Source organism: Chrysemys picta, chromosome 4, assembly GCF_011386835.1.
Source record: "Chrysemys picta bellii isolate R12L10 chromosome 4, ASM1138683v2, whole genome shotgun sequence".
Lineage (NCBI taxonomy): Eukaryota > Metazoa > Chordata > Testudines > Emydidae > Chrysemys > Chrysemys picta.
In genome coordinates, this window is record NC_088794.1 from 8,052,582 (window position 1) to 8,188,464 (window position 135,883).

Sequence of the window (135,883 nt, forward strand, 5' to 3'; positions counted from 1 at the left end):
GGCACTAGAGACAGTGTTGACACATGATGACATGCGCAATATTGATGTGAGTGATTTAAGTGATGAACTGAAAGCCCTTTCAAGATACATTTCAGCAGGATCAACTCCAAAGGCTGTTGTGGAATATATGTGCACAAATAAGATGACCACCCTCTTTCCAAAAGCTTTTGTTGCTCTGCGCATACTTCTAACACTTCCTGTAACAGTTGCCAATGGAGAACGCAGCTTCTTCGAGCTGAAGTTAATAAAAACACATCTATGCTCCACAATGACACAGGAGAGGCTGGTCGGCCTTGCAACCATCTCAATAGAGCATGAGCTGGCCCAGACTGTGAACCTTCTGCAGGAAGCAGTTCATATCTTTGCAACCAAGAAGGCTCGGAAAGCACCACTTTGATTATTCAAACAGATAAAAATGCCATTGTTTACTATGCAGACAAGAAAAGTTACATTTGCTGTTCAGGCGTTTGAAAGTGAAGTGTTACTTAAAATTTTGGAACAAGGCATTTTAAGTTGTTAGTTCTCCTTTATTGGGGTAGGTAGCAGAGCAGTACCATGAAGGCAGAACTGAGACCTTTCAAAGTTTTGGCCTGAGCGAAGGGGCATGGGGGCGTCATTTGAGCTCCCCGCCTCAGGTGCCAAAATGTTGTGGGCCGGCCAGGGTCCCTTTTCCACCGGGTGTTCCAGTCGCAAACCGGACACCTGCTCACCCTACCCCCGAACATATGTTGTGTGTGTTCATCCCACGGGTGAATTTCTCCACCCTGTGCTCTAGGGGGCTTCGGGCGTGGGGGCCTGATGGGCCCCTCTGGCCTTGGGGAACTTGGGCCTGGCCGGGGGCAGGATACGCCCAGGGCAGCCCCCCACCGCGGCGCCCCCAGCCCCGACCCAGCCGCCCGAGGGCCCGTGTCACAAGGGTCACCGGGGGCTGGGCCGTCACGTGAACGGGGGGGGGCACTGCGGGGTCAGCTGGGGTCAGCATTTGCCATGTGACAGCCCAGGGCAGGGTCAGGTCATGTGACCAGGCTGCAGCGGTGACCCTCCCCTTGATGTGAGGGCCCCTAACCCTGCCTCTGGGGTCAGAGGTCACCTGGCAGACCCCATGTTAACCCAGGAAGCCATCCATTTAAGAGCTCCTTCTCTTCCCCTATTGGCTGGCCCGCTCCCCTCGTTTGGCTCCTGACTGGTTGCTATTGGGGAAAACCTTTCTCTCCTCCCCGTCTGATTGGCTGAGAGGTTCGTCAATCACAGTGCGGTGCTGCATCCCCATTTCTGATTGGCTACCTGAGCCGTCACGCATCTTCAAACTCCTCCCTTCCCATCTGTTTGGCCACGCTCCCCACTGCTCACCCACCGAGGCGCTCGATTGGTCAACCGGGCTGCCGCTCCATTCCCCGGGCCCGCCCCTCATTTGCTCCCTGCCAGTGCCCGTGGATTGTCCTGCCTTCTTGGCGCGTGGGCCGCCAGTCTGCTCCGGAAGTGGGCACGGCGCGCGGCCCAATCGAATCGCGCGGCCTGGGACCGAGGTGCTGGGCGCGTGGGGGGCTCTGGCGTCGGTGAGTGGTAGCTGCGGGTTGGCTGGCCGAGGGGGGGCTGGAGGAGGGGGCAGCGGGGGGGAGGTGAGTGGTATCTGGGGGAGGGGGTTGGCTGAGGGGGGGGCTGGAGGAAGGGGCAGCGGGGGGGAGGTGAGTGGTATCTGGGGGAGGGGGTTGGTTGGCTGAGGGGGGTTGGAGGAGGGGGCAGCGGGGGGGAGGTGAGTGGTAGCTGGGGGAGGGGGTTGGTTGAGGGGGGGCTGGAGGAGGGGGCAGCGGGGGGGAGGTGAGTGGTATCTGGGGGAGGGGGTTGGTTGGCTGAGGGGGGTTGGAGGAGGGGGCAGCGGGGGGGAGGTGAGTGGTATCTGGGGGAGGGGGTTGGTTGGCTGAGGGGGGTTGGAGGAGGGGGCAGCGGGGGGGAGGTGAGTGGTAGCTGGGGGAGGGGGTTGGTTGAAGGGGGGCTGGAGGAGGGGGCAGCGGGGGGGAGGTGAGTGGTAGCTGGGGGAGGGGGTTGGTTGAGGGGGGGCTGGAGGAGGGGGCAGCGGGGGGGAGGTGAGTGGTAGCTGGGGGAGAGGGTTGGTTGGCTGAGGGGGGGCTGGAGGAAGGGGCAGCGGGGGGGAGGTGAGTGGTAGCTGGGGGAGGGGGTTGGTTGGTTGAGGGGGGGCTGGAGGAGGGGGCAGCGGGGGGGAGGTGAGTGGTATCTGGGGGAGGGGGTTGGTTGGCTGAGGGGGGGCTGGAGGAGGGGGCAGCTGGGGGGAGGTGAGTGGTAGCTGGGGGAGGGGGTTGGTTGGCTGAGGGGGGCTGGAGGTGGGGGCAGCTGGGGGAGGTGAGTGGTAGCTGGGGGAGGGGGTTGGTTGGCTGAGGGGGGGCTGGAGGAAGGGGCAGCGGGGGGGAGGTGAGTGGTAGCTGGGGGAGGGGGTTGGCTGAGGGGGGCTGGAGGTGGGGGCAGCTGGGGGAGGTGAGTGGTAGCTGGGGGAGGGGGTTGGCTGACGGGGGCTGGAGGAGGGGGCAGCGGGGGGGAGGTGAGTGGTATCTGTCGGAGAGGGTTGGTTGGCTGAGGGGGCTGGAGGAGGGGGCAGCTGGGGGGAGGTGAGTGGTAGCTGGGGGAGGGGGTTGGCTGAGGGGGGCTGGAGGAGGGGGCAGCGGGGGGGAGGTGAGTGGTATCTGTCGGAGAGGGTTGGTTGGCTGAGGGGGGGCTGGAGGAGGGGGCAGCTGCGGGGAGGTGAGTGGTATCTGGGGGAGAGGGTTGGTTGGCTGAGGGGGGCTGGAGGAGGGGGCAGCTGGGGGGAGGTGAGTGGTATCTGGAGGAGAGGGTTGGTTGGCTGAGGGGGGGCTGGAGGAGGGGGCAGCTGGGGGGAGGTGAGTGGTAGCTGGGGGAGGGGGTTGGTTGGTTGAGGGGGGGCTGGGGAGAGGGTTGGTTGGCTGAGGTGGGGCTGGAGGAGGGGACAGCGCAGGGGAGGTGAGTGGTATCTGGAGGAGAGGGTTGGTTGGCTGAGCGGGCAGCTGGGGGGAGGGGCTGGAGAAGGGGGCAATTGGGGGGAGGTGAGTGGTTAGGGAAGGAGAGGGGGACCTGGGGGTGGGGCTCTAATGCTTGGGGAGGGGGAAGTGGTCTCTGCCCCCTCCCCACTTGCTGTCTGTCTCTGCCCTCCCCCAGCTGGCCCGCAGGTCTGTGAGCTTAGCTCCAGGAGAAGCTGACTAGCATGACCCAGGACATGGGGCTTGAGGACAAACTGCCTGACTTGGGTGGCAGGAGGGAGTTGGACCAGAAAGATAACGACAGCGGCAGCAGCTGGGCCAGCAGCATCTCGGAGCTGGCGCTGTCCTCCAGCGGCGAGGAGTTGCTGCAGCGCCGCAGCCAGCCCGCCAGCCGCAGGATCGAGGTGGAGAGCGAAGACGAAGTTTCTGAGCCAGAGATGGCCCTCAGCCTGTCCGCGGTGCCCCTCAAGCCTAAACGGGGCCGGCCCCCCAAGAACAAGTCTGTGGAGCAGCCAAGCCAGGGGAAGGTGCAGCCCCCAGCCGGCACCCCCAAGTCCCATGCCAGGAAGCCAGAGACCAAGGCGTCTGAGCCCTCCTCACCCAGGAGCAAGAAGATCTGTGAGAATGACTCTCCCGTGGAGAAGCGCAAGCGGGGCCGGCCTCCCAAGGCGCACCGTGTCCCAATCGCCCCCAGTGCTGAGTCTCCCCGCAAGCTGGGCCGACCTCCCAAGGTACGGTTTTCCCCGGTCGCCCGCAGTGCTGAGTCACCCTGCAAGCAGGGCCGGCCTCCCAAGGCACAGGGTTCCCTGGTAGTGGTCACCCCCAGCGGTGAGTTGCCTCGCAAGCGGGGCCGGCCTCCCAAGGCACAGGGTTCCCTGGTAGTGGTCACCCCCAGCATTGAGTCACCCCGCAAGCGAGGCCGACCTCCCAAGGCACAGGGTTCCCCAGTCGCCCCCAACGCTGAGTCACCCCGCAAGCGGGGCCGGCCTCCCAAGGCACAGGGTTCTCCAGTCGCCCCCAACGCCGAGTCACCCCGCAAGCGGGGCCGGCCTCCCAAGGCACAGTGTTCCCCAGTCATCCCCAGCGCCGAGTTGCCCCGCAAGCGGGGCCGGCCTCCCAAGATCAAGTCTCTGGAGCAGCTGAGCCAGGGGGAGGCGCAGTTGCCATCCGGCACTCCTAAGTCCAACATCAGGAAGCTGGAGACAAAGGCCCCTGAATTGTTCTCACCCGGGAGCGAGACAGACGGCCGTGAGAGCAACTCCCGCCTCGAGAAGCGCAAGCAGGGCCGACCTCCCAAGGTGCGCGGTGCCCTGGTCATCCCCCATACTGATTTGCCCCGTGAGTGGCACCGGCCCTCTAAAAACAAGTCTCCAGAAATCAGCAAGGGGGATGTGCAGCCACCACCCGGTGTCCCCACGTCCCATGTCATGAAGCTGGAGACCAAGATGCCTGAACTCTCCTCACCAAGGAGCAGGACCTCAGAACTGCCAGGGGAGGGGGAAGCACAGCCTTCACCCAGCACCCCAAAGCCACATGCCCAGAAGCCAGGATCCAGTGCCCCTGAGCCAGCCTCGTCCAGGAGCAAGACAGTAAGCAGTGAGCAGCCTCTGGAGAAGCGCCGGCGGGGCCGGCCCCCCAAGGTGCCCTGGGCCCCGGCTGTCCCCACTGCTGAGTCACCCTCCAAGCGCAAGCGGGGCCGGCCCTCCAAGAGCCCAGCTTTGCCCCACATGGAGGTGGCAGTTATGTGCTCCGGGTCAGCCTCAGACCGTGACACCTCTGCTGAGAACGAGCCACCTCTGCCTGGCCGCAAGAGGAGGAGGCGGTGGAGGAAGGAGGAGCCTGTCCTGGCTGGCAGCGAGAGCTCGTTGGATAGTGAGGATGGGGTGGCCCCGCTCTGGCAGAAAGAAAAGCCAGACTTGGGCAGTGAGACCTCGGCCCTGCTCCCACCCCAGAACGCCGCCCCTGAAGCAGAGCCAGATGGCAACTCGTTGGGGGAAAGTGGTGCCTCTGAACACCCCCCAGCCCGCTCCACCCGTAGCACAGCAGCAGTTAGCAGTAGCAAAACGGGGCCCATCAGTGGCTCACTCAGAATGTAGAAAAGGAGAAGAAAGGAACAGGTCTAAAAAGAAGAGAGAGCAGCCTTTAAATCTTCAAATTCCCACACCACTGTCTGATGAGGACGGTTTAACTCAAAGGCTTCGGTGTTCATGGTCTGCTCCTTTCTCTCCTCACTCAACTCAGGGTGCTGAACTTGGTGCTGTTGCCTGTGCTTTGGAACGCTCCACTGGTTTCCTTGTACCCTTGCTTTTGCTTTCCAATTCTGCATGGCTATGTAATGCCCCCACCGAATTCCAGCCTTTCTAATAAACCTGCCCCTGATCTTGCCTCTCTCCTTTCCTACATTGCTTCCCTCACTTCATCCTCTCCCGTTGTTCTAAAGGTTTCCTAGATTCCAAGGCCAGAAGAGACCATTATGATCAGCTCCTAGTCTGACCTCCCACCCTGGCCATAGACTTCCCCTCCCATCTCTTATAAATTGCTTGTCCTTCTGTATTCTACGCTCTCCTCCTAGAATTTTTTCTTACATTTTTTTTGGTGCTTGCGTGCTTCGTCATTTTATTTTTGTGTCCCCCACCTCGCCCTTCTCATTTCATTACTTTTTTTGTTTAAAAGGTACTCTGTTCTTACCGGAGTCACTGGTAAATTCCTAAACCTTGAAGTGCAGCTTCCTTGTTGGGAATCAGACCCCAGTCTGCTGCAGGACGGGCAGTGATATTCACCGTTATGCTAATGAAGAAAGCTGTGTGGCTCCACTTCATTATGAAAATCTTATCGCTAATTCTTGCTAAACCAAGTGCTGAAGGGGTGACAAGGAAGTGATGGGCTCTTTCCATAAGATTGTGAGCATTTCTGTTTTAGCAATCAGCCTTGCAGAGACCGTACCTGATTTGTAGGCTCTGCAGAGGTAGATTGCCGTGTTGTCAGAAGCAATAAAACAAGTGCAGGCAAAGAAGGAATTATTATAGGACTTACTCTTAAAATCTTACAAACCAAAACAGAGAGCCATGGAGAGTTGCTTTCTTATATAAAAAGGGAATGGGGCACTAATATGACTGGTGCCAGAGCAAATTTTGAAAATTTGATTTATTTGGTCCATGGTGTTCCCTCAGGAGGATAGTAAGGGACTGATAAAACCAGGCAAAGATTGGAGAGAGTAGGTTTGTAGCCAGAGATGATAAATGATGTGAAATAGAATAATACTGTGACGATTGCTTGATCTGTGTGCAAAATGATCTCAAAGTAATAAGAACAGTGCTCCCCTTAAAACTCATAAAAATTCAGGGCCATGGTCTACTTTGTCGATTCATTTTGTGGGACTGTTACCTGCAAGTTAAAAAGGAAATAAATATTTTTTGCTTCAGCAACGGCTCGTGTTTTGTAGTCCAGGTATTCTCCTATTGGGCCTTACTGGCAAAATTGAAATCAGAGCGAGGAACTAATTTTACAGGAAAAAAATCGTACGGCATTCTTTTGGTGTTGGGGACAAAACAAAAGTTCCACATTCCATACTGAGCTCAGGATAGGTGAAAAGGATGAACAGAATAGTCAAACTGATGTTGAGAAAGTTTCTCTCTAAAGGGAAGACACCAGGACAGTCTCATTCCATTACTTCACTCGCATGGCAACTGGGCTGCTTTGCTAGTGCAAGAAATTGCATTTTGTTTGAGATAATGACGCATAGAAAAATGAGACTTTCAAAACATCTATGAAAAACTAATGATGCACGGGATTGAGGGAATAAAAATGGATGTTTCATGCAAAAATTTCAAAGACTACCTTAAACAAGCACATGTGTACATAGCTAACGAATTGGGAATATCAAAGTGAAAAACAAAAGTGTATTTTGACAAAGATAAAGGAAACTGACTGGAAAGTGGGAGACCAGGTCATGCTTCTGTTATGCTTATTGGAGCATAATTTGTATACTAGATAGCTTTCTCCCCATTGAACTGTGGGTAAATTAAATTCATCTATGTGTAATTGGGTTACTGGAAATAAGAGAAATGTGTATAAAGTTTAGCATGCTACCCAACTTCAGCTGTTTTAGAGGTGCGTCGCCCAGACCAAAGACACCGAGATATATCAGTGCACAGTGAAGAAACCCCCAGGCATCGGAAGGGAAAAGATAAACCTACAGGTGACAGATGAGCCAGTTACACTTCCACCTACTATGTAAGAACAACTGAGTATGCAATTGGCTATAGAGATGTTACATGCCCTAAGGTTGGACCCGTGCTTGCTTACTGGTCTAACTGCTATGTCAGTCCCTGGTGCTTTGCTTAATAATGTGCAGTTTATGCATATATCTGTTGTTTTAAATCTTTCTCAATGGAATATTGCTGAATTTGTCCACTGTGTAAAAACAAATGTATTGTTGCTGTACGCATCTTTGTTATTAAACTCAATAGCATTTTATCAGGGACAAGTGCAAAATCTGGGAGCTGCTCAAGAAACTATTACATAGTCTGGTATCTTTCAAAATAGGCAACTCTGAAGTTTCGATGGAATTGTTGGTTCCATTTTAGGATTAGTTGGATCAGGGATGTCTTTTTCGAACAGGCGAGATTTAGAAAATATAAAAAGACACATTAACTATTTCAAGTACCAGGCAGTGGAAACAGTTTCTAAACCTATAATACGGCATTAATGGCCTAACTACTGAGGAAAGGTAGAGTGTGTGTGTGTGTATAATAAGCATGACATTGCTAAACTGTTCAGCTGGACACCAAAATTAATGAATTATAAATAATAGGAAAGAAAGGGAACATGGCATAGGTAAGGAGATTATTTGCACAATTTACGGAAGTTATGTGTTAACTGCCATAACCAGTTTGTCAAGTGATGTTGAAATGGATAAATTTCCTGATTTTTATCAATGACCAACAATTAGCTAAATGGTCTTTCCCTCAGTGTATCTCAAAGGCTCTTGTAAACCAGCAATGTCTCAAATCCTGCAAACAGATTCCCATGAGCACAATTTTTTAATTTGGAGTCAGTGATACCTCATCATAACAGAGGTACTTGTTGATCTAAACAGTCTTGGCTTCCAATGTCCGAATCTTAGTGCTGCCATGTTTAATAAATTGGCATTTGTCCAGTCACTTGATTCCCTAGAAGAAGACATCTACATCTACGACGAGTGTCTGGATGTACCACAGCTACTGGTATTTCATTCAGCAGTACAAACCTGGAGCCCACCACATGTAGCCTGCTGCCTTTGACATCATAACTCCTGTCCGTGGCCATGCCAGCCTGACACGGCTCAACGAGACAGGTGAACAAGATGCTACAGCTTCTTGTCCTGCAAAGCTCATCCAGGGGTGACGACCAGCAGTCAGGGTGACCTAGGCTCTGGAGAGATGGTATTGCATAGTAACCAGTTTAAAAAAAAAAATGTATAGAGACTTTGCTTGTGATATCGCCACTCCAGCTTTGTTTGACCCACAGTGTTGCAAGTCAAACCATAATATGTAGGTCGGAACAGGCATCAGTGAATCCATTATCCACAGTGAACCCCATCACCAGGATGAAGTTAAAAAATACCAGTTGTTTAACCTATACATTGATCCACTAACCTCAAATGTAAAAACATCATTGGACTGAAGAGAGATGCATCTTACTCAGATTAGCGATGTCATGCACAAAGCAGAAAAGACTCTACATCATCACAGGCATGATGGTAACTTAGAAATACTTATGTCTAATGCTTGGATAGAGATTACTCTTAAGGCTTTAATTGTATTGATTTTGTGTGTCAGTTTTGTTTTGTCATGTGTTTTGCTAAAACAGCCTAAACTTAATTTAAATGCTTTCACATCAGCTACATGTTTTTTTCCCCAGGGTTGTCACCCTGTTGCTATAATCTGGGGTGGGGGGCGGCTATTAGCCAATATCATATGTTTCTGACGGTTTTGTATTTTCTGCACTTACGCTAAGTTCTGTAACTATGAAGCAGACTCCTAGCATGCTTTGTGTTCATGCTAAGCTTACAGTTGTTGACTTGTGATCCCTGAGCTGATTTTGAAAGGTCCATATTTAAAAAGAAACTATTATCTCTTTGCTAGGAATGGCTTGCTTACGGCCTCAAATAACCTGGTGGGTTGTTTGGAAAATGAGTTAAAAGCTGGTCAGACCAACTCCATACACCAAGATGACAGGATAGTGGAATCATGTCTACTTATGGTGTTTCTCCACTTACTGTTTCTTCCATCTTCACCTGTGATGCTTCCGGTGGTCTCCATGAGGTTGTGAGCATGTGCAAGGCAGGGAACCATTTTGCTGTTTCCTTTTCAGTTGAGTATTAATTAGTCTTCAGATCTGTGTGAGACCCACCAATGTCAGTTGGTGTGATAAATTTTACGTAGCTGTGTGAGTACCGTGATCAGTGACTTGTGCACTCTAAATTAATCAAAGACTATGGAGTGAGCTTTATATAACTTCTGGTATTTGTAAGTGTAGGAACTGTCAAACGAGATGCATGTTCTGTTAAGGTTTGCCAAATAACAGTGTACAAAATACAGGGTATAAAATGACAGGAGTGATTGGTGCAGGTGACTTGGGTGATGATGTCGGTAAACCTTGAAAAACAGGTGGGGAAAGTAGATAAGGATAGGGAAATTAGGTCTTTGATGTGACCGTGAGATGTGGGGGGTTTTCTGCCTGTTGAAAACGCAGGATATAAATATGTCAGCTAAGCTCATGATTTTGGAACGGATTGAAAACTGCTGTGAGCCTGTATCCCCAGCTGGTACAGTGCTAACCTTTGCTTTTCTGTATTGTGCTGATCTATCTTTGCTTAATAAACTGACCAAGCATGGTTAGCTGATGCGCCATTGATCAGTAATTTAAATTGACTCCTCAGTGTTTTGTATAAGGGAACGCAGCATTTCCTCCCTCCACAGCAGGACTGGGGGCAGCAGCCATTCTCTGGGAGGGGGCAGGGAGTATGTGGTTGGGGAGCTGGGAGATCAGGGGCTGGGGTGGGGGAGGTGTTCCCACGGAGCTGTCTTTCCCACTGAAGCATGTTCAGAACGTGTACAGAAGGCTGATGTAAACTCTCTTCAGAATAATGCTATGAATAAAATGTTTTAAAAAAATATAGAGGGAAAAACTACCAGCATATCCTCTGCAGTGAGTTGTGTGCCTCTGTTCTCCTATTCCTTCAAGGCAATGCCCATCTCCTCTGATCTCCTTCTTCTGCACCATGGGGTGCTCGCCTGCTGGGGTCATCTGGGCATCTCTCACCTCAGCAGTTCCCTCCCATTGCCACATCCTCAGGCTGGCAGCTCGGGCCCCCCTGTTCTCTGCCTGTGTCTCACAACAGGGCTGAAATGATTTGATCTAACAGAAGTCATTGGGCTTAACACAGCAAGAAGTGGGTGGACTTGTAAGAAATACAGGGTATAAAATAAACCTTGGTTTAGCAACTGCTTATCTGATTACCTGTCTCACCTTTCTTAGGGTTCTTCTCATGTTGATTGCTTAACTAAAGAAAAGGTCATGAGAGTTTAATTGGCTTAAATATCCTTAGCAACAACTATGAGTTTAGGACATAAGATGACAAGAATAGTGTTGGACTATGATGTGGCTCCATAAACTAGCACGGTCAATATAACCATGTAGGTTTTCAGAATGAAATCACACAACCACCATCGGAAACGCATTTACTCAGTCACTCAAAACTGGGTCTCGCTTATGTCTGTTTGTGTCAGCAACTTTGGTGCTGCTATCACACCAGAGGAAAAACAATCCAAGGCTAGAGTAGAAGACAATCTGCCAATTACTTACATGCCAGTTGACCCATGGAGGCATAGTAATCAACCCTTGTTACCTGTTTCCCAAGGAGTGAGATTAGCCCCAGGCTTTATTGCTCCGAAGTAGACAAGATGAATTCCTACATTCAAATGAGTCATGTAGACTGAGTGCAGATCAAGACACTTGCCCGTTTGGTCTCATTTGATATCTGTATGTGCCTAGGACTTGACTGGCAGCTGTGCCACGTTGACAATATCCCATAATGTCCTGAACAAATCATATGGAACTAAGAGAAACTTTATGCCTTTGGGGTACATGGCATTAAAAAGGTAGCGGTCTCTGTGTTATTGCAGCACTGTATGTACGTTCTCTAGTAGGGAGTGGGGTGCTAACTAACTTCCTGCAGTCTTTGAAGCCCCCTCCCCGGGGAGATACGCATAGACTAGTTCCAACTGGATTTTCCAGAGCCCCACAGACAACAGCTAAGGTGGAGTTGGGCCTTTCTTCCTGAGCCAGCAAACGGTCTGGACCCTTGCTCCACGGAGGGCCCCAATCCTCAGGGGAAGATTGGAAGGACTTGGCCTACAAGGCTTCTTAACTCTGTGCGCTTGTTGTGACTGAAGCTCTGCTGAACTTATGATCACAAGGAAGCCCCCAGGAGCGAGGGTTGAAAGAGGGGTCTTGCCACAGCCTATGTGAGAGTTGGGTTGAACCCTGGTAAGCTTATTAGTATGTGTGCCAGTTCTTTCATTGGTTTTAATAGTTCTCTGTCATGCTTTGTACCTTAAGAATAAAGTCGGCTTGGTATGGTAACTTGTATTGCTTGCAATCGCTTTGTTAGTCTCTGAAGAGGGAGCAAGCAGGTCTGTTTGGGCAGCCTGTCGGTGCTGGGAGCGAAGGCAGGGAACTGTCCATCCTGGCAATACCCTGGTCAGAAGGGAGAGAGATCCAGGTCTCCTTTCAGTAAAGGCAACAGCTGTGGTGCTGGAAGCCTGAAGGTTGGGTGCCCTCGCTGAACCACTGAGGGCACCTACAGCTACACTCGCCCTGAACTAGGACACCAGTATGGAACATTAACTATGGTAGATGTGCATACAGTGTTCTACCATCTTAGTTAACAGCAGTAATTTGTTCAATGTCAAAGCTACTGTACAACAATCTTGAGTGGAATTTGCTACAAAACATGTTCTGTGACACTCTTTAAAGCTCATACACAAGCATGCACACTTCCTTACTAATTAGGAACCCAGTTTCAGGAAGTGGTCAGTTGGTTGACTTGGGTCATCACGCAAGAGAGAATGTGTGTGTTACTTGTCAGTTTTCAGCACTGTTACTATTCACAGTAAGAGCTGACGTTGCAAACACAAGTGGAGCAAAGGACGTACACGACCACAGTCTTTTCCCAGTGAATTAGCAGGCAACCTGAATTGCTGGAAAATGGAGACAGTTAAAAGTGCCTATCTGAGACAGGTACTTCATGTCACCAGGAGGGCTCAGGATCTCAGTCTTCTCCCTTCCAGGTGGTTGTGTGCTGAAGGAGACAGCATGGATTCCTTTTCTTGGAAGAGCTGGTATGGAACATCAGCTTTTGAGGTTTTGCAGCTGGGACTGGAACTTTCTCGTCTCTTTGTGCTGCACATCTTATCACACCAGCTTGTGTAAAACAAGTTAGACCGTGACTGTTGGTTGGTACAATCATCTTGGGACATACCTTGAGCATTGGCTTGTTTGCATCGGTTAGCAATTTACCTCCACAAGTTGCTTTCCATGGGCCTTTTGCAGCCCTTGGACAATTTTTGCAGTTCTGGTTGCTCAAGTTGCAGTTCCTCCATTAATCCTGCTAACGGCTGAAATGTTCAATTTAAAGTTTATAATGTATACAGAGACTCTCCATCTGCTTTGATGCTCCTTATACTTGTTTTAATAGTCCCTTCAAGATCTGTTGTTCTCTAGTAGGCTGGAACACCTCTATAAATCTTTTCTTTCTGGTATCCTTGTTTTAACAACAAGGGTGAGCCATTGGTCTATATGGCTGAGCTGGTCTGTGCATTATCAGTTGAATTAGGTAGAAGTCTGGGGAAGGTACTCTGTCACAGCTAAATACTAGGTGGAACAGATTGTTTAGTATTTTGGCTTTATGTTAAAAGATGAAGAGGTCTAGTGAAATAAAAATTACATATCAATGTTGAAAAGATCTCTCCCCACCTTTAAAAAATCGTGTTAGCTTATTTTTGAAGTTTTGCCTAAATGAATTGCCCAGACTAGAAAAACCCCCAACCACCCAAAAACCTTCTCTAAAGACAGTTGACAAAGATGGGACATAGGTCTCTTATTAAGTACTTGAGAAACGGTCTCAAGTTGCAGTGGGGGAGGTTTAGGTTGGCTATTAGGAAACACTATTTCACTAGGAGGGTGGTGAAGCATTGGAATGGGTTACCTAGGGAGGTGGTGGAATCTCCTTCCTTAGAGGTTTTTAAGGTCAGGCTTGACGAAGCCCTGGCTGGAATGATTTAGTTGGGATTTGGTCCTGCTTTGAGCAGGGGGTTGGACTAGATGACCTCCTGAGGTCCCTTCCAACCCTGAGATTCTATGATTCTACTAGGCTCATCACTTGTCAATTGTAAAGAAAGACTTAAATTCCAAGCATGCTATCAATCTACTCAGTTCAGGGATTTTACAATAAAAAAGTAAAATATTAAAAGGCAAAAGCCATGGCTTAGTGCCTGCATTCGGGTCAGAGATAAGGCTGCAGCCTCTGACATTGTTGTCTCATGCCCTCTCCTCCCTTTCTGAATTTGTTTTTGTCTGAAACTGTAACCTTCTCCACATTCGCCTTTTAAACGTCTGTTAAGTTTAATCAAATATAGTTGTACTGTTCAGTGGACTATCAGACTAGTAAATAAATGCCATTAACAAAAGCACAGGAGGGAGCACACAATGGGCAATATTTTGTAGCAGTATCTGCAAAGCAACAATTACATTCTTTGTTTTTATCATCACAATCAAGGGCCCCGAAAGAATGATTTTTTTCCGTTCTTACCAATATAAATATATAACACTTTACATTTTGCTTTTACGCAAGCTGTAACTCTAGATATGTGACAGCATTAAATAATACAAGTCAGTAGATGAGAGAGCTGAGAAATTATTGAAAACGGGTGTTATGATGACAAAAGCCCTAATGCAGAGAGACGGGGGAGGGGAGGAGTTAAAAGGCACCACTGAAGTGGAAGTGAGTATGAGAACAAATCATGCCAAATCAACCTAAATTTCCTTCTTTGACACCGCTACTGGCCTAGCGGTTAGGGTAGAAGCAATAGATATGATATATCGATTTTAATAAGGCTTTTGACACATAACATTCTCATAGGCAAACTAGAATAATGTGGTCTAGATGAATTTGCTATAAGATAGGGTGCAAAACTGGTTGGAAGAGTAGTTATCAATGATTCACTGTCAAAGTGGGAGGGTGTAACTAGTGGAGTGCCCCAGAGGTCAGTCCTGGGTCTAGTACTATTCAGTATTTTTATTAATAACTTAGATAATGGAGTGGAGAGTATGCTTATAAAATTTGTTGCTGACACCAAGCTGGGAGGGGTTGCAAGCACTTTGGAGGACAGGATTAGAATTCAGAATGACCGTGACAAATTAAGGAATTGGTCTGAATTCGACAAGATGAAATTCAATAAAGACAAGTGCAAAATATTACACTTAGGGAGGAAAAATCAAAGGCACAAATACAAAACAGGGAATAACTAGCTAGATGATAGTACTGCAAAAAAAGGATCTGGGGGTGTAGTGGATCACAAATTCAATATGAGTCAACAATGTGATGCAGTTGTGAAAAAGGCTAATATCATTATGTGGTGTATTTACAGGGGCGTTGTATGTAAGACACAGGAACGGGAGGTAATTGTCCTGCTCTACTCAGCACTGGTGAGGTTTCAGCTGGAGCACTGTGTCCAGCTCTGGACACTCCATTTTAGGAAAGAGGTGGAGAAATTGGAGAGACTCCAGAGCACAGCAACAAAAATGATAAAAGGTTTAGCAAACCTGATCTATGAGGAAGGGCTAAAAATTGGGCGTTTTTAGTCTTGAGACAAAAAGACTCAGGGGGGACCTGATAACAGTCTTCAAAGATGTTAAGGGCTGTTACAAAGGGGACAGTGATCAATTATTCGCCATGTGCACCAATGGTAGGGGTTGAGTGGCTGAGGGCTACTTTGTGATGGCCTAGATGCCCTACTGCCCATAGACCTACCACACGCTTGGGAGGATGTGGGGCCACGTGTCTCTTGTTCTTGACAAACTCTAACTTACCAACATGTATGAGAAAAATAATGCAGAACTAAGTGTGCAAATGTCTTTGCCCTTTCAACAATGATCCCTGACCTACTATGCCCCAAACAGAAATTCCTCTTTGAGGGAGGCCAATGACTTTCTGAGGCATGATCTACACTACGATTTTAGGTTGAATTTAGCAGCGTTACCTCGATTTAAGCCTGGACCCGTCCACACGACGAAGCCCTTTTTTTCGACTTAAAGGGCTCTTTAAATCAATTTATTTACTCCACCTCCGACAAGGGGATTAGCGCTGAAATTGGCCTTGCCGGGTCAAATTTGGGGTAGTGTGGACGCAATGTGACGGTATTGGCCTCTGGGAGCTACCCCAGAGTGCTCCATTGTGATCGCTCTGGACAGCGCTCTCAACTCGGATGCACTATGTGGACAGGAAAAGGCCCGCAAACTTTTGAATCTCATTTCCTGTTTGGCCAGCTTGGCAAGGTGCAGGTGAGTGCAGATCCCATCAGCAGAGGTGACCATGATGGAGTCCCAGGATCGCAAAAGAGCTCCAGCATGGATCGAACGGGAGGTATGGGATCTGCTCACCCTATGGGGAGACGAATCCGTGCTAGCTGAACTCCGTTCCAGTAAACGAAATGCCAAAACATTAGAAAAAGTCTCAAAGGGCATGAAGGACAGAGGCCATAACAGGGACGCACAGCAGTGCCGCGTGAAAATTAAGGAGCTAAGGCAAGCCTACCACAAAACCAGAGAGGCAAATGGAAGGTCTGGGGCAGAGCCACAGACCTGCTGCTTCTATGCAGGGCCGCCCAGAGGATTCAGGGGGCATGGGGCAAAGCAATTTTGGGGGCCCCTTCCATAAAAAAAAAAAGTTGCAATACTATAGAATACTATATTCTCATGGGGGGCCCCTGCGGGGCCTGGGGCAAATTGCCCCACTCCCCCCCCCCCCCGGGCAGCCCTGCTTCTACGCTGAGCTGCATGCCATGCTAGGGGGTGCAGCCACCACTACCCCAACCCAGTGCTTTGACTCCATCAATGGGGGAGAATCACGCAACACAGAAGCGGAGAAACCAGTTTCCCCAACAGCCGAGATATATTTTTCACCCTAGACCTGGAGCCAGTAACCCCCAAACCCACCCAAGGCGTGCTCCCGGACCCTGAGGGCCAACAAGGGGCCTCTGGTGAGTGTACCTTTGTAAATATTACACATGGTTTAAAAGCAAGCGTGTTTAATGATTAATTTGTCCTGGCATTCACGTCCAGTACAGCTACTGGAAAAGTCTGTTAACGTGTATGGGGATGGAATGGAAATCCTCCAGGGACATCTCCATAAAGCTCTCCTAGATGTACTCCCAAAGCCTTTGCAAAAGGTTTCTGGGGACGGCTGCCTTATTCCATCTGCCATGGTAGGACACTTTACCACGCCAGGCCAGTAGCACATAGTCTGGAATCATTGCATAACAAAGCATGGCAGCGTATGGTCCTGGTGTTTGCTGGCATTCAAACAACATCCGTTCCTTAGCTCTCTGTGTTATCTTCAGGAGACTGATCTCCTTCATGGTCACCTGGTTGAAATAGGGTGCTTTTATTAAGGGGACATTCAGAGGTGCCCATTCCTGTTTGGCTGTGGCTGAACAGAAATGTTCCCCGCTGTTAGCCATGCGTTTGGGGGGAGGGGTGAAGTGATCATCCCAGAGAATTGCGTGTGTGTGTGGGGAGGGGGGGTATTTGTTTTTGTGCTGCACGCTAACCCGCAAACCGCAGCCCCTCCTTTTAAATTGCCAACCCATTTTAATGGCCAACCCAATGGCTGCATGGTATGGGAAATGAGGGTGCTGCTGTTTGAAACCATTCCCACATGTTATGATGGTTAAAGAAGTCAAAAGACGGTGGCTTACCATGGCTGCCTGCAAGCTGAATTCTGTTGCCTGGCACTGCATGAGTGATCTCTCACACCAAACCGGCAGGCCCTCAATATAAGAGGCAAAATGCGACCTTGTAACGAAAGCACATGTGCTGTGTAATGTGAACAGCAAGGTTTAACGGGAAAGAGTGATCCTATTGTTCTCTAAAATGTGTTTTTTTTTAACTACCACTCTCCCTTTTCCCCCACCAGCTGCAAATGTTTCTCCTTCGCGGAGGCTAGCAAAGATTAGAAGGCGAAAAAAACGCACTCAGGATGACATGTTCTCAGAGCTCCTGCTGTCCTCCTACACTGACAGAGCACAGCAGAATGCGTGGAGGCAGACAATGTCAGAGTGCAGGAAAGCACAATATGAACGCGAGGAGAGGTGGCAAGCTGAATGGCAGGCTGAAGAGGATAGGTGGCATCAGCTTGCTGACAGAAGGCAAGAGTCGATGCTCCGGCTGCTGGAGCATCAAACTGATATGCTCCGGCGTATGGTTGAGCTGCAGGAAAAGCAACAGGAGCACAGACTGCCGCTACAGCCCCTGTGTAACCAACAGGCCTCCTCCCCAAGTTCCATATCCTCCTCACCCAGATGCCCAAGAACGTGGTGGGGGGGGCCTCCAGCCACTCCACCCCAGAGGATTGCCCAAGCAACAGAAGGCTGGCCTTCAATAAGTTTTAAAGTGCAGTGTGTCCTTGTCCTTCCCTCCTCCCTCACCCCTTCCGGGCTACCTTGGCAGTTATCCCCCTATTTGTGTGATGAATTAATAAAGAATGCATGAATGTGAAGTAACAATGACTTTATTGCCTTTGCAAACGGTGATCGAAGGGGGGAGGGGAGGGTGGCTAGCTTACAGGGAAGTAGAGTGAACCAAAGGGGCGGGGAGTCATCAAGGAGAAACAAACAGAAGTTTCACACAGTAGCCTGGCCAGTCTCTGATGCACACCGCACCCTACTGTGCTCTTCTAACTGCCCTGGTGTCTGGCTGCGTGTAATCAGCGGCCAGGCGATTTGCTTCAACCTCCCACCCCGCCATAAATGTCTCCCCCTTACTCTCTCAGATATTGTGGAGCGCACAGCAAGCATTAATAACAATGGGTATATTGTAAAAAGCAACAGAGGGTCCTGTGGCACCTTTAAGACTAACAGAAGTATTGGGAGCATAAGCTTTCGTGGGTAAGAACCTCACTTCATCAGACGCAAGTAATGGAAATCTCCAGAGGCAGGTATAAATCAGTATGGAGATAACGAGGTTAGTTCAGTCAGGGAGGGTGAGGTGCTCTGCTAGCAGTGGAGGTGTGAACACCAAGGGAGGAGAAACTGCTTCTGTAGTTGGATAGCCATTCACAGTCTTTGTTTAATCCTGATCTGATGGTGTCAAATTTGCAAATGAACTGGAGCTCAGCAGTTTCTCTTTGGAGTCTGATCCTGAAGTTTTTTTGCTGTAAGATGGCTACCTTTACATCTGCTATTGTGTGGCCAGGGAGGTTGAAGTGTTCTCCTACAGGTTTTTGTATATTGCCATTCCTGATATCTGACTTGTGTCCATTTATCCTCTTGCATAGTGACTGTCCAGTTTGGCCAATGTACATAGCAGAGGGGCATTGCTGGCACATGATGGCATATATAACATTGGTGGATGTGCAGGTGAATGAGCCGGTGATGTTGTAGCTGATCTGGTTTGGTCCTGTGATGGTGTTGCTGGTGTAGATATGTGGGCAGAGTTGGCATCGAGGTTTGTTGCATGAGTTGGTTCCTGAGTTAGAGTTGTTATGGTGCGGTGCATGGTTGCTGGTGAGAATATGCTTAAGGTTGGCGGGTTGTCTGTGGGCGAGGACTGGCCTGCCTCCCAAGGTCTGTGAAAGTGAGGGATCATTCTCCAGGATGGGTTGTAGATCACTGATGATGCGTTGGAGAGGTTTAAGCTGAGGACTGTAGGTGATGGCCAGTGGAGTTCAGTTGGTTTCTTTTTTGGGCCTGTCTTGTAGCAGGAGGCTTCTGGGTACACGTCTGGATCTGTTGATTTGTTTCTCTATTTCCTTCTGTGGGTATCGTAGTTTTGAGAATGATTGGTGAAGATCTTGTAGGTGTTGGTCTCTGTCTGAGGGGTTGGAGCAGATGCGGTTGTACCTCAGCACTTGGCTGTAGACAATGGATCGTGTGGTGTGTCCGGGGTGGAAGCTGGAGGCATGAAGGTAGGCGTACCGGTCGGTGGGTTTTCGGTATAGGGTGGTGGTAATGTGGCCATCGCTTATGTGTACTGTGGTGTATAGGAAGTGGACCTCCTGTGTAGATTGGTCCAGGCTGAGGTTGATGGTGGGGTGGAAGCTGTTGAAATCATGGTGGAATTCTTCCAGGATCTCCTTCCCATGGGTCCAGATGATGAAGATGTCATCAATGTACCGTAGGTAGAGAAGGGGCGTGAGTGGACGAGAGCTGAGGAAGCATTGTTCCAGGTCAGCCATAAAAATGTTGGCATATTGTGGGGCCATGCGGGTGCCCATAGCGGTGCCACTGGTCTGGAGGTAAATGAGAATATTGGTTTCGCTGAGGTCTATCCGAGTCAGTAAACTGCACCAGCGCGCTTTTAAATGTCCAAATGCACATTCTACCACCATTCTGCACTTGCTCAGCCTATAGTTGAACAGCTCCTGACTACTGTCCAGGCTGCCTGCATATGGCTTCATGAGCCATGGCATTACGGGGTAGGCTGAGTCCCCAAGGATAACTAGAGGCATTTCAACATCCCCAACATTTTTTTCTGGTCTGGGAAGAAAGTCCCTTACTGCAGCTTTTGAAACAGACCAGAGTTCTTGAAGACATGCGCATCATGTACCTTTCCCGGCCATCCCACATTGATGTTGGTGAAATGTCCCTTGTGATCCAGTGCTTGCAGCAGCATTGAAATGTACCCCTTTCGGTTTATGTACTGGCTGCCTTCGTGCTCCGGTGCCAAGATAGAGATATGGATTCTGTCTATCGTCCCACCACAGTTAGGGAATCCCATTGCAGCAAAGCCATCCACTATGACCTGCACGTTTCCCAGAGTCACTACCCTTGATATCAGCAGCTCTTTGATTGCGTTGGCTACTTGGATCACAGCAGCCCCCACAGTAGATTTGCTCACTCTAAATTGATGCCCGACTGACTGGTAGCTGTCTGGCGTTGCAAGCTTCCACAGGGCTATCGCCACTCACTTCTCAACTGTGAGGGCTGCTCTCATCTTGGTATTCTGGCACTTCAGGGCAGGTGAAAGCAAGTCACAACGTTCCATGAAAGTGCCCTTATGCATGCGAAAGTTTCGCAGCCACTGGGAATCATCCCACACCTGCAACACTATGCGGTCCCACCAGTCTGTGCTTGTTTCCCGGGCCCAGAATCGGCGTTCCACGGCATGTACGTGCCCCATTAACACCATGATGTGCACATTGCCAGGGCCCGTACTTTGTGAGAAGTCTATGTCCATGTCTATTTCCTCATCACTCCTGTCACCGCGCTGCTGTCGCCTCTTTGCCTGGTTTTGCTTTGGCAAGTTCTGGTTCTGCATATACTCCAGGATAATGCGCGTGTTGCTTATAGTGCTCATAATTGCCGCGGTGATCTGAGCGGGCTCCATGATCCCAGTGCTATGGCATCTGGGCTGAAAAAAGGCACAAAACGATTTTCTGCCGTTGCTTTCACGGAGGGAGAGAGGGAGGGAGGGAGTGGGGGCCTGATGACATGTAACCAGAATCACCCGTGACACTGTTTTTGCCCCATCAGGCATTGGGATCTCAACCCAGAATTCCAATGGGTGGCGGAGACTGCGGGAACCGTGGGATACCTACCCACAGCTACCCACAGTGCAACGCTCCGGAAGTCAACGCTAGCCTTGGTACTGTGGACGCAGTCCACCGACTTAATGCACTTAAAGCATTTTGTGTGGGGACACACACAATCATCTGTATAAAAACAATTTCTAAAAAACTGACTTCTATAAATTAGACCTAATTTCGTAGTGTAGACATACCCTGAGAGAGAAGCAATTTTGGGAATGCCCAGGTTCTGTTGTAGGTGCCCCTGGCCATGACCATGGTGATGACCCCACTATAACAGGCTTTTAAAAAGAATTGGATAAGCTCATGGAGGACAGGTCCACCAATGGCTATTAGCCAAGATGGTCAGAGATGGAACCTCCTGCTCAAGGTTATCCTAAACCTCTGACTAGCAGAAGCCAGGAGTGGAAGACGGGGTGGATCTCTCCATATTTGCCCTGTACTGTGCACACTCTTAAGCTCCGGCATGGGCTACCGTCAGAGACAGGATTCTGAGCAAGATGGACCATGGTCTGTGACAGCTCTTATGTTTTTTATGATGTGAACTGTAAAACCAAAGATACTTGTGTTAAATTTGTGCATGGAGAGTGTTTTAAATATTACCCCGTTGGGATGCAGGCTGCAGTGCCTCTGTTTAACACAGAATCGCTCCGCTCAAAGACCAGAGCGCGTGGACAAAGGGCCAGAGGCAGACGACCCAGCTAGAGTGCTGGAGCAAAGAATCAGAACGGCACGTGGAATGTTGAACGGCTTTGTTCGGCTGTATTTTGCTAAAGTCATACCAGATATCCGTATAGCTTCCTACAAGCTCTTAAACATCATTCGTGGCAACTCAATTCCACAGGCGCACACGTCGTCGTAATTGTATCCCTCCAAACTTTAACCATCAGTGACTACACGTTTAAAACTTACTCTACGCAGGCCTTTGAATTGTGTTAGCGCACCCCCTGCATAGAGCAGCATTTGGCATCCCATAATGGCCACATTTACTGCCATCTAACAGTACCACAAACGTTCTCACACACATAGATGTGGTACTATGTATATGGGCAAAATGGAGCACAAGCAGATCTTATTGTTCTTGTATGGCACAGCCAGGTAGCTTGACACCGCCCCCTGCCCTTATAGGGCACTGCTGGGAATATGACACTTGGAGGTGCCATATAAGGGCATGGGGAAGTGACACACCCCCAGCTGTGCCATATGAGGGCATGGGGTTGTAGCACGCCAGCCCCGGGGCATGCCACAGGAATGAGTGAAGACCGGTTTTCCGGCTGGCTCGGGCAGTCCCAGGGTGGATCGTCCCCAGCACTGGGCCCCAAGTGCTTCCTGATTCAGCCCCTCCTGGAGAGGAAACGGTGGCTCGTGACACATTTGTTCAGCCTTGGGGCTGCTGGACAGACACATGCTGAGAGGCAGAGGGACACACACACACACACACACAGAGTCACCTGTCCTGCTGCTGCTGCCTGGGGGGCAGGGGCAGGGCTGCCAGGCATGGAGAGAGCAAAACTCCCAAGCTAACTGAAGGAGGCAGCCATAGCTGATCAGACGGCTCCCCTGCCCCAGAAACTAGCTCCTAGCCCACCCACCGGCCCTCCCCCGTCATACGCCCCAGAGGCAGGAGGATATCAAGGCTCAAGCCACTAGCCCAGCCTGACTATCCACCCAGGGACCTGGCAGGGACTCGGCCAGAGGGGCAAGGTTGGTGGGGGCGTTTGACGAGGCAGCCGGCCAGCTTTGAGTCAGAGTCAATGAGCTCATGCTGAGAGGCTGGGCCCAGCCCTAAAGAGGCACTGCCAGACCTGGACCGGGAACTCACTGGTGTGCGGACAAACAGGCAGAGGGAGACGGGTGCAGCTGGGATCCCAGGCCAGGACCCTGCCACCAGGTGAGACAATTCTCCCATGGGGGGGGAGGGGCTCCTCCTCCCCCCCCCTTCCTTCTCTGCACAGCCCCCTCCCCAAGAGTCTGTCTCCCCAGCAGAGATGGAGATGACTCCCCATCAGGGCCCATCCAGCCTGTTCCCCCCATCCCTAGTCTACTCCCTGCCCTTCCCTAGGGCAGACCAGACTCACAGCTGCCCTGGTGCTATGGGATAGTTACTCCCCTTAGCACCCTGCTCTTGGCTAGAGGCACCCCCCCTCCCTCCCGGGTTGTGGCTGATGATTTTCCAGCCAGGGCTGTTAGGTGTGGCCTGAGAGTCGCTGTCAGGACCCAGCAGGCTTTGGAGAGACGGGCAACGTGATTGCGAAGCCCAGGGGCTGGTGTTTGCTCTGCGCTGGGAGCCGCCTTTAAAACGCCTTTGAAAAGAGCTGACAGAAAGAGCGAAGGAACGATTCTGAACCAGAGACTGGGGGGGACTGGCTGGCTCAGCTGGGGGGTGGGATGAGGGGGGGTCTTTCCCCTCTCGGGGGCACTGGGGGATGGGGCATTTGCTGGCTGAGGCCGCGGCTGTCCCTGGAAGCTCAGGAATGTGCTATGCGCTGGCATTGGGTGCCACCCTCCCGTCCCTGGGCAGCCTGGGAATCCCCCGTAGGCAGTGACTCAGGGCGAAGGAATCCCAGGCACAGACACAGCCCAGAAGGGGAAGCCCGCGAAGAATGAGGGGACCCGGCTCAGAGGGGACCCAGCCTTAAGGGAGCTGGTGCCGCGGGTGGGGGGGCTTCTCCCTAATAACAACACCCTATCCCTGACCCCGGCACCTCGATTTCCCTCCCCGAGGGGGAGCATGGCTATGCCTGGAACGGGGCAGGGCAGGGCTGTGGCATGTGACTATCGGTGTTTCTGTCCCGTAGGTGTCCCCACGGCCCCTTGCCGGGGGAGCCCTCGGTGCCCCATGGGGGAGGAGATGGCACTCGGCGTGGGGAACGGCTGCGCTGGGAAACCCGCAGGGGATGAGGCAGAGACTGTGGTGATGATCCAGAAGGGGCCCTCGCGGCCTGAGCCGTCTTCCTGGACCCCACGTCCCCGTGCCCTCCGCAACCTGGCCATAGGCAGCATTGTCTGCGGCTGCTCCTGCCTGGGGGTGCTGGCCCTAATCTATGCTGTCAAGGTGAGGGGGGCTGGGATACAGCCGGGCGGATGGGGACATGTCTCAGTGGTGGAGGGTTCTGGGGGCTGGGGCCATGTCTTGGTGCTGGATGTTCCCAAGAGCTGGGATATAGCGGGGGGCAGGGGGCCATGTCTCGGGGCTAGGGACTACCGGGGACTGGGATGTAGCGGGGGGGCAGGGGGTCGTGTCTCTGTGCTGGGGGTTCTGGGGACTGGGATATAGCGGGGGGCAGGGGGTCGTGTCTCAGTGCTGGGGGCTACTGGAGACTGGGATATAGCGGGGGGCAGGGGGTCATGTCTCGGGGCTGGGGGCTACCGGGGACTGGGATATAGCGGAGGGAAGGGGGTCGTGTCTCAGTGCTGGGGGCTACCGGAGACTGGGATGTAGCGGAGGGAAGGGGGTCGTGTCTCAGTGCTGGGGGCTACCGGAGACTGGGATGTAGCGGGGGGCAGGGGGTCATGTCTCGGGGCTGGGGGCTACCGGGGACTGGGATATAGCGGAGGGAAGGGGGTCGTGTCTCAGTGCTGGGGGTTACCGGAGACTGGGATGTAGTGGGGGGCAGGGGGCCGTGTTTCGGTGCAGGGGGCTACCAGGGGCTGGGATATAGCAGTGAGGGAGGATGACAGGGCCGTGCTTCTGGTGATTCTCCCTTTTCTCTCCAGGCCAACGAGAAGCGGAAGACAAACTCTCCTGATGCGGCTCTCTGGGCCCGGAAGTCCTTCCGGTTCTCCCTTCTCAGCATCGGGGTCTGGGTGTCTCTGCTCATCCTGGTGCCGCTGCTCATGGGACTCATCTCTTATCTGATTGCCAGGGCTGAGTGATCTCCTGCCACATCCTCATTGGCTCTGAGGGATCAGGGGGATTCCCAGGTCTGATTTCTCTCTCTTGGGACTGCAGGATGGGAGTTGTCCTGGCTGCATCTCACCACAACTGGCCTGGAATCTCCCCAGCCCTGCCAGTTCTGGAGAAGCTCTGGCTTCTCCGTGGCTTGGGACTGAGACTTCAGAGAGACCAGGGTCGGGAGTGGGACAGGATCGTCTGTGACTGTCTAGTCCCAGCAGAGATAGCGATAAAGGAACCTAAAAACATCAAGGAAAAATCCAAGGCTGGTAGGGCTAAGGACCAGACTGATTCCGTTCCTAGACGGAGATGGTAAAGCTGTTAATAAGGATGTACAAAAGGTGCTTTGTATTTGGAAAGAAACAGGATGATGAACTCCTATCATATGAGGATGATGAAGTACTTTCCAGCCCATTAATGACCGAGGAGGATGTTAAACAACATCTACTAAACACCTTCCAATCACAGGCCCAGGGAACATGTCCCCAAACGTCCTAACGAAGTTGGCCGAGGAGCTCACAGGCCTGAAAATGTTAATTTTTAATAGATGTTGGAATGAAATTCCAGAAGACTGGTAGAATGCTAATACTGTGCCAGGCAAGCAGGGTGACCAGGGGAATTATAGGCTGGTTAGCATGACTTCGATCCTGGGCGACATAAGGGAAACGCTGATAAGGGATTCTGTCAACAAAGACTGAAAAGATGTAGTTAAAATCAGACCGCACTGTTTTATGGAAAATACATTTTTGTCAGACAAAGCTGATTTAATTCTTTAACAAGGTTACAAATTTGGTTGACAAAGGCAGTTGGGTAGCGGTAATATATTTAGGGGTTTTGTAAGGCAGTTGACTTAGACTCACTTAACATTCTGATTAAAAATATAGCACAATTCAACAGCAACAGAGCACAAGGGAAATGGATTAAGAACTGTCTGATGGGCAGCTGTCAATGGGGAATTATCCCTGAATGGGGGTGTTTCTAGCGGGGTTCTGCAGAGATTGGTACTTGGCCAGACACTATTTGACATTTTCATCAATGATCTGGAAGTAAATAAGTGTTGATAAATTTGCAGAGTGTCCAGCCTCTGTTCCGCTGGACACACAGAATTCACAGACCTGCTGTTCGTAAAGAAATGCTACACCTCAGCTTACCACAAGATCACTGCTCTGCTTAACACCCAGCACTTCTCTTTGATTATGGCGAAAAGAAGTACAGTGAAAGCAAACAACAGCGATTCATATAGTAGCAAGTAGGTAAAAGTATTAGAAACAAGGGGTTACATTTAAAACAAAATCATAATAAGCCTTCTAGAGTCTAGATTTAAATAACAAGACACTTTCCTGATCTAATGAAGTTTAGGTCACCCAAAGTCTTTCTCCCAGTGAGTAACAAGCAGGCCGGCTGTGATCTTAGTCATAAACAGGACAACTCTCCCTATTGTGTGGTGCTGCTTCCTGTAGATTGTGTGATCTCTTGTTCACTTTGCAGTCTTGATTAGCTGGAGGCTCCAGATGCAGATAGATTTACATTGTAAGACACACAATACACAATGGTCAGCCAGGGAGAGATAAGCGCCTCCGCCTTCAGTTGACCCGTCTTAACTTACACACCTTAAGACCACAATGTTCAGTACAGAAACGTAACTTCTTAAATATTATTATCATTTTGCAAAGATTAAGCTGATTAGCGGCCTACTGGCTCAGTGGAGACATCACATGCCCCTCCATTGGTGAATTATTATGCATATACCAGCCCCAGGGGATGCCTGTAAACCTCTGTGCATCACTTATGTCATCCGCCAGTTGGCACTAAGGGATCTCTGGGTCAGAGTAAGCTTGGCCCATTCAAACAAAAAGGGTCCTAATGTAACGCTGACAGACCCCGGTCGTCAGTGTGCGGAATTGAACCTGGGAGCGCTGGAGCTTAGTGCATCAGCCTCTGATTTAGATGGGGATTGGTCCTGATTTGAGCAGGGGGTTGGACTAGGCGACCTCCTGAGGTCCCTTCCCACCCTGATATTCTATGATTCTCTACCGCATGAGCTAAAAGCCAACTGGCTGTTAGCTAAGGCTGGAGAGGAGACTAATTTTCTCTCTCTCTCTAAGTGGTCTCGGCGCTACTAGATGGGACAGAACACCACACCCAGGTGTGTGGGTTACACTAACACAACCAAATGCAGAGCTATACCGCTGGGACTGAGAAACGCAGGCCAGAGCACGCGAATGGGGACTGTAGCCAGGGCAGCAGTGACGCTGAAAAGGATCTAGGGGTCAGAGCGGACAAACGAACGCCCAGCGCGGTGCGGGGGCAAGCAGGGGCTGATGTGAGCCGTGGATGGGGAGAAGGGGAGGAGCAGGAAGGTGAATCGGGCACACTGGGGAGAGCGATACGGGCCCCTCCCCCCCGTTCACGTCCAGCCCAGATGCTTTATCCAAGTGTCAGGGGCTGGGCTCAGTGCAGGGGGGCTGGGGTGACATTCGCTGCCCTGGGCTCTACGGGGCCTCGGGGGCAGGATGGGCCCAGGGCAGCCCCCCACCGCAGCGCCCCCGACCCAGCCGCCCGAGGGCCGTGTCACAAGGGTCACCAGGGGCTGGGCCGTCACGTGACCTGGGGGCACTGCGGGGTCAGCTGGGGTCAGCGTTTGCCATGTGACAGCCCAGGGCACTGGTCAGGTCACCTGACCAGACTGCGGGGGGGGGGGGGGGGAACCCTTTGCATGAGGGCCCCCTAACCCTGCCTCTGGGGTCAGAGGTCACCTGGCTGACCCTTTGCTGACCCAGGAAGCTGCCCCCCTAAGACCTCCCCCGTCTTCCCCGCTGGCTGGCCCTCTCTTGGCTATTGATTGGTTAGCTATACGGAACTACCCGCCCCCATCCTCAGCTGACTGGCTGCGTGGTTTGTCAATCGTGCTGCTCCACATTCCCGTTGATGATTGGTCAATTGAGCGCTCACTCAGAATCAAACCCCTCCTTCGACTCTTCATTGGTCCGGTTGACCGCCATTCACCACCCCGCAGCTCGATTGGCCTATCAGGCTGCAGCTTAATTCTTAGCTCCGCCTCTTATTGGCTCCCCGGCTCATGACCCCCGGCTCGCGACTCGCTCTTCCTGCCTCCTGATTGGCCGTCTTCCCTCTCCTCCCATGTGGAGTGGGAAGGGGGGCGGGGATAGTGCGGGCCAATCGGGGCAGGCGTCGGGGGCGGGGCTGGGAATCCGGTTCGAAACCGAGGTGCCGGGTGAGTGTTGGTGGGGAGCCGGGAGCGCGAGTCCCGGGGGGCGGGCACGTGAGGGGCTGGAGGCACACATGGGGGGAGGGGGGAAGCTGGAGGAGGGGACACACGTGGGGGGAGGGGGACGCCCTGTGGGGGGGGGGCAAGCTGGAGGAAGGGGGCACAGGTGGGGGAGAGGGGGACACCCTGTGGGGGGGGGTGAAGCTGGAAGAGGGGGCACACATGAGGGGGGAGGGGGATGCCCCGTGGGGGGGGAAGCTGGAGGAGGGGGCACACATGAGGGGGGAGGGGATGCCCTGTGGGGGGGGGGAAGCTGGAGGAGGGGGCACACATGGGGGGGAGGGGGGATGCCCTGTGGGGGGGGGGGGGAAGCTGGAGGAGGGGGGCACACATGGGGGGGAGGGGGATGCCCTGTGTGGGGGGGGAAGCTGGGGGAGGGGGCACACATGGGGGGGAGGGGGATGCCCTGTGGGGGGGGGAAGCTGGAGGAGGGGGCACACATGGGGGGGAGGGGGATGCCCTGTGTGGGGGGGAAGCTGGGGGGAGGGGGGCACACATGGGGGGGGAGGGGGACACCCTGTTCAGGATCAGGGCACCCTGTGGCAGGGCGCTGGCTCTGACCCCGGTCAGAGGGCTATGGCAGGTGGGATCCCCCAGCTTGGCTGGCTGCACCCCGCACATTCCCCCCCTTGTTCACTCAGCATCACCGCCCCAACTGGTCTTGTCAGCTGGGCCCCTTGGTGAGGGGAGATCCCCGCTGCCACCCAGCCTGCCCTCGCTGCCCAAGCCACCTTGGCCTGGCTTAGCTCCCTCTCCCTTCTCCTTCTGTCCATCCCACCCGGAGCTCCCCTGCCCTCCAGCTCCTGTCTAGACCCTTCCAAGATGGTGCCCCCCCAAAGTGACTCTTGCTGAGGTCTGATCACCCCAAGCCTGGGGGCTGGGAATGGGGTACAGTGAAAGGGGGGGCTCTCTGGCTTGGGGAAAGGGTGTTGAGAGGGGGGCAGATGGCTGGGGAGGGGAGGCACATGAGTGGGGAAGAGGGGTTCTGTGGGAGGAGGCTAAGATGGAGGGGCACATGGGTGGGGAGGGGGGACTCTGTGGGAGGGGTCACAGGGGTGGGGCTGGCTGAGGAGGGATGCGAGGAGGTGGGTGGTCTCTCTCGTTCAGAGGGGAGAGGGAAAGGGGGTGGGCGAGCTGGAATAGGGAGTGCTGGGGAAGAGAAGTGGGGAACTGGGGGAGGTGAAGTGGGTTGGCTGGGGGGAGGGAATGGGGTCAGCTGGTTGCGCTGGGGGTCTCCCATGCTGGAGGGGAAGGTGGTGTGTGTGTGTGTGTGGGGGGGGGGGTTTCTATGGGACAGATCACTGCTCCCTCCCCACTTGCTGTCTGACTCGTCTTTCCCCCAGCAGGTGCAGGGGTCCTGGAGCCCAGCTCCGGGCGAGCCGGCCAGCATGACCCGAGGTGTGGGGCTAGACGACGAGCTGCCTGACTGGGCCGGCGCCAAGGAGTTCTACCAGAAGTATGACCCCAAGGACGTCATCGGCAGGTGGGGCAGGGGAAGGGTCTCGCTCCCTGCTCGTAGGGAGGGATTTTGGGGGGAGGAGGGGGGCTCTGTGTGCACGGGGATGGGCAGCGAGATCTGTCCGTAATCAGTGGGGGGGGGGGGGGGGGGGGCTGTGGGTGTCAGTCTGGCTGTCTCACTGGGGTGCCTGTCTGTGGCAGGTGGGGTGAGCAGGTGATGTTGATAAACTGGAGAGGTTAGAAAAGAGCCACGCGAATGATCAAAGGATTGGAAAACCTGCCTAATAGTGATAGACTCAGGGAGCTCAGTCTGTTTAGCTTAAGAAAGAGAAGCTTGGGGGAGAAGCTCACAGTCTATAAGTATCTATGCGGGGAACAAAATTGGATGATGGGCTCTTCAGTCTAGCAGAGAAAGATCTAACACGATCCAACAGCTGGAAGTTGAAATTCTACATCTTACCTGTAATCTGAATTTGTAAACGTTTAACAGTGAAAGTCATTAGCCATTGGAACGAGATGATCACAGTGGTTCCGTCTGGACTTGGAACATATGAACGGACAGGGTGTGGAGGGCTGTGGGTGTCTGTCTGTCTCACGGTGGTGTCGGTTGGTCTGTCCATGGCAGGGGCGTGAGCAGCGTGGTGCGGCGATGTGTGCACAAGCAGACGGGGCAGGAGTTTGCGGTGAAGATCATCGAGGTGACCTCGGAGCGCATGACCCCGCAGCAGCTGGAGGAGGTGCGGACCTCCACGGGCAAGGAGATTGCCATCCTGCGTCAGGTGGCAGGGCACCCCTACATCAGTGAGTGACACCCTCCATCCCCCCGGGACACCCCATGTCTGTAAGTGGGTATGTTTACACTGCAAAAAACGGGTGGTCTTGAGATCATGGATTCCAAAGCTAGAATGGACCATTGGGATGATCTAGTCTGATCTCTTGTATAACACAGGCCAGAGAGCTTCCCTGAGTTATTCCTTATAGAGCAGAGTGGATGTTTTAAAAACAAACAAACATCCAGTCTTGATTTAAATTTGCCACTGACGGCGAATCCCCTGTGAATTTTGGTGATTCGTTCTAATGGTGAATTACGCTCACTGTTAAACGTGTCCGCTTTATTTCCAAGCTGAATTTGCCTAGCTTCAGTTTCCAGCCGTTGGATCGTGTTAGACCTTTCACTGCTGGATCGCACTGGGAGCTCATGATTAGCTGATTATCCATCATGGCCCCCAAATCTTTTTCAGAGTCACTTGCTTCTCAGGACGGAGTCACCCATCCTGTGGCATGGCCGACATTCTTTGTTCCCAGATGTACATTTGACTGTAGTGAAACACACATCGCTGCTTGCACCCAGGGAGCTGTGAAGTAGAGGTGAAGTTTTAACAGCTCAGGTTGAAGCCTAGAGGACTGGAGTTGATTTCCCCCCTGCTAACCCAAGTCACTCTGTCTTCACTGCTAGTTTAACCCCAGTGAAGAACACGCCTTTTTGCTGTGCCTCTCTACCCAGTGACACCCTCCAGCTTTCCTGGGCACCCCTATGACAGGAGGTCCCACCCCTGGTACTACCCCCTGTCACATACCAGGATGCAGTCCAGACTAATGAACAGCTGTGTCACTCCTTCCTGCAACCAGGCTGAAGTGCCTGCCTCCTGGACTGCTTACAAACAGCATGCAAGTCACACCCTGTGTGTCTGTGTGTAGCAGCAGCCTGCCAGCCACACCTGGTTACACTCTGGCTCTCACCAGCCTAGGTTATACTGCAGGGTGACCCCCAACACACCCCCAGTTTTAAGATTTCTCCCCCAGAAATGTATGTCCTGTTGTGCCCAACCCTCTCCGGGACACTACAAGTTACATTAAGTCCATTATTTTTTTAATAGGAATAATGCACACAACTTGCCACCCCAGTGGAGTTTCCCAGATACATCACTTTAAACATACTGGATTAGATAAAATCTCTCTCTTTGTACTCATTAAACTTGTGGTTGTTTTTGTTATTGATTTTAAGTGAGTACAAGTAATGAGGCATAAAAGTCAGAAATGCTTACAAGAAAAATAAAGATAAAATGCAACTGGAGGCTAACTTAACCTTGCTTTGAATTTAACAGTTTGTTTTCTGACCACGTGCGCTCAGCAGTTTGACCAAACTTCTTAGCTTAGGACCCCTTCTGCAGTCCAATGGCTGCTTCCTTTGTCCCTTTAGGTGCAGAGAATCGATGGGCAGAGAGAGAGAGAGAGGGATGTCTTGGGGTGTTTGTCCCTCATTTTTGTAGTTTCAGTCGCTCTTTTGAAAAACATTTCAAGCTTGGTTCCAAGAGACAAAAAGTCTGTGTGGAAGGATGTTCCCTGCTGCTTTTTTCTCACCTGTTTGAGCTTCCTTTGTTTCCCTTCCTGCTTGATGACTCTGTTTACTGCTTAAATGCAAATTAAGTCGAGCACCCTTTCCTTTGTTTGTGATAGACCTGTTTGCCAACCTCGGTTTGGAACATGCGTTAATAACACCATACGGAGGAATGTTATAACGTAGAATATCAGAGAATCATAGAATATCAGGGTTGGAAGGGACCTCAGGAGGTCATCTAGTCCAACCCCCTGCTCAAAGCAGGACCAATCCCCAGACAGATTTTTGTCCCAGATCCCTAAATGGCCCTCTTAAGGATTGAGTTTACAACTCTGGGTTTAGCAGGCCAATGCTCAAACCACTGAGCTATCTCTCCCCCCTAACTTCACATACAATATTTCCACACACATTTTATCAGGACGACAATGATTAGCAACTTACGAGTTTTCAAATGATCCCTTACAGGGTGTACTTTTTACAAAAATTAAGACAATAGTGTGTAGGGTGTGACTACAGAAGTACATTCTGTCACACCTCTCCCTTTACAGAGCTACGGTGAGATTAGCCACTGGCTGACTTGGAGGCAGCAGGTGAGGGCCCTCTTTCTTGGATAGGGGATCTTCCACCATGTTTTCCTTTCCCTTTATAGGTACAATTTCCATATCAAATTCTTGGAGTATAAGACTCCAACAAAGAAGCTTGGAAATTTGAACGTTTAGTTTTTTTTAACCAGATTAATGGTGAATGATCCATCAATACCCTGAATTTTCTGTTAATGAGATAGGGAGTCAAGCAATTAAGGGCCTACACTGTAGCATAACGTTCTTTTTCTATGACAGAATAATTTTGTTGGTGGGTGTCAGTTGTTTGCTGAAGAAGGTGATGGGATGTGTGTTGATGTGTTTTTTTTCCCCCATGTGGATCAGCACAGAGCCTAGACCAATGGCTGATGCACCTGTACAGAGTTCAAACATTTTTGTCAAAATCTGGACTAGCTAGAACAGGCTTTTTCGGACAAGATTTTCTTCACCTTATCAAAGCCCTCTTGATGTGCCTTCGTCCACACGACTGCGTTAGGTTTATTTGTTTTTACATAGGTCTGGGATTGCAGATACAATGGCGCTGAACCCACGCACAAACCTCAAGTAATAGTTTACCAGACCTATGAAAGATTGGGCCTGTCTTTTGGTTTGAGGTACAGGCCAGTTTCCAGTGGCTTCAACTTTTAAGGGCTCATGGGGTATGTGACCTTCCCCCCTTCCCAGTGTTCCAAAGAAGGAACTTTGGCTGCTCCAATTTTACACTTAGAGGCTTTTATGGTTAGACCTGACTCTTTGAGCTTTTCCAGCACAACTTCTGAGAGTTTTTTGTGATCAGCCCAAGCGTTGCTCAACACTGTGATGGCCTTAAATGGTTTGCAGAATTCTGCAAGGGCCTATGTTAACACTTGGTTGACCAACCTCTGAAAGTTGGTTCCAGCATCCATCAACCCAAATGGTACCATTATGAACTCAGGTTTCAGAGGGGTAGCCGTGTTAGTCTGTATCAGTAAAAACCACGAGGAGTCCTCGTGGCACCTTAGAGACTAACACGTTTATTTGGGCATAAGCTTTCGTGGGCTAGAACCCACTTCATCAGATGCATGGAGTGGGAAATACAGTAAGCAGGTAGAAAGGAACCAATTCCTGCAACAAACCCCGTTGCCAACTCTGTCTGCATATCTATTCAAGGGACACCATCATAGGACCCAGCCACACCATCAGGGGCTCGTTCACCTGCACGTGTACCAATGTGATATATGCCATCATGTGCCAGCAACGCCCCCCTGCCATGTACATTGGCCAAACCGGACAGTCTCTATGCAAAAGAATTAATCGACACAAATCAGACGTCAAGAATTGTAACATTCAAAAACCAGTCGGAGAACACTTCAACCTCCCTGGACACTCAATAACAGACTTAAAAGTGGCAATTTTTCAACAACAAAAACAGACTCCAACAAAAACTGCAGAACTGGAATTAATTTGCAAACTGGACACCATCAAATTAGGCCTGAATAAAGACTGGGAGTGGCTGGGTCACTACAAAAAATAATCTTCCCTCTGTTGATACTCACACCTGGTCAACTGTTGGAAATGGGCCACATCCACCCTAACTGAATTGGCCGTGTTAGCACTGACTCCCCCACTCGGTAAGGCAACTCCCATCTTTTCATGTGCTGTGTATTTATACCCGCCTCCTGTATTTTCCACTCCACGCATCTGCTGAAGTGGGTTATAGCCCACGAAAGCTTATGCCCAAATAAATGTTAGTCTCTAAGGTGCCATTATGAACTCAGAGTCCCATATTAGTGATGAAAGCAGATTTGTTTTTTCTGAGCACCCTTATCTAAAGGAATCTGCCAATAAATCAAAAGAGTGGAGATATTTAGCTTTGCTTAAAATGTGCATTATATCATCAATTCTAGGCATGGGATACGCAACTGGTATTGTAACACCATTGAGTTTTCTATAATCAACACAAAACCGTACAATGTTTTATTTCTTAGAGATCAAGACCACAGGTGACGCCCAAGAGCTGTCAGACTCTAAGTACTCCCAGGTCTAACATGTTTTGTATTACTGTTTGAATTTGTTCCTGCATCTTGCCGGTAGCCCTGGAGGGTCTGCTGGGAGGTGACTGTGGCCATTCTGTAATGATCTTATGAGTTAGCGAGTGTGTCTTCCCTGGCTCGTGAGAAAACACTTCTTTGTGTTCTTGCAACACAGACGACACCTCTGCCCTTTCAGCGGGTGGTAACGCACTGCAGATATTGATGCTTTCCGGGGCTGAGTCAGTTTGGAATTCAGCCATTCAATGAATCATAGAATATCAGGGTTGGAAGGGACCTCAGGAGGTCATTTAGTCCAACCCCCTGCTCAAAGCAGGACCAATCCCCATGAGGTGATGTGCTTCAGTTTCTCCCTCTACACAGTGGCTCATGTTCACCATGGCTTCCCTGCTGTGATAGGTTCTAAGTCTGGTCACATGGACTAGTTGTGGGACAACATTACCATGAGGCTCTCTAACATGATGTGTATCTTCATTTACCACCCATCATGTCTTCTAACTCCTTTTTTAACCTTTGTACATATTCAGTTACTGGCTCTTCCTCTGTCTCAGTGTCAGTCAGAGTTACAGTCTCAGGATACCTAGTGGCAAATTCACCACCACCAAAATAGGTTTCTTCCCCCTGTTGGTAGGACGTGGGCATAGGACCCACAATGTCCATTGCTACCCTCAGAAATGCCTCTTGTATCACAGGCAAGGGGTGTAGCGGAACTGTCTGGGGTCCTGCAGGTCTCCTGCAATAATTCCTCGCATCATTCTGTTTCCCTGGCCAGCAGACATTTTCCTTTAACCTGTCTCCGGTTCCGTGTGCTCCCAAGTGATCAGCAAAAGGTCAATCATGTACTAACAACATGAATTCCCCACAGTGCTGGGCGGGCGCAACCAACTGGGTAGAGGGGTGCCCATGGCTTTTGGTTTTTTGTCAGTGGAGCTTCTTTATGCAATCTCCCATCTTCTTCAAAAAACCCTCTCCCCATCTTCCCTTCTTGGGAGCCCCCACGAGGACACACTCTCTTATGCTTTCTAGAGTGGGGTCCATCCTTTGTTCAGCTGCAAAACACTGGCATCTGATATCTGAGACAGCATCTTCAGTCACAGGGCTCATCTCATAGAATCATAGCATATCAGGGTTGGAAGGGACCTCAAGAGGTCATCTAGTCCAACCCCCTGCTCAAAGCAGGACCAACACCAACTAAATCATCCCAGCCAGGGCTTTGTCAAGCCTGACCTTAAAAACCTCTAAGGAAGGAGATTCCACCACCTCCCTAGGTAACCCATTCCAGTGCTTCCCCATCCTCCTAGTGAAATAGTGTTTCCTAATATCCAACCTAAACTTCCCCCACTGTAACTTGAACCAGAAGTAGAACCCACAGGTCTGGAGTTGTAACTTTTTAATGACTGTTTCAGCTACATTCCCCTCCTCATCAGATACCCGTCCCGGGGATCCCACAGCCTGCACCATGGGGATCTAAGTTGAGTCTCTGAAAGTTTCAAACATTATTGGTGAGCCATACGAAGGGGATTGGGAAACGAGGACTCCTGGGTTCTGTCCCCGCCTGTGAGGGGAGTGGGGTCCAGTGGTCAGAGCAGGGACCGCTGGAAGCCAGGACTCCTGGTTTCCACCCCTAGCTCTGAGAAGGGAGTGGGGTCTAATGGGTCAGAGCAGAGGAGGCTGTGAGTCAGGACTCCTGGGTCCTATCACTACCTCTGGGAAGTGGGAGGGGGAGGCTAGAAAAAGGCTAATCAAAGCATGCAGCTGCAGCACAGAATGGGGAGGCTAGAGAAGGGCACTGTGGCCAAATGTCTGAGTCCTGGCCCTGCTGCCTCAGAGATCTGGATTCAGACCGAGCGGCAGAGGAGCTAGAGAGACGCCCCTCAGCAGTCTCTGGGACTTTACCACTCTCCTCTGGGATCCCAGCACAATATTCCCTTTTGCTACAAGTTACCACATTAATAGCCCTAGCCGTAGGCAAAATATCATTCCCAACAGGCATTTCCAGGGGGATACAATCCAGCACCCCAACGTCAAGACCCCTTCCAAACCTTCCCAGTCCACATGCACCTTGGCTAAAGGTACAGGAATATCCTCCCACAGCAGGACTTTTGGTCAGGTAACATGTCAATCTTTTGGTCCATGCTTCCCTTGGCCAGAGAGATCTGGGCTCCGGTGTGTCTCCACACCGTGAATCCCTTGGTATTTACTCTGGCAGCCTTAATAAATTCCATAGCTCCCCCCTCCAGGCCAGTCCTCACAAAACTCATTGGGGTAGCTCTGGAGACAGTTGCATTAATGTGGGTTGGCTGGGGCTTGGTTTCTTTTAGCCCAGGCCATTGATTTCTCAGGTGGTCAGTGGAGTTACATTGGAAACACCGACTGGGATCCTCCTCTTTCCCAGGAGGTTTGTGATGAGGATTTTCAGGAGGGGAATGATTCTGCAGCGGTGAGTCCTTAGGCCTCCTTCTTCCTGGGGTAAAACGGGATCCCCTTTTATGCTGGGGTTGGGTCCCTCCTTCTGCGGCTTGCACTCGTTGGACATCTGGGCTTGCACAAAGGAGTCACCCACAGTGGCCATCTCGTCCACAGATTGTAAAGATTTCTCCCACAGACTGTTCCTACCGTTGTCAGTGCACATACGCAAGAAATGTTCCGGAGCAAAGAGATCAAACCGTCGGCCATAATCCTCAGCCCTCTTCCCCTTTATCCATTTCCTTGTGGTCACACGTCTTACAGGTGTGTTCGCTATGACTCAGGCCAGCGCCTTTCCCAAGATTTCTAAATTTCAACCTATACGCTTCAGGGGTAACTGGGAACCTTTGTAAAACAGCTTTTTGAAATGCAGGGTACGGGCTAGCAAAGCTTCCTGAAGCAGCATTTCATTAAACACCTTCAAAGCTTTGCAAAACTGTGGTAGTCAGGGTGGGGACGTTCTTGTCCTCAGGACTATTGTGAATCTCACAGAGCCATTCAAAAGTGGTCAGATATTCTTTAGTGCCGGCTGATTCCGTGTCCACAGGATACAACTTTTCTGAGCGAAGGGTTCCTTGAGTGGAGGGAGAGACTGGGGACTCTGGGATCTGTCCAGGTTATACATCCGCTGCTCCCCTTCTTGGAGCTCGTTCTCTCTCCGCTCCGCCGCTCCTTTATGAGCTGCTGCGTCTCGCTCTTCTTCGCTTCTCACCTTCTGGGGCTTGCCACTCGGCATCGTCCTTCGCCTCGATCCTCAGCTCTGCTTGCCGTTTGCTCATGTTCTCTGTCGCTTTCTTCGGCTCCCAGGCTGGCCAGCGCTGGCTTTGCAGTTGTTTCGCTGTTGCTCATTTTGATGCTTTACTGTTTCCGTTTCCCTGACCCGAGATAAGCAGACAGAAAACAAACCGAGGGTAACCTCTCCCTGTCCGTTTCCAGCCGGCAGTGCTTTGAAGTCTAGACGGCTGGTGGCAGTTTCCCCCTGGGAACCCAAGTCACAGTGTCTTCACTGCTAGTTTAACCCCAGTTAAGAACACACCTTGTTTGCAGTGCCTGTATACCCAGTGATGCCCCCCCCCAATCTCCTGGGCACCCCTCTGGCAGGAAGTCCCACCCCTGACACAAGGAGTGTGCCGCTGTACCCCCCATCCTCTCACTCCTCTTTCTCCCCACAGTCACACTCATCGATTCCTACGAGTCGTCCACATTCATGTTCCTGGTGTTTGATCTGTGAGTATGAGATCCCTGCACCCAGCCCCCACTTCTCCCACCAGGACCCTGCCACGAGTGACCCCCCCCCCACCTCCCCTGCAGGGGTCTGCCACACCGCAGGGGCCTCCTGGCACGCTCACATCTGCCCCACTCCCTGCAGGGGCCCCCCATATGCTGGGGCTCTCACGCCAGGAATGGAGCCAGCCAACCTCCTGCAGACCCCAGGGTTGTGTGGTATGGGACACCTGTGCCCATGGATCAGGAGAAGTGGTGCCCCCAGATCCTGAACGGCCTGACTGGGCTCCCTCCCACTCCATCCGCTCCCTGGGATGATTTCCACCCACCCCACCAGGGCTGATTGCCCCCAATCTGCCCTGTCACCTCATCAGGGCCAATTCGCTGCCGCCGCCACCCCCCCCTGCCCACCTCCCAGCTGGCTGACAATCCCCTTCTCTCCCCAGGATGCGGCGTGGGGAGCTCTTTGACTACCTGACGGAGAAAGTGACCCTGAGTGAGAAGGAGACCAGGTACTGTACAGCGCCCCCTGCTGGCGGAAGCTGGGGCTGGAGTAGCCGGGAGCTCCCCCACAGTCAGTGCTCCTGCCCTGCTCCCCACAGCGCCCCCTGTTGGGCGAGGCGGTGGCTGCAGGCGTGATCTGTTTCTCTCTTCTCCCCCTGCCCTCCCCGCCCTCCAGGTGCATCATGCGAGCGCTGCTGGAGGCGGTGAGCTACTTGCATGCCAGCCACATCATCCACCGTGACCTGAAGCCCGAGAACATCCTCATGGACGATCAGCTCAATATAAAGCTCTCCGACTTCGGCTTCTCCTGCCGGCTGGAGCCAGGGCAGAAACTGCGGGGTCAGAGCGGGCTGGGCGGGAGGGGCCTCGGGGGAGGCCAAGCTGATCTATGGTCAGTGGGAGGGTTGAGCTAGCTGGGTCAATCCAGGGGGCGTGGGGAGGGGAGAGGCCAAGGGGCTGACTGATGGGGGGTGGGAGTTGGAGGGGAGCACATACTCCACTCTGGGGGGCTGGCTGGACGTGGGGGCCGATCCAGAGTTGGGGGAAGGGAGGACATGGCTGGGCAGGAGGGGAGGCTGCTGGGGATTGCTTCAATGGGTGGGGGGGGCAGGGGCAGGTGTGGCTGATCCATGGGGCTGATCCGGGAGGGAATTGGAGGGCACTGTTTGTCCTTGCTCACTCATGCCCGGGTGTCTCTCTTCCCCCTTCTCCCCCCCAGAGCTGTGCGGGACCCCCGGGTACCTAGCCCCAGAGATCCTCAAGTGCTCCATGGATGAGACGCACCCGGGCTACGGCCAGGAAGTGGACCTGTGAGTCCCTGTTGCAGCAGCCACCGCTGGGCTGTGGGGAGAAGGGCTCATTCGGGGGTGGCAGGGAGGGCTCATTCCTGGGGTGGAGGGGGTGGTGGGGAGTGGGTGGGCTTGTTCCATCTACCTCAGTTCCCATCATGGCTCTTAGACACCCCCATGTACTCCCTGCTGGCCACCCACCCTGTGTGCAGGAGGGGTGGTGGTGGGGGGATCCTGACCATTTCCCTAGCTAGCGGCTTCCTCGCCCCCCTGCCCACACCCAGCACCAGCACCCTGATGGGTCCAGTTGGAATGACCTGACCCCTCCCCCCTCATTTTGTCTGTGTTCCAGCCCTGTCCACATGGTCCCACTAACAAGTGATGGGTCTGGCCTGAGAGGGTGCGGGGGATGTGGCCCTGTCTGCCAGCTGGTGGGGGGAAGGTCCTAGCTCCCCACCCAGTGGCCATTGGCCCCTCTTGCTGATGATCCCCGCCCCGAACCCGTTCCTGGCTCCACCCTCTGCCCCCTCCCTGCAGAGTCGTGATGGCTGAGTAGTGTCTGTGGTTCCAGGCCAAGGATCCGTCTGTCCATCCATCCCCACCCATTGGTCTGTGTCTGTCCATCTTTCCCTGTCTATCTGTCCCCCTCCCAGTGGCGCTGCCTGCCCTAGGTCTGGCTCATGGAACCGCAGCGTGACCTCCCCCCCACCTCTCCTCCCCGCAGGTGGGCATGTGGTGTGATCTTCTTCTCCCTGCTGGCCGGCTCGCCCCCGTTCTGGCACCGCAAGCAGATGCTGATGCTGCGCATGATCATGGAGGGGCACTACCAGTTCAGCTCTCCGGAGTGGGATGACCACTCCGACACAGTCAAGGACCTGGTGAGAGCAGGAGTCCCCCCCACCCCTCCATCCCAGATTGGATCAGCCTCCTCCTGCAGTCGCAACCCCCCAACTCCATCCCCAGATCAATCAGCCTCTCCCCACCCCCTCTGAATGGAACAGTTTCTCGCACACAGCCGCGGCACCCCATGGTCTAGTGGCTCAGGCCCCATTGACTCCTCCTGTCCCTGCAGATCTCGCGGCTGCTGCGTGTGGAGCCGTCGGAGCGGCTAACGGCGGAGCAGGCCCTGCAGCATCCCTTCTTCGAGCGCTGCGTGGGGCGCCCGGTCCGGCTGTTCAGCCCCTACCGACGGTTCAGGGTGAGTCACCTCCTTCTCCCCTTCCCCCACGAGCTGGGGCTCTTCCAGGGCTTTCCCCATCACTGTAATCGGCCCTTCCAGCAAGAACCCCCTCCCTCCTGTGTCCCCAATAACTCCCCCTGGCCTGCACCGAGCTAATGGGCTTTCCCAGGTTCCCCTCCTGCCTGCATTGAGCTCTCCCAGGTTCTCCCTCTCCCCCCACTGCACTGAGCCAATGGGGTCTCCTGGGTTCTCCCTCTCCCCCCACTGCACTGAGCTAATGGGCTCTCCTGGGTTCTCCCTCTCCCCCCACTGCACTGAGCTAATGGGCTCTCCTGGGGTCTCCCTCTCCCCCCACTGCACTGAGCTAATGGGCTCTCCCGGGTTCTCCTTCTCCCCCTCCCACCTGCATTGGGTTCTCCCTCTCCCCCCACTGCACTGAGCTAATGGGCTTTGCTGGGCTCTTCAGGGTACATGCCCCCCTCCTCCATATGCTGCTTTAAGGGGCTCTTGTGACTCCCCCAATCCCTCTTCCTTTTTCCCTTCTCCCCTTTGCTGGAATAGTCCTCTTCTCTCCCCCCCCCCTTGCACTGGGGTAATGGCCTCTCCTGCATGCTCCTTTCCCCCAGTGGTGGGGATAATGGTCTCTCCTCTGCCACCTGGCCTCTCCTCCGCACAGCAGGATAATGGTCTCTGCCATCCCCCCTGCAATGGGAAAACGGTCTCCCCTGTGGCCTCCCCCTCTGCCCTGTGCTAATGGTCTCTCCTGCTGCCCCATTTCCCCCCACATCTTGGACAGGGATACTGGGCTCGCCCGTGTTCCCCACCCACTGGGATAATGGTCTCTCCCAGGCACCCCCACCTCCCTGCTGATGGTCTGTCCTGCGTGGTAGGTGCTGGTGTGGACGGTGCTGGCCTCCATCCGCATGTTCAACAGCTACCGGGTGCGCACGCGGCCGGTGACGCGGGAGCTGCTGCTGCGCGACCCCTATGCGCTGAAGAGTGTGCGCAAGCTCATCGACGCCTGCGCCTTCCGCATCTACGGCCACTGGGTGAAGAAGGGCGAGCAGCAGAACCGCGCTGCCCTCTTCGAGAACCTGCCCAAGGCCCTGCTGCTGGCCCTAATGGGCGCTGAGGGCGAGGGGGCGGAGCTGGGCCAGGGCGAGGAGGCGGAGCACTACTACAGCACCACTGCTCCTCTCCACTAGGAGGCAGGGATCAGGCTGGGCTGCGGGAGATCCCGGGGTGGCCCCCCATAGCCTGGGAACCGCAAGTAGGGGATGGTTGCACTGAACGTCAAGCCAGGGGAACACCCTCCCCCCCCAGGGAGTGCAGGGGGGGCCCTAGTGCAGGTTTGTCCAGGATTTCTGGGATAGGAAGGGGCAGTCCTGCCTGGGTGAGGTTTAGGGACCCCGTGTGTGTCTGGGGGAGGGGAGTGGCTGGCATGCTGTGTGCATATGTCTAGGATGCGGGGGCAGCTCGCACCCCCTGCCCTTGGCTTCTTTTTACTGGCTCAGTATTGCATCCTGGGAGAGATGGGGCCAAATCCTCCCCTCCGCCCAGATGGCAGAGTTGGGGAGATGGGGCCAAATGCTCCCCGCTGGGCTCAGCCAGGCCCCGTTGATGTAGCTTGGTTAATTTTTATGTTTTTCCTGTAGTCTGAATTCCTGTGAATTAGAATAAAAATCTATTGTGACCCCTACGGCGCCTGGGGCTCCTTCCTTCGTCTGCGCTCCCAGCACGGGCCCCAGCTCTGGGAGCGCAGGGCCTGGGAGCTGTCTTCCCTGGGGCAAGGGCAGGAGGGGGGACCTTGAGACTGGGGTTCCCCCGCAGCAGGGAGCAGTTTCCCAGGGCAGTAAGACATGGCACCACCATAGAAGCGGAGTCCTTTATTGCCCTCTCCTCTTCCCTCACTTCCGGTGGCCCCGGCCGCCCCCTTTGGGGGAGTTGGGCACCTTCTCCAGCAAGGCCAGCTTAGCGTTGAACTGCTCCTCGCTCGCCCGTAGCCGCTCCTCCACCGCCAGCCGCAGCTGGGCCAGCTCCTGGCAGAGCTGAGCCGAGATGTATTCCCGCAGCGGGGCCCTGGGGCCTGCAGAGGAGAGTGGGGTGAAGAGTGCAGCCAACCAGCTCCCCCACCCTGGGGCCGGAGCAGGGCTGGTGCCCCCTAGAAGGAAAAGGCCTGGGTCCCATTCCCCATCCCCACCCTGGGGCCTGCCTGGAGGCCCCGCTTGCCCCCCAAGGGGAAAGGCCCTGGATCTTGTTCCAGGCCTCACTCCTCGAGGCAGCAGTGGTCTCTTACTCTCCCTGGGGGCTGTGGTTCCACTGTCGGCTTCCTCCTCTTGCGCTGGGGGCACAGGCACCGTCACGCTCTCACCCTGTTCTCCTGCTGGGGGGTGAAGACATTGGCTAATCAGGGTGGGGCTTGGCTTCATCGGCTGGATGCTCCACCTTCCTGTGCCCCCTAAAGCCCCCTCCTCCCTTCTGTGGTGCCTGGGAGCTTGTCCGCCCAGCACCCTCAGGTGCCCCACTCTGTTGGGATCAAAAAGCCAGTGTCTGGCTGGGAATTGCCGTCCTGTTATAGCATTTTCACCTTGGCTCCAAGGCCCCAGGGGTTGCTCTTGGTCAGCAGCAGAAAGGAGAAGCCCCGATCATCTCTCGCCCTCCCTCCCCCCCCGCCACCTCTCAAGCCCACCCACGTGGCCGAGAGTTTTGGGGGTTCAGCGAGCATCAGCCACTCACCCAGCTCGGCCGCGGGCTCCGGCTCTGGCATTCCCACGTAGGACAGCGATATGTCCAGCCGGACCTGCGAGGTGAGAAAACAGGCCAGTCCTGGAAGCCGCAGGGCTGAGGTAGGTGTAGGGCTGGGCACGCCTGCCCTCTGCTAGCTGCCCCGTGTGGGTGGAGGACTCGGGAAGGGGGCCTGTGTGCAGCTAAGCCATGCGGGTGGTGGGGCAGGCCAGGTCCCCAGGGGGTGCTGGGTGTGGCCGACACTGGAGGTGCCATTCCCCATGGGATTCCCCAGGGGGCGCCATACCTGGGGTGTGAAGGCGTATTTGTACAGCTTGAAGTGGCGGAAGTAGGTGTTCACCACGTAGTCACTCATGAGTGCCAGCTGCTCCTGGCTGAAGAGGTCAATGCTGAATGGAGGCCGCTGGGCGGGGGGAGAGGAGAGGGTGAGGCAGGAGATGGGCAGGGGTTCCCCACCCCAGACTTATCCCTCTAACTGGGCCCTGCCATGGGGGAGCTGGCAGCAGCCAGGGGCCCTCCCTGGCCTGTGGGCAGGGCTCACCCGCACGGCGTGGCAGAAGAGCAGCTCGGTGAAGTAGCGGTAACATTCCTCCACATTGGGCAGTGGTGTCTCTGTGGGAGCAGACATGAGTGTGAGGGACCTGCACCCCCCCATGGCCACACCCACCCCGCAAGCTCCTCCCCAACAACCACACCGTCTTCCAGGCTCCTCCCCTTCCTTCCCCATGCCCACCCCCACCGCCTCTCTCCACAGCCATGTCCAACCTCCAGGCTCCTCCTGAGAGCCCCACCCACCTTGTAGGCTCCTCCCCCTCCCTGTGCCCATCCCTACTCATAGAGGGTCCTCCCCTGAGACTCCTCCCCTTTCTTCAGCCCCCCCGCGGTTCCCTGACTCCCTCCTCCCGCTGAGGCCAGTGCCTCCCTTCGGCCCCCTCTCTTACCCACACAGGCCTCGTGGGTGTCTTTGACGATGGCGAAGAAGGCGGAGCTTTGCTCCCGGGTGAAGCTGTGTTCCCGGCTGAACTGCACCGTGTAGAAGTAGAGATCCAGCAAGATGGCGGCCCGTGGGTCCGAATCCCAGCCCTGCAGCTGGAACAGCTCCGCCAGCACCCTGCGGAGAGGGGGCCACTGACTGCAGGGGTGGGGTGTCTCCCCGGGGCCCCCTCCAGGACATGACAGTACAGGGGGGCTGGTAGGGGGTGCTCTCCCTACCATGGAAGGATAATAGGGGGACCCCAAGCCTAGGTGCAGGGGGAGGGGGTGTCTCCCCAGGGCTGGGGGGCACTAACCAGAGCCTTCCCTGAGTCCTAAAACCAGTTACCTCTTCAGCTCATCAGTGGTCTGCGCCTTGTCGATAAGGTCCATGGAGTGAACGTCCAGGTACTTCCTGCACCAGGGAGAGGGACCCCAATGCCGTGAACGAGCATCATTTGAAGCCCCAGCACGGACTCAACAGCCCGTTGGGGAACATCAACAAGAGACCATCTATTAATATGGCAGGATCAGGAGATACTTTGGGTCTCCCGGCTGAGCCGGTTCTGCCATTCCCAAGTACTGCACCAACAACCCCCTCCCTGCTCTACTCCAGGGCGTTCCCGTTACCTGCGTTTTAAGGACATAGTTGGTCCTAGGCCCTGGGTGCACCAGAGACTCCAGAAGTGATGTAGAGAGAGGTTCACCTGACCAGCTGTAGCCTGGTATGTACCCTGGCCCAAAAGGCCGTCCCTAATTTAGATTGCCTGTGCCAGGCCTGGAACCCTAGCCAAGGGGGTAGTGCAGGGGTGGGCAAACTTTTTGGCCTGAGGGCCACATTGGGGTTCCGAAACTGTATGGCGGGACAGGTAGGGAAGGCTGTGCCCCCCAAACAGCCTGGCCCCTGCCCCCTATCCGCCCCTCCCACTTCTCACCCCCCTCAGAACTCCCCCACCCATCCAACCCCTCCCTGCTCCTTGTCCCGAGTGCCCCCTCCCAGGACCCCCCGCCCCTAACGGTCCCCCTAGGACTCCCGCACCTATCAAACCGCCTCCTGCTCCTCCCTGTCCCCTGACTGGCACCCCAGGACCCCCTGCCCCTTATCCAACCCCCCTACTCCCCACCCCCTTACCATGCTGCTCAGAGCACCAGGACCGGCAGCCACACCACCCGGCCGGAGCCAGCCACGCTGCCGTGCAGTCTAGAACACTGGGGCAGGCTGGAGGCTCTCGCAGCCGCGCTGCCCGGCAGGAGCTCACAGCCCTGCTGCCCAGAGCGCTGGCGACACGGCGAGCTGAGGCAGCAGGGGAGGGGCCGGGGGCTAACTTCCCCGGCCAGGAACTCAAGGGCCTCGCAGGACGGTCCCGTGGGCTGTAGTTTGCCCACCTCTGGGGTAGTGCCTTGCACACCATTACAAACTCAACACGTGGTCTACGGAGCGCCATCCTTGTGTCCCAACATACAACCCTTTGGCTAGAAGTAGGCAGGAGGTTAAATGGCCTTCCCAGAACTCAGCTTTGGGCTAAATCCCATCAGCTGAGAAACACTTCAGCTCCCGGGAAGCTTGGCTCTCTAGAGCAGTGCTCGGAGCCAAGCGACCTGTGGGGCGAGACGGAAGAGCAGAAGTCTGGCACGGCGACTTGGCCCACCTGGCAGCTAAAGAGTGGGAACGTTTCAGAGAAGAGGGACCTCGGACAAATTTGAAAAGATCTGGTCTGACTTTTTAGACCCCTTTGATTTATTCCTAGCAGATGGAAACCAACAAGGCGCTCTCCTTTCCTCACCCTTCCCGTTGCTTTCTTTTTTTGTTCTTTTGTCTTGTTTGTTCTCCGCCTACTTTTGGGAGCAGTCAATAGGATACACATGACATAACTATCAGAAGCTGCAGCTTGGGTCGGGCACCTGGGTAGCAGCCACACAGCGTCACCACATGGGGTGGCTTGCTTGGCACTGAGATGCAGCTGCCTCGGGGGTGGGGAGGTGGGTAAGAGCCATGCAGAGACGCTGCCCGGGGATGGCTTGCCTGGCGCTGAGATGCAGCTGCCTCTGGCTGGGTAACAGCCACACAGCGACGTGCCCAGCGTGCCCCCTTTGGAGGGGGTTGGATGCTACTCACCACATGCAGATCCTGGCGTCATGGCACTGGGGCTGAAAGAGACAGCGGTGTGGGGTGTCAGTGAATATGATGGGGATGGGGTGGGGCCAAGACACTGGGATGGGGGGAATGACAGGTCCCACATGTCCCACCCTGAGCGGGGTAGCCTGGCCAGTGGCCATAAGAATTAGCTGGTTGATGTTCCTAAGGGGTTAGTAAAAGTGCTCAATAGTTTTATTAATATCAGATGATGAGAATCCAAGAGACAATTTGCCCCTGTGTAATGAGGAATATCATGAGCCAACCACCAAAGGTGCTCAACATCAGTGAGGAGACAATCAGCTGGCAGGAGGTGATGGATATTCATGAGGTGCTCAGCAATGTGATTAATATTCATGAGGATATGATTAATCAGCTGTGGCTGGTGACTTTTCATGAGACACGCTTACATGTACAGTCTATATATGTACAAGAACCTACATTACAAAACAGAATTTCCCTCCTGACATTTTGAAATTTGTTTTAGTGCCGAATCAGAACAAAAAGCTGAAATTTCTGGAGGACATTTTGAAAAATTGCACTTTGGAACCATCAAAATGTTTCGTTTTGATAATGTAGAACTGCCTACTTTTGGCAATGTCAAAATGTTTTATTTTGATAATAATAATAATAATACCACCAATTTCTTAGCGCTTTTCCTCAATTTCCAAGCGCCCCAGAATCTTTAATTGGATGCAGAGTAGTTGGAGGTGTGTCAGTCCCAGGATATTAGAGAGACCAGGTGGGTGAGGTAATATCTTTTATTGGACCAACTTCTGTTGGTGAGTGAGAGAAGCTTTCAAGCTACACAGAGCTCTTCTTCAGGTCTGGGAAAGGTACTCCGAGTGTCACAGCTCTATTTATGCTAAGGAATCTGTTCCACCTTGCATTTCGTGGGTTCTGCAAGGCAGAGGTCTTGAGATTGCCCCCTGAACAAAAATCTGGCAGGTGAAGAAGGGGGGTGGGGCTCTGGGTGCTGCACTTTAATGGTAAAAGTGCTGTATGTTGGCCACCCCGTTATTATAGTGTCCATAGAATTGAAATGCCTGCAATGATGAGTGTTTTTAAAGCTGTGGAAATTCAGTAGGTGACAAATCTTACTGAGGGGGAAGTAATTAGGTAATGCTGGGTTTGGATATTCAGAGCCTGATCAAGGTAAATGAGGCGATGAATATTCAGGGAGATGATGCATATTAAGGAGGTGATGAAGGGGTGAATAGTCATGTTGAATTATTATTAATGAGTGATGACAATTAAAATGATTGGTGATTCATCGATTTGAGGATGATCTCTACCATGGATTTACATATGGGTCCTGAGATGACTCAGGAGTCCGATCCTGGAACCGCAAATCCGCCCGTGGTAGGTACAGACATTTCGTGGCAGGCCAGCTGCCTGTGGGAGAAAGTTCTTTCTTTTTCCTTCCTTCTCTCTCTCTTTTCAACTTTGAGGGCAAGGCGCTTCTCCTCGTAGTGGGCCACTGCCTGATGGAGGATATGGCACCATTGGGGTCGGTTGGTGGCTTGCTCTTCCCAGTTTGTGATGTCCCCATCAGTTTTCTTAAGATACGTTTTCAATGAGTCTTTGTAGCATTTCCTCTGACCACCACGGGATCTCTGACCATGGGCGAGCTGAGAGTAGAGCACTTGTTTTGGGAGGCGAGAGTCTGGCATCCACAAACAATGTCCAGCCCAGCGAAGAAGGTGCGGGAGGATCATTGCTTCAATGCTGGTGACATTGGCTTCAGCAAGGATGCTGGCGTTAGTGCGGTGATCTTGCCACTTGACGCAAAGGATCTTCCGGAGGCATAGTTGGTGGTACCTCTCCAGACGCTTGAGGTGCTGTCGATAGGTCACCCAGGTTTGGCATTCAAAGAGGAGTGTTGGAACAACAAATGTCTTATAGACCTGGATCTTGGTGTCCACGATCCGTGAAAATGCGTCGGAGCAATTTCCCAAAGGAAGCACTTGTGCACTGGCTCCTGTGCCGGATCTCACTGTCGATTGAAATCCTTGACAGCGGTTAGCTGCTGGTGTGTGCCACATCGTGCTGGCCTCTATTGCTCCCTTGTTGGTCTGTCGGGCTCCATCTGGTGTCTTGTTTTACACGGGGATTGTCAGCTCTTCGGGGCAGGGACTGTCTCTTTGTTCTGTGTCTGTACAGCGCCTAGGACAATGGGGTCCTCCTGGGCTGTGACTGGGCTTCTAGGCGCTACCGTAACACACCGAATAAATAGCGTACAGCACCTAGCACAAGGGGGTCCTGGTCCATGATGGAGGCTGCTCCTAGGTGCTATGGTGATAATAATCCGATCGTGTACAGGGACTAAGTGGCAAATGAATGAGGAGCTGCAGCGAGTTAACGAATGTCCCCAATGGACGGGGTGATGAATATCTACAAGGCGATGCTCGTCAGCAAAAATTGCCACCAATTCAGTGGTGAATATTTACATGCTCATAAATATTCATGAGCGGCTGCATCGGGGGTTGCTTACACTCACCTAGTGAGGGCTATTTCCCTGGAGAGGGATGACCCTCAAATACTAATCAGATGCTACAATCACGAGCTGATGAATATTCATGAGGTGTCGATTCTGCAGCAGCATCCGAGTCTCCCATCAGAACTGGGCGGCTATGGAGGGTTGAACTGACTTTAGGTGAATGCTAATTAGTCGAGCAATTAATACCAATTAGCATGTGCATATTAATTAATTTACGCATGCTAATTAGCCATTCAGTTAATTAGGCGGAACATAGTATTGCCTATTGATTAGGCCGTGCGTGTTAGTTAATTGGCTGGCTCGTACTAATTAGCTGAGCTGTGTTAATTGGGTGAATGTTAACGAGCTCATTAACGTGAGTAATTAGCTATGAGAACTGATGGCGATGAATATTAATTAGCCAACGCATGTGAATCACCTGGCGGGTGGTTAACGAGCCCGCGCATATTCATGAGTTAATTAATATTAATGAGCCGACCGCGGGATCATGACGAGACTCATACATATTCATGAGATGATAGACGGGCTGCGGTTCCACCTCGTAGACGGGTCTTGGCGGCGCGGTTGCCATGGCAGCAGCGTAGCCCCCGCCCCGCCCCGCGGGCCCCTCGCTCACCTGCTTCAGGCCGCCCCCCGGCACCATCGTTGCGGCGGCGCCGGCTCCTCCTAACGCTCGGGCCACGTCGCCACGGCAACCCCCGCTCCGCCAATCAGAGAGGGTATCGAGGCCGGAACCAATCAGGGAAAGATTCACTATACGGGTGAGAGCTCATCAGCCAATCGCCGAGGTTGTCTTTGTCCAGCCAATCACACGGTGTATATCCCCTGGGCTTCAGCCAATCAAAAACAGTCTTTTCGGCTCAGCGGCCTTAGGCCAATCAGCGCTTGTCTCTCTTTGAGGGCTGGCTTCCATGATCCAATCACAGAACGCCTCTTTCACCTCTCAGCCAATCCCCAGCCGGTCTCTAACATCAGCCAATCTTCGGCCGGGCCACTGGTCGACTAACCCCGCCCCTCCCTCTCTCTCATCCAATGGGAGAAGAAGGGAAAAAAAACCCTCGTCCCGCGCATGTGCATCGCGAGGTAGCGGGCGGGTGTTGGGAGTGTCAGGTCAGCGCGTGCGCAGTGGAGTGGCTGGGGGGTGGGCCTGGCGAGGGCAAGCCGCTGGGAGTGGGAGCGCGAGGCAGGTGAGAGCGGCGAGGGGGGGGCGGGTGGGAGTTGCGATGAGAAGTGGGGTGGCGGTGAGGGAGGGGCAGGCAGTGAAAGTGGCAAGGGAGGGAGAGGTTGGGAGGAGAGGTGGGGGAGGGGAGGGAAAGGGGGGTGACAGGTGGTTGTGGGGGCAGGCAGAGAAAGTGGCAAGGGGGGAGAGGTTGGGGGAGGGTGGCAAGGGGGGGCAGGTGGAAGTTGGGATGAGAAGTGGGGTGGTGGTGAGGGAGGGGGAGTTGGGGTGAGGTTGGGGGCAGGCAGTGAAAGTGGCAAGGGGGGAGAGGTTGGGGGAGGGTGGCAAGGGGGGGACAGGTGGGAGTTGGGATGAGAAGTGGGGTGGTGGTGAGGGAGGGGGAGTTGGGGTGAGGTTGGGGGCAGGCAGTGAAAGTGGCAAGGGGGGAGAGGTTGGGGGAGGGTGGCAAGGGGGGGGCAGGTGGAAGTTGGGAAGAGAAGTGGGGTGGCGGTGAGGGAGGGGGAGTTGGGGTGAGGTTGGGGGCAGGCAGTGAAAGTGGCAAGGGGGGGAGAGATGAGGATGGGGTTTGGGATGAGAGGTGGAGGAGGGGAAGGGGGTGACAGGTGGGGGTAGGCACTGAAAGTGGCAAGGGGGGAGAGGTGGAGATGGGGGGAGGGTGGCAAGGGGTTGGGTGGGTTGGGATGGCGTGGGGTGGGCTGAGAGTAGCCTATTGATAGCATTAAGGGTGTACATCAGGTTGGGGTTTAAGGGGTGCCATGGAGTTGGGGAGGTGAGGGGTTTGGGGATAGCAAAGGGAGATGGTGGGGGGGTCGGGTAAGAGTCCGGGGATGTGGGGGGCAGAGATGATAAGGGTAAGGAGGTACCTGACCCCTCTCTGTTTCCCTTCCAGGTGAGGCGCAACTCCTGGGCTGACCCCCGCCGCCCTCTCCCCATCCCCCCGCTGCTACCAGAGACCCTGGCCAGCGGCGCCATGTCTGGGCCGGGGAGCAAGCGGGCGGCTGGGGATGGGGGATCAGGGCCCCCTGAGAAGAAAGCCAACCGTGAGGAGAAGACGACCACTACCTTGATCGAACCCATCCGCCTGGGGGGCATCTCCTCCACGGTCAGTGCCTGGGGTGGGGACTGTTGGGGGCAAGGGGAGCACTTGGGGAGTTCAAGAGAAACTGGGAGCATGGAAGGGATTTGGGAACCCTGATTGGGCAGGTGAGGATGGGGGGGATGCTGGGTGTAATTTGGGGAGGGCAGGGTGTGGGGTTGGGAAGTGGGTGGGGGTCCCTGGGGAGGAGGCAGCTGCGGGGGTGTGGCAGGGAGCCGCTGCTGACCCCACCCTGTTGCCCCCCCCGCTCCCCAGGAGGAGATGGACCTGAAGGTGCTGCAGTTCAAGAACAAGAAGCTGGCGGAGCGGCTGGAGCAGCGCCAGGCCTTTGAGGATGAGTTGCGCGAGCGCATTGAGAAGCTGGAGAAGCGCCAGGCCACAGATGATGCCACCCTGCTCATTGTCAACCGTTACTGGAGCCAGGTGAGGCCCCTGCCTGTCCCCCGGCCATGGCCCTCTCCCCACAATCTCTCCTGCAACCTCCCCCAACTCTGCATTCCACTCCCACCCCTCCTCCCATCCCAGCCACATCCCTCTGGACAATGCCTCATCTCCACCGCGATACCCCTGCCACGCATCCCCCACCAGGCCTTGTTGCTTATCATCATCTGCAATTGGAGAGCCACCTCTCTGGACCCTCCCAGCGACCACAACACGCTGCCTGTGGTGAGACCTTGGCCTGCTGTTCTCTAGTGGGGTTGAATGATTGGGGACTGGGAGCCAGGATGTCTGGATTCTTAGCTCTGTTACCACAGTCTTCCTCTGTCCCTCCCAGAAACCTTCCTCTTGGGTGTATGTCGCCCCCAGTCAGTGGATGCCCAAGGCCGGGGGGGGGGAGAGCACAGGTGTTATTTCCTCTCCCAGGCCTGTGCTGGGCTGACCCCTCTCTTCCCCCCCCAATCTCCATCTCCCCACAGCTGGATGAAAATGTGCAGGTCCTGCTGAGAGGCTATGATGGGGACTGTGAGCCCCCACCCCCTGCAGCCCCTTCTCCCCCCTCCGCAGAGGAACCCAGGCCAGAGCCAATGGGACCGGACCCCGAGAACACAGTCAGCCCTAGTACTGAGGGCCCAGATAGGACAGGTGAGCATGGAGAGGTGCCAGGCTGCAGGGGGCGCTGCACTGGGGCAGGGGGGTTCTGTGGCTTGGCAAGGAGGCGCCACTCTGGCGGGGGTTCAGTAGGGCGAGGGCGCTCAGCGGGGGGTGCTCTTCCCTCGCAGTGATCTCAACCTACCGCTAAACCCTTCTCCGTCCTCCCCACCCCCACAGAAACGGCCCCACCTGTTGCGACCCCGTCTGCCTCCTGGAAGGCCGGGGGGCTCCTGCTGAACGAGCCGGCCTTGTCATTCCTGGCCACGCTGGCCAGCAGCAGCAGCGAGGAGATTGAGCTGCAGCTGCAGGAACGCATGGAATTCTCCAAGGCCGCCGTGTCCCGTGTGGTCGAAGTCTCCAACAAGATCCACCGGCGCACGGAGGAGCTGTGCCAGAAGATCCACGCCCGTGGTGAGCCGAATGCCGTGGGAGCAGAGTGAGATCTAGGGGGTTAGAGTTGGGGCGCTGGGAGTCAGGACTCCTGGATTCTCAGAGGTGTGACTCCTTTTCAGCTGACTTGGACCAGTTGGATGAGGCGTTGAAGTCCTTGAACAAAGAGCTGATGAGAGAGAATCAGCGGCTGCAGGACTTGGCGATGCAGCTGCAGGAAAAACACCACAAGATCTCGCTGGAGGTACGAGCTGGTTCTCAGGGCAGAGGGGCTGGCTGGCTGGCTCAGGGGTAGGGAATGAGTCACAGGGCCTTTCCCATCTGGGGGCACCGTCTCTGACCCCAGGGTCAGGGGCTATCTGGCCTGGAGTGGATCCAGCCCCGCTCATCCGTCTCCCTTCCTGGCGCAGTACACAGAGCTACAGGACAAGGTGACGTCGTCGGAGACCAAGGTGCTGGAGATGGAGACGACGGTGGAGGATCTGCAGTGGGACATCGAGAAGCTGCGCAAGCGCGAGCAGAAGCTCAACAAACACCTAGCTGAGGCGCTGGAGCAGGTGACCTGTCCCCGTACCCAAGGCTTCCCTCTCCTCATCCTCCCCGGCCCCTTCCTGTGTCTCACTGCTCCCATCTGGCCCTGTTGCAGCTGGAGCCATAGTTTCTCCCTGCCATCTGGGTCCCACTCCCGCTCTCCCCCTCATCCCCTGTATCTGGGGCTCGCTGCCATATGTGCCCATTCCTCAGACCACTTGGGAGGCCTGATCGGCGAGGGGGTTGCTGACTTTCTTTCTGGCCTTTTGCAGCTGAACTCCGGTTACTACGTGTCAGGCAGTTCCGGGGGCTTCCAAGGCGGGCAGATCACGCTCAGTATGCAAAAGGTGAGGGGGCAGGGGGAGCTGGGGACTCGGGAGGGGTGGGGATCTCTGGCATTGGTCAGGTGGAGGTAAGGGTCCCAGTGGGTGGGCTCCCAATGCAGAGTGGGGCGGGGGTCTCTGGCAATGGGATGGGGAAGTCCTGGTGCAGGGAGGGGTGGGGGAGTCTGACCCTGAGGTTGGGGAGCATCTTTGTGCTGGGAGAGGCGGGGGTCTCTGGGGTGGGGTCCTGGTGCAGGAAGGGGCGGGGTTGTGAGGGTGGGGTCTCGTGGCACATGCTGAGGCAGCCCCTGGGTGGGGGTCGGCCTCTGTCATCGGAGCCCTGTGTCGGCAGTTCGAGATGCTGAACGCGGAGCTGGAGGAGAACCAGGAGCTGGCCAACAGCCGCATGGCTGAGCTGGAGAAGCTGCAGCAGGAGCTGCAACAGTCTGTCAGGACCAACGAGAAGCTCAAGGTAACAAGGTGGAGGGTGGCGCCCCCTGGAGCCAGGCTGGGCAGTGGGGTCTGGCCGGGAGGGGTGAAGGGCAGCTGGCTGGGAGGGGTGGAGGGTGGCAGGCTGGGCGATGGAGCCTGGCCGGGAGGGGTGGAGGGCGGCAGGCTGGGCAGTGGGGTCTGGCCGGGAGGGGTGGAGGGCGGCAGGCTGGGCAGTGGGGTCTGGCCGGGAGGGGTGGAGGGCGGCAGGCTGGGCAGTGGGGCCTGGCCGGGAGGGGTGGAGGGCGGCAGGCTGGGCAGTGGGGCCTGGCTGGGAGGGGTGGAGGGCGGCGCCCCGGTGCCAGGCTGGGCGATGGTGCCTGGGCAGCAGGGGTGGAGGGCGGCGTGCCAGGCGTGGGGGGAGATGTGGGGAGGCTGGCTGGGGTGGAGGGCGGTGCCTGTGGCAGTGACGCCCCGTGCCCCTAGGTGGCGCTGCGGTCGCTGCCCGAGGAGGCGGTGAAGGAGACCCTGGACTACAAGGTGCTGCAGTCGCAGTTCTCTCTGCTCTACAACGAGAGCCTGCAGGTGAAGACCCAGCTGGATGAGGCGCGCGCCCTGCTGCTCACCACCAAGAACAGCCACCTGCGCCACATTGAGCACATGGAGGTGAGGCTGGGGGGAGGAGTCACAGTTGGGGCGGGGCCTCTTGGGCGGGGCGGGGCCTGTGAGAGGAATGCGTCACACCTTTTGTGCATTGGGTGGTTACCGTTCTGAAGGGCCTGTGCCAGGTGGAGGGGTGCTGTTTGTGGTTCAGAGCCTCATTATATTGGGATGTACCACTCTGGCGGGGGGTGGAGGAGTGCTTACCATGCTGCCTAGAGGGAAGCCGACTGGGGTTGGGGGCGAGTGATTCCTCCCCGTCTCTCACCCTCCGCCCGCCCTGCTGCAGAGCGACGAGCTGAACCTGCAGAAGAAGCTGCGCACGGAGGTGATCCAGCTGGAGGACACGCTGGCCCAGGTGCGCAAGGAATACGAGATGCTGCGCATTGAGTTCGAGCAGAACCTGGCCGCCAATGAGCAAGCGGGTGAGAAAGAGACGCTTCCCTGTCCCCCCCATGCCCGGCCCCGTGGTACGGCCCAGCATGGTGTATCGCCTGGCCCCGTGTGCAGCTCCATGGTATGGCCCTGCGCGGAGTGTGCTCCTCCCCCACGGCAGTGCGCTCTTGGCAATACCCCCCGCACTCAGTGCAGCGAGCTTCCTCCCAGCGGTGCCCTGGTGTGGGCTGCTGCCCTGGCATTGCTTGCCAGAATCTCTGCGCTGCAGTGAGCTTTCTCCCCACCAGTGCCCTGCCGCCAGCCACCTACCCACCACGGCAGATGCCCCCCGTCATCACCCCGTGTAACCCTGACCCCTCAGGTCCCATTAACCGGGAGATGCGCCACCTGATTAGCAGCCTCCAGAACCACAACCATCAGCTGAAAGGAGACGTGCAGCGATACAAGCGCAAGCTGCGTGAGGTGCAGGCTGAGATCAACAAGGTGAGAGATCCGCTGGGGACGGTTGCACTCAACGATCCACTCTGGGTGAGGGGAGGGCTTGACTGGAGGAAGGGCAGGGAGGGATCCATTTGCTGCTTGGCGTAGAGGCAGCATTTAGGGATCTGTTTTGCAGGGGGGGGCGGTGTTTAGGTATCTGCTCGAGAGGTAGAAGGGATCCACTCAGGGAGGGGCAGGTGGCATTTAGGGATCTGCTCTGAGGGGCAGAGAGATATGCACTTGAAGTGAGGGGCTGCATTTAGAGATCCACTTGGGGCGGGGAAGGATCTACTCTAGGAGAGGGGCTTGCTTAAGGCTCCATTTGTGTGGCCACAAGGGATCTGTGGGGTGCGGGGTTTAGGGATCTACTGGGGGATCAGGGAGGGATCTGTGGGGGGAGGTGCGGGGTTTGGGGATCTGGTTTGGGGGGCCAGGGAGGGAATCTGTGGGGGGAGGTGTGGGGTTTAGGGATCGGCGTCTGTGTGTGTGGGAATCTGTGGGGAGAGATGCAGGGTTTAGGGATTGTCTTGGGGGGGCAGGGGAGCGATCTGTGGGGGAGGTGCGGGGTTTGGGGATCGGCTGAGGGGGTCGGGGAGGAATCTCTAGGGGAGGTGTGGATTTGGGGATCGGCTTGGGGGGGACTGGGGAGGGATCTGTGTGGAAGGTGTGGGATTTAGTGATCGGCTGGGAGGGGCCGGGGGGGAGGGATTGGTGGGGGAGGTGCGGGGTTTGGGGATTGGCTGGGAGGGAGCGGTGGGGGAGGTGCGGGAGCTAGTGATCGGCTGGGAGGGGCCGGGGGGGGGGGATTGGTGGTGGAGGTGCAGGGTTTGGGGATAGGCTTGGGTGAGGTTAGGTATTGGCTGAAGGGGTCGGGGAGGGATCTCTAGGAGAGGTGTGGATATGGGGATCGGCTTGTGGGGGACTGGGGAGGGATCTGTGTGGAAGGTACGGGGTCTAGTGATTGGCTGGGAGGGGCCGGGGGGGGGGGATTGGTGGTGGAGATGTAGGGTTTGGGGATCGGCTTGGGGGTGCGGGGAGGGATCTGTGGGGGAGGTGTGGGGTTTAGGGATTTGCAGCCCAGGGGTCTCACTCCCCGTCTCCCTCACCCAGATCCGGATGCAGTCAAGCGGCTTCCCCTGCGGCTCAGCTGTTCTGCCCCCCGCACCTGGGCCGGAGGAGCCGGTGGGCGTGGCCCCGGCCGTGGTGGTGAAGGAGGAGGAGGGGGGCGCGCCTGCCCTAGAGGTGAAGAAGGAGCCGAAGGAGGCAGTGGCGGCTGTGGTGAAGAAGGAGGAGGTAGCGCCCTTGCCCGAAGGGGGGGTGAAGAAGGAGGAGGAGGAGCCGCTCCCACCGGCTCCCCAGCCGCCCCCCCCGCCTCGCATCAAGGAGCCGCCGGAGCGCCCCAAGGGAAGCCGCGGGGGGGACCGGGAGCGCTCGCGGGACCGCGACAGGGACGGCTCAGCACGCGAGCGTGACCGGCAGAAGAGCAGCGATGACCCCAAGAAGAAGGACTCAGACCTGCTCAAGCAGCTGCGCGTTGAGCTCAAGTGAGAGAACTCTGGGGCGGGGCGGGAGCTGGGGGTGGTCCCAGGCTGGCGGTGGTGTGCAGGGCCCTGATTCCTCTCCCCACCAGGAAGGCCCAGGAGAGCCAGAAGGAGATGAAGCTGCTGCTGGACATGTACAAATCAGCCCCCAAGGAGCAGCGGGACAAGGTGCAGCTCATGGCCGCCGAGAAGAAGACCAAGGCCGAGGTGAGTGAGACCCTCGCGGGGTGGGGGGTCTGGAAGGTGGGTCTATGGGTGGATGCAGATTGAGGGGTAGGGACGCCTCACTCTCTGTATGGGCGGATATGGGACAGTGACCCCTGTCTTTCTGCACCCAGCAGGCAGAGGAGCTGGGGGTGGTGTTTATGGGGCTGACACCATATCTCTATCCCTTGCAGGTGGAGGAGCCGGGTGGTGGTTATGGGGCTGTGACCCCCGTCTCTCTGCCCCCTGCAGGTGGAGGAGCTGGGGGGGGTGGTTATGGGGCTGTGACCCCCGTCTCTCTGCCCCCTGCAGGTGGAGGAGCTGGGGGGGGTGGTTATGGGGCTGTGACCCCCGTCTCTCTGCCCCCTGCAGGTGGAGGAGCTGGGGAGTGGTTATGGGGTTGTGACCCTCGTCTCTCTGCCCCCTGCAGGTGGAGGAGCTGGGGGGGTGGTTATGGGGCTGTGACCCCCGTCTCTCTGCCCCCTGCAGGTGGAGGAGCTGCGAGGGCGGGTGCGGGAGCTGGAGGAGAAGGAGAAGAAGGAGAGCAAGAAGATGGCGGACGAGGACGCCCTGCGCAAGATCAAGCTGGCGGAGGAGCAGATTGAGCACCTGCAGAAGAAACTGGCTGCTACCAAGCAGGTACCGGGATGAGGGCGTGGGGGTGGGGGTGGTTAGTGGCGGGAGGTTCCCCTGAATGGGTGGGAAGGGGAGATCTGGCAGGATTGGGGAAGGCTCCGGGGGTGGCACTGGGCAATGTGGCAGAAAGGGTCCAGCCCCCCTGACCTCATGCCCCGCCGCAGGAGGAGGAGGCCCTGCTGTCGGAGATGGACGTGACGGGCCAGGCCTTCGAGGACATGCAGGAGCAGAACATGCGCCTCATGCAGCAGCTGCGTGAGAAGGACGATGCCAACTTCAAGCTCATGTCCGAGCGGATCAAGTCCAACCAGATCCACAAGCTGCTGCGTGAGGAGAAGGACGAGCTGGCGGATCAGGTGCTGGCCCTCAAGTCACAGGTAGGGGGCGCTGCAGGGAATGGGATGGGGGCTCAGGAGTAGGGTTGCCAACTGTTTAATCACACAAACCCCAACACCCCTGCCCTGCCCCTTCTCCGAGGCCCCACCCTGCTCACTCCGTCCCCTCTCCCCCACCCTCTCTCATTTTCACCGGGCTGGGACAGGGGGTTAGAGTGCATGGGGGGCGGGGGGGGGGGCTGGGGTGTGCTGGCTCTGGGCTGGGGCCAAGGATTTGCAGTGTGGGAGGGGGCTCCGGGCTGAGTCTGAGGCAGGGGGTTGAGGTGCAAGAGGGGCTGCGGGGAGCAAGCTCTGAGAGGGATTTTGGCTGCTGGAAGGGGCTCAGAGCTGGGCCAGAGGCTTGGGGTGCGGGAGGGGGCTCAGGGCTGGGGCAGGGGATTGGGGTGTGGGAGGGGGTGAGGGGTGCAGGCTCTGGGAGGGAGTTTGGATGCAGGAGGGGGCAGGGGCTTGGGGTGCAGGAGGGGGCTCTGGGCTTGGGCAGGGGGTTGGGGTGCAGGAGGGGGTGTGGGGTGCTGGCTCTGGGAGGGGCTCAGGGCTGGGGCAGGGGCTTGGGGTGCAGGAGGGGGTGTGGGCTCCGGCAGGGCAGCACTTACCTTGGGCAGCTCCCAGTGGGCAGTGCAGCGGGGCTAAGGCAGGCTCCCTGCCTGCCCTGTCCCTATGCCACTCCCGGAAGCAGCCGGCATGTCTCTGTGGCCCCTGCGGGGGGGCACCAGGGGGCTCTATCCTCTGCCCCTGCCTGCAGGCACAGCCCATGCAGCTCCCATTGGTCGCAGTTCCCGGCCAATGGGAGCTGTGGAGTTGGCGCTCGGGGCAGGGGCAGCGCACGGAGACCCCCTGCTCTCCCCGCTCTAGGGGCCGCGGGGACATGCCGGCTGCTTCTGGGAGCAGGGCGGGGCCAAGGCAGACAGGGAGCCTTCCTTAGCCCTGCTGGACCTTTAACGGCCTAAAATCTCCCTGTTTGGCTTCAGTAGCCTCCAGAGATAGAGCCCTGATTCCGGGGGACTCCCGGCAAAACCGGGAGTGTTGGCAACCCTAGCTCAGTAGGGGGCACTCTCCCCTCACAGGCAGTGTGTGCCTCAGTGCGGCACTAGGGGGCTCTGGGTTGCACAGAGCAGGATGGGGGTTCAGCAGGTTGGGCCTGTGCAGTTGGGTGGGGTTCATTAGGGGGTGCTCTCCCCTGGCAGGCAGGGGGCGGGGGCAGCTGGCTGGCTGCGAGTCGGCAGGCGGTGCTCTCCTGACCAGGCCGCGTTGCAGGTGGACGCCCAGCTGCTGGTGGTGCAGAAGCTGGAGGAGAAGGAGCGGGTGTTGCAGGGGAACCTGGGCACGGTGGAGAAGGAGCTGACCCTTCGTAGCCAGGCCCTCGAACTCAACAAGAGGAAGGTGAGTTATGGGGCAGGGCTGGGGACCTGGGTGGGAGGGTTGATGAGGGGCATCCATGGCGGGAGCGGCTCCTTTGGATACACAGGGCTAGTCCACAGGAGAACCCTTATTTCTTGGCTAAGCCTTGAAGTTGGCATTTTCCTAGGGGGAGCTCCACAGCTCTCCAGGGCTGGGCCTAAGGGCTCCGGCACTCCCTCTTCTTCCTACAGCAGGTCTGCCTGAGGTCAGGCGCCTGCTCCGAGCCCTTTGCCCTCTCGAGAGCCATGCGGCCTGTTGCAGCCAATTTAGCACCCGTTGGTCAGCTGGGACCCGGCGTCAGAGAGGGTTGGGGTCCACGCAGGAGAGCCACCCTCCAGTCAGCGTCCCTCCTAGCTGGACACCCATCGTCCGTCTCCTTGAGCTCTGTGTGTATGTGTGTGAGCCCAGATCTTCACTCTGCTGCCTCAGCCCAGCCTTCTCCCACTCAAGAGTCCCTCCTGTTCATAGGTGTGGATCCCAGTGTACCTGATCTCATCCCAGATGCTTGGCCAGGCCTCATTCCCCTCTCCCCTAGGAGTCCCCTGCCTGGTTCCGCTCAGCGGGTGGGGAAACTGAGTCACACACGGTTATAAAAATATGACAAATATCCCCATGTTTGTTGGGGATGCTGCTGGAGAGAAGCCCACAGCTTCGGGATGGGTTCTGTGGCTGGAGCACTACTGTGGGGGGGAAACTGGCAGTGCTGTGGGCTGTTCCCCAGGGGGAGCATAGGCGCCGACTCCCCACGGAGAAAAATTAGTGGGTGCTGAGCACCCACCAGCAGCTCCCCGTGGCCCCACCCCACCCTCCTGCTCCAGCTCACCTCCGCCTCCTCCACGAGCGCTTCGCTGCGTCCTGCTTCTCCCCCCTCCCTCCCAGCGCTTGCGCCGCGAAGCAGCTGTTTCGTGGGGCAGGGAGGAGGGGGAACGCGGCGCACTGGGGGAAGATGCGGGGCGGGGATTTGGGGAAGGGATCCAATAGGGACAGGGAGGGGGCGGAGTTGGGGTGGGGACTTTGGGGAAGGGGTTGGAATGGAGGCGGGGCCATGGGCGGGGAAAGGGTGCAGTCGGGGCAGGGCGAGGGTTGGGGAGGGGGCACAAGCACCCACCGACGCCGGAGAAAGTTGGTGCTTGTGATTGTGGGGAATCTTTCTAAGGTGTTTCACTGCACATGCTGTAGCTTTTCTTAAAGGAATCAGAGATCATTACACTTCTGTCCTAGCTTTTAGATCTAATTTGAATAGATTTAATTAGTTATTGTCTGTTTTTCTTTTTTTTTCTCTCTTTCTTTCCACTTCCCCTTCTCTTCTTAATTTGATTTTATGCTGGCCACATTAGACTGTTAGACCCCAACCCTGCAGCCTACTGGAACACCGTACAAGATTCCAACCCACCTTACCATTTTCACCGTGAATAGGATCACTCTGGATCTGACTGTCATTTATACTAGACCCTTTTAACTACTTTGGAAGTGTAAAGGGGCATTACAGTGGAGATAAATATAATTTAACTTACACCACTTTTAATGTAATTTAATTTGACACCCATTTTACACTGAATGATGTAAAATGGCCTTTGTGTAAAAGAGAATCAGTTTCCTTTGTTTGTTTCCATTACATCATTTGTATGTATCAGTTCTCAGGCACTGCTCAGGGGGAAGCTCACAATGATTGACATTCCCTCCTCCCACAGGCGGTGGAAGCGGCTCAGCTGGCCGAGGACCTGAAGGTGCAGCAGGAGCACGTTCAGTGCAAGCTGAAGGAGATCCAGGCCTGCATGGCCGAGAACCGCGCTGCCAAGGAGAAGGAGTCCTTCAACCTCAAGAGGGCCCAGGTAGGGGGCAGGAGCCTGTGGGTCATACTGCGGGGAGGGGCAGTGGAGGGCCTGGGCCCTCTTGCTGACTGGATCTTCCCTGCACCCCAGGAGGACATCTCCCGGCTGCGGCGCAAGCTGGAGAAGCAGAAGAAGGTGGAGGTGTACGCCGACGCTGACGAGATACTGCAGGAGGAGATCAAGGAGTACAAGGTGAGCAGTGGGCAACTGGGGGAGGAGGGGGAAGCCTGGCATTGGGGTGGGAGGGGCAAAGCTAGGGGAGGGGGCTGTGCTCAGGCTCTGCGGGTGGGGGGAAGGGACCCAGCCCCCCCACTAACAGGGTCTGTGCCCTCCCTGCCCCCTAGGCCAAGCTGACTTGTCCCTGCTGCAACACACGCAAGAAGGACGCGGTGCTCACCAAGTGCTTCCACGTCTTCTGCTTTGACTGCGTCAAGACGCGCTACGACACCCGGCAGCGCAAGTGCCCCAAGTGCAACGCTGCCTTCGGCGCCAACGACTTCCACCGAATCTACATCAGCTGAGCGCCTGCAGTCCCCCTTCCCAGCCCATCCCCTAGCCCTCCGTTCCACAGCTCCCCCTCCAGCAGCCACAGGGCGGTCCCCTCCCTCCTGCCCTCTGCAATCCGCTCAGCAGGTGCTGCCAGGATTCACTTGACCCATCCCTGTGCATCCCACCCAAGTGATGCCTGATCCCCTGAGGATCTGCTCCTCCCCCAGGCTCTGCTCCGTGCTCACTCTGGGTTCTGCAGGGGGCTGGTCTCCTCCCTCTAATATTTGAACCCCGGTGAGAGCCCCGTTGGGCCGAGAGGATGCCCTTGGGGGTGAAGGGTCTCAGGGCAGCATCTGACTGTGGGGGGAGGGCAGCACGGAGGGGGTGGGGGGGTGGGGGGGACGGACTGTTCATTCTATTTGGATTTTATTTTATTTTTAAATACTATGTTTGGTTATGTGGGAAATAAAAATTGGAGAGTCCCACCGGGGCCAGATCCTCCAGCCTGGGAGCGTCTCTATCGGTGCTTAGGGAGGGGAACGGGGGAGGACCACAAACACGGGGCTGTGGGTCACACAGGAGGCTTTCACGGTACATTTACACTGCAGGTAAAATCCTGCGGCTGGCGCGTGCCAGCTGGCTCGGGCTGTGGGCTGTTTAATGGCAGCGTAGAGTTCCAGGCTTGGTCTGGAGCCCAAGCTCTAGGACAGGGGCGGGCAAACTTTTTGGCCTGAGGGCCACATTGCGGTTGCAAAACTATGGAGGGCAGGGTAGGGAAGGCTGTGCCTCCCCAAATAGCCTGGCCCCTGCCTCCCATCCGCCCTCTCCCACTTCCCACCCCCTGACTGCCCCCCTCAGAACCCCCGACCCATCCAACCCCTCTGCTCCTTGTCCCCTAACCGCCCCCTCCCGAACTCCCTGCCCCTAACCACCCCCGAGACCCCACCTCCACCCCTGCTCCCAGTCTCCTGACTGCTCTGACCCCCTAACCACACCCCCGCCCCTTGAAAGGCCCCCGGGACCCCACGCCTATCCAAACCCCCCTGTTCCCCATGCCCTGACCCCTATCCATACCCCCACCCCCTGACAGGCCCCTCGGGACTCCCATGCTTATCCAACCCCCACACCCTGACCGCCCCCCCAGCACATCTGCCCCATCCAACCACCCCCTGCCCCTTATCTAGCCCCCCGGCCCCCTTACCATGCCGCTCAGAGCAGCATGTCTGGCAGCTGCCTGACCGGAGCCAGACACGCTGCCGCGCTGCTCGGCAAAGGCGTGGCTGCGGGGGAGAGGGGACAGCAGGGGAGGAGCCGGGGGCTAGCCTCCCCGGCCAGGAGCTCACAGGCCGGGCAGGACGGTCCCATGGGCCGGATGTGGCCCGTGTGCCGTAGTTTGCCCACCTCTGCTCTAGGACCCTGTGAGGTGGGAGGGTCTCAGGGCTTGGGCTGCAGCCCAAGCCAGAACATCTACACCACAATTAAACAGCCCTGCAGCCCGAGCCAACTGGCACGGGCCAACCACACGTTTTCAACTGCAGTGTAGATAGACCCTTCGACTCATAGGTCTTAAGGCCAGAAGGAACCATTGTAATCATTGCTTGTATAACAGGCCAGAGAACTTCCCAAAATAATTCCTAGAGCAGAGCTCTTAGAACAGTATCTCATCTTGATTTAAAAATGGTCAGTGATGGGAAATCTGCTAGGCCCCTCGGTAAATTGTTAGTTACTCACTGTTTAAAATGCACACCTTTATTCCACTCTGAGTTTGTTGAGCTTCAACTTCCAGCCATTGGACAGTGTTAGATCTTCCTCTGGTAGAGTGAAAAACTCATGATTAAATATTTGTTCCCCGTGTGGAGGTACTTACAGACTGGGATCAAGTCCACCCCTTACCCTTCTCTTAAGTGAAATAGACCGAGCTCTTGAGTCTGTCGCTAGGAGGCAGGTTTTCTAATCCTTTAATCATTCTCGTGGCTCTTCTCTCACCCATCTCCCATTTCTCAACATCCTTCTTTAATTCTGGGCACCAGAACTGGCCACAGGATTCCAGCAGCAGTTGCACCAGAGCCAAATACAGAGGTTAAATAACCTCTCTGCGCCTACTCGCGATTCCCTTGTTTACGCCCCCAAAGATTGCATTAGCCCTTTGGCCACAGCGTCATCCTGGGAGCTCCCGTTCAGCTGATTATTCACCAAGATCCCCAAAACTTTCTCAGTCCCTGCTTCCTAGGATAGAGTCCCCCATTGTGTAAGCGCGGCCCCCGTCCTTTGTTCCTATACATTTACACTTGGCTGTATTAAAACACACATTGTGTCCAATTTACCAGCCGACCCAGTCGCTCTGTCAGTGACCTGTCCTCTTTATTATTTCCCACTCAATTTTTGTGTCATCCGCAAACTTCATCAGTGATGATTTTGTTTTCTTCCAGGTCACTGACAAAAATGTTAAATAATGTAGGGCCACAAACTGATCCCTGCGGGACCCAGTGGAAACACATCCATTCAATGGTGTTTCCCCATTTACTGTTACATTGTGAGACTTACCAGTTAGCTGGCTTTTAATCCCTTCAAGGTGGGTCATGTTAATTTTATAGCGTTCTAGTTTTTTAATCAGGATATCATGTGGTACCAAGTCAAAGGCCTTACCGAAGTCTAAATATATCAACACTATTGCCTGTGTCAGTCACACTTGTCATCTCATCCAAAGTTACGAAAGTTTGACTGGATCTATTGTTCATAAACCCATGCTGCTTGATATTAATTACAGTGCTTTCCTTTATTAATGGAGTCCCCCAACAGCTGATCTATTATCTTCAGTGGGATTGAGGTCGGGCTGACAGGCCTATGATTATCCAGGTCATCCTGGTTACCCTTTTAAAATATTGGCAAAATTTTTGCGTGTGGTCAGCCAGGGCACTGCCAGGCGGCAGCTCATGGCTTTCATACTCCGGGGGAATGGGAAAGGGGTGTCTCCTTTTCTAACCTGTCACCCAGCACTGGAGAGTTAAGAGCTGCTAAGATGGAAGGGTTGTCCCATGACCCCAGAGCCTTCATCCCGCCAGTGAAATTTAAGGGGAATGCTGCATCCCATCACCCTCTTCGCTGCCATGATGGCTGAGAGGGGTTGGGGTGGAGACCCTGTCCTTGGGCTGGTGCTGCTCCATTCATGTGGCCCTGCTCCCCTCTCAGAACTGGGGCAGAGAACCCCGGAGTTGAGTCCCAGCCCCCAATCCACTAGGCCCCACTCCCCTCCCAGAGCCATAGATAGAACCTGGGACTCTTGACTTCCTCCCAGCTGACTAAACCTCATTCCCCTCCCAGAGCTGGGGATAGAATCATAAAAATGTAGGACTTGATAGCTCATCCAGTCCCGTGCACTGAGGCACTTTCAAGTATTATCTAGACCGTTCCAGACAGGTGTGTGTCCAGCCTATTCTGAAAAATCTCCAATGACGGAGATTCCACACTCTCCCTTGGTAACCTGTTCCAGTGCTTAACTACCCTGACAGGATGTTTTTCCTAATATCTCACCTAAGTCTCCCTTGCTGCAATGTAAGCCCATTAGTCTTGTCATGTCCTTCGTGTATAAGGAGAACAATTTGTCACCCTTCTCTTTGTAACAACCTCTTACATACTTGAAGACAGTTGTCATGGTTCCCTTCAGTCTTCTCTTCTCCAGAAAAACTCAGTTTTTTCAGTTGTTTTCTAGACCTTTAATCATTTTTGTTGCTCTCCTCTGGACTCTCTCCAATTTATCCACATCCATCCTGAAATGTGGCGCCCAGAACAGGACACAATACTCCAGTTGAAGCCTAATCAGCGCAGAGTAGAGTGGAAGAATTACTTCTTGTGTCTTGCTTACAACATCCCTGCTAATACATCCCAGAACGATGTTTGCTTTTTTTGCAACAGTGTGACACTCTTCGACTCATATTTAGCTTGTGATCCACTATGACCCCCAGATCCCTTTCTGCAGTACTCCTTCCTAGGCAGTCATTTTGTATGGGTGCAACTGATTGTTCCTTCCTAAGTGGAGTACTTTGCATTTGTCTTACTGAATTTCATCTTATTTATTTATTTCTACAGTTTGTCATGATCATTTTTAATTCTAATCTTATCCTCAAGTGCTTGCAACCCCTCCCATCTTGGTATCATCTGCAAACTTTATAAGTGTACTCTCTATGCCATCGTCCAAATCATTTATGAAGATATTGAACAGAACTGGACCCAAAACTCATCCCTGTGGGACCCCGCTTGATATGCCCTTAACAAGTCAGAGTCTGGTTTGCCAACCAGTTGTGCGTTCACCTTATAGTAGGTTCACCTAGGCTGTATTTCCTTAGTTTGCTTATGAGACGTTCATGTAAGACAGTATCAAAAGCCGTACTAAAGTTGAGATATGTGACATCTACTGCTTTCCCCTCCCGATCCACAAGTCTCGTTATCCTGTCAGAGAAGGATATTAGGTTGGTTTGATATGGTTTGTTCTTGACAAATTCATGTTGACTGTTACTTATTACCTTATTTTCTTCTAGGTGCTTACAAATTGAGTGTGTGTTTGCTCCATTATCTTTCTGGGTCCTGAAGTTAAGCTGACTGGTCTATAATTCCCTGGGTTGCCCTTATTCCCCTTGCTATAGATAGGGATTGTATTTGCCCTTTTCCAGGCCTTGGGTCTCTCTCCCATTCTCCACGAGTTCTCCGAGATAATTGCTAACGGCTCAGAGATCTCTTCAGCCAGTTCCTTAGGTATTCTAGACGGATTCCATCAGACCCTGCTGACCTGAAGACATCTAACTTAATTCCCAACTTGTTCTTTCCCTATTTTAGCACAGATTCTACCCCATTTACACTGATGTTCACTACGTTAGACATCCAGTCACCGCTAACCTGTTTGGTGAAACCTGAAACAAAAAGGGCATTTAACCCTTTGGCCATTGCTGCGGTTTTTTGTTATTGTCTTTCCCTCTTCATTGAGTAACGCGCCTACCCTGTCCTTGGGCTTCCTCTTGTTTCTAATGTATTTGTAAAATGTTTTCTTATTACCCTTTATGGCCCTAGCTAATTGAATCCTGTTTAGTGCCTTGGCCTTTGTCACTTTAGTCCCTACATACTCTCATCCTTCGTAAATTGACCTAGTTTCCTCTTTTTGTATGACTCTTTGTTGCGTTTCAGGTCTTCGAAGATCTGGTTAAACCAGGGTGGTCGCTTACCATACTTCCTTCTCTCCTTAGCCTGGGGATGGTTTGCTCTTAATAATATCTCTTTAAAAAACTGCCAACTCCCCTGCACTTGTTTCCCTTAGACTTGCTTCTCATGGGCTCTGACCTGCCATTTCTCTGAGTTTGCTAACGCCCGCCTTCTTGAAGTCCATTGTTTTTTTTTATTCTGCTGTTTTCCCTCCTACTATTCCTTAGAACCATGAACTCCATCTTTTCATGATCACGTTGACCCAATCTGCCTTCCACCTTCAAATTCTCAACCAGTTCTGCCCTGTTTGTCAGAATCCACTCTAGGACAGCCTCTCCTCTAGTCGCTCTCTCCACCTTCTGCAATAAAAGTCTTCTCCAATGCAGTCTAAGAACTTGTTGGAAAATCTGTGTCCTGCTGTACTTTCCCAACAGCTGTCTGTGTAGGTGAAGTCCCCCATCACCACTAAGGTCTGGTCTACACTACAGACTTCTAGCGGTATAATTTCATCGCTCAGGGGTGTGAAAAATCCACACCTCTGAGCCACGTAGTTACACCAACCTAACCCGCCGTCTACACCGCACTATGGCAGAAGGAGAGCTTCTCCCGTCGACATAGTTACCGCCTTTTGGGGAGGTGGAATAACTACGCCGAAGGAAGAGCTCTTTCCTGTCATCTTAGAGTGTCTTCAAGTGCTACACCGGTGCAGCGTTTTAAGTGGACGTTTGCCCTAAGGCTTGTGTTTGGGATGATTTTGTTAGTTGTTTAAAAAAACCCTCATCCACCAATTGATGGTCCCTCGTAGACCCCTACCATGACCTTACCCTTATATTTTACTCCCTTTATCCTTTCCCAGAGCTTTTCAGCAGTCTGCCTCCCTTCTCGTTCAATCTCCGTGTAAGTGTATACATCTTGGATATTCAAGGCAACCCCTCCTCCCTTTGTTCCCCTACCTGTCCTTCCTGAACAAGCTGGACCCGTCTATACTAATAGTCCAGTCATGTCAATTGTCCCACCAAGTCACTGTGATGTCAGTGATGGCCTAAGTGTGATTATTCACTAATAGTTTTAGTTCTGCCTGTTTATTCTCCCTACTTCTAGCATTAGTATACAGCCATCCAAGAACCCAGGAGTCTCGACTCCCAGCCCTCCTGATCTAACCCACTAGACCCAGAGCTGGGGAGCCCTTGAGCAACAGAAGGTGAGTGGCTGAAGCTCTGCTCCTAGTCTCCAGCTGGTTTCTGCTGTTCCATGAACCCCCAGGGGCTATGGATGAAAACTTCAGGATTGACTCAGGTTTCAGGGGCCAGGCTTATGCAAGGCCTCAGACCGCCACCAGGGGCTGCTGCAGCGAGTACACAGCCCCCCCTAGTGGCGCATTTGGGGCCAGCCCTGACTGTGAAGGGAGAGCGCCCCCTACTGCGCCCCCCACCCTCGTTCCCCGCCGCTCGGCACGGCGCCCCCTTAGCACGGAACTGGGGCCAGCTCGGACTGTGAGGCCCCCTCCTGCGCCCTCACCCCGCTCCTACCCAGATCCAGTGACCCTGCAGCGCGTAGGGGCTGGGGGTGCAAGTAGCCCCGGGTTTCAGGACACGTGTTAATGCCCCTGGCTCTCCTCTCAGCTGGGCTGGGGGCAATCGCACCCCCTCCCCATGGGGCGATTCCTAGGCGAGATCAGGAACTATTGCAAGGAGGGGACGGAATAAGGCAGGGACCTTCCTGTTCCCAGCAATCCCCCCGGCTTGTGTTGTGTTGTGTGTGCGCCTGGCAGCTGGGAGGGGAGCGCACAAAGAGACCCGCCGCCGGCCACTGCTGCCGCGGGGCCGCGTCTCCGGCTGCAGCCCCGGCCCCGGGAGGGGATCGCCCCGGCCGGGCGCTGAGCGGGGGCGAGGAACAGCAGCCGAGGCAGGAAATCGCTGCCCGGAGGCAGCGGCCGCGGTGAGGAGGGGATCGGAGCCGAAGGGGGCTGGGACCGGAGAGATCCCCCGCCCCCGGGCAGCGGCGGGGTGGGGCTGGGGAAGGGAATGATGCTAGGCCCGGGGGATCTGGCCACAGGGGTCCCCGGGAGCAGAGGAGAGAGCGCTGCGATGGTTGCAAAGCCCCCCGGGCATGTGGCCCTAATTCCAGCTGGAAATTGTATTGTGTTTCAATAACTCCCCAAGGCCTGTACTGAATGGTGCAGAAATGGAACCCAGGAGTCCAGGGTGTGGGGGGTGTCTGGGTGTTTAATCTTCTCCCCCGCCCTCCTGGTTCTCCGGGCCCCAGAGATTTCTGTGTTGGTGGTGTTCGCCTCCTGGAATTGGCATGTGTTGGGGGTAGCGGGGTAGGGGCTGGCTGAAGGTTTGAGCATCCAGGGGGTGGTTTGAGAGAAGTGCCTGAGCTGGAAGGGGCAGCCCAACAACTTTGGCATGTTACACGTCATCATTAGGTTTCAGAGTCGATGCCCCCATTGAGAAGAGTGGAGGCAATTCATGCCTTTCAGGGCAAGTCTACGCTATGATATTAAGTCCATCTAAGTACAGCCATTGCAGAGATTGAATCGGTTTTACACGTCCACACTACGCTCCTTGTGTCGGTGGCACGCATCCTCACCAGGAGCTTATTAGCTACCAGTGGGGGGCATTGGGGGATGGTTTCTGACAGGCAGCAACAGTGGATGTAAGTAACGGAGATTTTACACGGACACCGTGTTGACCTAACTACATCGACTTAAGCGCTACGCCTTCGCGGAGGTGGAGTTATTAAGTCGGTGCAGTGGGCGAGTTACATCGGTGGGAGCTACGTTTTAGTGTAGACGCTTACAGAGCCAGGTCGATGTAAGCTGCCTTACATCAGCCTACCTGTGTCGTGTGGACCAGGCCTCAGAGTAATCAGTTCAGGCTCTCTGCAGACTCAGGCAGATGCTGGGTCATGTTCTCCATATTTTCTGTGCACCTATGACAGCTAGAAACATGTTTTTCCCTTGGTGAAAACTGAAGTTCTGCTACTAATGGTGCATTCTGGGCACTTAATACATGTAAGCATAGTCTTGTGATTGTAAATTGGCCCAATGCCAACTATTGGGCTGGAGGGTGTTGAGTGATGGTGCCATGATTAGTTAATTAAGCTCTTGGCTAAGGGGCCCTCTGGAAGTGGGGCGCTAACAGTGGATGGCACCAGAATGAGAAGGGGAAACCTAACAATGTGTTTGAATTCAGCAGCTCGCTCCACATGACTGGGATCATGCCTGGCCCTGCACCAGGGTTCCCCGACCCGGCCGGGATCTCCCGGCTGGAGCGAGGGGAAGAGCCCAGGGTCCCGGATCTCCAGGGCTCCGAGGAAAGGGAGATCCTGAGAGGTGTCCGCGCAGGTGAGGAATGAATGACACGGGCTTAGGGACTGGGAGTGAAGGGAAAAGCTGGTTTCCCACCAAAGCCATTGGGAGCCCTCCCGCCCCCCGTTCTGTTTTCCACTCCCCCCTTCCTGTTACTGTGTGACCCCATCCACAGCCATGAGGAACACGCCCAGCAATGGCGGGGAATTGGGCTCCAACTCCTGCACCCTGTGGGGCCAGATGCTCCCCCAGTGCTCAGCACTGCCTCTTTCTGCTCCCCCCATGACAGCTGGGGAACCCCAAGGGCCACTGCGGATCCTAAAATCTCCCCCGCAGCATCTTCCTGAGCAACACCCCCCCTCACCCAATTCTGTTTCCATAGAGATGGGATGGGGAGATGTGGAAGGGGCTAGACCCCCATCACTACGGATACAGGTGGGTAGGGACCTCTAGGCTCCACCTCTATAGTTATTGGGATGCGGGGGCAGGGTGATGTATGTTCTAGGCCGTGTCTCTGTGGTATGGGCGGGCCAGGGAAACTTGTGCTCTAAGCCCCGTCTCTGTGGTTATTGGGGGCGGGGGGGGGGGGGGAGGGCAGTGGTGACTCACATTCTATGCCCCTTCTTTATGGACACTAATGGTGCCTGGGAGCAGCGCCAGCTCCCCAGGCCAGTGCCTGCCCTGGCATCTCTCTGGGCACAGCTGCGATCTGCCCTGCCAGAGGGAGGGTCTCTTTGCTGCAGTTCAGCTGGGATCACTTCCCAGGACACAGGCCAGAGAGGAGAGACCCTGTGGGGTTGGGATCTCTGGGGGGTAGCATCACCTAGCTACTGGGCCGGGGGTGGGGGGGATGGGTCTCCCATCCGGCGGCCAAACAGACCAGACCCTGCTTAGGGGAGAGCAGAGCAGACCAGATCCCACGGTGAGTTGTCAGAACAGCAGTCGTGGGTCCCCTGCAGCAGCTGGGCCATTGGGGCAGACGTGGCCTCTCCTCTCCCTTGTGAAGGGTTGGGGGGTTCAGCTTCCTGCCCGTCAGGTTTTCTGTCTCCCTTGGCCAGGGAATGAGCCCTATCTGGATTCTCTGTCTCCTAGCATGTGCCAGGACGGAGGAGAATCTCCAGCGGGAAGGGCCTGCAGGAACGGAGTCTTACGGCAGCCCCAAGCAGGGGGAGGGCCGGCCCGACTGGGAGACAGTGTGCGAGAGCCCCCTGCAGGAGATCCTGGTGCACCAGCGAACCCACATGGGCGAGAAGCCCTACAAATGCCCCGAGTGCGGGAAGAGCTTCCACCAGAGCTCCCACCTCATCCGGCACCAGCGCATCCACACCGGGGAGCGCCCCTACAAATGCAGCGAGTGCGGCAAGGCCTTCAGCCAGAGCTCGCTGCTGACCCGCCACCAGCGCACCCACACCGGGGAGAGACCCTACAAATGCCCCGACTGCGGGAAGAGCTTCAGCCGCGGCTCCAACCTCAGCCAGCACCAGCGCATCCACACCGGGGAGCGCCCCTACAAATGCACCGAGTGCGGGAAGAGCTTCACGCTCAGCTCCCACCTGATCCGCCACCAGCGCACGCACACGGGCGAGCGGCCCTACAAATGCGCCGAGTGCGGCAAGGCCTTCGCCGAGAGCTCCCACCTGCGCCAGCACCGCCGCACCCACCGCTGCGAGCCGCCCTACAAGTGCCCTGATTGCGGGCGCGCCTTCGCCCTGAGCCTGGACTTCGTGCAGCACGTGCGGGAGCACACGGAGCGCCGCCCCTACCGCTGCGGGGCCTGCGGTCGCTGCTTCCCCCTCAGCTCGGCCCTCTCGCAGCACCGCAAGAGCCACCACCGCCCCCCGGCCGCCCCTAAGGCCCACCCGTGCGGGGTGTGCGGGAAGGTGTTCGGGAAGAGTTCGCACCTGGTGACCCACCGGCGGGTGCACACGGGCGAGAAGCCCTTCGCCTGTGCGGAGTGCGGGCGCGGCTTCAGTCAGAGCGCCGACCTGGCGAAGCACCGGCGCACCCACACCGGCGAGCGGCCCTACCGCTGCCCTGAGTGCGGCAAGAGCTTCAGCGTCTCCTCCACCCTGGTCAAGCACCAGCGCAGCCACAAGGGAGAGCGGCCCTACCCGTGCCCCGAGTGCGGCAAGCGCTTCAGCCAGAGCTCCAACCTCATGCAGCACCAGCGCAGCCACCGTGGGCACCGGCCCTACCACTGCACCGAGTGCGGCAAGGCCTTCGCCCAGAGCTCGGCCCTCCTGCAGCACCACCGCACGCACACCGGTGAGAAGCCCTTCACCTGCCTGCAGTGTGGCAAAGCCTTCAGCCTCAGCTCCAACCTGCGGCAGCACCGGCGCACGCACCGCGAAGACACCAGCCCTGCCTGGGGAACGGCTGGGGGAGCTGGCCCGCTCGGACACATCCAGAAATACCTCGGCTGACCAGGAAGGGACACGGGAACCCCGCGGGGGTGTCCCTGGGAGGGGAGGGGATTTAGAGCAGGGAGAGGGCTGAGAACCAGGACTCCTGGGTTCCCTGGGAGTAGAGTCTAGTGGTTAGAGCAGGGGGCTGGGAGTCAGGACACTTGGGTTCTTTCCCTAGCTCTGGAAGAGGAGTGGGGTCCAGGGGTGAGAGAGAGAGGGGCAGGGAGACAGGACTCCTGGGTTCTCATCCTGGCTCTGGGAGGAGACTGGGGTCTAGTGGTGAGAGCAAGGTGGGGGTTGCGAGACAGGACTCCTGGGTTCTATCCCTGACTCTGACACTTGCTTTTGTGCTCTTGGGTGAGTCTTTTCCCCTGTCTCTGCCTTAGTGCCTCATCTGGGAAAAGGGGACGGTGCTGCGTGCTGACCCGCCTTTGGGAAAGCGCTTTGGGATCTAGGGTGAAAAGTGTTGATATGGGAACTCAGCATGATACATAGGCTCATCCGAAGAGGATTGGAACGGAATGAGGGTGGGGACGGATGGGTTATTTAGAATTCGTGTGGAGGATGGGGGAGGAGGTTTGGGTCGGGGTGTGGACTCAGTGGAAGAAGAGGTTTTGGGGGAACGTTGGAGAAAGAAGGATCCGAGTTTCTCCCCGGTGCCCTGGGAATCCCATCCACGCTGGAGCTGGGGGCAAAGTGCCCCAGTTTGGGGGCCTCCCCTGCTCTCCCACCCCCCACTCCGCAGGGATCATTAACTCTTGCAGGCCCATCCTGTCCCCTAATGCCTGTGCCCATTCGGGGTGGTGGTGGGGGGACGACCATCCCTTCACCCTCCAGAATCTGGCTGCCTCTGGACCACACTCTCGGCTCCTTCCCCGTTTCACAGGGGGTTTGGGAGCTGGGGGCGTGTGAGACTGCTGGGTACCAGAGAGGCTGGACAAACGGACACACCCAGACAGGGGGCAGCTTGTCTCCTCTCCAGCGCCTGGCTCCTCTCTTTGCAGCGCATGGAGCTGCACATTCAGGAGCCCAGTGACACCTGGGGAACATCCCCTCCTGGCCTGGAGCAGCCAGAGAGCTTCCCAGAAGTCAGTCTGGCCCCAGCCCAAACTCTCTGTTCCCAACAGGTGCCTGGATCCTGCTCCCCTGCCTGATTTTGTGACCGATTTGAGTCTCTTGTTGTGTTAGCAAGTTGTACCTGTAGGAAATAAACTCCCTTCCCCTGTGATTTGCCTCCCCCCGTGTCTGTGCTGTGGACCCCGTCTTGGGGGACAGGACGTGTCGCCGTGCTGCCGGGGAAGCTCAGAAGCTGCTTGGGCTCCCGGATGGGCCAGGAGGCTCCCAGTTCTGTGGTGGGGTCTGGACTATACGGAGAGATACCTCTGCGAGATCTCCCAGACTGTAACCCCCCTCCAGGATTCTAAACCATAGAGACCCCTGGCAGCTCTACCAGAGTGTAACCCCACCAGGACTCCAAATCATAGAGCCCCTCGTGAATCCTCCCACCGTGTAATCCCTTCAGGGGGATTAGCAACCCTCAGCAGCCCTCCCAGACTCCTTTGGGATTCTAAACCATAGAGATGCTTGGAAGACGTCCCAGAGTGTAACCCCTGCAGGAGACCAAGTAATAGAGACTCCCCGAGAATGCTCCTAGATTGTAACACCCTCCAGGGCACTGTACTTTCTGGAGCAGTGTTTCTCAATGACCGGTCTGTGGCTCAGCACTGGTCCCTGAGATCTCCCTGACACAGTTTAGGAGGCAGCAAGCCGGTCCCTGGTATCAAAAAGCTTGAAAATACCTAGATCAGTGCAGGTGATAGCCCATTGGGAGCCCAAAGCAAGAATATTTTGGCTCCTCCAATACTAAAACAAGCAAATAGGGGTCCCCCTTGAGCTTCTTGGGGCCCTAAGCAATTGCTCAGTCTGCTTATGCCTAGAACCAGCTCTGCCCTAGATCATAATGCTCCCCAACCCATAACCATAGAGATATGGATAGTGACATGGCTAGATTGGTACTACATAGGTGGTCACTCTGGCCATATTCTGTGGCAAGGCTGGCAGAGAAAACTGTATCTCTATGGTTATTAGACTCCTGGACGGTGCCTGGAAGACTCACCATAGAGACCCTGCCCTAGAGTTTCTCTCAGCTGGCCTACAGCCCTGGACAATGCTAGTGCACTGGGTCACATAATGGATAGAGTGGTCCAGTGCAGGTAGCCACTCTTAGCTACATCTCTATGGCCTCAGGGTGGCTGTAGGGGATCAGTGCTCTATGGCACGGGTGGCCAACCTGTGGCTCCGAAGCGGTTCTTCAAACGTTAATATGCAGCTCCTTGTATAGGCACAACTCTGGGGCTGGAGCTACAGGCTCCAACTTTCCAAGGTGCTGGGGGGTGCTCACTGCTTAACCCCTGGCTCTGCCACAGGCCCTGCCCCCACTCCTCTGAGCTTGCCATGCTCTCGCTCCTCTCCCTCCCCCCCAGAGCCTCCTGCATGCCACAAAACAGCTGATCGGGAGGTGCAGGGAGAGAGTGGGAGGTGCTGATCGGTGGGCGGGAGATGCTGGGAGCGGGGGACGGAGAGCTGATGGGGGGGCTGCTGACGTATTACTGTGGCTCTTTGGCAATGTACATTGGTAAATTCTGACTCCTTTTCAGGCTCAGGTTGACCACCCCTGCTCTACGGTCAGGGAGCCCTTGGGGGGAGCAAAGGGGGGGAGTGGTTGGGCCGGGTGGGCAGAGCCAAACAGAAATGGTGGGGGGGAAGGAATCTATATTATGTAGATAAGTCAACGCATATTAATCCAACATGTCCCTGCTATTGCATACTTCTCATGAGATCCCTGGATCTCTGGTCCCACAGACAAGGGACTGGCCTGGGGATCTTGGTTTGCCTCCACAGTCTCCTGGGGAGAGACGGAAACACCAGACAGAGCAGGGCAGAATCCTCTCCCCCAGTGTTGTCAGCTCTCATGATTTTTCATGAGTCTCATGCTAATTATTTTTCCTTAAAGCCCCAGCTCCTGGAGTCAAGTGGAGATGTGATAATTCCGGCCTTCATTCTTAAAGAAAAAGTACGTTTCTAGCCCTCGTGGCTGTGGAGAAAGCTTCAAAATGTGACCCCCCATGCAGCCTAAAGGCTCACAAAGCAGAAGGCAAAGAAAAAGAACCTCAAATCTATTCTTTTTACCTAATCTCATGATTTTGGGTGAGCCTGACGCTCCTTGTCTGCCTCCCGCTGAAGTTTAGCAGGGGGCTTCCCCAGCCTGGTTATGCTTCAAACACCCCAAGGAAAGGTCCTCTGTTGCATTATGAGTGGGTGTAACAGATCCCAACCAGTAGGGGGCAGCACCCCCTAGAGGGGAAAGGCCCCATGTCCCTTTCCCCACCTCCCTGAGCCAGCCAGTCCCCTGCTCCTGGCTGGGGCTGGATCAGAGCTAGTGCCCCTGATATGTCCTTTGGACATTCACTTGGTTCTCAGTTCTGTCTCCTGGAGCTCCCTGTCCCTGCCAGGCTAACACGGGACAGTTACAGCTCCCCACCCCCATCATGAATATGCAAGAGGAGGTGGGCCAGAAATCTCCCAAGTGGCCAACCCTGCCCATGGTGCATTGCAAAGGGAAACTGCATTTCCCAGAGTCCCTTGCAAAGGGGACAGACCTAAGAGTGGGACAGGCTCCCATCCCCAGCCCGTTCCCACCCCCTTCGTTCCTGCCCAGAGCGGCAGGTGCTGAGCGTGGTCCCTGCCCCGGTGGGTCCAGGCGCCGGTGGGGTTCGAGGAGGTGGCCGTGTATTTCTCCCGGGAGGAGTGGGGGCTCCTGGACGAAGGGCAGAGGCAGCTCTACAGGGACGTCATGCAGGAGAATTACCAGACTCTGATCTCGCTGGGTGAGGCGCCGCTGCCCCTCGGGGATCAGGAGCTCGACGGGCTTTGATGGACCCGGGGCAGCTACGGCTCAGGGCTCTTCCCCGCTTAGATTTCTGGGGGATCAGCCCTGCTGCCCCCAGGCCCAGCAGCACAGGGACCGTCACCCCACAGGGCGGATCCCGTGTGCCCCCAGCAGAGAGTGGGGCCCGGGTTAAAGCCAGGGCGAGTTCTCCGTGCCAAGACCTCGGGGGGGGGGGGAATTTCACCAAGCTGGTCTCGCCTGTTTCCTTCCCTCCAGCAGAATTCCCTGTCCCCGACCCGACCGTGACTTCCCGTATGGAGCGAGGGGAAGAGCCGAGGGTCCCGGATCTCCAGGGCTCTGAGGAAAGGGAGTCCCCGAGAGGCACCCACACAGGTGAGGAATGAGCGACACCAGCTCGGAGACCGTCCAGGAGTGAAGGCAAAAGCTGGGATCCCAGCAAAGCTGCCGGGAGCCCCCCAGGTCTGTCTCCACTCGCTCAGTGTCATCCCCAGCAGGTGTCACTCCTGGATCCCACCCCTGGCAGGAACCCTCCCCTCCCCCAGCCTTTCTCTGAGGGCTCAGCTGGGCCCTTGGGGCAGCCCCAGCCCCTCCTCTCCCCTCAGGGAAGGGTTTGGGGGATTCGCTTCCTGCCCATCAGGTTTTCTGCTCAGCGATAAACCCCCCCTTTCTCCCCAGCGCCAGGAATGAGCCCCGGCTGGATTCTCTCTCTCTCCCAGCAGGTGCCGGGATGGAGAAGGAGAATCCTCAGCAGACAGGGCCTCTGGGAGCGGAGCTGCATGGGACCCCCGAGCAGGGGCAGAGTCAGGGCGGGACAGGCCGGCCCTATCAGTGCCCCGAGTGCGGGAAGAGTTTTGCCCGCAGCACCCTCCTGATCCGGCACCAGCGGATCCACACGGGCGAAAAGCCCTACAAGTGCGGGGAGTGCGGGAAGAGCTTCTACCAGAGCTCCAACCTGGCACAGCACTGGCGCACCCACACCGAGGAGAAACCCTACAGCTGCCCTGACTGCGGGCGCGGTTTCCGCCACAACGCCCACCTGGCGCAGCACCGGCGAACCCACACCGGCGAGCGCCCCTTCCCCTGCGCCCAGTGCGGCAAGGCCTTCAGCCAGCGCTCCAACCTGCTGCAGCACCGGCGCACCCACACCGGCGAGCGCCCCTTTGTCTGCACCCACTGTGGGAAGGGCTTCGGCGACAGCTCCAACCTGCTGCAGCACCTGCGCACCCACACGCCGGAGAGACCCTATCAGTGCCCCGAGTGCGGGCGCAGCTTCCGCCACGGCAAGCACCTGACCCAGCACCGCTCCCTGCACACGGGCCAGAAATCCCACTGCTGCCCGGACTGCGGGAAGGGCTTCAACTGGAGCTCCCACCTCGCCCAGCACCGGCGCATCCACACCGGGGAGCGGCCCTACCAGTGCCCCCAGTGCGGGAAGGCGTTCACCCAGAGATCCAACCTGCTGCAGCACCAGGCGCTCCATCGCCCTGCCCAGGACCTGGCTGAGCAGCTGCAGATGAGCCATGTGGCTTAGGGGGCTGGGGTCAGAGGTCATGCCAGAGAGGAGGGAGACCCGCCTCTCAGCATGGGATGCCTGGGATTAAAGGTCTGACAATGTCCGACACCCAGGACTCCCCCACAGCATGGACACGCCAACTAGACCCCACTCGGACGTGCTGCTAGGGAATGGGGGGTGAATTAAACAGGCTCCCAGAGGGGAGTTATTTGCTGGAGAGGAGAGCTGGGGATTTTATTAATAAAGGGTGTAAAGTAAGAGTGTGTGGGTGTGCAGCACTGCCCCCTGCTGGAGGGAATCGGTCGTGTGTGTGCAGCACTGCCCCCTGCTGGAGGGAATCAGTCTTGTGTGTGCAGCATTGCTCCTTGCTGGAAGGATGTGGGGCTGTGTGTATGTGTGCATGCATGTGCATAACACTGCCCCCTGCTGGAGGGATTCAGTCATGTGTGCACACGTGCACAGCACTGCCCCGTGCTGAAGGGATTTGGGGCTGTGTGTGTGTGTGTGTATTCCTGCTGCCCCCTAGTGGAGTAAATGAGCCCAGGTACCTGTGTGATTCTGTATCTAAGTGGGAATATAAGACACTTTCCCTGCTCACAAACCCTCTCCCGTCAACCCACGTGAAATCCAGATGGCAAGAAAAACAGCTTTTGTCCCAGAGGGAACACAAGCCTCAAGGCAGGACAAAATCCAGCTGTTGGCAAGGAAGAGAGCACTCTGCACTCCGCGGTACAGCCCTCCCAGAGCCAGGGCATCCGTCCCCTGCTCTAATCCACTAGACCCCAGTCCCCTCCCAGGGCCGGGGATTGAACCAGGGGTGCTGGGACAATTTGTGTAGTGTGGGGTGCTGAGAGCCAGTGAACCCTGTATAGAATGGAAACCACTTCAAGTCAGCCCACACGCCCCTAGTTCCAGCACCCATAGCTCGAACCCAGCTCTCGCAGCCCAGCTCTCCCCCAGGGTGCGACAGACAGGCATTCAGAGCAGCTGCATGGCTCTCCCAGAGCCACTGTGATTTCACACAGTGGAGGGCCCTGTTTGGGGGATCCCCCACGGGAGACATCTCACTCCGTTTGCAGGGCGGGCCAGAGAGATGCAAATCCCTCCTCTCCACCTGTTAAGCTCTGAGTCATTTCGGACTGGGTCTGTTGTTCAGCGTAATGTGGTTATGCCTGGGAATTGGCCCCTTGCCTGAAATCAGTCACCCTGAGCACTGGCTTTCCTCATTTGCTCCATGTGCAGCGCCTGGCACAACGGGCGCTCGATCTCAGTTGGGGTCTGTGCAGCGCCTGGCACAATCTTGGTCAGGGCCTGACTGAAGTGGGGGAAGAGGTGAGGGTTGGGACCCAGCTGGGGGGCTTGGAGCGGGAGGTGAGGGAGCCGGCAGGGTGTCCAGTGCAGGCTACGTAAGCAGCAAAGCACACGCCCCTCTAGCTGATAGTGATTGAAAAATCCTCTCTGCCCCGTGTCGGGGGCTGCCAGCTGTTCCCTGTGGGCTGGCACGTATTCTCTGATACGTGCTACACTCCCCTCCGGCGGTTGGCCTGTGTAATGGATAACAGCCCACTGCTGCTACCAGCAAAGGGGTGACTCCTTTCAGAGCTCAGGGCTGATGGGCATGGGCAGTAGTCAAGAGAGAATAACAACTTACTACTGCTGCTCGGCTCAAATAGGAGAGCCGGGTTGGGCTGTCCTCCCAAAGGCTTTGAATTCATTAGTGCTGGCGACTGCTGTACATGGAAGATAACAGTGTACTATGGCAGCCTGCAGGTGGCATTACTTTGCTCAAGTGGCAGCATGTTGTGATGTGGAAGGGTAGGCCCTGGGTTCAAATCCCGGTCAGGGCTGTTCTGCTGTGTGCTGCCAGCCCTTGTTGATGTTAGGGGGTGCTTGGCACTGCTTCAAATGGGGTGCTAGGCACCCCTGAATAGCAGCCACATTGACCTCAGGCTGTTGGGGCAGGTTTGTAGAGCTCTGAGCCTGGCCACCTGCACATTCTGGAGGCCCAGCATCCTAGCTGTCTGCTGGGGAGGGAGATAGCTCTCTCTCTCTGTCCCCGTACACCCCCTGTATCTCTCTCTCGCCACAGGCACTACCTCCGCTATCCTCATACCCCCAATCCATAAGAATGGCCGTACTGGGTCAGACCAAAGGTCCATCTAGCCCAGTATCCTGTCTTCCGACAGCGGCCAATGCCAGGTGCCCCAGAGGGAATGAACAGAACAGGGAATCATCAAGTGATCCATTCCCGGTTGCTCATTCCCAGCTTCTGGCAAATAGAGGCTAGGGACACCGTCCTGGCTAATAGCCATTGATGGACCTGTCATCCATGAATGTATCTAGTTCTTTTTTGAACCCTGTTATAGTCTTGGCCTCTGGCAAGAAATACTTCCTTTTGTTTGTTTTAAACCTGCTGCCTATTAATTTCATTTGGTGACCCCTAATTCTTGTGTTATGAGAGGTAGTAAACAACACTTCCTTATCTACTTTCTCTACACCGGTCATGATTTTATAGACCTCTATCATATCCCCACAGACTCCCCCAACCCTATACCCATCATATTTCTCTATCCCCATAGCCCCTCCCAGCCCCATACAACCCCCATCTCTCTATCCCCTTATACCCCCAACCCTATACCCCTCTGCATCTCTCTATCCCCATAGCCCCTCCCAGCCCCATACAACCCCCATCTCTCTATCCCCTTATACCCCCAACCCTATACCCCTCCGCATCTCTCTATCCCCATAGCCCCTCCCAGCCCCATACAACCCCCATCTCTCTATCCCCTTATACCCCCAACTCTATACCCCTCCATATCTCTCTATCCCCATAGCCCCTCCCAGCCCCATACAACCCCCATCTCTCTATCCCCTTATACCCCCAACCCTATACCCCTCCACATCTCTCTATCCCTATAGCCCCTCCCAGCCCCATACAACCCCCATCTCTCTATCCCCATATACCCCCATCCTCATACCCCCAACCCTATACCCCCCATATCTCTATCCTCATACCCCCCCATCTCGCTCTGTCCCCATACACGCCCTCCCCCCACCCTCCCCTGCTGGGTTTGTGGCCCGGCCCCACCAGAGACCCAGCAGGCAGATGAGCCAGTGCGAGAATTGGGCTCTGCAGCAACCCACCTAGCCCCACGGCTGGGGTGCTGCGACAGGGACTGCACCCCCCACAATGCCCTGCGTGGGGGAAACTACACCCCCCACAATGCCCTGCGCAGGGGAAACTACACCCCCCATAATGCCCCGGGCGGGGGTGGGGGCACGCGACAACCCCACTGCCTAGAGTCCCCCGCACCCTGCCAGCCTCGGTCCCCGCTGCTCCCGCGCCCCCTGCCCAGGTAAGTGCGGGCAGCCCGGCCCCGGGGGTGTGTCCCGGCCTGGGGGGCGGGGCGCTTCCCGGGCTCCTCCCCCCGCCAACGTGTCCCTCCGGCAGCGCCGGGCCGGCGGGGCGCATCGCTCCTGCCCTGCCCCGGGGTGCAGCCTGCGGGGGGGGGGGGGGGTCAGTGTAACTCACTAACTTCCCCCCCCCAACACCCACAGCGTATTTATAGCTCTGTGTGTGCAGGCAGCTACACTGCGTGTGTAATACCCACACGTGTGCACACCCACAACGTGTAACACACAGCGTGTAACACCCACACACTTGCACACCCACAATGTTAACACACAGAGTGTAACACCCACACACATGCACACACGCACAGCATGTAACACACGGAGTGTAATAACCACACGTGTGCACAGTGTAACCTACACACACAGCATGTAACACAGCATGTAATAACCATGCATGTGCACATAGAAAGCATTTATCACACAATGTAACACCCAAACCTGTGCATGCACACACAACATAACACATGGAGTGTAACACACACACACATGCACACACACAGCGAATGTAACACACAGAGTCTAACACCCACACATGTGCACAGAGCACGTAACAGACAGTAACACCCACATGCGTGCACACACACAACATATAATACACAGCATGTAACACAGTGTAACACCCACACATGCACACACACAGAGCATGTAACACAGTGTAGCACACATTGAGAGTGTGTAACAGGCACACACAGAGTGTAACACACATGCACACCACATGTAATGCACACACAGTGCAATGGACATGCACAGAGCATGTAATACACACTGCGCACACGTACAGAGCATAACATGCACACCCACCCACCCACATACACACAGTGTAACACGTATGCAGTGTAACATGAATGCACATGTGCAACATTTACCACACATGTACACAAAATGTGTAGCACACACACCATACTCTCACACACAGCGTAACACAGACTGCACACGTGCACTAATGCGCACACAGAGTGTAACACACTCACCACAGACAAAGGCTGCATTCAGATTGCGCGTGCCCACACCCGCTGTAACATGCCCACGGCGTGCAATGCACTGACTGTGCGCACACACCGAGTGTAACGCTGAGCATGTGCAGTCTCTGCATTACACTGGGTGTTTGTGTGCTGTGTGTACGTGTGACATTGTGTGTGTGTGTATGCAGTCAGTGTGTTGTGTTCTCTTCTTGTGCCATGGATGACTCCTTGCTCTGTCTAACGCCTCTCTCCCCCCCAGACCCGGCTCCGGCCATGCCCAGCCTGGGGGTCCAGCCGCTCTGCACGGAGCAGTACGGCTCCCGTGGTGCCCGTTGCTACCTGCCCTCACCCGACGGGCACCTAAGCTGTGTGGGGGATGAGCCGGGGCGTGTGGGATGGCGCTCACTAAAGGAGATCTTCATGGTGAGACGAGGGGTGGGGGGGTCAAAGGGCAAAGATGGGGAGTTGGGGGGAGCCAGGAGGGCTGACGGGTAATTCAGAGGTGGGCAGAGGAGGAGAGATTCAGAACTCAGAGGGGTAAATTGGGGGGCCCAAGGGATCAGGGTGGGGGGCACAGATTGGTTAGGGGGCTCAGCCAGGCTGCATCTGAGTGGGGAGGAGTTGGAGGTTATGAAGGCGAGCTGAGGGTGTAGAGGGAAGGAGGCAAGGGGAAGGGAGATTGGGGGCCTCGGAGGAGTTTACGGGGGGTTGGAGAATTTGTGGGGGGGCAGGGCTTGCTGTTGCCCAGGTGGAGATGTCAGGGAGGGAAGTGTGGTCTCTGATTCCCAGGGGAAGGTCCCTGTTCTGCTCACCCTTGGCCCCCACTTTTCTCCACTGCAGTCCGTGTTTCTGCCCCAGGGGTACCCTGAGAGTGTGAGCCAGGACTACCTGCCCTACCAGATATGGGACACCGTGCAGGTGAGGCAGTGAAGTGGGGGAGACTCACCCCAGCTCTGGGGGAGGAAGGGACTCAGCCCCCGACCTGGGGGATTGGGGGTGCACTGGGAGTCAAGCAGACCCAGTCCTGGGGGAGGGGGGCGCTGCGGGGGAAGGGGACCCAGCTCCAACCCTTGGAGGAGGGAGTACCCTGGGGGGGCAAGGGAACCTTAGCAGTGGGTTTTGGGGGGTCAGAGTGCAATGGGGTGTGGCCCAGTCCCCCTCTTTATAGTACTGGGGTGTGGGGGGGACTGGCTGAGGGCAGAAGGGTGTGATGGGGGTAATGGTGAGCACTGGGAAGCCAGGGGTGGGGAGAGGTTGGTCAGCGTACTTGCCCCTCCCCCAATAGTAACAGCCTCCCCTGTTCCCCCCCAGGCCTTTGCCAGCAGCATCACGGGGGCGCTGGCCACGCAGGCCGTGCTGAAGGGGGTGGGCGTGGGGGACCAGACCTCGACTGTTGCTGCAGCCACAGTCACCTGGATACTCAAAGGTGAGACACACACCCCTGAATCACCCTGGAGACACCCACTCCACAAATCCCTACCTCTGATCCCACCATCGAAGAAGGCCATATTGGTTAAAAAACTGGTGGGGAAGTGACAGCAGCTTCAAAAATATAAAAATAACATGTAATGACTAGAAGAAAGGGGAAACCTCATAGTAATGATTATAAATCAGAAGCTAGGAGTTGCAGAAAATTGATAAAGGAAGCAAAGAGACACAAGGAGAAATCTATGACCAGCAGAGTTAAGGACAGTAAGAAGGAGCTTTTTAAGTATATTAGGAACAAAAAGAATCCTGACAGCGGTATTGGTCCATGACTAGATGGAAATGGTCTAATTAATAATAATAATGCAGAAAAGGCAAGAGTGTTCAATGTTTTCGTTCTGCATTTAGGGCAAAAACAAATGATGTTGTCATATAACAGAATCACACTTTTTTCCATTCCACTAGTATCTCTAAAGGGATAGTAACTAAGTAACTACTTAAGTTGGACATTTTAAAATCAGCAGGTCCAGATAACTTGCATCCAAGAGTTTTAAAAGAGCTGGCCGAGGAGCTTCCTGGACTGTAAATGTTGATTTTCAATAAGTCTTGGAGCACTGGGGAAGTCCCAGAAGACTGGAAGACAGCTCATGTGACAACATTTAAAAAGGGGTAAACAGAATGACCTGAGTAATTATAGGCCCATCAGCCTGACATCGATCCCAGCCAAGAAAATGGATCAGCTGATACGGGACTTCATTAAGGAAGAATAAAGGAGGATAATATAATTAATGCCAGTTGATATGGATTTATAGGAAAATAGGGCCTGTCACACTCACTGATCACTTTGTTTTGGGTAAGATTACAAGTTTGATAAAGGTCACACTTGTAATAGACTTCTGTAAGGCTTTTCACTTGGTACCGCACTACATTTTGATTAAAAAAACTAGAACGATGTAAAATGAACGTGGCCCACATCAAATGGATTGAAAACTGGCTAACGGACAGGTATCAAAATGTGCCTGTGAATGGGGAATTCTCACCGAATGGGTGTGTTACCAGTGGGGTCCTGCAGAGATCGGTTTCTGGCCCTTTGCTGTTTAATATTCGCATTAATGACTCGCCAGAAAACATAAAATCATCGCTGATGACACAAAAAGTCTGGGGAGTGGGAAATAACAAAGAGGAGAGGTCACTGATACAGAGGGATCAGTTGAGCTGGGCTCAGGTGAACAATACACGTTTTGATACAGCTAAATATATAGGTATAGGAACAAAAGAGTGTGGGCCAGACTTACAGGATGGGGGGACTCTGTCCTGGGAAGCAGGGATGCTGAAAAAGATTTGGAAGTCCTGGTGGATAATCAGCTGAACGGGAACCCCCAGTGCGAAGCTGTGGCCAAAAGAAGTCATGCGATCCTGGGATGCATAAACGGGGATCTTGAGTAGGAGCAGAGAGGTTATTTTACCTCTGTATTTATCCCTGGTGCGTCTGCTGCTGTGTCCAGTGCTGGAACCCACAATTCCAGAAGGATGTTGATACATTGGAGAGGGGTCGGAGAAGAGACACGAGAATTATTAAAGGATTAGAAAACCTGCCTTATAGTGACAGACCCAAGGAGCTCAATCTCTTTAGCTGAACAAAGAGAAGGTTATGGGGTGACTCGATCACAGTCAGTAAGTACCTACATGGAGAACAAATATTTAATAGTGGGCTCTTCAGTCTAGCAGAGGGAGGTGTAACAGGATCTAGACAAGTTCAGACTGGAAATAAGGGTAAGTATTTCACAGTGGGAGGAATTAACCACTGGAACAATTTACCCAGGGTTGTGGTGGATTCTCCATCACTGACAATTTTAAAATCAAGTTTAGATGTTTTTCTAGAAGCTCCATTCTAGGAATTACCCTGGGGCAGGTCTCTGGCCTGTGTTATCCAGGAGGTCAGCTGAGATGATCGCAATGGTCCCTTCTGGCCTTGGAATCAATGAATATGTGAATCCATCCCGGCCTGGGACTGCCCCATACCTGAGTTCCCCTCCTTGATGTATGCCAGCCTGGGACATCGCTCCCTTCCTCCCACTAACCTCAACAGTATCCCCCAGACTCCCCTGAACCCCCCATTCACCCTGCGGGATCTGCCATTTCCTTCGCTGCCCCTGACAGCCCTCTCTGTCTCCCCTGCAGACGGGACGGGGATGCTTGGCCGGATCCTTTTTGCCTGGATGAAAGGGTGAGTGGCACACTCTATGGAGGGGGAGGTTTCTGGGTCACCAGTGCTGGTGAGGTTATCTCCCCTCGTGACCTCTTCTCTCCCTCCCCCCAGGAGCAAACTGGACTGTGACGCCAAGCAGTGGAGGTGAGTGAGGAAAGGACCTGGCCCCCTCCTTTCCCCAGGACATCCCTCCCACAACCCCTCATCCCCAGGGTGCCCTTCACCCCGACAGCCTGGGATGCCCCTCATCCTAATATCCCCATGGCAGATCCCCGCTTGCTGACCATTACATGATCTTTGACCTCTGAAACTTAAATGCATTGGTCTTGTCCTCTGCACGTGATTGGACAATCCTGATCTTCATCTTCTGACCGTCCATTGTGCAATACTTGCCTTGTGACTGCATGGTGTGACCTTTGCCCTCTGACCCCCATTGAGTGAACCTCGACTTTTGACATTTGTTGAGCGATACTTGACCTTTGACCTCAACCCCTTGGTGACCTTCACTCTTTGAACCTCGTGGTGCAATTCTCAACCTCATAGCCTGTTGAGTGCCCTCTGACCTCCCTCATGACCTCTAACCCTTCACCCCTGACCATCAGCAGGCAATCATGAACCTCTGACCCCTGTTTAGTGCCCAGTGTCCTCTGAACCCCATTGAGTGACACGTGAGCTCTAACCCTGCAATGCCCCACCACTCTTGCCCCTTGTGCCCTGTAGGCTCTTTGCAGATGGGCTCAATGACCTGGCCATCTTCATGGAGATCTTGGCCCCTGCCTTCCCAGCATGCTTCACTCTCATCGTCTGCACCAGCGGCTTCTTCAAGGTAGCAGGGAGTGGGTTGGCATGAGGGGGTTTGGCGTGTGGGGTGAGGGGATTGATGCAAGGGGTTGACTTTGGGAGTTGGTGGGGGGATTGGCCTGAGGGGAAGAGGGTTGGTTCAGGGGAGGGGGCTGGTGTGATGTGGGTGAAGGGTTGGCATTGGGGGATTGGGGCATTGGCACAGGGGGAGGGGTTGGCATGGGGTGATTGGTAGGGGGTTGGCGCTGGGGCAAAGGATTGGCAGAGGAGCAGGGGATGGCATCAGAGCCGCGTGGACGGCAGAAGTTCCATTTCACGAAGGAGTTTGTGCTTTTGAAATTTGGCTGCATTCTCCATCAGAGCAAAACCTGACCGTTTCGATATTCTCCACGACGGAAAATTCCAGAAAACCTTCATTGCAGCTCCTTGGAAACATTTTCCTTCATTGTCACCTCTTTGTACTATATAACACAGCATGAACCCCATAGTGGGGTCGATGCACTAGAGAATTCTATGGCCATCGATACCAAAACAAAATAAAAACAATCCAAACAAACAGTATTTTCTAAATCAAGAGTAGGGACATTGTCGGAACATTTTTGTCCCCGTTTTCTTTTTTTCCCCCCGATGAAATTCGTCTGGAGCCGCCCTGATTTCATGGGAACCTCATATTCCCATGGGATACGGCTCTGTCTTAAGTCTTTCCCACCGACTCTCGTTGGCATGAGTCCTGCACCCCACACCCGAACCCCTTTCCTCTCTCTCTGCCCCAGTGCATCGTGGGAGTAGCTGGAGGCGCCACCCGGGCAGCCCTCACCATGCACCAGGCCCGGCGGGACAACATGGCGGACGTTTCGGCCAAGGATGGGAGCCAGGTGGGATCCTGCTGGGGCCAATGTTAAGGGGCACTCCACAGTGCAGCGGGTGGGGGCGCTCCAGGGGGCAGAGGGGACAGACTCTCCCAGAATGCAGCAGGGCGGAAATGCCCGGGGCGGTGGGGGTTGTACCCCACCTCTGCAGATGCCCTCACTCACTCCTCTCCCCCCCAGGAGACCCTGGTGAATTTAGCCGGCCTGCTCGTTAGCCTCCTCCTCATCCCCCTCGTCACCGACAGGCTCCAGTGAGTGACCCCAAGGGCAGGGATAGCACAAGTGTTGGGGAGTGGGAGGGTCAGGGGATTGTGGGAGGCGGGGGGTGCAGGGGATTGTGGGAAGGATTGTGGGGGATTATGGGAGGTGGGAGGCAAAAGGAATTGTGGGCAGGGTTGTGGCAGGCAGAGGGGATTGTGGGGGATTGTGGGTCTGGCTGGGCCTGCCCCTGTCTCTGCCCTCCCCCACAGGCTCACCTACGCCCTCTATGGCCTGTTCACGGCTCTACACCTCTACGCCAACTACCGGGCCGTGCGCGCCGTCTGCATGGAGACGCTCAACCGGGCCCGGCTGCGCCTCGCCCTGCGCCACTTCCTGTGCCAGGGCTGTGTGCCCATGCCCACCCATGCCAACCCACGGGAACCCCTGCTGCCAGGTGACCACGGGGGAAAGAGGATACAGGGGGAGAGGGGAAGAGGAGAACCCCAGCATGGGCAGATGCAGAGAGACCAATTCTCCCGAGAGGGGAAAGGCCCCATGTCCCATTCCCTGCCCCCCTAAGCCAGCCAGTCCCCCCACCCTTGGGCGGGATTGGAGCCAGTGCCCCAGATAGGGGAAAGGCCCGTGTCCCATTTCCCCCCATACCCAACTGACTAGACTCTTTGCTCCTCACCTGTCCACAGAATTCCAGCAGCATCTCAGGATAACTCTAGGAGCCCCACTCCACCTGCTGGTCTCCAGGTGAGTAACAGATTTAACTTGTCCCTCATCCCTCCCCAGGGATTGGCCCCTCGGCCCAGCCAGCACAAGTCTCTAGGGAGACCTCTTGACACATTTATTCTAGTTGCGGTTCCTGCTCATAGAAACCTGTGTGTCTTTGGTGGATCTTCTCCCTGTAACATCTTGTGGCGGGGAGTTCCAGAGGCTAAACATGTCTGGTCCATTCATAGTGAGCATCTCCTTCTTTGCAAAAACAACAAGGAGCCCGGTGTCACCTTAAAGACTAACACATTTCTTTGGGCATAAGCTTTTGAGGGTAAAAAACCTCACTTCTTCTTTGCGTATTCTTTCCCTCTGTCTATCCCACAGCGTAGCTGAGTTCCAGCAGGCCTGTGAGGGCAACTTGAGGAACTATCTAATCGCTCTGAACCGAAAAGCTGGTGAGGAGGGACCGGGAGGAGGAATGAGACCCAGGTGTCTGGGATGGCAGCCATAGGGGGCAGAGACCAAGAAGGGAAATGGGACCCTGGTGCCTGGCACGGCAGCCGTAGGAGACTGGGGAGGGAAATGGGACACAAGCGTCTGGGATGGCGGTGTGGTGAGATGGTGCGGGACACCCTGCTGTGTCCTTCTCCCCACAGGCACCGTGGCTGTGGCCCTGCGCCATGGGGCGAGCAGTGTGGACACCATCCAGGCCTGTTCCCACGCCCTGCTGCTGGAGACCCTGCTGTGCCAGGCCCTGCCCCCAGGTGCCGTGGAGGAAGAGATGCTACAGAAGCTGCAAAGGCAGCTGTGTGGAGGTGAGGGGCGGGGTGACCAGACACCCCCTGTGCCTGATCCTGTGGGGGGAGGAGGGGGGCTCATCTAGGGGTTTCCCAGCACCTACCCTTCATCCACAGCCAGCTCTGTTGTGTCTTTCAGCCCCTGACGGAGAGGTCTGGGCTGTGCTGACGGAAACTCACCAGCTGCTGGACAGGCTGTTCCCACGGTTCCTAGCAGGTAACTGGGAGCACCCCTATTGCTCCTCTCTGGGGAGAGCGCCCCCTGCTGGGGAACATCCCCACCCCCTGCACTCAGCCCCGGCCCTTCCCTGTGTCCCCCTGCCTGGGGAGAGCGCCCCCTCCTGGGGAACATCCCCACCTCCTGCACTCAGCCCCGGCCCTTCCCTGTGTCCCCCTGCCTGTGGAGAGCGCCCCCTGCTGGGGAACATCCCCACCCCCTGCACTCAGCCCCGGCCCTTCCCTGTGTCCCCCTGCCTGGGGAGAGCGCCCCCTGCTGGGGAACATCCCCACCCCCTGCACTCAGCCCCGGCCCTTCCCTGTGTCCCCCTGCCTGGGGAGAGCGCCCCCTGCTGGGGAACATCCCCACCCCTTGCACTCCCAGTCCTGGTCCCACCCCTTGCAGGGCCCCGGGCCCTGGGAAGAGCACCCTGTGCTGTGGAGACCCCACCCCCCATGCTCTCGGCGCATGGGGCTTCCCCATTGGCCCCCGCCCTGGGGAGATTGGAGAGAGACCCCCACCCACTGCATTTCCAGCCCTGGGGTCAGGGACGGCTCCAGGGTTTTGGCCGCCCCAAGCAGCCACAAAAAAAAAAAAAGCCGCGATCGCGATCTGCGACGGCAATTCGGCGGAAGGTCCTTCACTCCCAGGCGGAGTGAGGGACCGTCCGCCAAATTGCTGCCGAATAGCTGGACCTGCCGCCCCTGTCCGGAGTGGCCGCCCCAAGCACCAGCTTGCCAAGCTGGTGCCTGGAGCCGGCCCTGCCTGGGGTGTCCCCTGTCCCATGGAGAGCGCCCCCTGCTGGGGAAACACACACACCATCTCCTGGCCCTGGGCTGGTCTGTCTCTTGCAGGGCTGGTCTCGGCAGGCTGGGTCACGGATCGGAACCTGCTTGGAGCAGAGGAATGGCGTCTGGATTGGACCCCAAAGGACAAGAAAGTCCTGTAGACCTGCCCCCCTCCCCAGCAACCCCAACGAGACCAAAACGTTCTGTGCCTTAGTGGGCTCACCCCAGTGAGTTGACTGGGACCAGTGGCTGAAGGATGCAGATTCGATCCAGCTCCATGTGGGACCAGTTACACACACTGTGAATCCAACGTGCTCTGCACCCCTGTACTGCTGGGAATAAAGATTTTATATATAGACATAGACATGGGGCTTTTCCCTGCTAGGGGGCACAGCTGAGATGCAGCCACCTCTTGGTTGAGGTGCAGGGGCTGTTTATACGGCGATCCCTCACCCAGCACTGAGATGCAGCCACCTCTGGTGCAGGGTGTGGGGACTGTTTATACGGGGATCCCTTTTCTGGCGTTGTGTTGCAGCTCCCTCTGAGGTGAAGTTCGGGGGCTGTTTATACAGGGGTCCCTTGCCTGGCACTGAGATGCAGCCACCTCCAGGGTGGGGCACAGGGGCTGTTTATACAGGGATCCCTCGCCTGGGCTGAGATGCAGCCGTATCTGGGGCATAGTTCAAGCCCCTACTGTTTGCAATCCCACCGTGTGTGCGTGGCCAGGTGATGTCACGGTCCTGCTGTGTGGGGTGATGATGAGACCATAGGCTTGTGCGGAGCCAATTTCATGAGGGAGGGCCCGGCCCCTCCGTGCAAGTCTTGTGAGTCATTGTGCACATGTGGTGTGATGGCCATCGCTGAGCACTGGCGAGGTGGAAGAGACGGATCCCGGCCAGCAACATCCTTGCTCCCAGTGAGTGTGTCTGGGTTGGCTTCGCCCTGTGTGTGTGTGTGGTGATTTGTGTGTTGTTGTCATTCTCTGTGTGTGTGTTATTCTCTGTACCCTTGTAGTGGGTGTGATTTTGTGTTAGTGTCATTCAGTGTTTTTCTGTGTGTGTTTGTGATTGTGTTAGTGTTCTCTGTGTGTGTGCAATTTTGTGTTTGTGTGAATGTTACCCTCTATTGTTATAGTGTGTGTGATTGTGTGTTAGGAGTAGTTTCTGTACCCTCGTGTGTGTGATTGTATGTCAGTGTGTGTGTCTTGTTCTGCATGCCCTTTTGTGTGTGAGTGTGTGTCACTGTCATTCTGTGTGCCATATTGTAGGAGGCTGCTGGGGGGTGTCTGTGCTGAGTTGTGGGGTGTGTGTGCGTATGCATGCACCAGCATCAGTAGATATCAGCTGTCTGAGAGTCGCTGTCCTGCTATCAGTGTGTGCGTGTGTGCATGTTGCAGGGTGTGGGTCATTGTGTCAAATGTGTGTGTTGTATCTGTGCCGGTTGTACCGTATGCTGTCAGTGAGTGTGTGTGAGCTTTGTTTCCTGTGTGTATAAACAGTAGGGTGTGTCACTCAGGGCAGGTGTGTGTTATGTTATTAATGCGTGTGGGGGGGTGTCCTGTTCCGTGTGTGTGGGACCCAAAGGCCAGGAGTCTCTCTCCCAGCCACTGTGCGTCAGTGGGTATGTGTATATTTGTGCATGTTTCCTCTGTGTGAGAGTGGGTGGCTGTGTCTGTAGGTTTTCAGGAGTCACAGCCCACCCTCAGCTGCTGTGTGTTATGTGTGTGTATGTCTCTGTGTGTGTTACACCATGTTATTATCTGTGTGTACATGATACTGTGTCTATGCATGTGTGTGACGTGTGTTACACTGCATGTTACACATAGACATAGTGTGTGTGAATTACACTGTGCTCTGAGTGTGATACAATAAACTGTATGTGTTTTTCCCTGTGTATGTATTACATTTGTGTGTGCAACTGTTACACACAGACACACACAAAGAGTATCTCGGTGTGTGTGTGACACTGTGCTCTGTGTGTGACGCGGTTACGCTTTCTGTGTTACACTTAGTGTTTTACACTGGTTTATGCTCTCTTTGTGTGTTACACCCTATGTGTTTTACATTTGTATGTGCAACACTTTTGCTGTGTGTCTATCAGAGTGTGTGTGTTATATTGCTATGCTCTGTGTGTTACGCTCTGTGTGTTACACTGTGCCTGTGCACAACATTGTTCTGCTCTGTGTGTATGACACCGTGTATCTGTGTGTTTGTGTTATGCTGTGTGTAACTGTGTGGTCTCGGGGAGTGGGCTGGCTCTGTCTTGGGGGTGCTGTCTGGCCCCATGGCAGCCCCAAGCCTGGGCACTGCTCTCCTGATGGGCGTGGGGGACCCAGCCTGACTTTGGGGGATGCCCCTGGGGCAGTGACTCCCCTTTGCCCCAGGCTGGGATCTCCCAGGCAAAGGCAGGCTGTGCAGAGCATCTCATAATTCCCAGGGGTGAGTGCCCAGTGCCTGGGTCCCATTCCCTGTCCCGGTTTCTCCCCCAGGGGTGAGCCGTGGTGTGTGCATGGTGCTGTACGTGTCCCCCCAGGATGGCCATCCCCAGGCTTTCCCTGCGGCGCCATCTACCCCGGATTCCTGGCCATGCCCTGCGGCTCCGCTCCTGGCAGATTCTCAAGCCCCTCACCCGTGCTGGGCTGCAGCCCACCAGCAAGGTCAGGGCATGGGGGGTAGAGAAGGGGCCAGCGAGGGGGAGGAACTGGGGAGAAGGGGGACAGAAGAAGGGATGGGAGGGATCTGGGGTGGGAGGGGAGGAGTGGGGGGAGGGGGTATATAGGGGGCTCTATGGGGCGAGTGCCCCCTGCTGACTCTCCCCGCTGCAGGCCTTGTACTGCTGCGCCCCCACCCGGCTGCTCTCGCGACTCTGGGGGGTGCTGACAGGGCTGGCGCTGCCCCGCTGGCTGCGACGCCCCCTGCTGGCGCTCTACGTCTGGGCCTTCTCCGTCAACATGGCCGAGGCGGCTGAGGAAGATCTGAGTGGCTACCGCAGCCTTGGGGAGCTCTTCCGGCGCCCGCTCAAGCCCTGGGTGCGTCCCATCGCACCCTATGACATGGTATGTCCTGCTCTGTCCCCCCCATTGCCCTCCCATGGCATGGTACGTCCCGCCTTGCCCCCCCCATTGCCCTCCCATGACATGGTACATCCCACCTTGCCCCCCATTGCCCTTCCATGGCATGGTATTTCCCGGCCTGCCCCCATTGCTCTTCCATGGCATGGTATGTCGTGCCCTGGACCCCCATGACATGGTAGGTGATGGTGCTTCCCATTGTTCTCCCATGGCATGGTATGTCCTACCCAGCTCCCCCATTGCCCTCCCATGACATGGTAGGTCCCTCCCATTGTTCTCCCATGGCATGGTATGTTCCACCCTGCCACCCCATTGCCCTCCCATGACATGGTATATCTTGACCGGCCCCTTCATTGCCTTTCTATGTCATGGCAGGTCCCCCCTTCCCCAGCAAAGCTCCTCATGGGATGGTATGTTCAATCCCACCCCTCCACGTTACCGTTACCTTCCACTCCTGCACCCCCTACAATATGATTGGTTGCATTTTGTTCTCCCCTCACCATGGCATGGTATGTCCCACCCCTCCTGCACAAATTATGGTATGTCCCATCCCCCCTCCACATGGTATGTCTCATTCTCCCCTCCCCCCTGTACCCCATATCATGGGTCTTCCCTTCCCATGAAACCCCTTTGACATGGTATGTCCCGATGCCCACAGTGACAATACACATGCACATCCCTCCCTGAGGCCAGGCTCCCCAGGGTCCCAGACCTCCCCGCCTGCCTTGGCCCGCGTGTGTGCCCAGCAGCGCTGCGAGCTCAACATGGCTGTGCCAGCAGCGGCACATGAGCCTCCCTCGCGTGTGAGACACAAGCACATTCCCCAGGGCTCCGGGCCTGGTGCTTTCACAGCCTGGCTTTTCACGAGAGCTTTGCACTGTCTGTGCACGGGCCGGCACGGGCCCTCCCCAGAGCCCTGCCCCTGCCTTCCCAGGGCGCTGCTCCCTGGGGTTTGGGAGTGCCCCCATCTTTGCTCAGCTGGCACAGGTGTGAACACCCTGGCCTGCCCTCGTGAATCCCCATGTGAGGCCATCCCCGCTTCTCATCCTGTCCCGGCTGGTTGCAGGTCAGCCCGGCAGATGGCTGCATCGTGCACCTGGGCCGGGTGCGGAGGAGCCGCCTGGAGCAGGTGAAGGGGGTGACGTACTCCCTGGAGAGCTTCCTCGGGCCCCAGGACTGGAGGGAAGATGGGGGTGAGCGAGGGGTTCGGGGTGGGCTGATGTGGGGGTTGGGCTTAGGATCCAATCCAGGGGGGGTGGCTGGGATAGATCCCAGGGGCCAATCTGGGGGCCAAAGGGGCCACGCTGGGGGGGACAATCCGTGTGTATGTGTGTCCCCCAATCCAAGGCAGGTGCAGATTAACCCTTTGCTGTCCGTCTCTCTTCCCCAGGCCGGGATCTCTCCCCATGGTGGCGCCGGGGGCACCGGCTCTATCAGTGCATCATCTATCTAGCGCCGGGTGACTACCACCGCTTCCATTCGCCCACCGACTGGCACATCCGGCACCGCCGGCACTTTCCTGGTACGGCACAGCCAAGGGGGGAGCAGGCTGCGGAGGCGGGGGGCCTGGACCCGATTGTCACTCACGCTGGGGTCTCCTCTTCCCTCCCATCTGTCTGCCTGCCCTGCCCCGTGCCCGTCCGTGGCAGGCTCCCTGATGTCGGTGAGCCCGAGTGTGGTGCGCTGGATCCCGGGGCTGTTCTGCCACAACGAGCGGGTGGTGCTGAGCGGGGAGTGGGCTCACGGCTTCTTCTCCCTGACTGCCGTGGGGGCCACCAACGTGGGCTCCATCCGCATCTACTGCGACCAGGTGGGGCTGGGGGCAGAGAGAACTGGGAGCCCTGGAGAGGGGGACAACCCTCTGCTGTCCTGATGGGGTCCCTGGTGAGCGTGTGTGCTTGTGGGGTCCGCACGCGGGGGGAGTCCTGGTGAGCACGCACAGGCTCATGGGATTGCATGTGGGGGGGCCCTGGCAAGTGTGCACACACTTGCACGATCAGATGTGGGGGGTCCTGGTGAGCGTGCACATGCTCGCACGGTCAGATGTGGGGGAGGCCCTGGTGAGTATGTGTGTGCTTGTGGAATCTCACGTGGGGGGTCCCTGGTGCGTGCACACGCATTTGTGGGATCAGACAAGGGGGGCCCTGGTAAGTGTGCGTGCACTTGTACGATCGCACATGGGGGGCCTCCCGGTGAGCATGTGCGCCCATGGGATTGCATGTGGGGGGGCCTGGTGAGCGCATGCTCTGGTGGGATTGCACATGGGGGGGGCTAGTGAGCACGTGCTCCCGTGGGATTGCATGGGGGGGGGGGGGGTGAGCGCACAGTCACATGGCTCTTGCGAGCCAGAGCAGACGTGGAACAAGGGGGTACCTGTCACCATGGTAACCATGGCCCCCTTTCTCTCCGGCAGGACCTTCACACCAATTGCGCCCGCCACGTGCAGGGCCGCTACCACGACCTCAGCTACTTGGCTTGGGCAGGGCCAGACGGGGTCCCCACCCCCAAGGGATCTGGCCTAGGCGAGTTCAACCTGGGCTCCACCATCGTCCTTCTCTTCCAGGGGCCCCGGTGCTTTGGCTTCCGCACCAGTGCTGGGCGCAGGGTGCGGGTGGGGCAGGCGCTGGGCAGCCTGTGACGCGGCGGGCAGAGGAGCAGGCCCCCATTTCAGGACGGGACCCCGATTTCCTGGGGAGATTGGAGAACCCCTTCACTGCCATGGGGGAGACACCCCAGATTCGGTGGAGTACAGGGAGGCGACACTAGACTTGTGGGAGAAGGGAAGCCCCCATTTCAGATGGGAGAATTGGACCCCTCTTTACTGGGGGGAAGGGAGGGGTCCCCCATTCCAATAGCCCCTCCAGCTTTTTGCTGAGGAATGTGGGGGGCTTTGACACCCCTTAAGAATCATGGAGGAAACATAGAAGTGACCCTGATCTTAGCAGGAGATGGGATTTTTGGAGGCAGGAGCACGAGGAACCCGTACATTCAAGAGGGGGGACAGAGAGCCCCCCCATACTAGGAGAAGGGACCCCACTTTCCAGGGAGGGAATATGGGGTGAATCTGTGGCCCCCCACCTTTAATTCCAATGGGGGTAAAAAGAGGATACTTGGTTTTAAGTGTGGGGGGGTCCCAAATTCAGCGGGGGGGCATGGGGGTGAGACCAAGGCCCCCCCCTTAATTCCAACGGGGGATGATGTGAATGGCTCAGGGGAGCTCCTTCCCAGATCCTTTGGGGTTGAAATGTGGGGGGAACTTTTGTACCATCCTCTCTGCCCCTCACCCCCCCCCCCCGCCCCATAAAGCAGTCTGAGCACCAGGGGGCAGAATAACTCTGAAATAGAGCTTTCTATTTTCATATACAGCCTGTTTGTGTGCATTTGCGGTGGGAGACGGACCTGGAGCCTTTCCCCTCTAGGGGGCGCTGGCTCCGATCTGGCCCTGGGCTAGGGGATTGGCTGGCTTAGGGAGTGGGGAACAGGACCTGGGGCCTTTCCCCTCTAGGGGGCGCCGGCTGTGATCTGGCCCTGGGCTAGGGGATTGGCTGGCTCAGGGGGTGGGGAACGGGACCTGGGGCCTTTCCCCTCTAGGGGGCGCCAGCGCCAGCCCAGAAAAGCAACCACCGGCTGCAGTTTCCCATTCATTTATTTGTCTGTTGCTTCCCCTCCACACTCTTCCCAGCCTGAGTTTCATGGGGCGGTGGGGGGAGGCCGGGCTGGGGGTCGGTGAGGGGCTGGGGGTTATGCTGCCCCCTTCCGTTTCCACCCTCTTCCTGTGGTCTCTGCACTGGGTTTGGGGGGGAGGGGAGCCCCTGGAAAATACCTTGGGGGAGGGGGAAGGGGGGTACACAAGCCCCTCTCTGACAGCTGAGGTGCACAGTGGGGGGGGGCTATGGCATAGGGCAGAGGGGACCCCACCACAGGGAGAGGATGTGTGTGGGGAGGCTACAGGAACGGGGAAGGAAAAGAGGGTTTATTTGGCGGCAGTGGGGGGCTGAGGAGGTGGGAGGTGGCCTGGGAGCCCCATAGCAGAGGCAGGAGCTGCCGTGGGCTCCCCGCGGTGGGGCTCAGAGACGGGAGGGCTCCCCGTGGCAGAGGCTCAGGCGTAATAGCCCCACAGGAAGAGGGCGATGGCCATCATGACAATGGCGTTGAGGTTGACGACCCGGCTCCAGGTTGGGTGCTCCGTGATGTCCGGCAGCCGCTCCACACCCGGCTCCGGCGCCCGCCGCGCTGCACCCCCCAGGCTGCAGAGCCAGGCCATGCAGCGCCCCACGCAGCCCTGGGGCTGACCGGCCGGGGGGCCTGGCGGAAGAAAGAGAGTGAACAGCGCCCCCTGCCGAACAGAGCCCCCTGCCTGTCCCCCTGCAGCCCAGCGCCCACCTGCCGAGCCCCCCGCCTGCCCCCCTGCAGCCCAGCGCCCCCTGCCGAGCCCCCCGCCTGCCCCCCTGCAGCACAGCGCCCCCTGCTCAGCCCCCGCCCCGCCCCCTGCAACACAGCGCCCCCTGCCGAGCCCCCTGCCCGCCCCCTGCAGCCCAGCGCCCCCTGCCGAGCCCCCCTGCCCGCCCCCTGCAGCACAGCGCCCCCTGCTCAGAGCCCCCCGCCCGCCCCCTGCAGCACAGCGCCCCCTGCCGAGCCCCCTGCCTGTCCCCTGCAGCACAGGGCCCCCTGCCGAACACAGACCCTGCCTGTCCCCCTGCAGCACAGCGCCCCCTGCCGAGCCCCCCGCCTGTCCCCCTGCAGCACGGCGCCCCCTGCCGAACAGAGCCCCCCGCCTGTCCCCCTGCAGCACAGCGCCCCCTGCCGAGCCCCCCCGCCCCCTGCAGCACAGCGCCCCCTGCTCAGCCCCCCCCCGCCCGCCCCCCTGCAGCACAGCGCCCCCTGCTCAGCTCCCCGCCCGCCCCCTGCAGCACAAGCGCCCCCTGCCGAGCCCCCCCCCGCCCGCCCCCTGCAGCACAGCGCCCCCTGCTGAGCCTCCCGCCCGCTCCCGCGCAGCACAGCGCCCTCTAGAGCCCCCACCCTTCCACCTCCAACACGTGCTCCACAGCCCCGTTCGCGGCCACTCCCTGTTGCTGCCTTGTTTCTTGCCCTCCTTCTCTCCTCCTCCTCCTCCGTGTCCAGGTCCACGCGCTCCTCTTTGCTGTGACGCAGGCTGAACACCAGCCGGTGTAGCTGGGGAGGGGGGTCGCACGGTGAGCACTCTGCACTGGGACGCCTGGGTCCCATTCCCCGTCCTGCTCCCTCCCCCTAGGGGCGAGTGCCCTGTACTGCTGTTCCGGACACCTGGGTCCCTTTTCCTCCCTCTTTGTCTCTCCCCCTTAGGGGCAAGCACCCTGCGCTCCTGTCCTGGACACTTCCCCACCCTGGTCTCTCCCTCCTAGGGTGAGAGTCCTGTACAGCTGTCCCGGATGCCTGGGTCCCATCCCCTTTCCCGCCTCCCAAGGGTTGCTCACGTGCTTGTCGGAGATGGGCGGGGTGCAAAGCGATACCCCCACCACCAGGGCGACGCTGGCAAGGAAGAGGATGATGGCGAAGTACAGGTAGTGCACCCCGCAGATGAAGCGGGGGGCAGGAGCTGGGGAAGATGCAGCTACCAGTGCCATAGGCGAATTCAGGCAGCAGACGGGCCAGACCCATCAGCAGCCCCCCGACCAGCCCCCAGAACGCGCCCTGTGTGGAGAAAGGGGGGGGTCATCTGGGCTTCCGGGTCCTCGCTCCCTCATCCTCCCACTGCCGGGATGCCTGGGTTCCCCCACTCCCTCCACCCTCCCCTCTTCTCCCGCGACCCAGATGCCTGGGTCCCCCACTCTCTCCACCATCCTCCCTGTGCCTGGCACTTGGATCCCCACACGCTCCCCTCCTCCCCCATCCTCCCACTGCCCAGACACTGGTCCCCATTCCCCACACTCCTCCCCTCCCTTCCCACTGCCTGGATGCCTGGGTCCCTCCCTCCCCAGCGCCATCTGCCGCCTACTGTGGACATCAGCAGACCAAGTGTCCGCTCATGCCAAGGTCTCTAAGCCTCAACCGGACACTGACACACACAGAGCTGGGACCCAGCCTAGCTCACCTGGGTGTTAACATTGTTAAATTAGGTCTGAGGGGTTAGCGTTTAGACCCGCTGAAGCGTTTGTACGTTGCTGCAGGCAGAGATCTCACCTATCGCCTCTGTACCCCGGTCATACTGCGGGGTAACGGTAACTCACCAGCTGGGAAAATAGCGCCACTGGGTGTGAAATGCCGGTTTGCCACAGGAGGTAGCTCCTGCCCTACAAAAGACGGTCCGTGGGGTCTGTCTCCACAGCAGTTCGCTGCCCACGCTGGCCTGCGCCAGCCGACAGGCTGCGGGGCTGTCCCACTGCTGTGTAGACGTCTGGGCTCGGGCTGGAGCCCTGGCTCTGAGACCCTCGGACTTCGCAGGCGCCTACAGCCTGGGCCGCGCCCGGCCATCTACACAGCCGTGAAACAGCCCCTGAGTCGGCTGCGGGTGTCAGCTGCTGTGTAGCCAGACCTAGCGACACCAGACAGACCGATGCAGCGCATCAGAGGGCAAATGATTGCCCTCCCCACCCACCCACCCATGAAGAGGAGATGCCCTTGAGGCCTCGTCCCGCCAGCTTAAACTCTGGGGGAAGGGAATAAAAATCACTGCCAGGAAGAATGTGGCTCGCTCAGTGGTTTGCACATTGGCCTGCTAAACCCAAGGTTGTGAGTTCAATCCTTAAAAGAGCCATTTAGGGATTCAGGGCAAAAATCTATCTGGGGATTGGTTCTGCTTTGAGCAGGGGGTTGGACTAGATGCTCTCATGAGGTCCCTTCTAACCCTGATAGGCTATGATACCAAGCATAGGTAAACAATCCCCTGCCTTAGCTCACAAGGATGTATAGGGCTTGCTTGTGAGCGATGCTTCTGCCACCTTTTGGAGACTCGTTTGTGTGTGTAGCTTTGACCTGCTTTACCCTTGTAACTAACACGCTTGTTTCTTCTTAGTTACTAAATCTTCAGCTGGTTTATTACAGGACTGGCTGCCAGCCTTGTCTTTGCTGTGAGATCTGCCGTGCAACTGACCGGGGGCGAGTGACTGGTCCCTTGGGACGGGGAGTAACCTGAATATCGGGGTGAGTTTGGGTGTCAGTCCGCCTTAAGGTTGGGACTCACACCCTTGAGCCATTCTAGAGAGTGTGACGCCTGCATCCCCACTCCCTCCACCCCTCCCCTTTCTTTCCGTTGCCTGGACACCTGGGTCCCTCACCCCCCCACTTCCTGGAGGCCTGGGTCCCCCGAACCCTCCGACTGCCCAGACACCTGGATCCCCCGATCCCCTGCCCCCTTCTCGCCATCCCCGGACACCTGGGTCCCTTCCCCCTCACCTCGCCCCCCCTCCTCCTCTCTATCCCCGGACACCTGGGTCCTCCAATCCCCTCCCCCTCCTCTCCATCTCCAGATGCCTGGGTCCCCTGGCACTCACGGGCTCGTTGACCCTCTTGACGAACAGGGCGAGGAAGAAGACAGCGGCGATGGGTGGTGCCAGGTAGCTGGCGATGGACTGGATGTAATCGAAGAGCTGCCCGCTCTGCGCCGCCTGCACCACTGGGATCCAGGCAATGCTGATGGCCACCATGCACAAGATCCACACCCTGCCCAGAGACCAGGGTGAGGGGCAGGGGCGTGGCTGGGCCCACAGCGCCCCCTAGTGCCGGCTGGTAGACAGGGCAGGGCTGGGCCCACAGCAAGCTCAGAGGCACAGCACTCCCTGCGGCACAGTGCCCCTAGTGCACCCTCACCTGCCCACGATCAGCAGCTCCTTGCTCCTGGCCCGGGGCCGCAGGCGGTTGTAGATGTCCATGGTGAATAGGGTGCTGCTGCTATTGAAGATGGAGGCCAGGGAGCTCATCAGGGCGGCCAGCATCACGGCCAGCATCAACCCCCGCAAACCTGTAGGGGGCAACAGAGAGTCAGACTGCCCGCTCCCTGCAGCCCGGAGCCCCCTGCCGAGCCCCCCGCCCGCTCCCCGCAGCCCGGCGCCCCCTGCCGAGCCCCCCCGCCCGCTCCCTGCAGCCCAGCGCCCCCTGCCGAGCCCCCCCCCGCCCGCTCCCTGCAGCCCGGCGCCCCCTGCCGAGCCTCCCGCCCGCTCCCTGCAGCCCGGCGCCCCCTGCCGAGCCCCCCGCCCGCTCCCTGCAGCCCGGCGCCCCCTGCCGAGCCCCCCGCCCGCTCCCTGCCGAGCCCCCGCCCGCTCCCTGCAGCCCGGCGCCCCCTGCCGAGCCCCCCGCCCGCTCCCTGCAGCCCGGCGCCCCCTGCCGAGCCCCCTCCCTGCTCCCTGCAGCCCGGCGCCCCCTGCCGAGCCCCCCCGCCCGCTCCCTGCAGCCCGGCGCCCCCTGCCGAGCCCCCCGCCCGCTCCCTGCAGCTCGGCGCCCCCACTGCAATGCACTAAGGCATTGGGGGCCAGCTCCAGCTGCTGACCGGCAGGCATGAGAGTCACCACCAGCTTGGGGTAGGCGATGTTGGAGCAGCCGACTTCAGTGCCACAGATCCGCTTGCAGTCCTCTGGCACCACGCAGGCCACCTCGTCTGGAGAAAAAATGGGGTAAGCAGGGGGGCCCGGCCTGGAGGCAGGGGGCTAAGACATGGGGCAGCTGGGATCCCGCCAGCAGGGGGCAGCGGTGCCCAGCTGTCCCTGTCTCCTGGTGAGGTGAGGGGCACCGTACCTGGGTAAAGGATGCGGCTGATCATTCCTGGCATCACCATGAGGAACATCGGCAACAGCTTCAGGTACCCACAGAGGATGCAGCCGGCTTTGACATGGGTCAGGCTCTTGCCCGCTAGGCAACGCTGCACAATCACCTGTGAGCAGGGAACGCCCCAGTGAAAGGCCCTGTGCCCTGAGTCAGCCCGTCCCCCACCCCGGGGCTGGAGCGGAGCCGGCACCCCCAGAGGGGAGAGGCCCCGGGCCCCATTCCCCGCCCCCATACCTGGTCGCTGCACCAGTACCAGGTGGAGATGATGGTGAGGCCGAAGATTAGCGCTGGCCAGGGGAGGTCTCCGGTTAGGGGGTCGCGGAGGAGGTGGAAGGCGTCGGGGCGGGGCTGGTAGCAGGTGGCTGAGATGTTGTACAGGGCCGGGGCTGGAGAGAGGGTGTTGCTGGGAAGGGCCTCCAGGTACTTGTCAAAGAGCCCCTGGTAGCCCCCCACCTCGTGAAACGCTGCAAAGCAACCAACAGGGGGCACTGTGACGAAGAGAGACCGTGGCAGCCCGCTCCCCACAGCCGGGAGAACGCGGGACTGGGAGCCCCCTCCAATAGCCAGCACCCCAGCCCCGCTCCTTACAGCACCCCCTGCTGGGGCTGGAGGCACCGGGGGCTTCCTTTCAGCTGCAATTCCTGCCCCTGTCCATGGGGGGAGCAGCGGGTGGGTCTCACTCACCAAAGCCCATGAGGACGAAGGCTCCCCCAATGATGACGAAGGTTTGCACGGTGTCGGTGTACATCAGGGCCGCCAGCCCCCCTGGGAGAGAAAGGAGGAGTGGGGTGAAACGGTGCCCACCTGCGCCCCCCTCCCCGCCCCGGGCCCAGCTGGAGCGGCCCCTGGGCTCCCAGCCCAGATGCGGCCCCGTTACCTGTCACGGTGTATATGGTGGTAATTACGAGCAGGGCAATGACAGCGACGTAGATATCCCAGCCCAGAGCCTGCTGGATAAACACAGCCCCCGAGAACATGTCCACCTACGGGGGGCGATACAGGGGGGGGGGGTCTCAGCACGGGGCCGGTGTACACAGCACCCCCTGCTGGGAGTAGCCGGGAGCACCACCCACAGCCAGGGCTCTCGCCCCCGGGAAGAAGATTAATTACGTACTGAGATTTTAGTGAAGATGTAGAGAAAGAGGGACAGGATGGACAGATAGATCCGGATTCGCTGGCCCCCAAATCGCTTCTTCAGATACTGGGGCATTGTGATCACCTGCAGGTACAGAGAGAACAGAACGGAACCCAGGAGTCCTTGCTCCCAGCCACCCACTGCTCTAACCCACCAGGCCCCCCTCCCTTCCCAGAGCCGGGGAGAGAACCCAGGAGTCCTGGCTCCCAGCTCTAACCCACCAGACCCCCCTCCTTTCCCAGAGCTGGGGAGAGAATCCAGGAGTCCTGGCTCCCAGCCCCCCTGGTCTAACCCACCAGGCCCCCCTCCCTTCCCAGAGCTGGGGAGAGAACCCAGGAGTCCTGGCTCCCAGCCTCCCCGCCTATACCCAGTGTGATGCTCACCCCGGCAGTGAGGTAGACAGGTACGAAGAGCCATCCGAGGAGGAGAACCACGAAGAGAGCCTGGTGGGAAAGCGGAGCGGGGTCAGAGAGGGGGAGATGGGACAGGGAGGGGGAGGGGGTTATGGGCACTCGAAATCACTTACATTCCACTCGAAGCCGGCCACCGCCAGCCCATTGGCAGCACCGGTGCCAGCCAGCCCCACGAAGTGCCCACTGCCGATGTTACTGGCAAAGAGAGACGCACCCACCTGCAGCACAGCACGAGGGAGAGGGACTGGGCATTGGATAGATGCACCAAGCATTGTCCCTAATGCCACCCCCTTCCCCTGGGCACTGCCCCAATGCCACCTCCTGCCCTAGGCTCTGTCCCTAATGCCACCCCCTTCCCCTGGGCACTGCCCCAATGCCACCTCCTGCCCCCGGGCACTGCCCCAACACCACCCCCTGCCCCAGGCTCTGTCCCTAATGTCACCTCCTGCCCCCAGGCACTGTCCTTAACGCCACCCCCTGCCCCCAGTCACTGTCCCTAATGCCACCCCTGCCCCCGGGCACTGCCCCCAATGCCACCCCTGCCCCCAGTCACTGTCCCTAATGCCACCCCCTGCCCCTGGGCACTGCCCCTAACACCACCCCCTGCCACTTAACCTCATCTCCTTGCTATGGTCCCCCTGATGTCAATCCCTTGCCCCCCCATCCTCACCCCAGCTGCTGCTAGGGTCAAGTATTAACCCTCTTCCCTAAACCCAGCTCTGAATCCATTCCTGAGATTGATGGGTTAGCCCCATACACATCTATCTATCTATCTATCTATCTATCTATCTATCTATCTATCTATCTATCTATCTATCTATCTATCTATCTATCTATCTATCTTATCCTGCCCCCATTGCAATACTCACCGGCCACCAGACCATGTTTCTACCAGCCAGGAAGTAACCCCCGATGGTGTTCCGGTTGGTGCGGCACATGGACTACAGGGGCGAGAGCGGGAGGAGGGCATTTTCCAGGGGCTGGATGCTGCGTTTCTCCACCAGCTCCAGAGATACCCAACCAGCTCCGTCTCCCTCCACGGGGTGAGTCCCCCCAGCTCTGGCTGGAGACGCCAGGCTCAGAGAAGGGCGATGGGAAGGAGCAGGGAGCTGGACCAAATCTCCTCTGGAGAGTGACTGGCCTGGGGCTCAGAGATTCTCAGGCCGGCCGGGTCTGACCTCCCATGGATCACAGGCCAGGGAACTGCCCCAAATCATTCCTGGCTGAACAGGGGCAGATCTATTAGCGCAATGTCCCAGCGATGGCGAATCGGCCACAGCCCTGGGTTAGCTGTTCCAATGGTTAATTCCCCTCACTCTTAAAAACATACCCCTTATTTCCAGTCTGAATTTGTCTGCTTCCAGCCACTGGGTCGTGCCAGACCTTCATCCGCTGAAGAGCCCAGTATTAATTATTTGTTCCCTATGGAGGTACGTACAGACTGGGATCAGCCCACCCCTTCACCTGCTCTTGGTTACGCTAAATAGCTTGAGCTCCTGGAGTCAATCACAAGGAGGCAGGAAATGCACTTTCACCCGAGGCGTGATCGGCCTTCGGAACTCCCTGCCACCAGAAATTGTGGGGGCCAAGATTCAAAGAGGGACTGGATATTTCAGTGGCTGAAACTAGCCCGAGTTGATGACACAGCCTCCTGCTGTAGGGCTTCAGGGAGTCCCTGTTAGAGACCCAGTTGAGACATATAGCGCGGGGGCGGAGGGGTGTGTATGTCTCACATTGTCCTTTGCTGGAGACTGGGTTAGATGGGCCTCGGTTGTGAGCCAGCCTGGCATTGAGAGAGGAATCCCACTGCGGTGCACATGTCTTGCCTGAGTAATTCTGGTGTGTCCCACCATTTTGGGTCTTTGCCATGGACTGCGGCAAGCTGAGGTGTCCACGAGGGGAGGATCCAGCACTCGGGGCTGTGAGGGGATGGGGCCGGTGAGTTGGAGGGGCCACAGTGACTTATTAAAGCCATTGGTCCATGGACAGGGGGCTTTGTGTGGCGAGGCGATGCAGGAGGCCCACGCCGTACATTTCTGCTCCCTGACTAATCTGCTAATCTGTTGAAATGTACACCTCATTACAGGCCTCATGAGCATTCCTGGACCATGTACTTCTCAGTAATAATTAACAACCTCTTCCCCCGTCCCTGCCCAATCTGGAGCTGAGATCAAAGAGCTGAGACTAAGAGACGAGCGAAAACACAACTGTACAGCCGGGATGAGGCCCCACCAGTCCTTCCACTGTGAGATGGGACCCTCCTGGGGTGGCGTAGAGGGAGCTATAAGCGGGAGAAGGGACAGAGATGTCATGGCAGTGGTGGGACAGGGACAGCCCCATCCTAGAACTCAGCGGTTTGGGTTCTAGGTACATCAATCATGCCAGTGACTTGGGTTCTAGGCATGTCAATCACATGAGGTAGTTGGTTCTAGGACCCAGCTCCACAAAGGGACTTAGGCATCATGGTGCTCAGCACGGGAACACCTAATGTTTAGGTGCTGAGAAAATCACTGGACCAACACTGGGATCCAGAAAGCCTGAGCTAGGCACCAGGCTCCCTATATAATGAATGGATGCTAGGTGTGCTAGGCGGGGAGCCAGCTGAGCTAGACAATGGGAGATGGGGGGGTTCTAAGTCCCACCCCTCTCATGGAGTTCGCCCCCTCAGTCCAAGCTGCAGAGAGGCGCCTTGCTCTGCCAGTGACCCAGAGCTGGGAACCCCTCTCCTGGGGTCGGGCAGCTTCGGTGCCTGCATTGTTCCTTGTGAGAATGAGTTGAGTGCCTGCCTCGCTCCACACAAAACAGCCACAGGAGGAGGTGCCCAGCTTACAACTTCCAGCCCAGTGCTTAGAGCACTCAGCCTGGGATGTGGAAGCTCCTGGTTCAATTCCCCCCTCTGCGTGAAGAGAAGCCACAGAGCGATAATAGGATGGTTGGACATGGGGGCTCCCTTGGTCTCTCCTGGTACAGCTCCTCCTCCTCGGTCAAGAGTCCCTGGGCCAGAGAGAGAGGAGGCCAGAGCTTGAGAAGGACTCTGTGGGCCAGTGGTTGGGACACCCAGCTGGAAGGTGGGAGACCCCTGGGGCCAGTCCCCCAGCTGCAACCACTCCTTCACTGAGCCACCGCGGACCAGCTCTACCAGGAGGGACTGAGGAGGTCATGCTGGGGCTTAGGTGCAAGACAGGTGCCCAGACGCCCAGAGGCAGGCAGCAGCTCACGTGCCCCGAGGCAGAAACTCGGGCGGGTATGAAACTTGTACTGCAATGACTTAGGTGTTGGGTGGGAGCCGAGCGAGTGTTTTGTGGATCTCAGGGGAGCCTAAAACTAGGACTTGGGCACCTAAGTCCTCTGTGGATGTGGGCCTCAGCCACAAACCCTTCTGAGCCCTGCTGTTCTGGGCTGTATGGGCTTCCCGGGCTGCAGCTCAGGTTCTGGGGTCAGATTTCCGGGGTTGAGCCCTGGGTTTTGGTTCTGGGATCTGCCAGCAACAGGGATACGCTAGGATCGAGATGGAAATTCAAGTTTCAGAGTCTGAGTTCCTGGGTAGTGATGCTTGATTCTGGGATGGATGGATGGATAAGTGTGTGGGGGCGTCTGGAGACTGATGGCTAGAGGGGTGTGTATGGGGATAGGTAGCTGTGTGTCTATAGGGATAGACAGCTGGATATAGGGGTGTGTATGGAGACAGGTAAATGTGTGTGTACGGGGATAAACAGCTGGCTAGAGGGGTGTGTATGGGGCTGGATAGAGGGGTGAGTAGTGGGATGGATGGGTGGACAGAAGGGTGTGTATGGGGATGGATAGAGGGGTGAGTAGTGGGATGGATGGGTGGACAGAGCGGTGTGTAGATGGATAAAGAGAGGGCTGTGTTTGGGACTGAATGGGTAGAAGGTTGGGTATCAGGATGGCTACATAGGTAGGGAGGTGTATGGAGACAGATAAAGGGATAGACAGAGGGGTGTGTATGGGGAATGAAGGATGAGGGATAGAGAGCAGGGTGTATATGGGGATGGGTGGATAGATAGAGGGGTGTATATGGGGATGGATAGATGGCAGGGTGTATATGGGGATGGGTGGGTGGATGGATAGATAGAGGGGTGTATATGGGGATGGGTGGGTGGATGGATAGATAGAGGGGTGTATATGGGGATGGGTGGGTGGATGGATAGATAGAGGGGTGTATATGGGGATGGGTGGGTGGATAGCAGGGTGTATATGGAGATGGGAGGATGGATAGAGGGGTGTATACGGGGATGGGGGAATAGATAGAGGGTTGTATATGGGGATGGGTGGATGGATGGATGGATGGATAGCAGGGTGTATATGGGGATGGGTGGATGAATGGATGGATAGCAGGGTGTATATGTGGCATAGGTGCCAACTCCGTGGGTGCTCCAGGACTGAAGCACCCACGGAAAAAAATTGGTGGGTGCTCTGCACCCACCGGCAGCTCCAGCTTACCTCCGCCTCTGCCTCCTCCGCAAGTGCGCCATCGCGTCCTGCTTCTCCACCCTCCCTCCCAGCGCTTGTGCCGTAAAACAGCTGATTTGTGGGGCAGGGAGGGAGGGGGGAGGAGGGGGGATGCGGCGCTCTGGGGGAAGAGGCAGGGCCATGGCGGGGATTTGGGGAAGGGATCCAATAGGGGCAGGGAGGGGGCGGAGTTAGGACGGGGACTTTGGGGATGGGGTTGGAATGGGGGCGGGGCCAGGGGAGGGGTAAGGGGTGGGGGGCACGAGCACCTACTGGTGCCGGAGAAAGTTGGCGCCTATGATATGTGGATGTCCTTGACTCAAGTTTTGGGTCTAATTTTGGGGTGTTCAGTTCTAGTTCTGGGTCCAGGTTTCTGCCTGGTGGTTCTGGGTCCCAGAAGAGTGGCTCAGGTCTCTACCCTGTGCCATTTCTTCCCCTGTTGCCCAGTGTTGGGGGGGTGGGAGAGAGGTCACATACCCAGAGCCCTACGCAGATGACCAGGATGAAGTAGCCCACGATGACTCCAATGTCAGCAGGGTTGTTGATGACGGCCCTGGGCTGCGGCACCCTCTCCATACTGTTTCTGTCTCTCTCCCTGCAATGAAATGACACCTCGTGGAAGGGTCCCCAGGGGCCAGCATGGATGGTTAATAGCAAACCTGGTCATGGGGCTGGATCTGTGATTAACCAACCCAGAGACTGCGGGGAGGAGGGAAGTAGAATAGACTGAAGGAGTCCTGACTCCTGAACCCCGCTCTCTGCCCCCATCCCTCCTCCTGCTCTTGCCATCTCTGCCCCGCCATTCCCTGGTAGCTGGGTAGAGCTGAGCCCATGTTCTGAGCCATCTGAAGCCCTTCTCCTTCTAGGAGAAGCAGAGTGAGGCTGGGCTGAGCCAGGCTGAAATGTGCACTGCTGGTGAGTGCCACCTACTACCCTGTGCTCCCTATGGGAGGGGGAGGGGGCTTCTGCCATGGGAGGGTTGTTACAGGGGAGGGGGCAAAGGGGGAGTCAGTTGTGGCAAGGAGGGCTGCAGAAGATTGATTTATCTTTCCATCCATCCCCATGCAGACCCACCTACATGTCTATCCATTTCCCCACACCCTCCTCTATGTATGCATCCATGCCCCTCATGAACCCAACTACCCATCCATCCCTTTACAGACCCAACTACACATCCCTTCATCACCCTACACACCCAACTATCCATCCCCCTCTGGATCCAATGACTCATCCCTCTATTGCCCAAGAGACCCAATTATCCATCCCTCCATCACCCTACAGACCCAACTATCCATCCCACTGTGGGACCAACTACCCATTCATGCGTCCCTCCATTGGACCTAGCTATCCCTCCCTCTATTCTCCTGTGGATCCAACAACCTATCCTTTCCTCCCTCACCATATGGACCCATCTACCTAACTATCCTTTCCTCCACCCCCCATGGACCCAATTACTCATCTTTCCAACCTCCTATGGATCAACTACCTAACCCTGAAACCCTCTTTGGACCCAACTACCCATCCTTCCATCCCCCTATGGGCCCAACTACCCATCCCTCCATCACCCTATGGACCCAACTACTCAACAATCCACCCCTCCAACCCTCTACAAATCCAACTACTCACCCACCCATCACTATATCCCTTACCTACTCACCCACAAATTGTTCCATCTCTTCATCTCTGTGATGGGGTGTTCACCCCACACCAGAGAAGAAAGGGTTAAAGGAGGCCTCATGGGCCTCCACACCCTGTCCCAGAAAGACGCAATGGAGGTGAGTCCTCCAAACAGCCAATTGGAGGGAGGCTGCACAGAGCAGCCAATCAAGGCCCAGTGGGATCACATAAAAGGAGCTGCAAGGCCAGAGACAGTCAGTTGCTCTGGGGAGCCCAAGGAGTGAGGACTGTGTTCCTAGCAGGTTGCAGGAAAGGTTGGACAGAGCAGTTGCTGGCAGGGACTGGGGGAGCAAGCGGGAGCTGGTGGCTGACTGCTGGGACTTGCTGACTGGATACTCTGAGAAGAGGGCTGGGGCTGCAGGGAAGTGGCCCAGGGAATAGAAGCAGCATAGAGCAAAGTTAAGGGGATGCAGCAGGAGGCTGCTGTCTACAGGGTCCCTGGGTCAGGACCCGGAGTAGTGGGTGGGGCCATTGGGGAAGGGGCTGGACTATTGAACTGAGCTACTTCACCCCTGGAAGGGGGAAAACACGCTGATGACATGGCTGGGGGGCAAGACGAGGACACTGCGGCATAAGTGCTGACTCCAGGGCTGGAGCACCCACAGCGAAAAACCCCCCTATCAGCACCTCTCCCTCCCCCCAGTGCCTCCTGCCCGCCGGCGGGCCCTGCCACTGAGCGCTTCTCCCTCCTCCTCTGCCCTCCCACCTGCCGCCATCAGCTGTTCTGTGGTATGCAGGAGGCTGGAGGGGAGGGGATAGGAGCGAGGACACAGTGATCAGGGGAGGGGGCGGAACGGGGCAGGAAAAGGAGGGGCGGGGGGGTGGTAAGAGGCGGGGCTGTAGCGGGGCAGGGCCTTGAGGGAAGGGGCGGAGTGGCTGGGGGCGGGGCCTGGGGCAGAGCTGGGGGTCGAGCTCCCCCCGGAACAAGGGAAAGTCAGCGCCTCTTCACTGTGGTACTTTGACTGAGGCGGGTCTGCAGTCGGAGACAACATCAGGAGAGGCACCACCTGGAGATGGTGCACTGGTTGGCGGAGCTAATTCCTGTGGTGGCCAGCAGGAGGCGCTGCTGTGGTGAATGGACTCTGTCATACCCAGCTATCCATCCCTCCAGCCCTCTAGGGACCTACATATCCATCCATCCCCCTATGGTTCCAGCCATTTATCTCTGCATCCACACTATCTATCTATCTATCTATCTACATGTGCCTGTCCATCTGAGCTCGAATGATGCTGGAGTTGGCGTGGAAGGCGCTATCACACACTGCTGTGGCATTAGGCAGCTGCAGCTCCCCATCGACATCATCACGCATGTGGATGGGCCCCCCCACCCCCGTGCCTTTGGCCTGTCAGCCTGGCTGGCTCTTGCACTGGGGCCAGGGGGAGGCGGCCTGGCTTGGAGCAGCAGATTGATGGCAAACACTTCTCCGTGGAGGTGAGTGGCGGGGGTGTGTGTGTGGAGAGGCTCAGCACTGGCAGAGCAATGCTGGGGGGGCGCTGTGCTGCAGGACGCAGGGGGGCTCAGTAGGGGGCGCTGGGCTGAAGGGAGCGGGGAGGAGGCTCGGCAGGGGGCGCTGTGCTGCGGAGGGGCTGGGGGGCTCAGCAGGGGGCGCTGTGCTGCAGAGGGGCTGGGGGGCTCAGCAGGGGGTGCTGTGCTAAGGAGGGGCTGGGGGGCTCAGCAGGGGGCGCTGTTCTGCAGGGAGCAGGCGGGGGGCTCAGCAGGGGACGCTGTGCTGCGGGGGGCTCAGTAGGTGGCGCTGTGCTGCAGGGCAGAGAGGGGCTCAGCGGGGGTGCTGTGCTGCAGGGAGCGGGCAGGGGGTGCTGTGCTGCAGGGCACAGAGGGGCTCAGCTGGGGGCGCTGTGCTGCAGGGCACAGAGGGGCTCAGCGGGGGGCGCTGTGCTGCAGGGAGCGGGCAGGGGGCGCTGTGCTGCAGGGCAGAGAGGGGCTCAGCGGGGGTGCTGTGCTGCAGGGAGCGGGCAGGGGGCGCTGTGCTGCAGGGCACAGAGGGGCTCAGCTGGGGGCGCTGTGCTGCATGGCACAGAGGGGCTCGGCGGGGGGCGCTGTGCTGCAGGGCAGAGAGGGGCTCGGCGGGGGGCGCTGTGCTGCAGGGCACAGAGGGGCTCAGTGGGGGGCGCTGTGCTGCATGGCACAGAGGGGCTCGGCGGGGGGCGCTGTGCTGCAGGGCAGAGAGGGGCTCGGCGGGGGGCGCTGTGCTGCAGGGCAGAGAGGGGCTCAGCGCGGGGCACTGTGCTGCAGGGAGCGGGCAGGGGGTTCGGCGGGGAGCGCCGTGCTGCGGAGGGGGTTCCTTCCATCTCTCTCTCTCTCTCTCTCCCCCCCCCTTTAGCTCCACATCCTGGGGTCTATCCCCAGCTCTGCTCATCATAGGCTGCCAGCTACGTGGTGCAGGGGCTGAGGGTACGTCTACCTGCCAAGCAGAAACCTGCAGCAGCCAGTCTCCGAGCCGGGCCTGTTAGACTCGCCCTTGCGCTCTCGCACTAAACCTAGCCGAGAGAACGGTCGGCTCAGGCTGGAGTTGGGCTGTGAAACCCACCCCGCTCCCCGGCCTCACAGCCTGAGCTCCAGCTCAAGCCCACATGCCTACTTGGCTGTTCTTAGAGCCGGAGCCAAGCCCCATGACCCCGAGTCTGTCGGCCCGGGCTCTGAGACTTGCTGCTGCGGGTTTCCGCTGGCCGTGTAGATGTAGCCAGAGCCTCCACCTTTGCCTGCGGGCTCGGTTCTCACGGAGGCATCTGGGTCCTGCCAGAAATAACAAAACCCCTAATGGCTTGGTCAGTGTCTTGAATGAGTCCCCTGTGCTTTGCTGCGGATATTGACCTAACGGAGTCGTTGCATGAAGAGGTGCAATAATTGCTCAGAAGAGTTGTGCAAGCAGAGACGTTTGGTGTAAAGATGTCGCCCAACGACAATGGTGACAGCTGGGTCTGTTGAAAAGGAGAAGATCTTCACACCAAATCTGAGGAGGCACCAGAGTACGCAGAGCACATCAGATACCTGGGTAGCGTGACCCCAAGGGACGTAGAGATCTGACATAGAATCGGACTTGGAACTGCGGCTCTAGTGACACTCGGCCGCTTTGGAAAAGCAAAGTTGTTACCGGGCAGTGTCCAATGAAATTGCTGCTGTCTCTGGTCTTCAGCATCTTGCTAGATGCATGTGAGACATGGAAGCTAAAGACATGGGACAGCAGGAGACTAGCCCTTCAACATGAAATGCAATTGCTGTATGTTAGCTCTACTTCGCACACGATTAAGAGAGAGGTAATGGCCCGGATCTGTGGCATAACCGGAGTGATCCTGGATAGCACTGAGGCCATCAGATGAAGAAAACTGGAGTTCGCAGGCTGAGTGGGTCGGAGGAGCGGAGTTAGATTGCTGGAGGAAGTGTAGCAGGGACTGGTGCCAGGGGCAGGGGTGAGTGTGGACCGGATGTGGTATGGTGCGCTGCTCAAGGCTGTGTGAAGACCACGAAATGCAGAGGAAGTTTGTTGGCCAATGCCTCCCATGTGTTGTGTTTACTGTCCGTAGTGACAGGGCTGGGTGGTGCTTTGCACTGCGAGAGCACGGGGGCATGTAGATGTTTCGGCACCCATCTGCCTGCCAGACCTGCCGTCCCCCGGTGCCATGGTAGCAAACAACACCCCCGCTTGAGCTAGAACCCTGCTTGAAAAGAGAGGGGCTGCTGGTGGGCTGTCCTCTGCGAAGGACCCGGGGGTCATTTCAATAGGGTTCCATACGTCCGGGTTTTCCCAGACAGCACAGCAGCCAAAGCCTTTCTGGGCCTCAGCTCTACTAAAACTTGACCACAGAAGTCATAACAACGGAAGCCCTGTTTGCTCAGGCTTCTGTGCTTGCAATCCGGAAGGGATCATTGTGTTTTGTTGACTGGCGCTTTGGTGGTGCTGCTGTAATTTATTTTAAACTGTGGTAGTGCCTGCAATGTCCTGCCCCCTGTGATGGGACTTTCAGCTGAGGTACTGGAATTACCTCTGAGCCCATTTTCCCTGCCAGCTTGGTACTCCAGAACCCTGCCTTGTTAAGCCAGACACGCCAGCCTGCTGCAACATAGACCCAGGGTCTGGGCCATGCCCCCAAAGCTGCAGACTTTAACTAAAAACATCTCAGCAGGTTACCTATCTCCAGCACCCAGACACCCAGCTCCCAATTCAATCCAAACCCCAAATAAATCCGTTTTACTCTGTATAAAGCTTATACAGGGTAAACTCATAAATTGTTTGCCCTCTATAACACTGATAGAGAGAGATGCACAGCTGTTTGCTCCCCCAGGTATTAATCACTTACTCTGGGCTCATTAATAAACAAAAGTGATTTTATTAAATATAAAAGTAGGATTTAAGTGGTTTCAAGTAATAACAGGCAGAACAAAGTAAGTCACCAAGCAAAATAAAGCAAAAACACGCAAGTCTAAGCCTAATACGTTAAGAAACAGTTTACAGGTAAAATCTCACCCTCAGAGATGTTGCAATAAGCTTCTTTCACAGACTAGACTCCTTCCTAGTTTGGGCCCAATCCTTTCCCCTGGTACAGTCCTTGTTAGTTCCAACAGACATCTTAGGTGGAAAACAGGGGCTTTCTCATGACTGGCAGCCTTAGCTTGTAAGCAGGGCTGTTCTCATGACTGGCAGCCCCCCTTGTTCTGTTCCACCCTCTTATATAGTTTTGGAATCTTTTGTCTCTCTGGGTCCCCACCCCTCCTTTTAATGGAAAAGCACCAGGTTTAAGATGGATTCTAGTATCAGGTGACATGTTCACATGTCCTGTGAGACCCCAGCCTCCATTCTTCCTGGGCTGGCCTGCACGTACCCAGAAAGGTTTGCAAGTAAACAGAGCCATTCACAACCAATTGTCCTAGTCAATGGGAGCTGTAGTAAGATGAGGCCCTGAAACATAAACTCTTGCATCAGAGGCCTGGTATGACGCCTAAGGCCTGAACTAAAGTAACGGTCAAGACTTTGCTAACATAAAGCAAAGTTAAGCTGTGACCCAGAGGCAGGCCCTGCTCACATAATCTGTCAAGAAGAGGCTGATGTTGCAAAATTACACATACCTAAAAGGTACTGGGCACCAGGGTCATCCCTAGCTATTCCTGGGCCCTATGCAGCCCCCTGCGGGGAGACCATGTGGGGCTCCAGGCCTCTGTGGGGTGGGGGGGGGCTGGCTTGGGAGGCAGGGGGAAACCGCCTCCCAGCACTCACCAGCGGCGTGGCCAGGGCCAGGTCACTGCACTTCCCACTGCTGGTGAGTGCAGGCCCGGCCCTGCTGCAGTCCTCAGGTGAGTAGGGGTGGGGAGCAGGGGCGGGGGCTATGGGGAAGAGGTGGAGCAGGGGCTGGAACTGCATGCAGCTGTGCAGGTGTGGTGCCCCAAATTTCCTGGTGCCCTATGCAGCTGGGTACTTTGCGTCTGGGTAAGGACGGCCCTGCGGGGCATTAGTTATGGAAACACGTGCCAGGATGGTACCAGAACACTCCGGTACTAGCACATTCCCCACAGATAACAGGAACAGGCTGACCTATCCTAAAGACAGGGGCAGGAGGGTAATAAGGTAGAGTTGTTTTGTGAGAGGCGGAACCCTGACCCATAGAGGGGTTGCGTCAGGAGTGATGTGTAACTTGTTTGTACCTGTGTATAGGAATGCACCCCTGAGGAGTTGTCTTGGTCTGGCCTAGTGGCAGTGGTAAGTCCCACCACTGACTGAGCCGGTCCATTGTCAGAGAGCACATCTGTACTGGCAGAACTGTAGACATCTGATCCAGGGAGCTAGAGACTGTGTTTCGTTTGACAATAAACTTGGCCGGGTGTCTTCGTACCTTATCGGAGTCTGTGGTCATTGGCGGTTCTCTCAGGGTCTGCTGTGTCAGCTATCTGCAGAGCCGGGGCAGCACACAGAGGGAACACACGCACGCAGCCGAGTGATATCAACACTGAGCAGAGCATCACACCGGTGATTTCTGACAACATTGGTGACCCCAACTGCTGATCTGGCGAGTAAGCGAGCTGTCCGTTGTAGAAATCACAATCTAACATGACAGAAAACCACAAGCTAGGGAACCACCTTAACCCCACCCTGGAAATCCCCACTTCTGTTTCCTGCTCAGTGAAGCTTAACCAGAGGGTGACAACCAGGGTGACCTATAACATGGACGGGCAGTACTGGGTAGTAACTAATTACAAGATATTTAGTTATTAAGGCCTCAGTGGTAGTGTCACTACTCCAAATTTCTGTTTTACTTCTCATATACATAATCCTGTGGAACACACTGTAACAATGCCTATCCCAGTAGTTCAAAACACTCAGCCTACTACTAATGATGAGACAGGTGATAACTGCAATTGCCCTAATAAGAATGTGTTTCTACCTGTGGCACCAAAGTAAAAGGGCCAGAGTACAACACCAGCCTGGAAAAACATGGTTATGCTTGGATATAAGGTAGTGTCATATGTACACATACATACTATACATCTACACCTATATACGCGACAAATATATACACCATATCCATATTATTCATATATATTAATTATTTGGGAGTGTCTCTAAGGCTCAATCATAATACTACAAAAACAACGAGGAGTCCTTGTTGGGATGGGGAGTTGTCTTACCAAGTGTGTGTGTGTGGGGGGGTGTCAGTGCTAACAAGCCAATTCAATTAAGGTGGCCCATTTCAAACAGTTGACAGTTGAAATGGGCCACCTTGATTGCATTGGCCTCATTAGCACTACAAAAGTGATTTTTCCTCCCTTGGTATTCACCCCTTCTTGTCGACTGTTGAGAATAGCCCACTTCCACCTTAATTGAATTGGTTCGTTAGCACTGACCCGCCACTTGGTAAGGCAACTCCCATCTTTTCATGTGCTGTGTATTTATACCTGCCTACTGTAGTTTCCACTCCATGCATCTGCTGAAGTGGGTTTTAGCCCATGAAAGCTTATGCCCAAATAAATTTGTTAGTCTCCAAGGTGACACGAGGACTCCTCATTGTTTTTGCTGATACAGACTAACACGGCTGCTACTCTGAAACATAATACTATATTCCTCAGTCATGGTCCCGGGCCTAACATTCCCAGGCCCACCATAAGGGACTAAAAATAATTGGATAATAAAATCTATCAGTCATACGAGGAAATGTGCAGGGGCATGAGTGTATGAATGGTAAAATAAGGTAACCACATAACCGTTTTTAGTCATCTGGGTTATCTTCAGTCCATGCATTATGCTTTTCTGGGACGATGGGTTAACATCCTCCCCATAAAAAGACAAAAAGTGGGGGAATGTAGTAAGATGAGGCCCTGAAACATAAACTCTTGCATCAGAGGCCTGGTATGAGGCCTAAGGCCTGAACTAAAGTAACGGTCAAGACTTTGCTAACATAAAGCAAAGTTAAACTGGGAGCCAGAGGCAGGCCCTGCTCACAGAATCTGTCAAGAAGAGGCTGATGTTGCAAAAATACACATATCTAAAAGTAGGGTTACCAGATAGCAACTGTGAAAAAATGGGACGGGGTGAGGTGCCTATATAAGAAAAAGTCCCCAAAAAAGGGGCTGTCCCTTTAAAAACGGGACATCTGGTCACCCTACCTAAAAGGTACTGGGCACTAGTTATGGAAACACGTGCCAGGATGTGGGTGACCAGATGTCCCGTTTTTAAAGAGACTGTCCCATTTTTGGAGACTTTTTCTTATACAGGTGCCTATTACCCCCCCACCCCCGTCCCATTTTTCCACAGTTGCTATGTGGTCACCATAACCAGGATGGTACCAGAACACTCTGGTACTAGCACATTCCCCACAGATAACAGGAACAGGCTGACCTAGCCTAAAAACAGGGGCAGGAGGGTAATATGGTAGAGTTGTTTTGTGAGAGGCGGCACCCTATCACACAGAGGGGTTGCACCTCTACGTGTCAGGAGTGAGGCGTAACTTGTTTGTACCTGTGTCTAAGAATGCACCCCTGAGGAGTTGTCTTTGTCTGGCCTAGGAGCAGTGGTAAGTCCCGCCACTGACTGAGCCGGTCCATTGTCAAGGAGCACATCTGTACTGGCAGAACTGTAGACATCTGATCCGGGGAGTTACAGACTGTGTTAGGTTTGGCAATAAACCTGGCCGGATGCCTTCGTATCTTATCGGAGTCTGTGGTCATTGGGGGTTCTCTCAGGTTCTGCTGTGTCAGCGATCTGCAGAGGGAAAACACCCACGTAACCGACTGTTATCAACACTGAACAGAGCAGAGCCCCACACCCGTGACTTCTGACAACAGGAGCCATCAAGATTCGAAACCACCATCAATGGCCCACACTTTGCATAATTACAATAGGACCTCAGAGTTATACTTCATATTTCTAGCTTCGAATACAATAATCATACATGCATACAAATAGGATGACCACACTCAGTAGATTATAAGCTTTGTAATGATACCTTACAAGAGACCTTTTGCCTAAAGCATATTCCAGTTACATCATCTTCATACTCACAAGCATATTTCCATAAAACGTATGGAGTGCAACGTCACACCCCCACCGGAGGTTTTAATCCCTGGCAAAGTATCTAGAACCTAAGGTGGAGGATGGGCTGCAGGGACTGGAAGGATGGTGTAGCGATGCTGGCTTTGGTGGGATCTGACTGAGTGTGTCAATTCAGGACAGATTGCTTAGAGCAGGGCAGTTACAGCCCAAGGCTGGGGTTTCTATGCACACCAAGGCAAACCAAACCAGCCAAACAGAGAAGACTTTGGTTTTACCCCACTGGCTAACCCTAAGTGATAATAGCAACTCCCTTAGACACTCCCGTTTCCCAGTATCACCACCAGTGCCACTCATTATGTTGATGAATGGTTATGAAAATCAATACCCCAGTAAAAGAAAAAAGGTTCTCCTGATCCCAAAGGACCACGCCCCAGACCCAGAGCAATGTACAAATCAGATCTTACCCACAAATCACGCTGTTGCCAATCCTTTAGAATCTAAAATCTAAAGGTTTATTCATGAAAGGAAAAAGATGTAGATGAGAGCTAAAACTGGTCAAATGGAATCAATTACATACAGCAATGGCAAAGTTCTTGGTTCAGGCTTGTAGCAGTGATAGGATAAACTGCAGCTTCAAATCAAGTCTCTGGAGTACATCCACAGCTGCGATGGGTCATTCAGTCCTTTGTTCAGAGCTTCAGTTTGTAGCAAAGTCCCTCCAGAGGTAGACGCAGGATGGAAGACAAGATGGAGATGGGGCAGCTGCCTTTTATAGTTTCTTTCAGGTGTAAGAACACCACTTTGTTCTGACTATGGAAAATTACAGCAAAATGGAATTTGGCGTCACATGGGCAAGTCACATGTCCATGCATGACTCAGTTCTTTTCAAGTGGCAGCCATTGCCCACATGCTATCTTGAAAGTCCCCAGGAAGACTTCTTATGTGGATTGGAGTCTCCCAAGGTCTATTTTCAGTTAAGTGTTTCTTGATTGGGCACTTAACTTGCAAATTCCTTTCTCAAGAAGCTGACCAAATGCTTTACTAAGGCCTTGGCTACACTTGAGAATTCAGAGCGCTGCCGCGGCAGCGCTGTGAAGCGCGAGTGTAGTCGCACCGCCAGCGCTGTGAGAGCTCTCTCGCAGCGCTGTATGTACTCCACCTCTCCGAGGGGAATAGCTTGCAGCGCTGCGAGGGAGCGTGCAGCGCCACAGGTGCTGATTACACTGGTGCTTTACAGCGCTGCACTTGCTGCGCTGGGGGGGGGGGGGGCGTTTTCACACCCCTGAGCGCAGCAAGTTACAGCGCCAGTGTAGCCAAGGCCTAAGGCTACTTAGAATCAAAATACATTGATATACAAGTACATAGCCAATGTTCATAACTTCAACCATAAAAATGATACACACATACAGATAGCATTATGTGACAGACCCAGACCAGTGGGGTACAGGAGTCTGGTAGAGGGCAAATATACTGGTCACTGGATGAGTAGTTTTCTGTTCCCTGAGTGACCAGAGCAGGGGCTGCACCAGAGTAATCAGGAACCTGCTAGAACCAGTTAAGGCAGGCAGGCTAATTAGGACACCTGGAGCCAATTAAGAAGAAGCTGCTAGAATCAATTAAGGCAGGCTAATCAGGGCACCTGGGTTTTAAAAGGAGCTCACTTCAGTTTGTGGTGGGAGTGTGAGGAGCTGGGAGCAAGAGGTGCAAGGAGCTGAGAGGGTGTGCTGCTGGAGGACTGAGGAGCACAAGTGTTATCAGACACCAGGAGGAAGGTCCTGTGGTGAGACTAAGGAAGGTGTTTGGAGGAGGCCATGGGGAAGTAGCCCAGGGAGTTGTAGCTGTCATGCAGCTGTTACAGGAGGCACTATAGACAGCTGCAGTCCACAGGGCCCTGGGCTGGAACCCGGAGTAGAGGGTGGGCCCGGGTTCCCCCCAAACCTCCCAATTGACCTGGACTGTGGGTTCTTCCAGAGGGGAAGGTCTCTGGGCTGTTCCCCAGCCCCCATGGTGAATCTCTGAGGCAAGAAAATCTGCCAATAAGCGCAGGACCCACCAAGATAGAGGAGGAACTTTGTCACAATAATCATAATCAGCCAATCATAACCTTCCCATAGACACCTTACACGACAACCTTTGTACAATATTTGCTGCAAATATATAACAATGGTTGCAACAATGATCTATACGGTTACAGATTATGTCAGTAATGTCACAGATGGGTAAAAATGAATGAAAGGTTTCTGCTAATTTGCTAATGCAAATGGACCTACCAGCATGAAGTTCCCCTTTTTAAACACAGGGATGATTTTGGTGTTCGCATCTCATTTAGGAAGTGAAGGTAGCTTCAGCGTAAGTGGCATTTACACAGTTATTTGCAGTTGTGCAAAACACCAGGGATGGCCCCTAATCCTGGCAAAACAAATAGCAATTCAGTGATTGGCGTAGTGAATCAAACAGAAGTTGTCCTGTGTCTTGCTTTAATTCAGCTCCAATTTTGCACCACAAAAGGCATATTAACTATAGTTATTCAAAGCAAATCAGTCAACAAGTGAATTGCCAATGGAGCAAGAAGGAAAACCATGCTTGCTAATGTTTCTAAAGGGAAAAATCTCCAAAAGTAATTTTTGTTGTAGATTAAATCCTGCAAATTGTAACTCCCTTTCTGGGTTATTTATTTATCAAACTGAAAGTATAACTGACCAGGATGGAGATTTCCTCCATATATTTTAAAGAATGTTATCGAGCAAAGAAGCCACAGAAGTTATTCCATTATCTAACCCTGCAGCCTCTGGCAAAAAATGCTCTGGATTAGAAAGGTAGAGTCATGCAAACTAGAAGAGAGGACAAGACGCTGTCTGATGCAGTATGTACTTAAAAATGCAAATCCTATAATCTCTGTTCAGATTCATTTTTCCATGGGTACTGGGGGATTGCCAATATCCCTTTATAACAATTACTCAGCTCAATCAGGAAAACCTATTCTGCAGCTGTGTTTTAGAAACAATGATATGAATGAATCAGTGAGTAGGTATTTAACAGTTTTATACCAGTGTAACAACATCCACAGAGCTGAACAGGTTTTTGTAAAACTTTTTTAGTTTCACTAAAATATTCACTTAACTTTCTGAAAAACCCTTCTCCCAAAGTCTACGCTGTGGCTTCAAAACCAGTAATAGTTTAGGTCCCAAAAGCCTAATTACACCTCTACCCCAATATAACGCGACCCGATATAATGCAGTGAAGCAGCGCTCCGGTGGGGGAGGGGGGCAGAGCTACGCGCTCCGGCGGATCAAAGCAAGTTAGATATAGCACAGTTTCACCTATAACGCGGTAAGATTTTTTTGGCTCCCGAGGACAGCATTATATCCGGGTAGAGGTGTATTAGCTAAAACAACCAAGAGACCTTGTGGAACCTTAGAGACTTAACAAATTTATTTGGGCATAAGTTTTCGTGGCCTAGAACCCACTTCATCAGATGCATGCAGTGGAAAATAAAGTAGCAGGTATATTTATACATAGTACATGAAAAGATGGGAGTTGCCTTACCAGGTGGGGGGGTCAGTCTAAGGAGACAATTCAATTAATAGTAGAATACCAAGGGAGGAAAAATCACTTTTGTAGTAGTAATGAGTGGTAATTTCAAACAGTTGACAAGAAGGTGTGAGTAACAGTAGGGGGAAATAAGTATGGTAAAATTAGGTTTTTGTAATGACTCATCCACTCCCAGTCTTTATTCAGGCCTAATTTGATGGTGTCCAGTTTGCAAATTAATTCCAGTTCTGCAGTTTCATGTTGGAGTCTGTTTTTGAAGTCTTTTTTGTTGAAGAATTGCCCCTTTTAAGTCTGTTATTGAGTGACCAGGGAGGTTGAAGTGTTCTCCTACTGGTTTTTGAATGTTGTAATTCCTGATGTCAGATTTGTGTCCTTTGGCCAAACCAGACAGTCTCTACGCAAAAGACTAATGTACATGGCAGAAGGGCATTGCTGGCACGTGATGGCATATATCACATTGGTAGATGTGCAGGTGAATGAGCCCCTGATGGTGTGGCTGATGTGGTTAGCTCCTATGATGGTGTCCTTGAATAGATATGCGGACAGAGTTGGCACCGGGGTTCGTTGCACGGTTTGGTTCCTGGGTTAGTGCTTTTTGGTGTGTGGTTGCTGCTGAGTATTTGCTTCAGGTTGGGGGGCTGTCTGTAAGTGAGGACTGGCCTCTCTCCCAAGGTCTGTGAGAGTGAGGGATCGTCCTTCAGGATACATTGTAGATCCTTGATGATGTGCTGGAGAGCTTTTAGTTGGTGGCTGTAGGTGACAGCTAGTGGCGTTCTGTTACTTTCTTTGTTGGGCCTGTCTTGTAGTAGGTGGCTTCTGGGTACCCTTCTGGCTATGTCAATTTGTTTCTTAACTTCACCAGGTGGGTATTGTAGTTTTAAGAATGCTTGATAGAGATCCTGTGTTTGTCTCTGTCTCAGGGATTGGAGCAAATGCAGTTGTATCTTAGAGCTTGACCATAGACAATGGATCGAGTACATCATCACGGATCTACAACCTATCCTGAAGGACGATCCCTCATTCTCACAGACCTTGGGAGACAGGACAGTCACTGAGGCCAAACATCAACAAACTGACAGAACTGAAATGTTGCCAGGTGTCTGGCAAACACTAAAAGCTCTCTGGCAGGCGAAGAATTGTATAAAGTTGTATGACAGTTTGATTATTTCTAAGAAATTTGAAATAAAAATACAATATAAATGTTTTCTTTTCTGAACACCATCTTCAGTGGCATTATTGGCCCATTGGAAGGATTTGAGGACTGGCACTGGCCCTAAGGTAAATTGAGATTGAGACCCCTGTTATAAAGCTTATACAGGGTAAACTCATAAATTGTCCACTCTCTATAACACTGATAGAGAGATATACACAGCTGTTTGCTCCCCAAGGTATTAATCACTTACTCTGGGTTCATTGATAAACAAAAGTGATTTTATTAAGTATAAAAAGTAGGATTTAAGTGGTTTCAAGTCAAAACAGGCAGAACAAAGTAAGTCCTCAAGCAAAATAAAGCAAAAACACGCAAGTCTAAGCCTAATACATTAAGAAACCGATTAGAGGTAATATTTCACCCTCAGATATGTTCCAATAAGCTTCTTTCACAGACTAGACTCCTTTCTAGTCTGGGCCCAATCCTTTCCCCTGGTACAGTCCTTGTTAGTTCCACCAGACATCTTAGGTGGAAAACAGGCGCTTTCTCATGACTGGCTGCCTTAGCTTGTAAGCAGGGCTGTTCTCATGACTGGCCTTCTTTGTCCTGTTCCATCCCCTTTTATAGCTTTGGCACAAGGTGGGAATCTTTTGTCTCTCTGGGTCACCACCCCTCCTTCTAAATGGAAAAGCACCAGATTTAAGATGGATTCCAGTATCATGTGACCTGCTCACATGTCCTGTAAGACCTCATTCTTCATTACCCAGGGGCTGGCCCATACGTACACAGGAAGCCTTGCAGGTAAAGGAAACATCTACAACCAATTGTCCTAGGCAATGGGAGCCATCAAGATTCTAAACCACCATTAATGGCCCACACTTTGCATAATTACAATAGGACCTCAGAGTTATACTTCATATTTCTAGCTTTGAATACAATAATCATACATGCATACAAATAGGATGACCACACTCAGTAGATTATAAGCTTTGTAATGATACCTTACAAGAGACCTTTTCATAAAGCATATTCCAGTTACATCATATTTACATTCATAAGCATACTTTTATACAGCATATGGAGTGCAACATCACACCCCCTCTGCCCACTCAGTCCAAACTCCTGGCAGTGTGGGGCTTGCGATCCATTCTTCCTGAGTTATATTAGCTGAAGGGTGTGTTCCCACCCATTCTCCAAGAGGACTGTGATCAATGCTGTCTCCAGGACTGTGGAGCAAAACCTATCCCTATTTTATAGATGCGGAAACTGAGGCCAAGAGCGGTATGGTGCTTGATGACAGTCACATAGGGAGTCTGTGGCTGAACCAGGAATGGAACCCAGGCGTCCTGGCTCCCGGCACCCCCCCTGCCTAGGTCCAGCCTCCAGGTGTCTGGCTTTGTCCCCCTATAGGTGCCAGGCGATTGCTGCGGTACTGATGAGCAGAGGGATCAAGGCTGCAGGCCGCAGGGTGGAAGAGGAGCTGGGGGTGACTCGGAGGGCCGCCGAGGCCTGCACTTGGCAATCCCCAAGGCTCTGCAAAGGCCGGTAGTTGTTCTGCAATGGGGGCCCAGCATCTGAGTTTGTGGAGCGGATGGAGGGGAATGCATCCACCTGTGGGGAGGGAGACAGATTAGTGGGGGAGGGGCAAATTGAGGGGGGAGGCAAACTTGGGGTGCCCTACTGAGTGGAGAGGAGGACACCCCATCAATGGAGAGAACTGAGAAGGTTCTGATGGGGATCACTTTGGAGCAGAGAGAGTGGGGGTTTGAACAGCAGAGGGGAGGTGACCTGGAAAAAGGACCCAGGAGTCCTGACTCCCAGCCCCCCTTCTGTAACCCACTCGACACGACCCCACTCCCCTCCCAAAGCTGGGGATAGAACCCAGGAGTCCTGACTCCCTCCCTTTCCCCCACCCCCACACTCACCACGTTAAGAGGCACCAGGATGGGGTCGGGGAAGACAGTCCAGACCACGGCTTCGTCACAGTTGGGGGTGGTGAGGGATCCAGGGTAGCGGTAATAGCGGGCTAGATCCACCGAGCCCAGGAGCTCCTGCAGGGAGAAGGAGCCGTCCAGATTCGTTTTCTTCTCTGGAGGGGCAAAGGGAGAGTGAGGGCCCAGCTCAGCCCCTCCCAGAGTTGGGGATAGAACCCAGGAGTCCTAGCTCCCAACCCCCCTGCTCTAACCCACTAGATCCCACTCTCCTCCCAGCTTTAGGGACAGAACCCAGTAGCCTGGACTCCTCGCCCCCACTCCCCTCCTCTAATCCATTTCTCTCTCTCACCCCCTGGTGGCACAGAGCTGTACTGTCCCCAGCCCCAATGCTAGGTCAGCTATAATCCACCTCTCCCGCACCCCAGTTCGGGGATACTCACCCTTCAGAGTCACGTTCTTCAAGTGCCCGGTGAAGGAATCCCAGGAGCGGGAGGGGCGTGCGTGGGCTGTTGCCTGAGGGACAAGATCACATGAGTACAACAAATAGGGAAACTGAGGCATGGGGAGGGCTGGGAGTCAGAGTGACTCAGAGTAAGACTCCAGTCCCTCCTCGAATCATTAGATACCACTTCCCATCCAGAGAACCCAGGAGTCCTGTAGCCAAGCCCCCACTGTTCTAACTTACTAGACCCTGCTCCCTGTCCCGAGCTGGGCATAGAACCCAGGAGTCCGGGCTCATAGCCCCGCACTGCCTCACCTGGAGGAAGAAGGCCAGCACAGCGATTCCCTCGGGATCCTTGAGGGCGTCAGCCATGCTCATGTTGTTCTTGGTATGAACAATGTGGAGCTAAAGGGGGAGAGAGAGGAAAATTGGAAAGCATCCCCTATGGATCCCCTGCCCGCCCCCTGCAGGACAGCGCCCCCTGCTCATCCCCCGCCTACCCCCTCCAGCACAGCGCCCCCTGCTGATCCCCCCGCCTGCTCCCTGCAGGACAGCGCCCCCTGCTCATCCCCCGCCTACCCCCTCCAGCACAGCGCCCCCTGCTGATCCCCCCGCCTGCTCCCTGCAGCACAGCGCCCCCTGCTGAGCCCCCTGCTGAGCCCCCCGCCTGCTCCCTGCAGCACAGCGCCCCCTGCTGAGCCCCCCGCCTGCTCCCTGCAGCACAGTTCCCACTGCTGAGCCCCTCGCCTGCTCCCTGCAGCACAGCGCCCCCTATGGAGCCTCCCATCCACCCCTTCCAGCACAGCACCCCCTACTGATCATCCTCCCCTCCTGCTGCAGCACAGTGCCCCCAGCTGAGCCCCTGCCCACCCCCTACAGCCCAGTGCCCCCAGCTGAGCCCCCCCCCAGCCCGCTCCAGACTGCACAGCACCCCCTAGCTCGGCATTGGGGCCAGCGCTGTGCCCCCTGCGTCTCTCACCTCCATAGAGAACCCTTTGTGATTGATGAAATGCTCTGAGCCAGGCTTGTCTGACCCCTGGCTCCAGTGCAGGTGGAAGGATTTGGCTGTGTAGATAGCTGGGAGCCCCTTAGCGTAGAGATGAAGCCCATCGGCTAAATGCACCTTCACTGTGGGGGGGGGGGGGGGGGGGGAGGGGAGAGACCAACACAGGGAATGGGACCCAGGCATCCGGCACGGCAGTTCAGGGTGCTCACTTTAGGGGACAGTCTGTACTACCTGTCTTCCCTGTGTTTTCCATGGAGATAAGCTTCTTGGCATCCCCATAGCCAGCGAGGGACACAGTCCCCAGGTGGGGATTGTGGACAGTATCAGGGGTGATGATGTTGATCGGGGACTGCCTGGTGCCGTTACAGTGCCCCAGAGCTGCCCATGTCTCTGGACCTGCCGAGAGGGGAGGAGCCAACAGGGAGCGGGAAGGGCCAGAGAAGGAAATGGGGGAGGAGTCAGAATGTTAATCAGCTGCTCTCACACACCCCAGAGGTGGCTGCATGATGCAAATTTTAGACCTGGAGTCAGGATTCCTGGGTTCTGTCCCTGACTCTGGCAGGGGAGTGGGCTCTGGTGGGATAAAGTGGGGGAAATGGGAATCAGGACTCCTGGGTCTTTGCTGCAGCTACTGCCGAGGAATACTGTCTAGTGAGTTAGAGCAGGAGAGTCTCCTGGGTTTTACATACAGCTCTGGGAGGGGGTTGGAGTCTTGTGGTTTAGAGCAGGGGGGTGGGGCTGGGAGTGAGGATTCCTGGGTTCTATCCCTGGCTCTGGAACGCTGACACTGCTCTTCTCTGTGCCTCAGTTTCCCCACCCATCCAAATGTGAGAAAACAGTAATTAACTCCGGCATTGGGTGAGGTCAGAGAGTGGATGTCTGTGTCACAGGGGATGGATGGATTCTCTTACCGCATTTTGGGTCTTCGTAGCACCAGGAACCTGCAGGAGAGAGAGAGGTGGGGAAGGAGGTCAGAGCCGGGAGATAGCCAATACATCACCACATCCTGCTGCTCCCTCCACTGGGCTTGGCCCCAGCAGGGAGGGTCACTTTAGAGCAGGATCAGGGGCGGGCTGGGGAGCAGCATTACCTGGTGTATCGGTACTGGTGTAGCGGACTCCCAGCAGCATCCCCAGGACAATGAGGTGCGGGACCCAGGCGAGATTCATGTCTCTGATGTCACCTGCTGAGAGCAACCTGGAGGAAGGATTGGAGAGACTGGATTCAACTCCCCTGCCCTGAGCCAGCCAGGCCCCACTCTGGGGCCAGATCGGAGCCTGTGCCCTAGAGGGGACGGGCCCCATGCTCCATTTCCCACACCTAGGGCCAGTAGCGCCCCTGGGGGAGACGGGCCACGTGCCCCATTTCCCACCCCCGGGCCAGTGGTGCCCTAGAGGGGATGTGCCCCATGCTCCATTTCCCACCCTGGGAGCTGGTGCCCCTAGAGGGGACGGGCCCCTAGGGATGCTCAGCAGCGAGCAGCTCTCACCTGTGCTGTGCCTGGTGGGGGAAGGTCACACTGCAGGGGTGAAGGCTCCTCACAGCTCCTTATATACCCGGGGTCACCGCCCAGCCCAGCCCTGCCCAGCCCAGTGTGGCCGGGGGTGGAATTACAGGGAAGGGATGAGTTACATCCACGGGGTGGGGCAGGGACAGAGAGAGGTCGGGGAGGGAGGGAGAGAGAAAACCAGGGAGCAGAAAGAGAAAGGAGGGAAGGAAAGAGGGGGACGGTGGGAAAGAGGGGAAAGGGGCCCCAGCCTGGGTGCGTCTCCCTTAGGGCACCAGCCCCCGGTGCCAGGGCCACCCCCTGGGAGGACATGGACCCGCCCCTGTTGGGGGAGCTGGCCTCAGATGCCCACATCAACCTCTCACTCTTCTTGGAAGGGATGTGCGGCGGAGATGGCGCAAGAAGGAAGTGACACAGGGCAGCCAGGCATGGGGCAGAGCACGTCCCCCGTTGCTGGAAGGGCACCTCGCACCCACCTTGGGGTGAGCGGATGTCCCTGAACCACTGCCTGTTATTGCCCACCTAGAGCTGGGGATGGAACCCAGGAGTCCTCGTTCCCTGATCCCCCCTCCTCTAACCCACTAGATCCCACTCCCCTCTCAGAGCTGAGGACAGAACCCAGATGTCCTGGCTTTCAGTCCCCACCTGAAATTATTAGAATAGATTTTTGCCACCCTCAGCTATTGGCACTCAGAGGATAGAGAGGATGGACACACACACACAGGCAGGACTCATCCCTCCATTGGGGGCAATAGGACAGATGTATGGACACACACACACACACACACACACACACACAGGGCAGGGCTCATCTCTCCAGCAGGGGGCAGTAGGACAGACGGATGGACACACACACACACACTATTCAGCAAAACCCTCTGTGACGGGTTCGGTCACAGGCATCCCCTTGGGACTGTCACCTGATGTGCTGAAATTACCTCTGAGCTCATTTTCCCTGCCAGCTGGGAACTCCAGAACCCGTGTGGAGGCATGGTCACTTGGAAAGATGCGCTGAGAGCACTCCATGCCTTGCTGAGCAAACAGGAAGGGGAATTTCAAAATTCCCAGAAAATTTAAAGGGTGTGTCTGACAGTTGGTCACCTGAGGGCAGGGCAGTAGAGTTCAAAGTGATGACCAGAGTGGCTAGAACAGACATTGTGGGACACTTCTGGAGGCCCATCCGAGCGCATTAATAGACCAGGGCGTCCACACTGGCGCCGCGGCGCTCCAGCCGGGGTGCAGCAAGCTCTATGCCTCTCATGCAGGTGGATTACCAGGGGTGCTCCAGCCTCAGGGTCCGGGCGCTCTACGTGCCTTGGTAGTGTGGACGCCTCAGGAGTTATGGCGCCTGGGGCTGATTTAATGCGCTCTAACTTGCAAGTGTAGCTGAGGCCTAAGGAGCTGCTTCTCAGCTTCTAGCCCCAAGCTGCGTTAGCCAACAGACCCAAGAGCGCTCTCTGGCTTTTCCCTGGGTCACACTGAGCTCACAGGGCTCTGCTTGGTGTCCCAGGTCAGGGCAACTACACCTGTATTTCCCCCATATGGTCCAGCAAGGGCTCCCATTTGAGGCTCCCAGCTCCTCGGCCGTCACCTCTCCTGGACACACACCTGTGACTCGTTTCCTCCTGGGTATTTCCAGGCTGCACAATTCCCTGCCTACACTGTGAATTCACCAGCAGGCCAGACGGTCTCAGCAGGCCTGCGTTGCCTTCTCCTCAGAGGCTATAACCAGCGTCAGTGCCCACAGGTCAGTCACCACCCAGCAAGCACATTTATTGTTAAGGTGAAAGCGTTACAGAGAAAATGTATTGAGAAGAACACAAGAACCTACACGCGTGCAAATAAGCTACCCAGAGATGATCCGAACCCCAACCAGGGCTTGGGAAGGTCTTCCAGGCACACCCAGGGGTTTGTCTGTGGTCACAAGTTCATAACAGCTGTTAGCTCAGAACAAGAACCCCTTGGAATCTGAGTCCCTCCTTATATCCAGTGTTTTCCTTGCCAGCTTGGTACTTCAGAACCCTGCCTTGTTGAACCAGACATGCTAGCCTGCTGCAACACAGACCCAGGTCTGAACCACGCCATCAAAGCTGCAGACTTTCACCAAAAATTGCTCAGCAGGTTTCCTATCTCCAGCACCCAGACACCCAGCTCCCAATTCAATCCAAACCCCAAATCAATCCATTTTACTCTGTATAAAGCTTATACAGGGTAAACTCATAAATTGTCTGTCCTCTATAACACTGATAGAGAGATGTGCACAGCTGTTTGCTCCCCCAGGTATTAATCACTTACTCTGGGTTCATTAATAAACAAAAGTGATTTTATTAAGTATGAAAAAAATTGGATTTAAGTATTTCAAGTAATAACAGGCAGAACTAAGTAAGTCACCAAGCAAATTAAAGGGAAAACGTGCAAGTCTAAGCCTAATACATTAAGAAACTGATTACAGGTAATATCTCACCCTCAGAGATGTTCCAATAAGCTTCTTTCACAGACTAGACTCCTTCCTAGTCTGGGCCCAATCCTTTTCCCTGGTGCAGTCCTTGTTAGTTCCAGCACACATCTTAGGTGGAAAACAGGGGCTTTCTCATGACTAGCAGCCTTAGGTGGTAAGCAGGGCTGTTCTCATGACTGGCCTTCTTTGTCCTGTTCCATCCCCTTTTATAGCTTTGGCACAAGGTGGGAATCTTTTGTCTCACTGGGTCCCCACCCCTCCATCTAAATGGAAAAGCACCAGGTTTATGATGGATTCCAGAATCATGTGACATGGTCAAATGTCCTGTAAGACCTCATTCTTCATTACCCAGGGGCTGGCCCATACGTACACAGGAAGGCTTGCAGGTAAATAAACCATCTACAACCAATTGTCCTACCCAATGGGAGCCATCAAGATTCTAAACCACCATTAACGGCCCATTACAATAGGACCTCAGAGTTATACTTCATATTTCTAGCTTCAGATACAAGAATGATACATGCATACAAGTAGGAGGAATATATTCAGTCAGTTATAACCTTTGTAAGACACACACATCTTTCGGATCACAGGCCTGTTCAGAAAGCTGCAAGCCGGGACTTTCTTCCCAGACCAGAAGATCACCGTAGGGGAAGTCAAAATGCCCATTGTGATCCTTGGAGACCCGGCTTACCCTTTAATGCCATGGTTCATGAAACCCTATACAGGGAGCCTAGACAGCAGCAAGGAGCGGTTCAACAACAGACTGAGTCGGTGCAGAACGACTGTTGAGTGTGCTTTTGGCCTTTTAATGGGCCGCTGACGCTGTCTGTATAGGAAACTGGACCTGGCCGATGACAACATCCTCACGGTTATAGCCACGTGCTGTACCCTCCATAACATTTGTGAAGGGAAGGGTGAAAGCTTCACTCAGGCATGGACCGCGGAGGTTCAACACCTGGAGGCTGAATTTGAACAGCCAGAGAGCAGGGCTATTAGAGGGGCCCAGCGCAGGGCTGTAAGGATTAGGGATGCCTTGAGGGAGCAATTTGAGGCTGAAAGCCACCAGTAATGTTAGGTGCCCGGCACGGGAGTGAAGTGCAGAGGTTCCAATGCTGTAGGCATCTGTGTTTGCTGAGTATGATGCACTGACTTGCAATGGCTGTTGCTTTCCTGGGCTACGGTATCTTTTCTTAATGCAATAAGTAGAGTCAGAATGAGCTCTCTCCTGACATCTGGTGGTGAGCTGGGGAAAAGGACTTCCGGGGCTGATCTCGTTTGCACTGGCACACCCATCCTGCCTAGCATGATGGCACTGCTTGCCCAAATGGTCACTTTGGCTGCTGTGGGATCCCCAGTCTCTTTGTTATTGGGGCAGGAGTAATAAAGTGTTGTTATCCTGGTTATGTGAATCAGGGACAGTAGAACTGTATTTCACCCTCAACTAAGTAACTCTCGCTACATAAGGGACATGGGTTCCAAAGCCCAGTGAGCTGAAAAAGGCTGGTGATGGGCCTGTGTAACTGGCAGTGTGGGTCCCCACTGAGGGGCCTAAACACAATTTTGACTTTTCTCTCTCCATTGTGTAATAGTAGAGCTAATTTTTGTGGGTGCTCAAGCTGGTTTTGGCTTGTGTTATTGCAAAAAACCACTGGAAACATCAAAGTGCTGCTCCGGGGACGCTTCTTTGAAGTGTGAGTAGGGTGACCAGATAGAAAGTGTGAAAAATCAGGACATGGGGTGGGGGGTAATGGGCACCAATATAAGAAAAAGCCCCAAATATCAGGACTGTCCTTATAAAATCAGGACATCTGGTCACCCTAAGTGTGAGTGTGGTTGCGTGCAAGCACTGGGAGAGAGCTCTCCTGGTCATCCACCTCCACAAGGGGATTAGCTGGGAGTGCGGCTCCCAGCGCTCAGAGCCTGTCTACACTAGCACTTTAAAGCGCTCAGACTTGCTGTGCCAGCAAGTTAGAGTGCTATAAAATGTAAGTGTGGACAAGCCCTGAGTGTGCCAGCACTGAAGCCCCCCTACTAACAGCTGAAATCACTAAAGAGCTGAAGTTACTAAGAGCTCAAATCACTGAGAGCTGTGTTAAGTGTGTGTGTGGGGGGGCCTGAAGACATGTTGGTGAGCGGCTAGCAGGATGGATGGATGGTGCAAAGAAGCAGCTAGCGGAGAGGCGTGGCTGGTGGTGAAGACTGCAGCAGAACCCCACAGAGAGGCGTCGACCCGAGCAGCAGAGCACGTAAGGTGCCCCCTCCATATCTCCCCCCACTTCCACTCAGGCTGGGAGGTAAACTCTGCAGATGAACTTCTGAACTCTGGGGATGCACTGACCAAGGACAGAAACTGTGGGAGGGGTGATGGTTGGGTTGCTGGACTTAAGACCCAGAGGGGAAAAGGACATTGCCAAACTTACTTGGGGGTGGGTCTCTTGCTCATGGTTTGTGTTATGAATCCTGTTTGTGGTGTTTCCCCAACATCATGCTGCATTGTTTCCCTCCTTTATTAAAAGGCTTTTGTTACACTCTGTGCTTGGGAGAGGGGAAGTATTGCCTCGTAGAGGCACCCAGGGGGTGGTATGTAATTGTCCCAGGTCACTGGGTGGGGGCTCGAGCCGGTTTTGCATTGCGTTATTGAAACAGAACCCCTAGATACTGAACCCGGCCCTTATTGCTGCCAACTCTGACGGGCAGAAGGGTTACAATTTTGGGGGCTCATCCGGGATCTGTGGGTCAGTACCCCTCGCAAGCACCTGTTGTGTGTTCCACTACATTGGGAAACAATTGTGTTTCTATTTTGAGGAAATTACTGTTTGTATAATGGCTAATATGTCGGGTTTGTTGGGCCCCGGCCCTGCAGCCTCTAGCTCAGGGGCCGCAGCCTCGGCCGATGACTGCGCAAAAGCACTGGAGCAAACATTGGAAAAGGTTGTGCTGTCCCATGCTAGGTCAAACTCTTGTCGTGAGTTAAGGTTATTTGCTGGGGAAGAGGAGTTTGAACCCTGGTTGGAGCATGCCACTGAAATGCTGCAGGACTGGGCCGTACCCGATGCAGAAAAATGAAGATGTCTAATAGAGAGCCTTACGGGCCCAGCGTTAGATCTGATTCGCACCCTGAAGCTCATTGACCCTGGGGTCAGTGTGAAGGACTGCCTAGAGGCCCTTGATCATACCTTTGGGAGCGTAGAGGGCCCTGAAGACAGTTATTGTAAGTTCCTTAATTCCCGACAGCAAAGGGGCGAGAAGATTTCAGCCTATATACAGAGGCTGGAGAGGCTGCTTCAGAGAGCTGTCATGAGGGGTGCAGTGACTGCTGAACAGATGGATCGGACCAGACCGGCTCAAGTTGTAAGAGTAACTCCGTATCAGAACCTGATTCTACTCCATCTCCGGCTAAGAGAACGGCAGGAACATCCCCCAAGTTACTCCCAGCTGATAAAGGAGGTCAGGGAAGAGGAAGAAAGGCAGGCTGCCAGCGAGTTTTGGGAAGCCCAAACATTGGAGCCAGCCGGCACAACACCACTGCAAATGGCCAGTGTGCTGATGGTGAGCACCACAGAGGAACTGGCCCAACAAATGTAGGTCCGGACAGAACGGATAGCGGAGCTGCAAAGCATCATTGACCGAGCTAAGATTTCCAGGAATAAGGAGCCTCAGATTGTGGCGATGGAGAATTCAGCATTTAGAGCTACCGTCCCACCCAGGTGAAGGTGGAAAGGACAATTCTTCTGCTACCGATGTGGTCAGGATGGACACAGTGCTGCCAAGTGCCATAATGAAGAAAACCCCTCCTTAGTGTATGGAAAGCTGAGGATCGGTTGGGAGAGATCCGGTAGCTGCCAGAGTGTCCGGGGACGGGGACCACCCAGGCCTGCAGGATTTGAAGATTCCCCCAGAAAAGACCGTCCAGCTAAGATCCCCGCAGGACTGATAGGGCCTCGAGCAGAGATCACGGTGAGGATTGAAGGGGCGGAGTGTAAAGCCGTGCTTGACACTGGATCTCAAGTGACTATTATATTTCAGTCATTCTACCAACACATGCTTAGGCACCTGCCTATACAGCCACTGACTGGTGTTGGTCTGTGTGGACTCAGCATGTATGAATACCCCTACCAAGGGTATGTCATAGTGCACCTGGAATTCCCAGAGGAGGTTGCTGGGGTAAGAGAAGAGGTGGACACAGCTGCCTTAATATGCCCTGATCCTAAAGGGACCTCTGATGTGTCTGTGCTGATAGGGACCAACTCCAGTCTCTTCAAGGTGCTCGCGGATTACTGCAGACGACAGGCTGGGGACCAGTACCTGAATACCCTGATGATCCATACGCTTTGTGCTGAAGCCTATAGGAAGATTGAGAGCGCTAAAAAGGAGACATTTGAGCTACCGATTGGGGCACTGAAGTAGGTGGGCACAACCCCCTTAGTAGTGCCTGCCAGGACGGAGCAAGAAGTGCTTGTCATGAGTACCAGGCTGAAAGGCAGTAAAGGGGCATTAGCAATGGTAGAGCAGCCGGTTGAAGAAGAGCTACCGGAAGGAGTGCTGGGCCCCAGTGGAGCCTACCTACCTACTGCTGAAGCCCAGGAAAAGGTGACTATACTGATTGCTAATGAAACAAGTCGAGATGATGTTGTGAAGCAAGGACAAAAGATAGCAGACCTCTTCGAGCCTGAATCAATTGTAAAACCCCAGTGTGAGACTCAAGTTCTGACAATATACCCAGCAAGTTTGACTTTGAAGATTCACCATTGTCGGAGGAATGGAAAGATCACCTGAGGAAGAAACTTGGTGAAAGATCCAAGGTGTTCTCACTGCATGAGTTGGATGTGGGATGTGCAAAAGGAGTCGAGCACAACATCAGACTACATGACTCTCGACCTTTCAGGGAGAGATCTAGGAGGATTGCCCTCTCCGAGATGGAAGATGTGCAACATCATCTTCAGGAGCTGGCTGTGAATGGCATCATTACAGAGTCCCGCAGCCCATACACCTCACCCATTGTAGTGGTCTGTAAAAAGAATGGGAAAATCCGGATGCGTATTGACTACCACACCCTGAACAAC

At 55.4% G+C, this 135,883-nt stretch overlaps 10 protein-coding genes and 1 long non-coding RNA gene across 20 annotated transcripts; 7 read left to right on the forward strand and 4 right to left on the reverse strand.

Moving 5' to 3' along the window:
• Positions 1–1,293: 1,293 nt before the first annotated feature.
• On the forward strand, positions 1,294–9,918 carry LOC135983319 (uncharacterized). Of its 2 annotated transcripts, none has more exons than XM_065594324.1 (2): positions 1,294–1,556; positions 3,187–9,918. In XM_065594324.1, exon 2 carries the CDS (start codon positions 3,233–3,235, stop codon positions 5,102–5,104), a length of 1,872 nt encoding a protein of 623 aa, XP_065450396.1. In that variant the 5' UTR covers positions 1,294–1,556; positions 3,187–3,232; the 3' UTR covers positions 5,105–9,918. The 2 variants fall into 2 exon arrangements, with proteins under 2 accessions (XP_065450396.1, XP_065450397.1); XM_065594325.1 differs by having other exon boundaries at positions 1,369–1,563.
• Positions 9,919–21,395: 11,477 nt separating this feature from the next.
• On the forward strand, positions 21,396–25,509 carry TMEM265 (transmembrane protein 265). The gene is made up of 3 exons (XM_065594451.1): positions 21,396–22,747; positions 23,655–23,911; positions 24,574–25,509. Exons 2-3 carry the CDS (start codon positions 23,696–23,698, stop codon positions 24,730–24,732), a joined length of 375 nt encoding a protein of 124 aa, XP_065450523.1. The 5' UTR covers positions 21,396–22,747; positions 23,655–23,695; the 3' UTR covers positions 24,733–25,509.
• Positions 25,510–27,846: 2,337 nt separating this feature from the next.
• Positions 27,847–42,308, forward strand: PHKG2 (phosphorylase kinase catalytic subunit gamma 2). Of its 2 annotated transcripts, none has more exons than XM_005294209.4 (10): positions 27,847–27,986; positions 29,384–29,523; positions 30,124–30,299; positions 38,086–38,140; positions 38,584–38,649; positions 38,817–38,980; positions 39,360–39,450; positions 40,154–40,307; positions 40,502–40,627; positions 41,500–42,308. In XM_005294209.4, exons 2-10 carry the CDS (start codon positions 29,429–29,431, stop codon positions 41,812–41,814), a joined length of 1,242 nt encoding a protein of 413 aa, XP_005294266.2. In that variant the 5' UTR covers positions 27,847–27,986; positions 29,384–29,428; the 3' UTR covers positions 41,815–42,308. The 2 variants fall into 2 exon arrangements, with proteins under 2 accessions (XP_005294266.2, XP_042699693.2); XM_042843759.2 differs by having other exon boundaries at positions 27,897–27,986; positions 29,387–29,523.
• Positions 42,309–42,480: 172 nt separating this feature from the next.
• Positions 42,481–49,727, reverse strand: CFAP119 (cilia and flagella associated protein 119). Of its 4 annotated transcripts, none has more exons than XM_065594436.1 (9): positions 49,577–49,726; positions 46,443–46,474; positions 44,676–44,741; positions 44,296–44,465; positions 43,896–43,966; positions 43,641–43,757; positions 43,346–43,409; positions 42,906–42,989; positions 42,481–42,695 (listed from the first exon to the last, which is right to left on the reverse strand). In XM_065594436.1, exons 1-9 carry the CDS (start codon positions 49,601–49,603, stop codon positions 42,517–42,519), a joined length of 810 nt encoding a protein of 269 aa, XP_065450508.1. In that variant the 5' UTR covers positions 49,604–49,726; the 3' UTR covers positions 42,481–42,516. The 4 variants fall into 4 exon arrangements, with proteins under 4 accessions (XP_065450508.1, XP_005294265.2, XP_042699709.2 ...); XM_005294208.4 differs by having other exon boundaries at positions 42,906–42,992; positions 49,577–49,723; XM_042843775.2 differs by lacking the exon at positions 44,676–44,741 and having other exon boundaries at positions 42,906–42,992; positions 49,577–49,727.
• Positions 49,728–50,023: 296 nt separating this feature from the next.
• Positions 50,024–62,533, forward strand: RNF40 (ring finger protein 40). Of its 2 annotated transcripts, none has more exons than XM_008175493.4 (20): positions 50,024–50,147; positions 51,030–51,242; positions 51,492–51,659; positions 52,154–52,319; positions 52,506–52,739; positions 52,841–52,962; positions 53,129–53,275; positions 53,522–53,596; positions 53,925–54,044; positions 54,488–54,667; positions 54,951–55,086; positions 55,419–55,540; positions 56,648–57,081; positions 57,168–57,285; positions 57,772–57,921; positions 58,083–58,295; positions 59,568–59,693; positions 61,403–61,543; positions 61,634–61,735; positions 61,888–62,533. In XM_008175493.4, exons 2-20 carry the CDS (start codon positions 51,111–51,113, stop codon positions 62,062–62,064), a joined length of 3,063 nt encoding a protein of 1,020 aa, XP_008173715.1. In that variant the 5' UTR covers positions 50,024–50,147; positions 51,030–51,110; the 3' UTR covers positions 62,065–62,533. The 2 variants fall into 2 exon arrangements, with proteins under 2 accessions (XP_008173715.1, XP_042699661.1); XM_042843727.2 differs by having other exon boundaries at positions 50,056–50,143.
• On the reverse strand, positions 61,216–65,807 carry LOC122172515 (uncharacterized). The gene is made up of 3 exons (XR_010600921.1): positions 65,668–65,807; positions 63,764–63,843; positions 61,216–61,708 (listed from the first exon to the last, which is right to left on the reverse strand). It is a non-coding gene; the product is annotated as an uncharacterized LOC122172515 (long non-coding RNA).
• On the forward strand, positions 62,685–78,623 carry LOC103306737 (zinc finger protein 345-like). The gene is made up of 4 exons (XM_065594461.1): positions 62,685–69,160; positions 70,420–70,571; positions 71,628–72,881; positions 77,744–78,623. Exons 1-4 carry the CDS (start codon positions 68,823–68,825, stop codon positions 78,379–78,381), a joined length of 2,382 nt encoding a protein of 793 aa, XP_065450533.1. The 5' UTR covers positions 62,685–68,822; the 3' UTR covers positions 78,382–78,623.
• Positions 78,624–81,575: 2,952 nt separating this feature from the next.
• RUSF1 (RUS family member 1) lies at positions 81,576–91,127 on the forward strand. The gene is made up of 15 exons (XM_005294206.5): positions 81,576–81,719; positions 82,999–83,162; positions 83,580–83,657; positions 84,051–84,165; positions 86,346–86,391; positions 86,485–86,517; positions 87,094–87,199; positions 87,948–88,049; positions 88,224–88,294; positions 88,514–88,698; positions 88,946–89,003; positions 89,352–89,422; positions 89,624–89,782; positions 89,904–89,981; positions 90,836–91,127. Exons 2-15 carry the CDS (start codon positions 83,013–83,015, stop codon positions 90,928–90,930), a joined length of 1,347 nt encoding a protein of 448 aa, XP_005294263.2. The 5' UTR covers positions 81,576–81,719; positions 82,999–83,012; the 3' UTR covers positions 90,931–91,127.
• Positions 91,128–91,271: 144 nt separating this feature from the next.
• LOC101932241 (phosphatidylserine decarboxylase proenzyme, mitochondrial-like) lies at positions 91,272–97,200 on the forward strand. 4 transcript variants are annotated; one of them, XM_024111965.3, is made up of 7 exons: positions 91,272–91,685; positions 93,258–93,425; positions 93,594–93,824; positions 94,906–95,032; positions 95,230–95,361; positions 95,489–95,649; positions 96,253–97,200. In XM_024111965.3, exons 2-7 carry the CDS (start codon positions 93,303–93,305, stop codon positions 96,475–96,477), a joined length of 999 nt encoding a protein of 332 aa, XP_023967733.2. In that variant the 5' UTR covers positions 91,272–91,685; positions 93,258–93,302; the 3' UTR covers positions 96,478–97,200. The 4 variants fall into 4 exon arrangements, with proteins under 4 accessions (XP_023967733.2, XP_065450499.1, XP_042699704.2 ...); XM_065594427.1 differs by having other exon boundaries at positions 93,302–93,425; XM_042843770.2 differs by lacking the exon at positions 93,258–93,425.
• A 133-nt stretch (positions 97,201–97,333) lies between these two features.
• On the reverse strand, positions 97,334–109,230 carry SLC5A2 (solute carrier family 5 member 2). Its single transcript, XM_065594313.1, is given in 16 exon segments — positions 97,334–98,143; positions 98,859–99,011; positions 99,293–99,406; positions 99,408–99,509; positions 101,309–101,477; positions 101,625–101,775; positions 102,301–102,408; positions 102,546–102,681; positions 102,810–103,039; positions 103,260–103,340; positions 103,453–103,558; positions 103,690–103,794; positions 104,094–104,153; positions 104,237–104,341; positions 104,993–105,064; positions 109,071–109,230. Coding segments are annotated over 16 exon segments (2,028 nt in total). The 5' UTR covers positions 109,170–109,230; the 3' UTR covers positions 97,334–97,906.
• Positions 109,231–123,733: 14,503 nt separating this feature from the next.
• LOC112060643 (carbonic anhydrase 4-like) lies at positions 123,734–128,151 on the reverse strand. Its single transcript, XM_065594409.1, has 8 exons — positions 127,943–128,151; positions 127,764–127,793; positions 127,084–127,248; positions 126,826–126,974; positions 126,162–126,251; positions 125,845–125,917; positions 125,396–125,559; positions 123,734–125,081 (listed from the first exon to the last, which is right to left on the reverse strand). The coding sequence occupies exons 1-8, from the start codon at positions 128,019–128,021 to the stop codon at positions 124,875–124,877; spliced, it is 957 nt and encodes a 318-aa protein (XP_065450481.1). The 5' UTR covers positions 128,022–128,151; the 3' UTR covers positions 123,734–124,874.
• Between the last annotated feature and the right edge of the window lie 7,732 nt (positions 128,152–135,883).

Coding starts and splice junctions, on each gene's coding strand:
- LOC135983319 (XM_065594324.1), top strand. CDS start 3,233: ATGACCCAGGACATGGGGCTTGAGGACAAACTGCCTGACTTGGGTGGC.
- TMEM265 (XM_065594451.1), top strand. CDS start 23,696: ATGGGGGAGGAGATGGCACTCGGCGTGGGGAACGGCTGCGCTGGGAAA. Junction 23,912..24,573: donor CCCTAATCTATGCTGTCAAG/GTGAGGGGGGCT, acceptor TTTTCTCTCCAG/GCCAACGAGAAGCGGAAGAC.
- PHKG2 (XM_005294209.4), top strand. CDS start 29,429: ATGACCCGAGGTGTGGGGCTAGACGACGAGCTGCCTGACTGGGCCGGC. Junction 38,141..38,583: donor ATGTTCCTGGTGTTTGATCT/GTGAGTATGAGA, acceptor TTCTCTCCCCAG/GATGCGGCGTGGGGAGCTCT. Junction 38,650..38,816: donor CTGAGTGAGAAGGAGACCAG/GTACTGTACAGC, acceptor CCCGCCCTCCAG/GTGCATCATGCGAGCGCTGC.
- CFAP119 (XM_005294208.4), bottom strand. CDS start 49,603: ATGGTGCCGGGGGGCGGCCTGAAGCAG. Junction 44,466..44,675: donor ACCACTGATGAGCTGAAGAG/GTAACTGGTTTT, acceptor CCCTCTCCGCAG/GGTGCTGGCGGAGCTGTTCC. Junction 43,967..44,295: donor CACCCACGAGGCCTGTGTGG/GTAAGAGAGGGG, acceptor CTGCTCCCACAG/AGACACCACTGCCCAATGTG.
- RNF40 (XM_008175493.4), top strand. CDS start 51,111: ATGTCTGGGCCGGGGAGCAAGCGGGCGGCTGGGGATGGGGGATCAGGG. Junction 52,963..53,128: donor ACCACAAGATCTCGCTGGAG/GTACGAGCTGGT, acceptor TTCCTGGCGCAG/TACACAGAGCTACAGGACAA. Junction 59,694..61,402: donor TCGAACTCAACAAGAGGAAG/GTGAGTTATGGG, acceptor CTCCTCCCACAG/GCGGTGGAAGCGGCTCAGCT.
- LOC103306737 (XM_065594461.1), top strand. CDS start 68,823: ATGCCCCTGGCTCTCCTCTCAGCTGGGCTGGGGGCAATCGCACCCCCT. Junction 70,572..71,627: donor CCTGAGAGGTGTCCGCGCAG/GTGAGGAATGAA, acceptor TCTGTCTCCTAG/CATGTGCCAGGACGGAGGAG. Junction 72,882..77,743: donor GCAGCACCGGCGCACGCACC/GCGAAGACACCA, acceptor AGCGGATCCACA/CGGGCGAAAAGCCCTACAAG.
- RUSF1 (XM_005294206.5), top strand. CDS start 83,013: ATGCCCAGCCTGGGGGTCCAGCCGCTCTGCACGGAGCAGTACGGCTCC. Junction 87,200..87,947: donor GCACCAGCGGCTTCTTCAAG/GTAGCAGGGAGT, acceptor TCTCTGCCCCAG/TGCATCGTGGGAGTAGCTGG. Junction 89,783..89,903: donor GCAAAGGCAGCTGTGTGGAG/GTGAGGGGCGGG, acceptor TGTGTCTTTCAG/CCCCTGACGGAGAGGTCTGG.
- LOC101932241 (XM_042843770.2), top strand. CDS start 91,560: ATGAGGGAGGGCCCGGCCCCTCCGTGCAAGTCTTGTGAGTCATTGTGC. Junction 93,825..94,905: donor CCATCGCACCCTATGACATG/GTATGTCCTGCT, acceptor GGCTGGTTGCAG/GTCAGCCCGGCAGATGGCTG. Junction 95,033..95,229: donor GGACTGGAGGGAAGATGGGG/GTGAGCGAGGGG, acceptor TCTCTTCCCCAG/GCCGGGATCTCTCCCCATGG.
- LOC112060643 (XM_065594409.1), bottom strand. CDS start 128,021: ATGAATCTCGCCTGGGTCCCGCACCTCATTGTCCTGGGGATGCTGCTG. Junction 127,794..127,942: donor CACCAGTACCGATACACCAG/GTAATGCTGCTC, acceptor TCTCTCCTGCAG/GTTCCTGGTGCTACGAAGAC. Junction 127,249..127,763: donor CTACGAAGACCCAAAATGCG/GTAAGAGAATCC, acceptor CCCTCTCGGCAG/GTCCAGAGACATGGGCAGCT.